The 144,179-nt window shown below is 47.3% G+C and overlaps 2 protein-coding genes and 2 pseudogenes across 2 annotated transcripts; 2 read left to right on the top strand and 2 right to left on the bottom strand.

Annotated features, from left to right (window-relative positions):
* Nucleotides 1-5,333: 5,333 nt before the first annotated feature.
* LOC119441401 (protein D2-like) lies at nucleotides 5,334-6,260 on the top strand (annotated as a pseudogene).
* Nucleotides 6,261-23,307: 17,047 nt separating this feature from the next.
* On the bottom strand, nucleotides 23,308-83,802 carry LOC119439956 (uncharacterized). The gene is made up of 5 exons (XM_049661233.1): nucleotides 83,628-83,802; nucleotides 48,729-48,914; nucleotides 41,364-41,631; nucleotides 39,256-39,379; nucleotides 23,308-23,560 (listed from the first exon to the last, which is right to left on the bottom strand). Exons 1-5 carry the CDS (start codon nucleotides 83,800-83,802, stop codon nucleotides 23,441-23,443), a joined length of 873 nt encoding a protein of 290 aa, XP_049517190.1. The 3' UTR covers nucleotides 23,308-23,440.
* A 12,946-nt stretch (nucleotides 83,803-96,748) lies between these two features.
* LOC125943390 (uncharacterized) lies at nucleotides 96,749-120,760 on the bottom strand. Its single transcript, XM_049662680.1, has 9 exons — nucleotides 120,376-120,760; nucleotides 114,753-114,812; nucleotides 113,246-113,320; nucleotides 112,204-112,261; nucleotides 110,416-110,621; nucleotides 107,908-108,195; nucleotides 105,190-105,406; nucleotides 103,283-103,441; nucleotides 96,749-96,942 (listed from the first exon to the last, which is right to left on the bottom strand). Exons 1-9 carry the CDS (start codon nucleotides 120,535-120,537, stop codon nucleotides 96,749-96,751), a joined length of 1,419 nt encoding a protein of 472 aa, XP_049518637.1. The 5' UTR covers nucleotides 120,538-120,760.
* Nucleotides 120,761-129,786: 9,026 nt separating this feature from the next.
* On the top strand, nucleotides 129,787-131,268 carry LOC125943618 (uncharacterized; annotated as a pseudogene).
* Nucleotides 131,269-144,179: the final 12,911 nt, after the last annotated feature.

Below are 144,179 nucleotides of genomic sequence, written 5' to 3'. Positions count from 1 at the left end.
GTCCACTTCTGATTGGATTACTCTACGTTCAGCATGTGATACACGATAGGGACGCCGACGAATAGGATTCATGTCTCCAGTGTTGATACGGTGGTGAACAACAGATGTTTGGCCGAAAGGGCGGTCGCCGAAATAGATGTCGCCGTACGATTCGAGCAGGAGACGGAGGTCCTTGGCCTGAGCAGAGGTGAGGTCAGATGCAATCATTTTGGCGAAGTGATCCATGAAAGAACCAGAGCTGTGAGCTGCAATTGGTGCCAATAATCCACTCTCGGCATCCATACTCTCAATGTCAAATTCGGACGTGCTAGAAACGCTGGCCAAGAACATGCCGGCCGGAAGCACTTGAGGGCACAGGCTGAAGTTCAGAAGCGGGAGAACGACGTCATTATTAGTAACTGTGATCAGCGTATGCGGAACAGCAACGTTTCGGTTCAAAAGCACGTCGACGATGGGGCGAAGCACATATTCACTGTCAGGAACCTGTGGCTGTGCGGTCAAAGCGACGTAAGTGACTGCCTCGGGTGACAGACGCACATCTTGAAGCGAGCGCAGGCGCGGTGGCGGCGCGGTGTAGGAGCATCGGCGAGTTGAGGCAGTTCCAACTGAAGGACGCCGGTTGCGCAGTCGATGAGAGCATAACGATTGGATAAAAAAATGTTGCAGTGGCTTAGCTCGGCTATGCCAGGATATACGTAGCGTTAGCAAAGGTTCAGCTGATTATTCTTAGCTTTCCTGGTTGTCTAGATTGTCAAGGATTAGCTTGATTGTCATGCTTACTGCTGCTCCAATGACACACACAGACGCCAGTCAGAAGCGCAGCGGCTCCAGCGCAGTGTCAGACGGCGACTGCACAGCGAGCGCGCGCCGGCGCCAGTGCGTCTACCACGGCTACGACGTCACTCCTCTGAAATGCGCAGACCGGCGGCGGTGAGTCGCGCGCGGCGGCGGCGGAGTGCGCGAGAGGTGCCGGCTGCGGTGGCTCCGGTGCGCAAGCCGTGTGACATCACTGATCCTTGCGCATGCGCAGCACGGCTCTTGATGTGCCGCGCGAAACGGGCTTGGCTAGGCCAGTGTAGCTAACGCTACAAAAGCCCAACCCAAGGATAACGTCGTGAGGGCAGTTGTCGATCACAGCTAAGAGAACAGAAGTAGGGCGGCCGGCTATACTTAAACGTACAGTACACATTCCGAGAACAACCAGCACGCCACCGGTCGGCCACACGAAACACTTGTGCAGCTGCTTGGGTGAGTACCTTCTTTAAACGTCTACGTAGGCTAGCACTCATCACAGATATGTGGGCTCCAGTGTCGACGAGTGCTTGGACAGGTACGCCGTCTACTTTGACGTCAGACTTCGCTTTGTGGGCACAGACAGAGGATTTGCTGCAGTAGTTGTCAATGCAGCACCACCTCCGAGGGCTGCAGTTCTTAGTTTTCCGAAGGAACGCGGTCGAAAGCCACAGGGGACGAAAGGCGACGTGGCTGCGGCGAACGGGAAGATGGGCGACGTGTTTGTGGTGAACGAGACTGGTGTCCGCGAGGCGATGGTGAGCGACCGTACCACGTGTTCCTGGCAGAGTTGTCGGCACTGTTAGACTCGGCGGAGGGCGAAACACGGCGGGAATTTCCATCAAAACAGTTCAGGTTGGTGGGCGTGCGAGGTGCTGAGGGCCACGAGTTGCGGCAGTATCGGGCGACATGACCAATACGGCGACAGGTGAAACATATCGGCTGGTCGTCCGCAGTTCTTCACTCAGTCGGGTTGCGATAACGCGGAGAGAAGCGTCGCGGTGGGTCAAACAGAGTAGAAGGGCGTTCGTTGGCTCTGGGGTTGGCGACAGCACAGACAGAACGTAAACCAATGCTTTCAAGTTCCTGGCGAACGATGGCTTGAACGAGAGGAACTGAAAGAGGGGTAGCGTCAGGGCGACGTGAACAGAAAGCTGCGGACGCCATCGCTTCCAGTTCACGTCGAACGATTCGCACCACGTCCTCTGATGGCGACGCATGCTGCTGTGTGGGCTGATCTTCACACGTCGACGTTACGGCAGTATTGGGGAGTCTGGCGAATGGTTGCAGGACGCGGCGGCTTTTGGCCTGCTCGAAGTGTTGACACTCTTTCAGGATAGCAGCAACTGAAGAACAGCCTTTGCACATGAGCAGATTAAGGCGTCGTCAGCGATTCCCTTCAGCACGTGCCCGACCTTCTCAGCTTCAGTCATGTCGGGATCGGCTTTACGACAAAGCGCCAGCACGTCCTGGATATACGAAACATAGGACTCTGTGGGGGATTGGGCACGGGAGGCGAGTTCCTGCTTTGCGGCAACCTTACGGCCGGCTGGTTGGCCAAACAACTCTTTTAGCTTCTCTTTGCATTGGTGCCAGCTGGTCAGCTCCTCTTCATGGTTTTCGTACCACACCTTTGCCGTGCCTCTTAGGTACAACCTCGCGTTGGCTAGCATAAGCGTAGGGTCCCATCTGTTGACTCCACTCAGGCGTTCGTACATGGCCAGCCACTCTTCAACGTCGGCGCCATCGGTCCCACAAAAAGTTCCGGGATCCTTGGCTTGTACAACCACAACCGATGGGGACGACGACGTAGTTGGCGACGGTGACGTTGGAGGCGGCAACGACGTTGAACCCGCGTGCTCACCGTCAGTCATGGTGGGGACGGTCACACGATGTCCACTGCGGAGCTCCGTTTCCAGCCTTGGTACCCCGCACCTCTCACCAATATGTTACGGGGATGTTGGGAGTAAGACTGGATGTATTTACAATATATACACGAGTAGGGTTAGCGTGGTCAAGATGGCTGACCAGCAACAACGCGCAGCAGCCAGTGTCTCTCGATCTTCTTCTCTTGCCTCCTGTCCTTCCGTAACAATATAATTACGAACTGTTTAGTTACACAGCATGAATGAGTAATCTTAAAGTATAAACCGCATGCAACTTGCGCGCGACAGCGACAAGCGACGCGATGGAGATGGCTGTCGTGTTCTCTCGTTGCCTACAAGTCATACCGCATGCGAGCGACCACTTTGAGCGACGTCTCCCCGGTGTTGCCGGTATGAGGGCAGCAAATGGGCGCTGAAACTGGCGTGACGCGTGCTTAATTTATTAATTTAAGTTGATGTGCTTTACTGTAAAGAGCAGCATAACTATTTCTAAAGGTCTTGCACGAGGTTCTTATCCTTGCACGTATGAAATTTTAGTCGTTCGCTCGTTCCGTGCGACAATCGGTAGTACTTGACTGGTGCACATTCTGTTCCGGCTTCGCGCTATTGGCTTGTCGCTCATATATTGCACTTCCGGGCGACGAGCGACGAATTCTAGATTTCCAGAACCGAGCAATCGAGCGACAAGAACGAGCGATCTGTTCGCGCGACGGCCCGTTTCGTCGCTCGGAAAGCCCAAACCGCATGAGAGCGATTTTGTGCTCGACGGCGACGAGCGACGGCCTGAACCACCTCGTTGGCTGACCAGCTGTGTAATGCCTATAATTGTGGGGCTTTATTTAGAAGGTTTTAGTAGGAAGACAGAAATATTGAAACAGCTTCTTTCGGCGAGACACGTTGCTACTATGAGCTGAAAAGCGGAACTATTGATTAGTAAAATCGCAGGAAGATTTCAGCGAGCACTGTAATTATTTCGCAAATAGTTCGGTTTCGCGAACCGTTTCCAAGTGTCCCCGATAAAATACGTTACAGATATCATTGCACCGGTTTTATCTTACCTTTGTCCTGAACCCGATACTTTTCCATTGCAAATGATACTAGCTAGAGTAATGTCTGTGTTCTAGAAAGGTAATCGTGAAGATATGTCAGATTACCAAAGAGTATCCTTACTACGTCTCTCTAAAGGCCTTGAGAAGGTTATTACATAACGCTATCTTATATTTTGTAACAAAATTATGTTATAGCTGCTTCCCTGCACGGCTATAAGAAAACCTATTACACAGAAACAGCACTTATAATTCAAAAAGGAAAGCAGCTATAGTGATATGGTTTTTTTTACAGACTTTAAGAAGGCTTTCGATAGCTTAAAACATGACACCATTTTTGTGAAAATTGAGAAATGTGGTATCAGAGGCCATGCGCTACAACTCGCACGTTCTTGCTTATATCAACGGTATCAATATGTCGACATGAATGGTTACATGTTGGGAACAATGTCAATCAAGGAAATGTTTTGGGGCCACTTCTCTTTAATCTCCACAATAATGTCATCATAAATACAAACGAAAATGTAATCTTTAGTATATATGCCGAGGGCATGAGTATATGCTTTGGTAGAAACGACCCAAATGACTTAATTGATGCGGCAACACCACGCTTTCTAGCCTTCACCACTGGGAAAATTGTAGTGTTTTACAAGTTAACGTGTCAAAAACGAAATGTTTTTGCACATCGTATTTCGCCTGTTCATTCATACCTCGAACCACAATTGACTGAAATAATCTACCATCGCCCATTGCAACTGAGCGTGACCTTTAATAATAATAATAATAATAATAATAATAATAATAATAATAATAATAATAATAATAATAATAATAATAATAATAATAATAATAATAATAATAATAATAATAATAATAATAATAATAATAATAAAGAACATTATAGAAATAACCATTCCTTCAGTGTATCTTGCGCTCTATGTAATACCCTCCCACGACGACTGCTTGGTGTATTAAATATGAAAAAAAAATTAACTGAAAGCGATTGTCAAACTTTTTAACTCCTCTTCAAACCGCCAATATGTCAATTAGGGATTTGTATAGATAATCGTGAGAGACCTCAAAGATCGCGTGTTTATTTTTATGACAAAGAGAGACAACTGCCGATAATATATATATATATATATATATATATATATATATATATATATATATATATATATATAAAGGAAAGGCGGCGAACCCAGCGCCCGCACGCACTATAGGGGCTTTAGCGCGCACAGGATAGCAGTGAGTGAGTGAGTGAGTGAGTGAAAGAACTTTATTGAGGTCCAGAGAAGACGCAGGGGAGACCCCGCGCCACCCGGCTAGTCCCACGTAGGGACAGGATAGCAGTGCCATCAAAGTCTCTGTGGGAAAGCAAGCTGTTTATGTGAGGCTCGCCACTCGGGGCAGCGCGTTTCTTTGATGACGCAATTTTCGCCGGCATATGTTGACACGTCGTGGAAAGGACCGGCGTGCTATTATTATCGACGCCGCTCGGCCCGTGTGACTGGTGAATAGCTGGCTCTCTCTCAATTTCCATGTTGTGGCCTCTGTGCGCTGGCCAGCGGCGGCGGTAAAAGCGGAGGCGGCAGTGTGGCCTCGCCGACACTGTGCACCTCGGGCGAACCGGTTTCGCACTTACCCGGAAAGAGACTTCTTCGCGCGCGGCCTTGTCCGATAACGCTGTTTGCGTTCGGCCGCAAGGCACCCATTCACTAGGCATCCGCTGCCGCAGTAAGGCGTCGTTTAACTGTCGTGAGTATCTGCGGGGGCGTCACCCTCGCACGACGCAGAACCGGAGCGATGCAGCTGGCGGTCGCTGTTGCAGCGATCCTGGTGCTTTTCACGTGCCGCGCGACGGAGATGGACAGCAGGCAGATGGAGCTCCTTGACAAGGCCAAGATGAGCAGAATTGCGCCCGACTTGATTGAGGCGATTCCCGAGGCCATTTTCGAGGCGAGCTTTGAGGCGGGCCAGATTTCCATGGGAAACCGCTTCACCCCGGAGCAGGCGTCGGCCGCGCCAGTCGGGCATCGACTTCCCGAGAACCGCCGGAGCCAAGTACACGATCGCCATGCTGGACCCGGACGCGCCTACCATGAGCGACCCCAAGTTCGGGCCCATCCTGCACTGGCTCGTGGTCAACGTAGAGGCGGGGGACGTCAAGGCGCCCGTCGACTACGAGAAGGGAAGCGAGCTGTTCAGCTACCGCGGCCCCAAGCCCCCGGCGGGATCGGGTCCGCATCGGTACGTCTTTCTGGCATACAAGCAACAAAAGACCATCGAGTCGCCCCAGACGCTGGTGGTTCCGTACGAGAATAGGAAGAACTTCAAGATTGCCGAGTTTACCAAACAACACGACTTGGGAAATCCCATAGCGATAAATTACTTTCTCGCCGAGAACCCAGTATAAATTTCTTTCTCATCAATGATGCAATATGCATGTAGCGATTATAACAGCTTGCATACATGTTCTGTTAAACTACGTTTTGTACTGAAACTTGCTTTTTAAATAAAGTTGTTTGTAACCGCATTTTTAATGGGTGTCAATGTCATACTAGTGTAGGCTGCGGTGGACTTGAAATTTTTCGTGCGAATCACCTTACGCGCCCGGACTGTCCGCGTCTCCTGTCGTAGTCACGGGTAAGCGAGCGGCTCGTGCTCGCGCTCGGCCAATGCCTCCTTGGCTCGGCACGCGCTCCTGCCACTGCTCCCGTGTTCGTTGTCGTCGTCGTCTTTCACAGCTCGCTGCGTTGCCGCTCATCATTCCAGCGTAGAATTTCACTCTTCTTCTGTCGTAATGGGGAGGCCGCGTTTACGGGGTTATGAGCAGTGAGCCCATTAGCGGTGCATGTTTGGGAGCGGTGCTCCCCAGGTTTCACGTTAGTGGACCTGCATTTCGCTCAATGGATTATTTGACACTTACTCATAAAATTTAATTCACCGCTGAAACCGTACATATGACTTAACTCGTGCGAACTATAATAACTAATAAAAATTAAAACAGTAAGAAAGGCGTCCATAACGGTCAAATTGCTGAGGGAGTTAAAGAAAACAATGATGGTTTCGCCAATACTTGATGCTAAAAGACATCATCAAGCTTGTCCTAAAATAATACTTGTGACGGCTTGGCCGCACGGTCGTTGCCAAGGCCACCTTGTCATCCTCAGCTTCACCATCGCAGCCAGGTGAAGAAGAAGAAGAAAAAAAAGCTTACCAATTGAAACTCGCCGCCAATGTGATTCGGACCAATGTGACTCGAACAATGGATGAGGGAGTCTTTTTTTTCTTTTTTTTGTCAAGCGAAGCTTGTTATAACTCAGATTTCGGTGGCGTCTATGTACGCAAAAAATTATCACCATCAGCATTGGCTCAAGCGTCGTCGTTTTCTTCCTCAGCTGGCTCGTGCTCGTGCTCGGCACGCGCTCGTGCCACTGCTCCCGCGTTCGTCGTCGTCGTCTGCTTCCACAGCAGGCTGCGTTGCAGTTAATCATCCAAGCGTAGAATTTCACTTCTCTTCTGTCGTTGTAATGGGGAGGCCGCATTTACGGGTATGAGCCATTCATTGTCTTACTAACGGACAGATTTAATTTTGAAGAAATTTAATGGAAATCCATCCAGAATGAACGCGCTCGGGAAAGGGCTCGTCGTCGACGTGCCGATTCTAGCGTGAGGGCTTCCGAAGCCAGGCGAAACGTCAGCGAAGAGCCACGGATTCCGAGTTGAGGGAGCGCGATGTTGAGATCAAACGTCAGCGAAGAGCCGCCGACCTCAAGTTGCGGGAGCGCGATGTTGAGGCCAAACGTCAGCGAAGAGCCACGGACCTCGAGTTGACGGAGCGCGATGTTGAGGCCAAACGTCAGCGAAGAGCCGCCGACACCGAGTTGCGGGGGCGCGATGTTGAGGCCAAACGTCAGCTTCGTCAAGCCCTCCAGGAACCCGACAACGGTGGTGCACGCTTCGCAACGCTAGCGCCAACTTCCCCGGTGCGACGGCCAGGTTTTAACGCGAGTTTCTCTACCGGAACTTCGGAGCCAGCTGCAGTGCGTGTGACCGGTTGTGGTTCGAGCACAACGTGGTACTCGTCAGTGCAATTCTTTCGGAGGAACACCGAATAAACCCACGACAAGCTTCGCTTACCCCCATTTCCTCAACACGGGAGGGGCTACGGTTTTTTTTTTACAGCGTAAGCTGTTATGGGCTTATTCCAATAGCCGTTTCGGTTCGCGATGGTGTGCGCCGCCGTCGCCTCTTCCAGTGACCGTGTCAGGTGACCGTAACCGCTATCGCCGGAAATGCGAAAAAAAGCACCCGGTTCCCGTCGGGACCGAGCCCAGGCCCGCTGCGCGGGAGTCGAATACTCCACTGAGCCAAGCAAGCACTTGCTATCAAGTAGCGGAAAATGCCCTATAAACGCGCCCTAGGCAGGCGCGCAGGCACAGACGACGAGATGCGATTCAAGTGAGGCGCGAAATCAACGCGATCTCGAGCCTCCGCCAGTATGGTGGCGCCATCTAGTTAAGGCCTCTGCAAACGTAGAGCTACGTGCGCGGCTACAACCAGGCATCATCTGGCTCGGCAGACTGCTGTGCAGAGATCATTACAAACCGCAGCTCGCCATCGACGCCGGGTGGACAGTTCAGATCGTTCACGTCAAAACGAGTCGAAGAGACTTTGCTGTGAAGACCGTGTTGTACGTGGTGCCGAAATTGGAGCTACTCTTGAGCCTCCCCACGAGCTTACGCTGTGACTGTGCTGCGTGTGGCACGAAGGCCTGTGACATTTTTTTATTCAATGTGTTTGCCGCAAGGTATATCTACAAAAAATTTAGGGAAAAGACATGAAATGAACACATCTAGCCCTATTTGGTGCAGGTACATCAGCAATCAACTGGCGCATTCGTTGTCCGTTATCCAACGGGTGAAGTCATCTGTCACATTATGGTTATCATTTGCAGATCCACAGGCGCATGTAGCGGTGTAACCCCAGCCAGAAGCCTTTCGGGAGCGCTCACTATCGGACGATCGCGTAATAATAGCGCTGGGCAAGTTTTTGCGTTCCACACAGACTGAGAGGTGTGGAAACAGTGCATGTATTTTGGAGGCGAGAACAAGCAATACTGTATTGTGGACGAGCATTTTATTATGTGCATCGCATAGGAATTGTTATTGACCGGGCTGTGGTGTTTTGGCGTGAAATTATTTTGTCACGGTTGTTGTTTCGGCCGTCGTGCCCTGCCCAACTATGCCGCGGGCACCGGAGAACCACGAAGTCAACCACACCAGCCCGTACCTCGAACAACACAGTCTTTTATTAGTCCGTGATGACCATATATATATATATATATATATATATATATATATACAGGCGCATGCGTCAGCTGACGTGATAAGGCACGTGCCTAGCGCCATTTAGGTTACGTCTTTCCCCGCTGATGCGTGGAAAGCAATGACCAGCTTTACCGAAATAACCAAACACTATAAATTGGGCAGGGCCCGTTTCCCCCGGCACACTCCTCGCTAAGTAGACGGCAAGCGACAGCATGGCGCTTGTTGCAAACAGAAACATATCCGAACACGGTGGCCTACCACCGTTACTATCCAGAAATTTACACCGATAGATGCAGATTCTGTCAAGAAAGGGCGGACTTACAACGTATGGTTTGGGCTAGTCCTGGGACACCCACACAGAATAAAACGCACAAGACCAGAGAGCAGTGGGAGACCGCGCTGCTCAGCTCTGCACCGGAAGACCAACGTAAGGCAATCCAGCAGGCCGAAGATGCCGCCAGAGCCGAAGGGCTCGATGCCGTCATCTAGGTAGAGAGGCCTAGGCCTCACAAATCTGCTGTACAAAAATAATTTTTAGTCCTCCTCCTCCTCCGAAAAGATCTGCGGCGTAAATGCGGACGATGATGTCGCAGCAATAACGTCACGCGGTTAACAGAATTAGTAGCCTACACAATTCAGAACAACCAAGTACCCGATGTACCAGCGCTGAAAATTTACTTGTAAAAGAATGGTTCAAAGCTCGTGGGTGGAATTGCGTAATTTTGCTTGTGACATCAATTGTAGCAGAAGTTTTGGCCTCAGAGTTGAAAAATTCTCCTGCGGAGCCTTGAGAACGATTCTTGGAGCCGGAAAATAAATGAGCCTTTAATACAACTTTCTCGTTCCTGGCAGCTTAAATATGGATTTGCAGAATCAGGAATTAATTGAATAAATGGTATAAAAACTTTTTATTTAAAGGTAATCTCAAATGCCAAGCTGCTGATACGTCGGCCAAGTAGTTGCTTGAACGTTGTTTCACTGCATCATTGAATCAGGTATGACTGTGTTCACAACTCTTTAAAACCTATTGCACGGACCACAGCGCAACATCACCATAATAATAAAGATGAAGAAAATATGATGCAAGAAGATTCCTCATAAATATCACAAATATTTTGACAAAACGTCAAAACTTATTCACCTGTAGTCCAAATTTTTTTGTTACAACACTGAATGTAAGATTATAATTTAAATAATAAACATAATTTAAACTTTTATTGCAATAGCAATTATACGGACACTCCAGGGGAATTTTCGCCAACGTCGTCGCGGTGATGTTCCGTTAAAGTTCAAGGGCGATAAAATCGTTGCCGCGCGCCGTATGCTGTGTGTGCAAGTGAAAGCGTGCGAAGGGAGCCGACGATCGCGGTTCAATCTCGCGCGCGCAAGGAAGGAAAGCGGGGAGGAAGTGCGCCGTCTTTCGTCGCGCGCAAGGCACTGGGGGGAGGGGAGGGAGGAGGACAGGCGGCGTTGTACTCCGGCATCAACAGCGTATTGCGCGGCCTCGCGTGGTCGCGCGGGCTTTATCCTGAAAATTATCTACGGGGGCAGAGTGTAGGTGCGCCGACGACTCATGCCTTTGTGCGCGCTGTGTTCTTGCCGCCAAGTTTGCGTTGAAGCGATTGACCGCACTTCGCTCTCTGCTGCCACGCGCTTTCTCACGCCAGCGTTTTGACAGCGAGGGTCTGCGGTCATCAAGTGTGACGTGTTCATGTTTGCCTGTGCGCGCTGATACTATGCTTTTTAATTTAGCTATTAAACGAATGTTTACAAATTTATATGGATGGTAAAACTATTATCCTTATTTTATATAGCTGTCTATTAATTTGCTATAGCAATCCATGCGTCGCCTTGCGGGCGAAACTACGAATTTTTTGAAGTTCTTTGATTATGATGGTGACTGGCCAGCAATGGCTGGTCGAGCGGGCCGAGGCGGTGACTGCTACCTATGGGGCCCCGGACTAAGGGCTCCACCTTCGAGGCACAACTGGTCTCCACGATATTGCAATAAAGTTTATTCTCTCTCCTACTTTAAATGATGATGATGATATAAACTTTAATTTTCGAGACGGTGTTCCCGAGCGTTTGAGCTGTGGATCACTCTAGGTGGGAGGGTCCCTCATTCCAGGAATCCTCTGGCCGCGATAGCATCCCGGGCTCTGGCGACAAGACGTCGTTGTTCGTCCAGGGCCGGGGTGGAGATCTTGGCCTCCCACGTCTCGGCGAGGAGGTTCACGTCTTCGGACGTTGTATGTTTGGTAACGGCGTCTTCGGGGCGCCACGGGCACTCTAGTAGCAAATGAGCCAGAGTGTCTGGCACGGCGCAGATCGGGCAGTTGTATGTGTGTAGTGTCGGGTGGATGCGATGCATGAGGATCCCATAGGTGTGCGCATTGCTCTGCAGTCTTCGGAATGCGGTGCTTTCCTCTTTCGTCAGTTTTGGATGAGGTGGCGGGTACACCCTGCGTCCCAGTCGGTAGTGTTGGAGGATGGCGTTATACGTGGGGGGTATTGTCTCCGTTTCCGCTGCGTCACCAGGCGGTCGGGGGTCTCGCGAGGCGGCGAGAGAGGCCCGGTTGACGTGGTCGCGGGCCGCGGCGTGTGCCGCTTCGTTTCCCTCGAGCCCCTCGTGCCCTGGTACCCACGTGACGCAGGTGTAAGGGAGCGGAGTGCTTCTTTTCGGCAGAATTTTGACTGCTTCCACCGATATTCGGCCTCTCGTGTAATTGCGTACTGCGGATTGGGAGTCCGTGAAGACTGCGACTGCGTTCGTGCTCGTGGTGGTGGCGAGGGCGATCGCCGCTTCTTCCGCTGTCTCCGAGTTCCGCACCCTGACTGTGGCGGATGTCAGTTCTGTGCCTCTCGAGTCGACCACACTCAGGGCGTAAGCGGTTTTTTCCGGGTATTTGGACGCATCTACGTAGCGAGCATCTGGATCATGCTTGTGGCGTTTTCGGATGGCGTCGACTCGAGCGAGCCGGCGTCCCCGATGATGCTCGGGATGCATGTTGCGCGGTAGTTTGTCGATGCTCAGGGATTCTCTTAAGCATGGCGGTATCTTGACCTTGCGGTCCGCGTCGGAGATGTAGCGTTCTCCGTAGCCGAGGTGCGCAAGGACCGATCTGCCCGTCGGCGTGAGCTTCAGCCTCTCGAGTTGGTTGGTTTTCTGGGCTTCCACCAGCTCTTACCAGGTGTTATGAGCACCCATTTTGAGAAGTCGGGTGGTAGATGCCACAGGTGGTAGACCCATGGCGAGCTTCGTAGCTTTGCGGATGATGACATTGAGCTTGTCGACTTCGAAATTCTTGAGAGCCAGGTACGGGGTTGCGTACGTTATTCTGCTGGTCAGTAGAGCTTGAACGACTCTCAGGGTGTCTTGCTCCTTGAGACCACTACATCGATTGGCCACTCTCCTTACGAGGTGTGTGAGTTGGTAGATTGTGCGTTGGAGCCGTGGGAGCGTGGCGACTCCTGATCCATCTCGGTGCAGGTGCAAGCCGAGTACTCGAAGCGAGGCGACCTTCGGTATTTGGATCCCGTTGAGCGTGACGCATGGGTCTGGAGCTTCGCAGGTGGGAGGTCTACCCCTCGTGCGTGCCTTGAGTACGAGTAGCTCCGATTTCTCAGGTGCGCAGTGGAGGCCGCAGCTATCAAGGTAGTGCTCGATAACATCAACCGCTTCTTGAAGGCAACGTTTTTGCTGTCCGGTGCTCGTTCCTCGTGTCCAGAGCGTGATGTCGTCCGCGTAGAAGGCGTGACGCAGGCCTGGGATGTTTTCGAGAAGCCGGGGGAGCTTGAGGAGTGCCACGTTGAATAGGAGGGGCGACACGACGGAGCCTTGCGGCGTTCCCCTGTTCGGCAGCTTGAATTCCTTACTGCGTAAGTTGGATATCCCCACCGTGGCCGTCCGGCCGGTGAGGAAGTTACGGACATAGCCGTAGGTCTTTGAACCGCAGGCGGTCTCCTCGAGGTTTTGTAGTATCGCTTTGTGGCTGACATTGTCAAATGCGCCCTTCACGTCGATGGCAAGGACGCACGACTTGTTATTCTTGCTGAGGTGGTCAATGAGGTCATCCTTTAGGAGAAGAAAGACGTCTTGCGTAGAAAGAAGCTGGCGGAAGCCGAACATGGTGTCTGGATAGTGCCCATTGTCTTCGAGGTGCGATGTGAGCCGGTCGTGGACCATATGCTCAAACAGCTTACCAACGCACGAAGTGAGAGAGATTGGTCTCAGGTTCTCGAGAGCTGTGGGCTTGTTGGGCTTTGGTATCATGAGCACTTCCGAATGCTTCCACGAGGCCGGCAGCTCTCCTTTGTCCCAGCACTCGTTGTAGTACCGGAGGAGAGCCGTCAAGGCCTGTTGGGGCAGCTGTCGTAGGTGCTTGTTCACTATCCTGTCCTTGCCTGGGCTCATCTTTCTCGTGAGCTTGGAGATGGCTGCTTGGAGCTCTGCTGGTGTGAAGGGCCGGTCCAAGTCAGCGTTGGGTCTGCCTTCATATTCTTTGAGTGGCGGGGTTGTCGCTGGTTGGGAGGGACCGCGGAGCTTGTTGCATAATTCGCGGAGTAGGTCTTCCTCCGAGCCGTCGTAGTTGTGTGCTAATCGACGGATGTGTTGCCGTTGCTGCGTCTTGGTGGGATCTTCGTCGAGGAGAGCGCGCAGCAGGTGCCGCGTTTTCTTGGTACTGAGCGTGCCCTGAAGCTTATCGCAGAAGGCGCGCCAGTTGTGTCTCGCTAGCTGTTCAGCATATTCCTGCGACTGTTCTGTCAATAGGGTGATTCTTTTCCTGAGTTGCGTGTTGAGTTTCTGCCTCTTCCATCTCTTGAGTAGGGCCCTTCTGGCCTCCCAGAGGTGGAGTAGGTGAGTGTCTATGGCGGGGTGATCGTCATCAAGTTGGATGGTTTTTGTGAAACGTTCGGCGGTATCCAGCATCTGTTTGAGCCAGGCGTGGATGTCCGATATGGTAGTTTGATCGTCGAGCTCGGTTCTGAAGGCATTCCATTCCGTTATTCTTGCCGTGCCAGTCCTGGCCGGTCGACGTGCGTGCTCGATGTCGAGTTGAACGATGTGATGGTCACTACCAGGAGTGTCTGGGAGACAGGTCCAGATCGCGTTCTTCACATCCCGCGTAAAGGTAAGGTCGGGGTTGGTGTCTCTTGAGACGCTGTTTCCGACTCTCGTAGGCTGGAGCGAATCGTTCCACAACGTGAGGCCGTGTTGCTGAGCGGCGTCGTGGACTTTCGCGCCTTTCTTCGTAGTGGTGGCATAGCCCCAGGCCGTGTGCGGGGCGTTAAAGTCCCCTACGACTACGAGCCGGTGTTCTCTTGTGCGTTTTCGGAGTTCGCGGATGAAGTGATCGTAGTCCGCGAGCTGGTCTCGCGGTGGGCTGTATACGTTAGCCACGTAGAGGCTTTGGTGCGACTTGCGGTCGGGCATGATTTCCACTATAGTGTTCTCAATCGTGGTGTCTTCTATCCTGTGTTCTTGGGCCGTAATTGTCTTCTTGAGAAGTATGGCGGTTCTTGTAGTTATGGTGAGGGTGTTGTATCCTGGAAGCCTAACTTTTTTGGTGTTGGTCTCTTGGAGGGCGATGATGTCTGGTTGATTTGTCTTTAGATATTCTTGTAGATTTGCTAAGCGGGGTCTGTAGGATCTACAGTTCCAGTGCCAGATGCGGAAAGTCGATTGCGAAATGGGAGTTTTGCAGTTAGAGTTTGCCATCCACAGGAGCCCCAGGTGCGTTAACGTGCTCCCGTTCAAGAGAGTTCGAACGGGAAGGCGTCTTGCTGTGTGGCCATCGTTTCTTTCTTCCGTGCCCTTCCTCAAGTTCCGCGTGGCTCATGTAGTTGTTCTTGACATGGGCTATGAAGTTAGTGAGCTGGGATTTCATCTCATTGATTTGGGCTGTATGTGTGTCCATGGTGTGGCTGAGTGTCGTGAACTTGTTGCCGATTTGAGTATGGATTGGCTGCAATTTCGCTTGTAAGATTGCTTCGAGCTTGGACTCAACTATCACTGTGAGCTTAGATTCAATTAGAGCCTCGAGTTTCGTTTCGATGACGTGTACAATCTTCTCCTCCACGACAGCTTCAACTTCTTGTTTCGTGAGGTTCTTGGCTTGTTGTTTAGTTAGTTGCTGTTCTTGGCATAATTGAGTGAGCTTCTCGATGTTGTCATTCTGCTTGTGTATAATTTCTTCTCGCTCTTGGCATAGTTGTGTGAGCTTGTCGATGACGGCGCCTTGGCTTTGGATCTGGTCGCGAAGGCTTTGCAGCGCCTTCTGCTGATTTCGAACAATGTTCTCCAGAGCCCTGAGCGCCGCGGTGTCTGCAGTCGAGAAATCCGAAGTGCTCATGTTGTGAGAGTAACCCCGTGCTGCAGCAGCATAGTTGACCCGTTGAACGGAGTGCGTTCGGGATCTCGTGCCAGACTTGGACCTCGATGGTACGACAGACCTAGACCTAGACCTAGACTTGCTTCGGCCGGCATGGCGTCGCGGTGCACTGCCCGAGCTTGTGGACGGGTTCTCTAGCTTGGGAAATTCGTGATCGCTGCTTAAATTTCAATGGCTGTCTCGGACTTTTGCCTTGTTAAGTTGTTGTTGTCTCACTTGGTAAGGTGGTGGGTTGGGTCTTAGCTTCTTCTTGCACTCCTTTCCAGCGGTCTCGTGTGCTTCTTCGCATATTTTGCACTTGGGTAGGCATTCGTGATCCTCGAGTACTGCGTCTTGTCTTCTTCTTCTTCTTTCTGCGGTTTTACGTGCCAAAACCAGTTCTGATTATGAGGCACGCCGTAGTGGAGGGCTCCGGATTAATTTTGACCACCTGGGGTTCTTTAACGTGCACTACAACGTACTGCGTCTTGTCCGCACTTGTAGCAGAAGTGTTTTATGGGACTGGGGCAGATGTCTTGTCTATGTCCAATGGCACCGCACGTCCGGCAGTACTGCACGGACTTTCGATAGGGCTTACAGCGATAGTCCCCACTTTGGTAGGTGATGTAGTACGGGACGTGTGGCCCATCGAAATTGATGACGACCGTGGAAGATCGACCGAGCATGCGTGCACCGAGAACTGTGTATCTCGAATCGACTCTGAGGCCAGCTACGATTTCGGCACTACTGGTACCTGGCAGGAGACCGTAGATGACGCCTCTGCTTACGTCGTCGGGATGTCTCACGTGGGGGTTCACTTTGAAGAAGGTGCCGCCTAACTGGATGGTCGTTATGCTTTTGAGCTTGGTTGCACGTTCAGTTCGGCGGTACTCGCAATGATGACGTTTTCTACCCTCTGCGTCTGAACTCGAACGTTATCGTGGAAATCCTGTTGCGTAAGGCCGCTGGATCTTCCGATGGTGTGGGTAACTGCGGTTAGGTTCCATTCCTACTTTAAATAATACTTTTTTATATGAACGCATCCCTCCACCCAATCAACCAGCTAATAACTGCTGGCTTCTTGATATTTTCCCGGTTCTGGATGAGTGCCATTAACTGAGGAAAAGCAGACAAATAAAAATTAAGTGGTGGCCTTGAAAGTGGGAGGATGCCGTTATCTCAGTAAATGAGTTCAGAGCCGAAAAAATTGCTGAAGTCTGCGTTATTTTGCTTTTTTGGAGGGGGGAACAGGGGCAGACGTATTTAATAAAAGTGATAATTTAGTTATTTTCAGTTCCTATATATTTCACTTCCTGTTATAATTGCCGGTAATCGGGCAATCGCTTCACTGATAGCATCGCGCGGCCTTTCCGATTATTTGCCCGCCGCTAGCCGATATCTGTCGTTCAACCACCTAGGATGTTTTTTTATAGTTTTTTTAAACGTCCCTTACGGAGAGGAAAGGCAAGTGTAAAAACCACAGTGCATTGGGCCTTGGCTTGCACGCGGTAGCTTTCTGAGTTGTTTTTAATGAAATAAAAGTTCATTCATTTATTCATTTCATTCAAAACAACTCAGGAGGCGATTAGAAGCATTCTCTTTCGAGTAAACATTGTCCAACACATAGGCATCGAGATCAAGGCGTTCCAGTGTTGCTACAGTGGAGTGTGTAATAATCATGAAGGCCATGTTTTGAAGCACAGCGAACTCTCTACCTGTGCGAGCAATCGTAATGGGCTGCCTCTAAGAGCCTAATTGAATGCAAATTACAAGATTGTTCTAGTAAGCTGTTTATCATGCAAGCCATCGTGTTACGGCGACATCTGCGCATACCAGTCAGCCACGGGACCTCTTTTGAGGAGCTCGCAATCGCTGCATAAACGTTCTTCGTTTGGATGCACCTGTGCCTGATACATGAGATCAGAAGTGGCTCGCCTTCCGTTTAGGCGATCAGCTGACGCAACGGAACCTGCTAGGGCAGCAGCGGGATAGAATTAGTGATGCCAATGCATCTTCTGCTTTTGTCTGGCAGCATCTCGAAAAACTGGGACTTCTTCAAACCACAATTTCACTTATTCCTCACGGCAACAGCGTCAACGACGGTACCAAGGTAGGAAGGCGCAAAGAAACCGCAGCTGGTTAATGTTGCCGGAGACAACGAATTTTTGGTAATTAGTAAGTTTACTTTTTCAGAAAGCTAAGAGAAACAAGATAAGGCATTCTAAGAACAACAATTCGAGGAATACTTTCAAGAACTACAGAATGAGGTGCACGAGCGATACCTGTTCCGGTCAGAGACACAAGAAGGAAAACAATTTGAACATTTTTGCCCCACTTAGGAAGGAAGCTCGCAGCTGTAACGTCGGGAAACAGGCCAACTCTGGGGCCCATGACCATATTGTGTCCTGCACCAATAATCCCAAATTGCGGGAAGAAAATGCGCAACAAAAAGACCTTGATAGTGTCGAAGACCGAAGCAGATGTGTAAAGTTGCGGAAGTAGCTGCATGCCATTCAAAACGAGGCACGGACACAAGCAGAAAGGGAAGTATCTAGAATGAAACGACTACCAACTTCTTCTTCTTCTTCATCTCATCATCATCATCATCATCATCATCATCATCATCATCATCATCATCATCATATATTTATGTAAACTGCAGGACGAAGGCCAATTTCAACCGTCTAAATGCGGCAGATGCAACTGGTTGCACGAGCGTGGAAGATACCCCGCTTTTGGCAAGGCCTGCTTTGATAGCAAAACTACGAGTAATTTCGCAGTGTGCTGTAACAAAGGCCCCAGTGTACACTAGGTAGTCAACGAAGACGCCAATGGCTTCACCATTTTGGACATGAAGGTCTGCACCGTTGGAAACAAAGCTAAATGGTTCATAGGCGCGACCGTAGACGGATATAGTCTTCTTCAATGTAGAGAGGCTCTCGGCCGACCTGATGCCTTATTCAGTCTACCAAAAGTACAAAATAAAAGCTAATCTGAAGCCAAGTAGAGCGGTACTTTGTATTTACAGTGGGCATATTACGAAGCACATTCTGTGTGACCAATCTGCAAGTTATCATAAACGACCGAGCTTGTAACGATGACTTTTTCATTGCCAAGAAAGCAAACACTGGTATATTGAGACTATTAGCAAGCGAAGCTTTGCGCTGCGGTCTCTGCTGAGCCCCGTTAACACCGAATGCACAGACAAAATCATGAAATAATTTTATTAGTTGTATCGCGGAACTGTGAGTCGAACTCAGCAGTTCAAAGGTGGGCAAAAAAGAACTATTTCGAGAAATACTTGCCAAACCTGGCTGAAAGAAAAAACGGTACTTCTGCGCAGTCTCATTAAAAGATACTGTCTTTGAATGGACCGCAAATCAGGTCAGTGGGTCGAAAACAATATGTGTAATGCGCAGCCAGGCCGCACTCTCGGTTATCTTTGATCCCTGTCAAGGAAACTAAAATGACATCAGGCGTGTCAAAAAGCTGGCTTGGACAGCTCTCCTGCAGAAGCATGCGTGGTGCCAGCAGGCGACGAGTAGCTTGTGCATCACGCGAGCTATGTCTCATGCCGAACACATATACTGAGAAATATTTAAAGAGGCCATGGGCATCCTCTTTGGGTGTGAAAAATTTCATCACTTTGCATAGTTATCGATACGAATGACCGGCCCCGTAGAGCTATTGCATCGAAATGTATTGATGACATGCCGTCGCGGCTTCACCGCTTTTCTCTTGGTTTAGTGACATATATGATTACCACATCCAGTTTGTTCCAGGAAAGGAATTGGTCCTCGCCTACACGCTGTCAAGGTTGTCGCCAGCCGAATACATTGAAGTCCACGCAGTCGCGGCAATGCCCGACTTCGTTACCCGAAAAGCCCTGAACAACATAGTGGGGAAGAGACCATGAAATATTCAGACTTGCAGACTGTTAAGCGCTACGTAGAAGGCAAAGGAAGCCTTCCAGTATAAAAAAAAATATCGGGGTTTTATACGCGCCAGAACTACGATGCCATTGTGAGGCACGCTGTAGTGGGGGAATGAGGATGATGTCCGCGTGCTTCCAATCCGCTGGAAGCACGCGGACATCATCCTCATTCCAAAGCCAGGCAAACCCTCCAGCTTAGAAAATCTCAGACCAATATCACTGACTTCATGCCTAGGTAAGCTTCTGGAGCACATCATTCTGAACCGACTTCAACCTTACCTAGAATCCTGTGACTTGCTGCCCGAAACGATGTTCGGATTCCGGCCCCACCTTTCTAGCCATGACGTTCTCCTTCAACTGAAGGAACAAGTCCTTGAACACATTTCACCACACAGCACCGGAGTGATCTTAGCACTAGACCTTAAAGGAGCTTTCGACAATGTGGCTCACAGTACCATCCTTACAAACCTAAGTCTTACCAACTGTGGTCGTAATACTTACAACTACGTACGCGCCTTTCTAATCAACCGCATGGCCACAGTAGGCATTGGCTCACTCAGAACCCCGACGTTACCTACTCACAACAAAGAAACCCCACAAGGTGCCGTTCTATCACCCACCCTTTTCAACATTGCTATGATGAAGCTACCTGATAAACTCAATACAATACCAGGAATCAGGCACGCAATATACGCAATATACTATCTGGACCACCACTGGTTCTGAAGGAGAAAAACAAGACACACCCCAACAAGCGACTGACGTCGTCCAGCATTATGCAAGAAGCAGCGGTCTCCGATGCTCCCCCGAGAAGTCGGAACTATTAGTCGTTCGACAGAAATCCCGTAGAAAACTCAATGAAATACCCCGCATTACACTCACCCTCGACGGCAAAGAAATACCCACAGTAAATCGCGTCCGCATCCTCGGCCTCCACATACAACAGGACGGCGGAGGCGCCTACACCATCCAACGTCTCAAGCATACCACTTTCCAAGTCATGCGAATGATCAGCCGCATCACCACCAAACAACACGGCCTGAGAGAAGACGACGTGACCCAGCTCGTCCAGGCCCTGATAATCAGCCGCATCGCCTACGCTGCCCCGTACCTTCCCCTCACTCCCAAGGAGAAAGATCAAATAGACATACTTCTGCTGAAAGCATACAAGCAAGCGCTCGGCCTACCACCGGGAACAGCCACACTCAAGCTCGAAGCCCTAGGAGTCCACAACACAGTAAGAGAAATCATAGACGCCCACCTCACAAGCCAACGAGAACGCCTAGCCCTCACACCAACAGGCAAGAAGCTCCTAGCGCGCCTAGGCTACCCAACACAGGGCCGAGGCCACGAAAAATCAATCTATCTGGCCCCCAACATCCGGGAGCATATCAAGGTAACCGCCATCCCCAGAAGCATGCACCCGGAGCATCATGCCGGTCGTCGCAAAGCTCGCGCAAAGACTCTTCAAACAAGATACGGTAACCTCCCCAACATACTATACACAGATGCCGCGCAGTACCCCCGAAAAGCAGCCATGGCAGTCAGTGTTGTCGACCATAACCTTCAAGAGGTGGTCTCGATGACGGTCCGCACTGCCAACACCCTCGAAGCGGAGGAGACAGCCATCGCCTTAGCCATCGCCTCTAGTCAAACCAAAGAACACGCTACAATTATTACCGACTCTCAAGCAGCTTGTCGTAGCTATGCCCGAGGCAGAATATGTTCCATCGCCGCCCGACTCCTCAAACAAGCCTCTCAATTACCCGACGTTGAAATAGTATGGACTCCAGGACACGAGTCCCTCCGTGGAAATCAGCGTGCGCATGCTGTAGCCCGAGCTCATGCCACCCGGGCGCCACAAGAGAGGGATACGGCCGCATCAATGGAGCCTGTACCTTTACAATACCACGCCATATTAGAACACCACAGATTGAACAGACGACAATACCCACCCCCGTACAAGACCCTCTCACGCGAAGATGCAGTAGCATGGCGACAATTACAAACCAACACATACCCCCATTTAAGCAGATTACACGCAATACACGCTGCACTGTACTCGAACAAATACCCCCTTTGTAACGACTACGCTTCCCTATATCACACCACATGGGCATGCCCCAATATACAGGTAGCCCCACATATACCCAACCCCACACCCGAGCAGTGGGATGCTGTGCTGACTAGCTCGGTCCCTCGTGACCAGCAACAACTGGTGCGGCGGGCCCGGGAGACAGGAAGAGCCGCAGGAGCCCTGGACTGAGGGCACCTCCCAACACAAGCAGGAAGACGCCTGCTTTTTTTTCTCTTAATAAATGTTTTTCCTCCTCCTACTCTAGTGGGGGACACCAGGTTAATTTTGACCACCTCGGGATCTTTAACGCGCCCTCAATGCACGGGACGCGAGTGTTTTTACATTTCGCGCCTCCATCGAAATGTGGCCACCGCCGCCGGGATTTTATCCCGTGACCTCCTGCTTAGCAACGCAACACCATAGCCGCTAAGCCACCACGGCAGATCATGCAGTCTCAAAGAAGCCATTTCCTTCATAATTGTCATCGGTACAAGGAGTACGCCTAAAGGATGAAAGAAAATCCGAAGAGACCTCCGCACTACTTATGAGTTGTGAATGCGAAAGTCTTAATGTCCCCTTGAACGCCGCTGAGCGGTCTTTTGAGTTTTGAAGCGCGTTGAGACGCTTGGCCAAGGCCGGTGCACTTCAATCCGTGACGTCATGCTATCTTGCCCGACTGCCATATGATCTAATGGGGACGCTCCCGAGTAAGCCAGGGTGATTTTGACGTCACCGCTTTCGTCACGCCGGGCTTGGCAATGGAAATTTCGGTCCAAGAAGCATGATGTTATAAAGCAGGAGGGCACAGGCCTGCTTTCCAGGCTTAGCTCTATTGAAGCTAAGCCTGGATAGCAGGCCTGTGCCCTCTGCTTAAAAAAAAATCCAGGCTTAGCTCAGTGGGTAAGACACTCGGCTTCTGAGCGTGGGACCGTAGGGTCGAAACTGAATGCCGCCAACGTTTTTCGTTTCGAATTCATTTTGTTCTTTATACATAATTTATCGCGATTACCGAGGCGAAGTTGAACGCAGATGAGCTTCAACAAGACGGCAAGCTACGCCAGTTGGTTGGGATTCATCGTAAGGATCGTAACAGCGCAAACAAGACACGGACAAAAGGAAAGAAAAACGACAACACGGCGCTGACTCTCAACTGATATTTTATTGAAGGATCGTCTAACATATATACGAAAATTCAGATGAACTTGCGCGTATAAGGAACGCGCGGATAACACAGGCTTCCACGAGTGAGGGTGACGTGGCGTCGCAACGATGCCCTCTCCCGTCACGCAACACCTGGCGTTCCCTTTCGCCCGCTCTGATACGTCGAGGGGCGAACGTGACCGGGCATCGCAGCCAGTGGGAGATTATGTGCCGATTCGCTGCTACAGACGCCGGACTTTTCGTTCAATTGGCGATTTCATGATTTCATATAAAAAAGTTATTCGAAAACATCGATACCGGAAATACCTAAGCGCATACGCGAGGGGCATTTAGGGTTGAACAAAGAGCAAAGCAAAAGCTTGCCATTTGGTGTTTTGACCCTGACTCAACGCTGACATTGAGCACATGCTACAAGACTACAGTGCTTGCCGGAAGTATGTCTACGCGCAACCATACGAAACGATCTAACTGAGATGAGACCTAGCGCATGCGTGGTACCGACTTGGCGTAGACATTTTCTAACACGGCGCTAGTATTTGTGTGTTTTCGATGCGCTAACGTATTTTCCATAAGTGGAAAAAGTAGAGGACGCAATAGCGACCACCGTAATCTCAAAATGGAGTGCTATCGTTGCAGGATAAGATATCTCGTTAGAAGTTTGCAGTGGCAACGGGCCTCAGCTTCCTCCCATGAATTTGCTTTTTTTGCATCGAGGTATGACTTCAATAATATAACATGAAGTCTCAGTTTATTTGCCCGCTCGTGTACTGATGTCACATTTACAGGTGGTGCAGTGTGAAACCCTGACGTTGCCCACTCTTTGTGCCCGGATGGTGTACTTCATGGTGATAGTGGCCTGGTTTCCTGCCCTAGCGAGAGCAGCGTCCAGGCAAGCAGGGGTGCGACGCTGCGTGCCAGGCACAAGTGGCGCCACGCAGGCTCCTGCGGCCACCGATGGTCCTGCGCATACACGAGAATCCTTTCATGTTGCACATGAAGAGCACGCTGAACCGACGCTTGGACGGCGCAGCGGGCGAGCGTTATTTGCGACCGCCATCTCCGGCCCACTTTTTTACGCTCGTGCATTATCAGCGCAATCTGAAACGCTAACAAGCAGAAATTTAAGCGTCTAATATCTTGCGTTGCTACATTTAGACGTGCCTGCACACAGTGGTGCTGGAGCGTGAGTACCGTATTTTCGTATTTACGCTTTAAACGTTGATTGGGGACTGCTTGAAAACTGGCTACGGCCTGATTGTCCATCGTAGACCCATTCTATTAGGCGTATAACAGGTACATCGATGCGTAATTTTAGAACACAGCTCTTAAGCGCGCGTTCCTGCGGCGAGCGGCGGTGGCGGCGTAACCGAGCGAACGAGCACAGCGAAAGACGAAAGCGAAGGCGGATCGCAGCGGTGGATGAAAGACGCGAGGAGGAAAGCGGAGAGGAGGGTGCAGCGGTACCATGAGGCGGAAAGCAGAGGAAGGTATGGCGAAAGCGTGAGAATAGAAATCATGATCCATTCCACTCTCGGAAGGTGGAGGACCAGCGAAGCTGTTTAGCACATGAAACAGAGGTGACACAGAATTTTGAAGAAAGGTACGAACACATTTATTGTCTTGATCGGTGGTCATCGAGATGAAAGGTAGGCGTACACATTCTCGTATCACCTCTATTGTTATTATATTAATTCCATCATATTCACGTGTAGTCCGGACTCCTGAGGAGCAACGCACCTACGAAGAGCGACGGCAGGAACAGAAACAAGAATGTAATCGTCGCCGGCGGGTGATAAACACTAGCGATGAAGAACGTGAGCAAAACGCCACGCGCAAACGGGACCTCGCTCTTCGTAGGCGCGTTCCTCCTCGGCAGTCCGGACTATACGCGGCCTCCCCATTACGACAGAAGTGAAATTAAAAATGGAGAACGGCAACTCGTCTTTCTGGTTTTTTTATATACATTCGCGAGGGACGACGGGACCGCCGCCCCGAGAAGCCGGAGGAAAGTAACACGCGGGAAGTTTCGACTGCACCGCCACCACGGGAGAGCGGAAGGAAAGGAAACTAGATACACAAGCGCTTGGAACGCCGACAGAGAGAGGGCGGTGCGAACGTAGACATGGCCGACACGGGTCGGCCTTTTGGGCTAAGATCCGATCGTAGTCAGCTAGCGTTCCTATCGTGTTCAGCTAGTGCTCGGATCCTGCAGGACCCCAGGAACGACCGCGTCATGCGCCGCTTCTGTAGGAAGATACAGGAAGTATCTGCGGCTCTTCAAGAAGCACGCAGTCAGTGAGACCATCGCAGCCTCTCGCGACGTCTACGCAGAGCACATCGCCGCCAAGTGAATAAACTTCACTAGGCAGTCACGCACTACACTGACACACACTTCCATGCCGGCTCAAAAACTTCCAACAATATTCAACAAACACTGAACGAACACGCACCTTCACGCCTGCTCAAAAACTAACACCAAAACTCTAGTGTCTTGCATCATTTATGAAGTTATTTTTCGAAAAAAAATTAACAAACATTTTTCTAAAATCCTCTGTTCTTACCCTTGTGCCTGGGACCTCTTTGGGTCCCAGGTGTGACAAGGGTAGTTCAAGGACGCGTTACAAGTGACGGAGCCCTCCACCCGGAGTCCACAGGGGTATGTGTCATTACGCTTGGACCCGTTCTGCACTATCACCAAGATCAGCCCACATTTTTGCACACGAAGAACAAAATTGCACGGAGTCCTAGCCATAAACAGCTTCACTATAAAAGCGTAGTGCGGCGACAATGGCTACGAGATGGCGCCAGAGTAGTGGACGTCGTCTGGTAGATTCGTCGGCGGCGGCTGCTGTGAATGGCGCCCACGCGTCACCCACGCGTTGGCTCTCGCGATCTCCAAATTAGCGAGGCAGTTGCTCCACACTTTACTCCGTTTGCAACATGCCTCACGAGACAGATTGTCCGCGCCAGCCAATATATCGCGATATGAAAACATGTATACAGCTGCGCTCAAACTTCGCATTAGGGAGTATCATAATTGTCGGTGAATTTTTTTTCTATTCGCATTTTAATTTGAACTAGTGACCTGAAGCGTTAGTAGTTTTCTCTTTTGCCTGTGGCAACATGTCAGCTCGTGCACGCGCACCGACACTGGAAATAGGCCACGGAGCATCGGCTTTAGTCGATATTTAATCGGAAATTGTATACTAACTAGCTTCGGTGTCGTTTTCGTTTTTAGGGTATTTGCAGTCGAATTCTTGGACCGAATGCTCGCGACGTTTAATTTTATGTGATTCAACAAAAATAATTGGGATTAGCTCAGAAAGGAGCGAGTTGATGAGACTCAACAACCTTGACCATGCTGCCCCGTAGAGTTTGCTACTAAATTTGCGTCAGAAAGCTCTGGCGCTGCTATTGTTCAGCTAGCCTGGGAATAATGGTTATTACATGAATTTTTCCGATCTTCGTGTTTGTGGCTTTATTTACTTGCTTTATATGCCCTTGTTGGCGTAAATTACGAAGCAATCCTGTATTTATAAACACAGTGGTTGTACGCACATGCAAAATTATTGCAAATTGTTGCATTTATAACTCAATATCTCGTTAAAAAGAGCTATTTGCAAATTCACCAAGCTGTTTGAAGCTGGAACAACGAAGTTATGGCAAATACTTAGGGGGAACGAGCGCTGGAGTTTAAGGATAATGATGATCATTTATTGGCATCCCCTTTGAAACGGGGCGGTGACAAATAGTCACCTACCTTGTTTGATTTAATCAGGTATGCTATACACGTTTTGCGTTCTAGCATTTTTTATACATCTCCTTAATCTTTTTTTTTATGCCACAAAAACCTCTCTGTCTAAAGAGTAGCTATTCACGATGTCTTAAGCTATTACCCTAACGCCGTGCGTGGGTAGCTTGAAGAAAATAATGTATTGTTTTGCAGAATCAAACGATTTCTTTAAAATCAAAAAACGACTAAGAAATACCTAGAAGAAAAATGGCATGTGTCGTCGTAAACAACTAAGCAATCAAACAAAAAAACATTGGTGGATCAGAAAATATACCATGAAGAATGCGCGGACGGGAAGCGTTAATGCTTTGCCACTTGAATAAAAACTAGAACCGGGAATATCACGAACGAAAAAGACGCCAGAACAGTAAAGAAGTTTTCCCCAAATAAAAAAAGAAACATCACCGTAGATTACGATGCTCGATTCCTAATGCGAAATTTGAGCACGTATTTTCATTTCACGATATACTGGCTGGCGCGGACAATCTGTCTCGTGCGACACGTTGCAAACGGAGCGAAGTGTGGCGCGGCTGCCTCGCTAATCTGGAGATCGCGAGAGCCAGCGCGTGCAACCAGCGCGTGGGTGACGCGTGGGTGCAATTCACAGCCGCCGCCGCAGACAGACCTCCCAGACGACGCGCGCTACTCTGCCGCTATCTCGTAGCCATCGTCGCCGCACTACGCTTTTGTTCTTACGCTCTCGTCGGAAGACGACGACGAAGTGTTTGTTGTATGGAACGCTGCTTTTCTGTCTCTGCGAATTCCAAGCTACTTTGTGGGAGACGCCGCTCCCATAACTACGGCGATGGATGTGCAGTCACCTGGAGGGGTGCCGGGTCCTTCCACGTCAACAGCGGCCGCGCCCAGGAAGCGGTCTAGTCACCCGAGTGACACTGACAGCGAGGACACTGTGATCTACTCAGCGACCAGTGATGATACCTCGGATGACAGTGACTTCGTGCCCGTAGCAAAGCGCAAAGCAAAGAGAAGACTCATCAGGACATCTCCTTCCGCAAGTAAGGATACTGTGATCCCGACGCGAAAGTCATCGGAGCACACAATTTTATTCGTGCCTGTGGATGCGAGCGACAATATAAACCGGCTCAACCGTCAGGCTACATCTGTGGCGCTAGAGGCCCTTGCTCCGGGCCAGATCAAAGATGTTAGAATCAACGGCCGTAAGAACATTCTCGCTATAGATGTCGCGGACCGCAGCGCGCTAGACGTTTTGAGTAACGTCAATGTGCTGGAGAACATCAACGTACGCTGCTTCAAACAAGATGAACCTACCTCTACGGCCGGTGTTGTATATGATGTAGACAATTCCATAAGCGATGCCGACCTGCCGATACTCATCAAGCCGGCGACAGAGGGAATTGCCATATTGCAAGCCCGTCGACTAGGGAAATCGAACTGCGTGAAGCTAACTTTCAAAGGAGACAGCCTACCATCACACGTCAAGGTCGGTCACTTTCGACAAGTAGTACGACCTTTTGTGCCAAAGCCGCTTCAGTTCCGGAAGTGTCAAAGGATAGGGCACGTTAGTGCAGTTTGCACAAAGACAGCCGTGTGCTCACGATGCTCTGGGTCACACAGCTCCGACGCCTGTCGTGCAGAAAACCAAAAGTGCGCCAATTGCCAAGGCTCTCACGACGCATCTTCCAAGAATTGCCCACGTGTGAAAAAGGAGATGAAAGTCTTGAAGCAAATGGTCAGGGATGGTTCGTCGCACAGGGAGGCTGCCGCTAAGGTGCGACGCCGGCGTTCACATCGCCGGAGATCTTCGAGGAAACCTACTGCTATTGCTAAGGATGCACCGCGTCCGCCGACAGTCCACATACTTCCACAGACAACTAGCAATACTAGCAGCGAGGATCCTACGCAGAAAACTTCGAATGCCATTGCCTCACGCGAGGAGTGGCCTCCGTTGCCGAGGCTAGACCAACCAGCGGAGAAGCTACATGACGCACGCTCGCCGAATCATGCTTCACCTTCGTACAGCCGCCAAGAAGACGACAAACAAGTTGTCACCATGATGAGGGCCCTTATGAACACGTTCCGTGTTCTCCTGACGTCCATACACACTCCGGCGGCTCGAGGTGCGCTTCAGATACTGGATGCGCTGAATCCGGTACTGACCAGTCTTGAGAAGCACCATGGCTGCTCCTCGGCACTCGTTCCTTAAACAAGTCAAGGAAGCGTCTATCTTCCAGTGGAACGCCCGTGGCCTTAAATCCCGCATTTCGGACTTTCGTCCCTTTGATTTTAAGAACAAATTTCCAATCATAGTTATTTGTGAGCCAAACATTGAGAGCGCGATCCGTTTATCAGGATATGAAGCTTTCATGTCTGACACCTGTAGCGACCGCAGCAAAGTCATCGTCTATGTCAGATGTGATTTCACTTATGTTTTACACCCAGTGGCACCTGATGACGACAATCAGTACGTATGCTTGACGGTAAAATGCAAGAACGTCACACTCACGCTCGTAGGTGCCTACATTTCACCTTCGAGCCGATTTAACAACGCAAGACTAAGTGCAATTTTAAAAGCGACACCTGGACCATGGATTGTTACCGGCGATTTCAATGCGCATCATCCGCTATGGGGAAGTTTAAAGATGAATTGCCGAGGACGACGTGTACTAACTTTCGCGTCGAACCATGAACTCTGCTGCCTAAATGATGGAAGTCCCACTTTTCTGCGGGGATTGACTTACAGCAGCTGCCTGGACTTAACTTTTGTTTCAAGATCCCTCAGTAGCAGTGTGCAATGGTTCCCAGACAACGAAACGCATGGTAGTGACCATGTTCCAACATATGTTAAGGTCGAAGGCATCGGCAAGTCACACTATACCAGAGTTCAACGCATCGACTGGCCGAAATACACACTCCTCATGGAGCAGATGTGTCAAAATTCTCATAACTGTATACCTGGAAACATCGAAGAGCTAATTAATGACGCTGCTCAAAAGGCCACAAGCGTTTTTAGGCCTATACCAAAATTTTCTGAATTCGAAGCGGAATTGGAACGCCTCCGAGCAATTCGCCGTCGCGCTGAACGACGCTACCGGCGCACGAAGTCCATATACGACTTAAGGGAGTCGAGACGCATACAGAAGAAGATCCAGCGTCGGATCAACTTACTGCAGTCTCTAAGGTGGAAGACTTTTTGTGATTCCCTTGACCCACATAAACCCCTGTCATATATATGGAGGACGGTGCGCGGTCTTCGAACATCGCCGCAACAACTGCCACCCCTTCAAATGCCTGGCTCTCTACCAAGGTCGGCGAGAGATCGACGTAGCGGAGGACTTCTGTTTGAGGGTTGCCGGCCAACCATCCTCATTCACCGCACCTGATCCCTATGACGTTCCCATCTCGAAGGATTCTCGTATGGACAATCTGTTCTCCATCGAGGAGTTGCAAGCAGCATTGGCAGCGTGCAGACGTTCCTCATCGCCCGGACCTGACGGGGTGACGTACGCAGCTCTTGCCAACCTCGGTCAAACAGCCCGGCATGCTCTTCTGGACGTCTACAATAATTCGTGGCGTGAAGGAGTGGTTCCTGCTGCATGGAAGTCCAGCCGCCTTGTGCCTCTGCTAAAACCAGGCAAATCACCTCTAGACGTGGCGTCTTATCGTCCCATTGCTCTGGCCAGTTGTCTAGGAAAGGTGATGGAGAGGATGGTGCTGACACGTCTGGAGTGGTACCTAGAGCGGTACGAGATATACCCCGACGCTATGGCAGGCTTCCGACGTGGACGTTCTTCTATAGACAACGTCATAGATCTTGTCTCGTCGGTTCAGCACGAAAAAACCCTAAAGAGACTGTCAGCGGCGATGTTCCTGGACGTCAAAGGCGCTTATGACAACATAACTCATCGAGCCATCCTGGACGCTTTGGGCGATGTCGGCCTAGGTGGCCTTGTTTTTCGATGGATACACAGCTATTTAAAGGACAGGTCGTTCTTTGTGCAAACAGAGGACGGTGTGACATCGCAGCACAACACCTACCGTGGCGTACCGCAAGGTGGAGTCTTGAGCCCCACTCTATTTAATCTAGTGCTCATCGACCTGGTTCATTCCCTTCCGCAATCCGTCCATGTGTCGATCTATGCGGACGATATATGCATTTGGTCATCAGGGGTTACGCGTCCCCAGGTGCGCGCCAGACTCCAAAAAGCGGCCACAATTACATCAGGTTATCTTCGAGTACGAGGTCTGGAGGTGTCATCAGAGAAGTGCTCTATGGTCGCTTTCACGCGCAAAGCAATGAGACCGTATGTTGTCAAAATTAATGGACAGCCAATCATCTACGAGAAGACGCACCGTTTTCTAGGAGTGACAATCGATCGAGACCTCTCCTGGAGTCCTCATATCTGCTACCTAAAAAAGAAGCTGGCCATGGTAACCCATATTCTCAGTTTTCTCGCGGGAAAGTCATGGGGTGCATCTGTGAGGGCGATGCTCCAGCTCTATAACGCACTTTTCTTGGGTCTCCTACGCTATAGCTTACCTGTACTAAGTGGGACCGGTAAGACCAACCTCCGTGCCCTCCAGTCTGTGCAAGCTCAAGCTCTGAGAATATGCCTTGGCCTTCCCAGGTGTGCATCAACGGCAGCAACAATAGCCATCGCGCATGATCACCCCATCAATACGTACATTCAAGTAGACGCTTTAAGGATGCACATCAGGCACTTCGCCCGACTTCCATCGCATCATCTCGCCTCCCTTCCTGCCACTCGACCTCGTTCAGCGTTTAGCAGGACTATTGCCGCCAGCCATGGAACTTTACCATCGAACTTCACGCCTGCAGCACGACCATCTCTACCTCTGTGGTGCCTGCATCCAATCCAAGCCCTTCTTGTAATTCCCGGTATCAAAAAGAAAACCGAGATGTCGTCATTCGCCCTCAAACAAACCGTGCTTTCATTCATGCATGAAAAGCACAGAGAACGCACCCACGTTTACACGGACGGTTCTGTCTCCTCCAAAAGTTCAGCCGGAGCAGTGGTAATTCCCGTGAAATCTGTCACCATCCAATTCAAGACGTCTCACATTACATCATCGACGGCTGCAGAACTCGCAGCTATCCGTGCTGCTCTGGAATTTATTGGTCCCAAATCACCACAGTCATGGTCCATCTTTTGTGACTCGAAGGCAGCTCTCCAGTGCCTGCTGTCCCCTTTCAACCACGGACCTAACGCACAATTAGTCGCAGACATCCGACTACTTCACCATCACGCTACCGACAAGGGGCACAACATCATCTACCAGTGGATACCGGGTCACTGCGGAATTTCGGGAAATCACAGTGCGGATGACGCTGCCCGATCGGCCCACGATGGTGCCCCTATTGTATCGATACCACTGTCGAGAACAGACGCAGCCACAAAACTTCGTTCCCTCGCACGCGAGCTTACGCAGACTCTGTGGAACACCAGTGACTTCAGCAACGCACGCCTCCACAGACTGGATCCACGTCTGCTACTCCGTCTTCCACCAGGGTTACCACAAGCGGAAGCAACACTTCTGTTTCGCCTGTGGCTCGGCGTGGCATTCACGAACGCCTATTCCTTCCGCATTGGAATGGCCGACAGCCCCGCTTGCAACAACTGTGACTGCGAGGAGACAATCAAGCACCTCCTCTGTGAATGTCCCCGCTACAATGTGGCAAGAAAAGCGCTCGCGACTGCGCTTGAAAAACTGGACAATCGCCCCTTCACAGAGGAAAAAGTTTTAGGACACTGGTCTAGACGGGCTTCGGCACTCAAGTCCTTAAGGGCTCTGCTGAAGTTCTTAAGGACTTGTGAATTGTGCGACCGGCTTTGAACGTTGTAGCGCGTAGGGTCGCGTTATTGCGCGAATTTTATTTTATTTTATTTATTTATTTTATTTTATTTCTTATTTTTTATTATTATTGTTGTTGTTTTTTTTTTGTTTCTTCTATCACCTTTCATTCCCTTTACCCCTTTCCCCAGTACAGGGTAGCAAGCCGGTATTTACACTGGCTAACCTCCTTGTCTTTCCTTCCCTTTCTTTCTCTCTCTCTCTCGCCATACCCTCCTCCTCCGCTTTCCTCCTCGCGCTCTCTTCGTTCTCGCCGCTTTTTTCCTCCCCCGCTGCGCTCCGCGTTCGCTCTTTCATCGGCCGCGATCGTTCGCTATGTTACACCGACGCTCTCCGCAGGAACGGGCGCCTGACAGTCCACATGACACGTGACAGTCCTTGCTGCGATTAGGGCAAGTGAAAGAATGTAAACTAACTATCGCGTCAGCATTGCGTTATTTTCTTTGCACTCGCGCACAGAGACCCAGAGACACAAACCAGTCACGGAAAAGGAAAATTCTACAGAGTCGGGGAAGGAAGGGAGGAAGGCAGGCAGGTTAACTAGAGTTTGTCCAATTTGCTACCCTATGCGTGGGGAGAGGGATGGGGGAGTGGAAGCGGGAGGGAGCTAGAAAACTTGAGTCTAGCTCATCCACACGCAATAAACAAGGTGTCGTGTTCACATAGCGTTCACATGAGCGTTCAGATTGAGGAATACTGGGGGTGCCCCGATTGGATAGCGGCTGCTAGCGGAATGTCATCGGATAGCGGATTGGAGAGCGGCTCTTTAAAACAATGTATTTGCGACTTTGCCGCTACTGCCTGCCGTTTGGCCGAGCTGACAAGAACTTCGGTGTTGTATCCTGAAAAACTGAAGACAATTAACAGTGGGATACTGGGTATATGGCCATTATTGGCGAAAGCGTGGACCTAAGCATGCCGACATTACTGACAATGCGTAACATAAATAAACGAAGTACCAAAAATAAACTAAGTAACATAAACACCATAACATAAATAAGATAAATACCTACTGTGAAAGTGATTTATAGTGCGAAAAAGCAAGGGACACGTGCGTCGCACCTAATAAATGTATTGCGCATTAGTTTCCTGTTGATGCGGACGCTGCCTCTACATCGAAAGATTTGCATTATTGCGTTGCCTTTGAGCAATGGCGTTACAGTTCTATGGTAATTTCATGGTATTCGTGTGAAGAGCATTACGTTTGCATAACATTTGCTTTAATATTTCCGTAAACATTCTAGATAAATTCGCTTATCAAAGATTCCCACATACGCGTGGGATCTGTCGATTTATAAAAAGAATTGTGGGGTTTTACGTGTCGGAACCACGATGTCATTAAAAATTCCCAGGGTCTCTTATGTTGTCCCTAAGAGGACTTGAAGGCGAAAGCCCAAGTGCCGATGCCTTAAACACGTACACTGACGTACATTTCCCCCTTAATTCGCTTAGTGTACTTCACTTAGTCATCCCTCTGAATTCGCTTAATCATCCCTCTTAACTCCAAAGGCTCAGGGTGCGACTCACACCCAAGGTCGTGGGCTAGAGTGCCTTAATTAACTATATTTTAATTACATTTGCCTTAATTAACTTCACCTTCATTAACACCAAAGGTCGTGGGTCCGACTCCCACCTATGGTCATGTGTTCGAGTGCCTTAATTTACTATCTTAATTAACTGTGCCTTAATTAATTTCTCTAATAACCCTAATTACCACCAAAGATGGTGTGTTCAAAGGTCGAGGGTTCGTAGCCCTAACACCAAAGGTCATGGGTTCCGCTCCCACCAAAGGTAGAGGGTTCGTACCCTTTTTGTATCTTTCGTGTCATCGACGCTTTTTAGCTCAAGGTCAACTGACTGATGAGATATGTAAGGTTTTCGCCTTAGTAAGGCACGCCGTGGCGGGAAGCTCGGGATTAATTTCGCCCACTATAGGGGTTCTTCAACGTGCACCCAACGCAGGGTACACGAGCGCTCTTGCCCGTATCGAAATGCGCCCGTCGCCTCCGGATTTGATGCCGCAACCTTGGACCTAGCAGCGCAACGCTAATGCTACTAGGTCATTACAGCGAGTCCGTCCAGGTTTCAAGATAACGCTCGAAAGGCGCCCACCATGTACTATCAGCGTCAAATGAAAGCCGAACAGTGGAGCGCGTGCCACAAGCACTGTTAACATTATAGTGCGCGCCGTCCTGTCATCACCACTGACAGGCGAGCACATCCGGTGTGGCAGCACTGCGCGATCCCCCTATAGTGCGTTATCTTCACTTCTGTTCCAGTTTTCGTATGGTGATAGCGGTGGCCGGCGTGAGCGTGCCAAGCGCTTTTCGTCTAAAGTCCCTATATAAGAAAAGTACCGCCATCTACTCTTCCTCCGCCACCTCCTCTCCTAAAGCGCTTGCTTTTTTATTTACTTTTTGCTTGCGAAAGCCAAGTCGACGGTGGCGCACCTAGAAAGTCCACGTTGAAGCTTTCAGGCCGGGCCACGGCCGGGCTCGACTGGCGCGCGCGCTCGCTTCTTACGGCCTTCGCATCGGGGCTAGTTCATGCCTATCGCCGCTGCTTGGAGGGGGGCGCTGCGACCCCACCCTCTTGCTCAGCTGCTCCCAGCCGATCTGTGCAGGCGCGCAGCGCTGGAAGATTGGGTCGGGCGCGCTTCTTACCTCACCGTGCATTCAAGAACCAGTCGCCTAATTGTAGAGGACTCGTAAATGGTTCATCTAGGCTTCTTATAAATGGATGCAGTGTAACTGTATTAATACATCAAGCTTCTTTAAATTCATTGGGGATGCATGCGCCGGGAGAACAGCTCTCCGCCATCAAATGCATTTTGAGGAAAGAAAATAAGTATGTATTGCTCGTATGGCACTTACAATGGTTGCCATACTTTCAGGCGAAAACTCTTGTGGGCACAGTAGCTCACAAATGTGTCTTATTCACAATTACAATATGAAGGGTTTCCTTGGCGGCTTGTGTACATATAGGCCGAAGGCTTGTTGTTTTCTTCAGTCAGTTGGTTTGGCTGATTTACAAGGAGTATTCTCAGAAACTTCTCGGTAATTAGATTTGCGGATCGTATCGCATGACTGTCGTCAACACCTTCAGGGCAGCTCAAGATGGGAGCGCGTTGTAAATAGGGCTGCACTGCTCTTTCGAGTACTTCTAGTTCATTCCTGCGTGGCAGGTGTTCGGAGGTTTTATCGAAAAAAAATAACGCTATTATTTATTTATTTTTATTTTATAAATACTGCAATCACCATGCGGTGATCTTAGCAGGGTGGTACAAACATAACGAATACATTGTTATGTATAGAAAATGCACACGGTAATAAAGAAAACTGTTATTTGAATAAATAGAAAGCGTACAGGTTGGGCACACGCAACGTTACTCTAAAGAAGTAAAACACTGTCACTGCAAACATGGCACAAACAAAATAATGTCACTGTAAACATGATAAAAAAGAAGTTAATGTTGGCGCAGAGACGACATCATTTTTTTAGCTGGTTCCAGTCCACTACTGTGCGCGTAAAAAAAAGAATACTTAAAAGAGTTGCTGCGTGAGGAAAAAGGAGTTATAGTGAAATTATGTATTTGCCGAGTAGCGCATCCGGAGGAGAAGGCTATGATCTTTGTTATGTCCATCTTATAATTCCCCTTTATTAGTTGATGCTATCTTGTCCAAATATCTTGTCCAAAAGCGCTAGAAACTCGGGCTTGAAACTCATTGATTGAGAACTGGTGAAAAGAAACACCGGGTGTTTTCCCGGAACGCGACTTGCAATACGGAAGACAGCAATACACCATCACACAGCAGTTATATACCAATCTGCAATGAACGGCGCCAAGTCTTGGCTGTGGCCGCGCGTACTAAAGGCATTGTACGACCGTCTTCAAGATGGATGGATGGATGGATGGATGAAGAACTTTATTAGTGTCTTTCTGGGCGCGGAGCCCACAAATTACTTCATACTGAACGACACTGACAGAGCATCGAATAAAATGCGCGGGAAAACGATCGTGCGAGCGCGAAGGCAAGCGCATGTACGCAGAGCAGGGTCAGGGTCGCAGCGCCCCTACCGCCGACGGGTGGCGAAACGTGCTGAGAAACTCTCCCATTGTTTCCCTGACGGGTGAGAAGGCCGTAAGAAGCGAGCGCGCGCGCCAGTCGAGCCCGGCCGTGGCCGGGCGCGCGCCGCCGCGGCCGCCGGCGACTGCGGCTGCGCAGAGGACTTTCAACATGGCTCTGAGGCGAAAAAAAATAACATATAAAGAAGTGAAAAGCGCGCGCTATCATCGTCCAATCGGAGATACAGGAGAGAGAGAAGCGGCGTTTATCAAAGGATGGCGGTACTTTTCTTATATAGGGACTTTATTTTCGTCGTATCGCTCGCAGTTCTTTGCTTTTACTCCAGCGCTGCATTGCAGTCAGCGTTGGGGCACGATAAAAAGAAAAGATACATCTAATCGCTTTGTGGTTGATTTCAAGCTATCATTTTTTCTTGTTCAGCACAACCTTGTTCAACCACAAGCCCATGCCGGATTCCGTAGCAGCTGCGAGCGATATGCCGCGATGCGCAGGTTTGCCGATCGAATGCATGAATGTTGCAGAATTTTCGCTTCTGTTTTCTTTTTTTTTTTTTTCCTTTCAAATTCAATAGTGGGAACCCAGGCAAAAAAAATCGCACTTCAGTGGGGTGGCGCTGTACTACCAAACCGGATGTGTGGGCCTGTCTGCGCTGATGACTGGACGGCGCGCACTATGCTGTTTCTCATGCTTGTGGCACGCGCTCCGCTGTTCGGCTTTCATTTGACGCTGATAGTACGTTAGAATGGAAGTGAAACACCATTCCATGTTGTATCTACGTACGGTAAACAACAACAGTGACCAGAATGAGGGAGCGTATCTGTCGCGAGAGCTAGGGGTAGATGGAAGCTAAGCACGTTTACTAAGGCGCCCACATGCAAAAAGGTAAAGCCAAGACTAAAAGCACAGAAAAGCGCGTAAAAGCACGCGCCAGGGAAAGCTTGTTGGGCGGCACCGATGGCCTCGCCTTCGTGTACTTCGTAGACCGGACGTAGGCGTCAATGAGTGACGCTATGATCATTGGTTAAAAATGTAATGTGCTTTTTATGTTCACACGATATGACTAGTACTGCGAAAAAAGCTACGGCATTGCATTTTACAACGCGCTGAAGTATCGCATAGCCACGGGCGAGATGTTGCAACCATGGGTACGACGCATTCACATTCCGAGCGCTTGGGCGTGCCACGGCCGCCGCGTCGCGGAAAGTGTTGTAACCATAAAAGCCAAGCCATCACCTTCGAGATGGAACCGCGGGCTGCTTGATCACGAAGGACACGGGAACGCCACGAACAGAGGCATGGCAGCCATGGCGCGACGGCTTCGCTAATTCCCTGCTGCTATTTGTGTCACTACATGACGTAATGGGAGAGTGGAATGTGGCATCTAGAGCCGCGAAAATTCGAGGGGAGGGTAACTCTCATCTTTCTTGTGTTTTGAGTGTTCTCTGAGTGATGAGTATGGTTCGTGTGCGTCAATTTTCATAATTAATATTGCTCAGTGTTCTATGACATGTTGAGAATAAATCTGAGCAAATTTGGTAATGCAAAAAAGTGCTCCACGGTCTCTTTAAAGTAAGTGCGTGACGTTGGTGTCTTACTTAGGAGAACAAGAACAAAATAAAAATAAAATTAAAGACAGGCATTGGCCATCTGGCCGAGTCGACGGTCGTGCCTGCTGCAGGCAGTTCATGCCTCGGATGCGAAAATTTCTCGGGGGAAGGACACAACTAAAACAACTGCTTAGCAATGATTGTACGTACACATGGTTGCTTGTCCATAACATGTTTTCTTTCTTTATTGAAGCTACGCATTGCTCTGCAGGCTATTTGCCTGTTTTCGTCCTCAACAAGTGCGCCCCAAATGATGTTGCATATTGCCTGTGGGGGAGGGTTGACAGTTTCCAAATACTATATAAACAGCACTAATTCCATATTTAAAACAGCGCCAAAATCACGGACAAGAGAGTACACGGGACGAGTGCTGTCCCGTGTACGGTCAACTGGCGCTCGTCCTGTGTACTCTCTTGTGCGTGTTTTCTGGCGCTGTTTTATATAAGAATGATCCGTAACAACTAGCTCGCACCCAAGCCCTTCGCAGCACTAATTGCAATTTCTTCTTGGGAAATTGTCAAAAATGCGCTTTTTGCGTAAGTTTGCGAGTGTGCAGGACGATTGCGCGTCTTGCATCTTAGTTGCAGTACTCAAAGGCGCAAGGAAAGAACAGGGGTTAAACAAAAAAGGGGGGGGGGGGGTTAACTCGGCCTCAGGGGGGTGGTTGGAACCCCCTCCCCCGTCGGTGCGCCACTGTGTGTGAGTACAGCTAGCATACTTTTTAAACTAACATGCTCAGAAAAACTTGCACCGGTGGGGCGAATCAAAACGGAAACGGAGGCAAGAGACGTACGCAGGGTGAATCGTTTGCCCCCTTTCGCGCTCGTGCCTATTCGCGCAGTCTTCTTTGACTCAGTCGTTACCTCATATGACCGTTTCGACTCAATTTGATTCCTATTCAACCAGAGTTTTTTCTTATTGCGGGAACTTCAGCCTCTCCATCATTTCTTAAATAACAGCTTCTCTGTCTGTTTTATGCTATAGGTATAGATAGCGCTCGTCCGGTGTTCTTCCTCGTCCTTGTGTCGTTTTAGCGCTATGAATCCCAGTTAAAATTACAATGACCTACCAACACGCCCAAACTTCTTCCCTGCTAAAGTAGATACAGAGTTTTATAAAAGTTGTAGACTTCAATCCTAGTACGCGCAAGACTTCCTATCTGAGACGGAGATGAGTGAGACGCGGTGGAAAAAAAAAAGAAAGAAAAATGACGTAAACAGAGCAGAACAGTACTCATGATTCAATTGCCTCCCCATATTTTGTGAGTTGAAACAAGCGCCGCAGCAGCGTCAAATGCCGCGTCAAGTCGCTCACCTGCGGGTTTCCTGGCGGTGCAGTGGAGTCCAGCCGATGCATGGCCAGATGGAGGAGCAGCGACGTGGCGTAAAGCACTGCCGCCACCAAGGCGGCCGGACGACGACCATCGCGCTGTTCGAGCCTGCGTGCGTCACACGAACGTCGTTATCTCGTGGGCAGAGCACTGCCACGGCCGTGTGTTGTCAGTAAAGCGCTGCATCGAGGGAAACTGCCAAAGAAGCGTCGCACTCCAACGATTCTTCAGAATAATGAATGTTGAAAACGATTTAATCTTCTAGCCGTGTACGTAAAGCGTACAGAGAAAACTAGCCAAAAATAATTATTGCTATGTGTGCACACATACGTGTGCGGAAGTGTTTGCACATATATTGGCTTCTTAACTCTATGTTCTTGTTCATGGACGTGTAAAGAAAATGCAAGTAAATATTATCACGAAGAGCTACCTACATGTGGGATTCCACAGTTAGTGTGCCGCCCTGACTGGCAGTTACGTCGGAGTGCTCAGCCACACTGGATATATTCGTAGAAAACCTAAGAGCCCACGGAAGACGCCACGTTTCCACTCTTCCCATGAATTCAACGATTTTATTAAAAAATGTGGTTGATCCCTCTTATATAGGAATCGGTATAGAACACGAAAGTGAAACGTGTCTTCACAGAAGTAGTGTAATGTTTATTGCACATTGATATATAATGTCTATTGGTGTTTTGTGGCTAAAGCGCCCTTAGGCGTTGATGCACCCACGCTGACGCCTGGTGGCACGTCTCCTCCATCACGACTACCAACGTCGATGACCATGAGCAACCGTCGTGCATATGGAAGCTGCACTACGCTGCACACGCTAGCACAACGCGAAAGACGAAGCACGTAACTGACACACTAATACAACGCGCAAGACAAAGCACGTAACTGAATCGTCACCGAGTCAAATCAGCGCGTACAGCGCGTCGTAATTGCAGCCTCCGCGATCAACTTCAGAAACATTTTCAGAGCTAATTGCGGAGGCCACGCTCCGGTGTGCTGAGTACGGGGAACGCCACCTGGCGTTGGTAGTGCTTCTTGATGCCAGCGTCCCTTCGAATACTGGCATCGAGGCGTCGTAGTGCTGAGACCACCGAAGCGTTCACTGTCGGTGCGCGTTAGTGTCATAATGCAGTACTTCTCTTTTCTGCTCGTAGGCGGCGGCACCGCCCCGAGCAAGAGCGCGGGTACACGGAGGAGTGTTAGATATATAAGGCGCGTCTGTGTAGCTCTCTGCAAATGCGTTTGTGGCGCAAGTGGGTTAAACGCTCGGCGATCTATCGTCGCGGACCGAGAGGTCGTGGGTTCGATTTCCAGATTTTGCATGTTTGTGGAACTTTTTCTTCTGGTTTCTTTCTTTGTATTATGTTCGTACATGTAAGCTGACGTATTTCCGTACGGAAATACGTCAGTGAAGTCTTGGTGGACCCCGGCATAAAACACTTTCGTGTTAAAAATGGGCACCTTCAAATGCATTGAAATGATACTTCCAGCAGTCTTGCCCCTTGCTCGCGTTTGTGCCACTCCTTTTGTAAACCGTACCTTTTGAACTGTATTTTATTTCTATATTTTATGTTCTAATAAAGAAACATAGAACGGAAAGAAAGAAAGAACGAAAGGAAGCCTCACATGAGAGAACTTAGACAATAGTTGCATAGACCACACACTATCCGCTCTTCCAGCCGTATACGTACGCACTGCGGATGAGCATTTTACGACTGCCGCGTCGAAAAAAAAAAATCACAGCGAACATCGAGCTGACAATGAACTGCAGTGAGATTTTTATGGCTCTTATGTAATGAACCATCTGACGTCTCTGGTAACAGACGTGGCAGAATTGGAGCGTATACCGGTGTGCTTGAATCTTCCGGCGTCACTGCTATACGGAGCAAACAATTACCGCCTGTGTACCGGACACTCAAAACCTTTTCACCAATCGCCTATAGCAGACTGTATGGTGCCAGTGAAGAAGAAAGGAAAAGCGGGCCGTTGGACTGTGAAATAATCCGCGGCCCTTCTAGGAAGCGCAGCCCAGGACAAGTGCTCGCCGCTTATCCGCCACCAGTGCCTGCAAAGGCCGCACCTGTCGAGCGTTGACACGAGGCCCACGGCGCCCAGCAGGTAGGCGAGAATGCTGAGTACCGGCGGCTCCAGCTCGGCGCCCTCCTGCAAGGTGACCACGGCCTGCCACAGCTCCAGCCCTGCCAAGAGTCCCTGAGCCCAGTAGCCTAGGCACGCGCAGCCACGCTGCAACGTCTTCGTGCTGCCGCGGTGTTGAAGAAGCCTTCGTTCACTGCTCGACTGACCTGCGGCTGCCTCCAAGTCGGCTCGATCCACAACCCTAAAGTGGCCTGTACGAAGGAAGAGACGTGTGTCAAGAAAATGCCTGCTTTATACACATAGCACGCGTTTAATTTCGGTTTATTGATCAATGTGACATTACACAAGACCGCATTATCAAAGATAGCAAGGAGGTCGCGAAGCAAAAACTGTACAGGGGACCTCCAATAATATTAGTATGTAATATTAGTGACAAAAATACAGGATACTTGACAAATGTGAAGGAAATCAGCTAGAGTGGTTTTTGACATCTGATATATTAGAAAGGAAGAATAAATTCAATACTACCATTAAAAAGAATGATATACAATCTAAGACACAATGCAAGTTGTTTAAAGACATTAAGTAAATATAATTTGAGGGACTTATGAAGGGAAGTTAGATGGTCACGTGATTTCATGCTAGTTAGAAGCGAGTTTCAAAAGTATATGGCGGTGAAATTTTCGTAATTGGCGTTTATTCTGGCTAAAATTAGGTAATATTTTGTGAAAATGTCATGGTTGTGTTTGTAAGGAGCACTGTGTACAAGCTGTTTATGAGCAGGTTCACGTTACCAGCGTTGAACATCAACGAGACCATTTTTAGTAAAAGGAGTCTGCAATCGGCAAGATACTTAGGAGGGGGTGAGACATTGAAAGGCGTTATGAAAGAACCGGTATCAGCAGTGAACATGGTTGTGCTTTTAAATTTTTTTCATATGGTGTCAGGTATAGTTGGGCTGCATCTAAAACTCAAAATATTCAGAAAAGCACATTTCATTATTTTGTTATGTTGGTATATACCTTTTTCTCAAAACCACTAGTCGTAGAGCTTTGGAGTTTTGCAAAGTGAAGGACAACGGTACGCTGCACACATGAACCTATAGCTGTGTAAACGCGTGAAAAAATTCTGGCAGTTAGTTTTTATTTTTTTAGATAGTCCAACTGGTTCCATGACATTATTTTATTTGTTTACTAAACTGCGAATAACTTCCTCATATTATTTCTATTTTCAAAGTTGTAAACCGCACGAACTCAAACGCTCAAAAAAGTTAGCTCGCATACGCCCGCAATTTCCAAGTAGAAAAAAAGTAGAAAATGTTACCTAAAATCGCGTTCGGAGAGAGATTCAAACGAAGTGCTTGTAAAAAACAGAATGAAGAGAAAGCTGGGAGTCGACAAAAGAAGAAGAGGTTGCCGGGGGGCGAGCTCTGTTTTTTATTCTTGTTTTTGCTCCAAATAAACCAAAGGCGTATCAGTTCACCTGCCCTTCTGGTCCTTCTTAAACTGCTGTCAGATGCTTGATTTATCAAAATATCCCCGGATTCCGCGTTTTTTTTTCCGTGGTCAGCAAAGCTGTAGCCTTTGTATTTGTTTCTGCAATCCTTCCTATGCTGTTTTGCGCCGGCTTTCAGTTTGAAGTCTCTTTTTATACTCGCCACGAGTCCATTGACAGAGCGCACAGAGAAACAGACGGTTCCAGCAGTGACCCGTAGGTGCTTCAGCACTCTTGTACTGTAGAAGTTGCAATAACACTTACGTTTTCGTGACAGTCTTGGCGTTTTCCGATTAGCAACACCGACAAAGGCACAAAATAGGTCACTGACGAGGGCGAGGTACTCCCACAAGACTAGCGCACGAGATCTACACAGACCTCCCTAATAATGGTATATCGATGCACTACATAAAATAGAAAAATCTCAAAATCAAAACCAAATATGGTGTTGAACACAAGTTGTTTTCATGCCGTGAAAGCTTCATACGAAATCAAGTCACGACGACGGGCATGCCCACTTTCCGGTTAATCCGACAACTAAAATGGTTTCTACATGTATTGTAGAAGTCGCCCATACCCAAGTGCAGGCGCGGATCCAGGGGGGATGTCCGGATGTCCTGACCCCCCCCCCCCCCCCCCCCCCCTCAGATATCTGCATCGCCCCCTCGCTGACAGGGGGATGGCCCTGTCGCAAAAAAATATGGCCACCAGCATTCTTCAAAAGTACTTTTCACGAGTTGAAAGTTGAAAGTTGAAAGTTTATTTAACATAAGTACCAGTGGTATCAGCCATGTAGAAGTAAAGCTAGCTCGCTCACAAGCTTAGTTGTATTCCGTAGGAGTGTGGTGTCGCGAAGTTGCCGTAGTTATTTTTTCTCAGGAACACCTTGGGCCTCCTGGTGCCTGCCGTGCCTTACTCGTTCTGTCGGTGGCGTCGAATGAACGAGGGGACGTCCCTTTTGCCAAACACGCCGCGGTCCGCTCGAGCGCCTTCGCGCCTGATTAACTTAGTTTCCCCTTGGGGTGTCAACGGTTGCCTCATTGGCTGTCATCGGTTCCGCGACCAACCTGCTTAATGAAAGAGATCTCTTGCTGAAGTGTTCATATATAAATAATAACAACTAACAGCTAAACTAAGAACTACGCATAGGCAACTTTTTTTTTAACTGTAGCACTCATTGTGACCACAGTTACACGTTCACAATATCCAGTACGAGTACAGTGCCGTTCGTACGCTACAAGTTTTTCATTGTAACTTCGCAGTTTTATTGTCGTACATTAAGCATAGGAGGCTGAAGCCCGCCGGATCCGTTTATCTGAGTGGGCGTTCTCGCGAAGCGGGGCGAAGCCTCGAGCCGCGGCTGCGAAGTGGGGGAGCGTGACGTCAGCGGCCAACGCCAGCGCGCGGGCCTAGGATGACGTCGCATGGTTAGAGAAACGGGAGCAGATGCTCGCCTTGTGTAAAAGGATGACGTCGTGTGGGAAACAAAACATGAAGACGCTGGCTCGCACTCTCGCCTACTACGCCACATCGTTATTCTTGTAGGTGGCGTCGTGAGTCTTCATACGCGGTGATTCGCATATCCTAAACAACCAGCGTAGTGGTTGCTGCGTTGGAGCGGAGCGTTACGCCCGTATTCAAGAACGTTCCTCTAGTCAACACACCACCACGACTCAAGAGAGAAGATGGCACCGCAATCCCTCCACAGAAGTGGTCACTGAGCTTTATGATCATTCACGGGAATTCATGAGAATTGTCGCGTCTTTATTCTCGATTATTCTGCGCAGTACGACAATTGAAAATTGGAGTGTGATATCTCAGAGCACGGACACGCTAGAATAATTCTTCCGACCGATACTGTGTAGAAACTCGACTGCCTCTAAGTTTTCAATACAAACATACCCACTTACTGCAGTCAACAAAAAATAATTGTTGAATTTTAGTTAATTGGGCTGCTCACAGCGATAATTATCATCTCACTTTGTGCCCCCCTAGCCACATAACTTATTTGCACAGGTGGTCTTCGCGTGCCGCCCAGTGCCTAACTTTAAGAAAACCATAAAGCTTAGTTTTGAACACCCTGCATTATCAGGCGCAGCCGCCAAGCACATGGCTGTATCGGGTAACGTCATTTTTCTATAAGCTCGGAGAAGCCGATACCTGGCTTCGCTACAGGTCTTCTTCCTCTTTCTGGGTTTTACGTGCCAAAACCAGCTCCGATTATGAGGCATGCCGTAGTGGAAGGCTCCGGATTAATTTTGACCACCTGGGATTCTTTAACCTGCATTACAACGCAACAACACGGGCGTTTTTGCATTTCGCCTCCATCGAAATGCGGCCGCCGTGGCCGGGATTTGATCCCGCGATCTCGGGCTCAACGCCTGAGCTGACTGAGCCACCACGGAGGGCTACAGGTGTTGCTTTAGCCGTATAAAACGCGGGTTTATCGTTAGGAAAAACGGTAAATTTCGGTAAATAAGTAAGGCTACTATCATCATCATCATTGACAGAAGCTCACCCCCCCCCTCAGAAAAAAACCTAGATCCGCCCCTGCCCAAGTGTTATATATTTTTCGAAAGCTAAAGACATGCGCGCTGTCGAAAGAACAAAAAACAATGAAATTGATCCATAGTAAAATATTTAGCGCGCACAATAGACAACGACATAGTCTATGAATTCACTATGAATTCGTACCAACTCGCCCAACTATCAGTTCTTCTGCAATAAAATTAATATTTTGGGCCACACAAAGCATCTCCCCAGAGGTTTTGTGTGGCCACAAAGTCTCTCTCCAGAGCAGAGGTTGTATATGAAATGAAAGTTATTAGGCAGGGATGTTAAGTACGTTAAGTGCAGGGATGTTAAGTGCGTTAAGTGTTTCCCCATGATAATAAGGAGTAATTAAGGAGGCGGTGAATAAAGGCGTTGTAGAGGGAGAGGGGGATGTGCTGTTAAGCATAACAGTGAGCCTTGCTTAGTACGCATAACTCAAGTGCAATTTTACGAGTCAGTGTTTTAGTGTGCATAATAAATTGCAAATGTGGGTCCAATACAACATCAAGAAATGTTAGAGAAAATGACATGGCGATAAGATGATGCCTTAAAAGCAGCTCAGGTACTTGTGCTATTTGCATTAGGTATGAGTGGAAAAGCATAAATTTAGTTTTCACCACATTTATTTCGAGACATTACGGTACCATGTTACATTGTTTCGAATGTCCACGTTTAGTATTGCAGTAAGGTTAATTAAAATATTATGACATGAATAAAGTGTAGTGTAATCGGCGTAAAGAATGCAATTTATGTGCTTGAGACAAGCAGGTAAATCATTTATATGCACTTGAAAAAAAGAAGAAAGAAAACGGACCCACTATAGACCCCTGAATAATTGCTACCGGAAACGATAAGTTATCTGCAAATTTGACTACTTGTGCAGGTTCGGTTAAGCAGCTGCGTAGAAGAATTAGTTAGAAGAGCCTTCCAATTGTGCATGAGTCTAGCTTTGAAAAAGGTATGTCTTTTATCCGGTCAAATATGCTTTTGTTAAATCAACGAAGAAGCCCGCTGCCCAAAGAGCCCCTTGTTATTATACATGTTTATTGCATTCGTAGACTCTAGTAATGCAAGTTCTCTTAAATAATTGGGTCAAAAATCAAATTGTTCATGGGATGGAGCATAACTTTTCGAAGACAGTTTCTTATTCAACTTCCTAAGACTCTGTAAAATAATTTATTCAAGAAAGGTTGTATAGTTAGGTCTATAAAAATTTACTTACTTTGCTGACCCTTTTTAAAGATGGGAAATACCTCGGTCTTTCTAAGTTGTAGTGGAAATACCCGTGCTTTACATATTTTATTCTTGATTGTCAACTTGAAAACGTGTAATATGTCACGAGCGATAAGCTTAACATTAACTGGTTGAATACGATTTACAGCTAGCGGCGTGTTTAACTTTAATACCTGGTGATAAACATTATCTGGTGTTCTAGGAAAAAGGCAAAAAATATTGAAGGCGACCGTTGGAGAATAGTTAATGCTTGTAGAAGAGTTAAGAAGGAAAGCTTTGACCTTCGTGTTTTTGCAGAAGTTCGTTGGAATCAATTCTCCCTGTTACATGGCGGTCCAGACTGCGAAAGTCTACGCCGCAGAGAAATTAAGGGAGTAGATTGGGTATTCGCACCAAGTTAGACATTTTCCGCCATCAAATTAACTATAATTTCTCACAATGAGTGACAATAAACAGGAAGGAATACTGTCACATCAATCAGTTACTGTAACTAGCTGTAATGAATGAACCAAGGGGAAATAGCGTGCTCAAAGGCATCGGTTGGTCTGACGACGATGACGAGCTCACTAATGATCTGGCCTGAATCAACGCTGCACCATCTTTCCTACGATATTTTATATTTATTGTCCTTCATCTTGCGGCGGTGACTTGGCGATGATAGATCTTTTATTTCGATAGCACTTACACGTACGTTCTATGCAAGTTAGCGAGGTCACCATTAGCCCCGTCGTCGTCGTGTTGTCCCGTTATCAACGGCACTTGAGCCGTTCGCCTGCGGAGGCTCAGAAGGTGTCCAAAGACGCGGAGTGCAGTTTGGCAGAAAAAACAACCAAGCGTAGTGGGCGTACCGCCTACTCTCCGGTCAGTCGGCTCGGTGTAGTTCGGGCTTCCGCTGCTGGCATGGTCGTTGTGCGCACGCATGCTATAGGAGCATTAGCATCCCTTCTGAGTTGCTGTGTGTACTCACTGGCCTGAGCGGGAATAGAAGTAAACGTCAAGCTAAAGTTATTTACTGAGTGCTGACTAATCCCGTAGACCGTTGAGGTGGGCTTAATTCCGGGCTTAAATCATCACAACAGACAATCGACCAGCGGCCTTGCTATTGGACTTAACCAAAGAAGGTCACACACACATACGCATCGCCCAAATAACTCTGGAGGAGCGCCGCCATCCCTACTTGTCAACGCTCTCCTCGTTTCGCGAGCTATGTACGGCCTCAAGTTCGAACACGACCTCTCAGGGCACAAAGAAAGATTTTGATGTTTGTTTGCAGATAGCACAACCTTTCGCTTTTTTTCAACAGCTAAAATTAACTTTCACCAGTTTCTTGCTCACTGTGTCTTGGTCGCTGACGATATTTCTCGCTCAAGACCATGACGCGGTATACGTGGACGTGGCGTGCCTGATTTGAAGTTATGTTTGCGTGTTTGTGCCATTTTTTGTACATAAAATGTTCACAATGTTTGCAACCTATAGTCCTAATTATAGTCCTAATGTTACTGATCATTGCACTTATAGCAAGTTTTAGAACTTTTCTGGCGCCACAGCGGCTGAAATACAAGAAACATCTTTCCAATTTGTAACGTCACACTGCCTGTTAGGCGCTCTGGTTTCATCGCGAATATCAGAGGAACAAAATCTGAACAACAAGCATGCATGAATTCACTTTCTCGAATGAAAACTGTCCCATTTTCCACTGAATAAGTAAGATTTATGTTTTAAAGAATAATTTACCCGCTGCAACTTTTTTATTTATGTTGAAATAATTTACGCTCTCAACAAAAACCTTAGGCAGGAATGTGAAATAACTTTAGCCCTCGAAAGGCGCACGTGTACAAAGACAATTCGCATTGTATTGCAAAGACGCATGTATAAAATTACTGCATGGCAGATGCGCGCCAGAGCCATAGCAATGGCCACCGTTAACGAAATACGATAAATGCGGTCACGTGTACAGAACTCGATGGATACTATAGACGCCTGGGTTTTAATGTTTTTCTCCATAGGGTACGTTTAACAGCTTGCCATGGTGGTGCGTAATGACATTTTAGCAAAGCAGATTTCTTACCTGGGGCTGCCTCTACATAGAGCTTCGCTGAACCCTGGCTCTTGCAGGCCAGCTCGCCAGGTCTGATGAGCACTTCGTCGGTGGCGTTCGAGACGCGACGCGCCGCTCTTGGTGACTGCCTCCGAGATTCATTCCGCGGCCGCTCTTGGCCGCCTCCTCCGTTTGCCGCGTCACCACGGCTTGCATCTGCACGAATACGTTTGAGGCCATCTCGATGGTCAGGATGCACAGGCGTTGCCAAGTTTCAGGATTAAACGAGGAAGCAGTCATTAGGAACATTACGAAGCATCGACGTGACATTTTCGACGCGTATATTCGGCTGAAGTTTATTGGGTGCATTATGTACAAGGCGACAACTTTGCATTGGCCAAATGCGATGTTTGTGGGAAATAATGTATTTGCAAAATATAAGAATCTTGCGGGTTCATTCAAGCTGCCAGGTATGAAAATAATGGAGCCATGAGGACCAAGCATTGCGCTCAACCATTTATGATTTTATTTAAAATATATACACAGAACAGTTGGTATCACTTTTGGTGACAAAGACTGTTGCTATCTAATGTATAAAAGGTGAATCAATCTGAGGTGCATTTCAATGTTCCCGACCAGAGCCAAACCAGGTGGGAGAAACGAAATCCGAAAAGAAGGTACTGTTTTACATTTACAATACTTACATTATTAGAATTTTCTGACATGGTTTGTATTGAAAAACAATATAGGTACAATTTCTGCGTTTTTTTCTGTACATTTCTGATGAAAATAATAAAGACATGGCGTTTTGTAGAAGCTATGAACAAAATATTGTTGGTTACGTACGAAAGTGAAAAAGTACTTTCATGCCACTTATCTTCCCCCCCCCCCCCCACCAAAAAAAAAAAAAAACCGCATTGTCTGCTAAAATTTTAATTGACCTCATGTTACGCAGCAACAACCCTGGAATAACAAAGTGAACGTTAAAGATACAGCATTTTCACCTAGTTTTACGCGTTAATAGAATACTGTAGAGATCTTTGTCAATTTCCGCAAGTAAGACAGTCATTTACAACATCAACCATTTGTTTGAAAATTTTAAAAAGGCTGTGTTTTTTTGGGGGGGGTGGGGGGCGTTAAGGAAAAATAAGGTTGCTATGAAAAGTCGCAAAATTTGCCAGTAAGTTGCGCTTTACGCAGGCGGGCTGTTGTGCAAAAACAAGCTGTTGTGCTCGGGGTCCTCTGTTTGAATCTTGCCATCGAACAATTTCATTTATGCTTATTAATGAAAGCCAACGTCTTTCTTCAACACTTTACCACCCCTTTTCCGCATCGGCTATCTTTCAAACCTCTCTCCTGGGCTGATCACGGAGGTAGTGCACAGCCGCGCCAATAAAATTACGTCATTTCCGGGTTTGAGCTCTGTTATTGTTCCGCACTTTTAATATTTAGGTTTGAGAAGATTTAAGATAAAATGTATGTGCTGTCGGTGGTTTGTTTCATGACATCTGCTTGTGGGTTCCCATTCTGAAAATTCGGAGGAATAATTTTGTCACGTGTGTAAGACCTGGTATGAGCAACTTTAGTGATAGAACGGTGTGGCAATATGACCATTTCCATCCATTTAATGGACACTTGGATTGTTCACGTAGGACCGCCTGCAAAATCCACGTCACCGCGTCGATTGCCATTTAGGCCGTAGCCAGCGGTACCCCTAGAGAGGAGAATGGAGACTGCGCCGAAGTAGGTGTGGTTACCCGCGCTCTTCGGATGTCGGTGCGACCAGCGACTGCAAGTTCAGAACTTCATTGACGGTGCCCGGTTGCGTAGCCACCATGCCGCTGACAAGAACTGCGATAACATGGACAGAACCAGCCACGTGTACACCCACACCAGCGACATTTCGGGAGCATCAGTGAGCCCCGAGGTGAGAGCCATGCCTTTATGTCTGTACCGCGCGAGACGCTGAACATAAGTTTCGGGTGCCACTATGTGTAGCCACTCTGAACGTTCTGAGCTATCAGCAAGAAAACGGCAGTATCAAGTTAGCTGCCTGCTTCTGGAACATCATTTGGACATAGCTGCGCTGCAAGAAACTAAAATTGAAAGCGAGGAACAGACGGATCGCATGGTTCAGGTTTTTCGGACGCGTTACAACGTCTGCGTATGGCAGTTGGCTATTCTCGCGGTTGTGCTCAACTTTTACGCAACAATTTAGGCATTGTGGAAGTGAATGTTATCGTATCTGAAGAGTGAAGGCTGCTTGTAGTTGATTTATTTCTTTTTGGATTTTGGGGCATGTTGGTTGTATCTATACCCCCAATAATAAAAATGAGGGTGTTGCGTTCTTTGAAAAGGTCCATGGCTACTTGAAATGGGACAGGCGTCATCTTTTATTAGGCGACTTCTACTGTGAATGCATGGTGGGAGGTAGATCGAGCAACGTTTATGTTGGGGATAAGAGTGCGAGGTATTTAGTTGTTTTAATTGAGGATTACCGTTTAGAGGATCTCGGCTGGCTGTTGTTGTGAGGTTATAGTCCTATCTTCACACATTTCCAGCGCCGTAGTAGCGCGAGGCTGGACAGAATATATGCTAGTTTAGAGTTTGTGGCACTATGCCGTTCTTATGAAGGTAAACATGTCTTATTTAGGGCCCGTAACCTAGTGATGATCACACTTGGAAGTAAGCAAAATAAAACACGATTTACCTGGAATCTTTGACAATTTAATGCAAAGCTGTTAGAAGACAACATATTTGTTGATGAAGCTAGAAAAGAAATCGCCAACACGACCGCCAATAATTCATCAAGTAGCATAAATAAGTGGGAAAATTTTAAGATGATCAAAATGATCGCGATAGAAAATGGAGCGGTTCTAAGTTACACAGAAAAGAAGGCTACATGTAGAACTGCAGTGCCAGCTTGATTTGCGCAAACGAACGCGAAGTGAAAAATCGCCTGGAAGCGTTCGAAACACAAAATTACAGAGCCGCAGTGGAAAGAGTGCCAACGGAAAAATTGTGGATGTACGAATCACCAAAGAAACGCGCTTTCAATGACGAAAGGTGATACGCAGCTCAGAATGAAATACGACTGTGGTATCAAAGCGAAGTAACGTCGGATAGCAAGAAAACTAAGCAGGCTTTCCTTGACCATTACACCAGTACCGAGACCTAATCAGGAATGAAAGAAAACCGAAGAGTGAGCTCGGTGACGAATTTCTACACCTAATGCCAAAGTTAGATGACAGCGCTCGGGAATTCTTTCAAGAGCCTGGATGAAGTGAGTAGCGTAATTAATGATTTCACATTAGATAATGCACCTGGGCCTGATGTCCTGGGAGCTGCTTTTTATAAAGCTTTTAAACGTCAACTTCCACCTTCTTTATTTGCCATGATCACAGAGGCGTATGCAGGAACAGCTATGCCGGTTTCTTTTCGCACTGCTCATATGGTACTCATTTCTAAAACTGACGACCGAGAAAAATTGCTTTCTGTAGAGGCAAATCACCCGATGACGCTTATGAACACTGACTACAAGATATACATGAAGGTTTTTAGGTGAGCGAATACAGTGTTATTACGGCATTGTTTGGATCGCATAGAACGTGTGGTGTGAAAGGTTGTTCAATTGCTACATTTGTGTATGATTGTTTAAGACTCGCAATGGTACGAAATTGTACGACTCAAATGTGTATGAACGGTGTATGACTCGCAATGATGCAGCTAACCTTGCAAAGGCATTTGAGCGCGTGTCCCATGATCTCTTTTAACAGCGGAGTTGTGGTAGGTAAAGACCCTATATATAAAAAGTAGCGCCAACCACTTCCCTCCTCCGTTCCGCTGTCGCGCTCGGCACGGCCCGCGCGATCGAGGCGCGATATCGACAGTGGCGCCGCCTACGTCGGGCCTGCCGTGGCAGACGACAGATAACGCGCTAACAGAGGAAATCCGCGGAAAACTTCGATTGCGCCCTGCGGAGCAGTTTCTGAGGCGCGATTTTGCTTCGTCAGTCAGTAACTGGCCTTAATAATGCCGTTTTGGAAGTAGCAACGCGACGATGCGAGACGGCGCAAATACCAAGTTTACAGCAAGCGTTTGCGCTCGCCGGATGGTAAAAAAAAAAAAGCCTTTTGCCCTCGCCTTGTCGGCTGCGGCAACTTAATGCGCAGCAGCATGCCATCACAACGAAGTTCTTGTCCCTAACACGTTTGATCAGTTTGTGCGTACAGCCCTTTCATCGCACAGGCCCGAGAATGGCGGTCGGAGCGCGCAGGAAAGAAAAAAATTACAGTGAACTAGAAGTATTGGGTAGTGGAAAGAGCGGAGGGCTGGGCGCACAGGCAGTGTGAAGCCAAGAGCGAAGACTCCGCTAGGGGCGCTAGTGTGCTCTTCCCGAGGAGAACGTGCCGGTTGGAGCCCGCGCTGCTCGCGTAGCTTGCAACACCTCGTCGTTCTTGGTGTTACGAGCCCGCGTGCTTTTCGTGTTTTTGCAAGTGAAGCTACTGAAAGTGCCGAGCGTGACCGTTTCTCTGTTCGATGCTGCCCTGTTGTCGCTTTTTTGGATAATGTAAGAGAAGAAGAAAAAAAGCGATACGCATTGCTATGCGCCCGGATGCAAGTGAGGGACTGAGGGTATCCTGGTTTTCGAGAAGTAAATGAGCGCACGTTGCCTCTTTTTGGAGTGCCTAAAGACAATGACCGGCGGAAACAATGGGAGAGAAATCTTCGCTGCAAAGATAAGCCACTCTACGAGACTTCAACTGCGTGGGAGAGGCACTTTGATGCGCATTTTATTTTGCGCGACTATGTTCACTTCATCAACGGTGAGGAAGTAAGGATTCGTCGAGGGACACCGGCGCTGACCGACGCCGCGGTGCCCACGCTCCTGCCCGATTTGCCATCCTACCTCTCAAAGGAAATGCGTCAGAGAAGACCAGAGAGAAAACGCGTTGCAGTGTGCCCAGCTGTACGCACGAAGAAGGTGCGTTTGTCTCGTCGCGACGTTCATGAGTCATCATCCCCAGATGGTGGTGCGGATGGCAAGGACTGCCTGTATGTGACAGTGCCCCAGCATAATCTTCAAACGATCGTAAACAGTGTGGATACCAGAAAATAAATTTTGGGGCATTTTTTGTTGCAGGATGATCCGAGACGTCATTGAAATAATGAGATCCAGACTTCCAAGCCAAGCTCTGCGGCCAGAATCTGCTTCTGTGGAAAAGCTTCTTTCGTTTTTGACGTGCCTGACCGAATGGGAGCTGCATGTAGGTGGTCGAGGTGGCTTCCTGTCCGCATCTACTGCTGTTGGCCTGACAGTCGCAGTTGCAAGCGTTCTGTCGTTGCTGACCTACATGACAAATAATGTTAGCTACGAGTACTTAATGACCTCAAAGCTGAGTCAGAACCCAGTTCAAAATCTCTTCGGTATAGCACGGCAGTCAAGCGATTCCAATACCTCAACAGTTTCTCATTACTGCAGTGTGTCTTGCCTAAGTATTTATGAGCTTGCCAGATCTGTTGCTAATGGCAATGCTGGCCTGGTGTTCTTACAGCAATCCTTGAGCCAGACATAATAGAAGGCCCAAAGCCTGGTAAAACTGACATAATCCAATGCCTTCTTGATGATAACATTCCCACTGCAGGGTATCAAAAGCAGCTAGGGTCCTGCACCAGACCATGTCTCCATGTTTTCAAGCAAAAAGTGACGACCGGCTCATTTTTTTACATTTATGGTAATGTTGCCAGGAAGTTTTTGTTGAAATTGGAGTGCGATGAATGCCACAAATTGCTTATCCCAAAGAAGGAGGATGTTGATAGTCTTGCTGCAGCTCAGTACACCAGGCTGCGAGACAATGGTGGCCTACTGTATCCAACCGGATAACTTTTCAGGTTTATTCAAAGATAAGAAAACCTTTTCACAGCCACATTCAGTGCACAGGAGCTGCATCATGAGAGTGTTAAGATGTTATTACTCTTAAGAGAAACCAACAAGACCGGATAGGGTGCGCCAGCCATACAGAATCTTTGATGGTGAAGGTTGTAGCTTTTCATGTTACCAAACGGCTGCACTTTTTTGTGAGGTCCTTAAACCATTCCAAAGAGTCGGGTGACCTCAAGATATATGAAGTTGAGCCGCTGTACATAAGTATGTGAAATGGTATTGTGTACTCTCTACCGTGCAACTCATCTTTTGCAGTATGTTTCTTGAAAATGCCTCCCCCCTACCGACTGATACTGAAAAAAAAAAAAAAAAAAAAAAAAGCTGTCTGCAGGCGGCTCATATGCTCCTGAAATGCACATGTTCATCGCTTGCCTAAATCATAATGATAGAAGAATGCAGCAGTATGCATGCATTCATTAGAAATTTTAAGCTAAATATTTCGACAGAATTACCTGCTGGTTGGAAAAATTTATTAGGGCTTAGACAGTGACTCCAACCAAGTAAGGGTATTTATTAGCCCGACGTAATATAAACCGCGTGAAGGGCATCCTACCCTCTGTGTATGTCCATGGCCCTGGAGACACGGCGAAAAGAAGAAAAGACCCCCCGCTCTAGGTCACCAACACCAAAACATATCGCTGCACACCGCAACCTCCGAAGAATACCCCCTGAAGAAGGAGCCGAAGTGGCTCCGAAACGTCGGGTTAATACATACCCTTACTTGGTTAGAGTCACTGTCTAGTAAATCCTATTCAATACAAATGTATTTTCTATGTTTCGAACGGGACTTGTGACTGGTGCAACTGGGTAAAAAAAAGTGAAATTTTGATGCTAAATGTCTGTCGATGCAGCACGAAGTGCATGCATCGCGATAACATACATTGCAGGTACGAACCGTGCCCTGCCATCCCATACTACAGATCTTAGGGTTCTTTGCATAAATCATACTGACATATTTGGCATGAGGAAAATGAGCACAGCATTCTGAAACTCTATGCCGCCGCACTCGCCTGCTGCGCTCTGCCGCGGACTCCCTCAGCCGGTGCTCGGGAAGTGAGCGCGCGCGCCATCTGGTGAGCTTCTACACAATATGCCTCGCGCCGAGGCCGCCGCTTCTTCCACTACCCAATATTTTCTAGTGCACTGTAAAAAAAATATACAAAAGCGCGAGCGTGCTTCCACGTGACACGGATTGGCCAATGGGGGAGCGGAGGAGGCTGGGACGACTGGAGGCGGCGAGGAGGAAACGCCGGGGTGAGCGCGGTGACGGCAAGATCTAAGAATGGCGCTACCTTTTATATATAGTGGTAGGCCGAGGCTGCGCCGTCCATCGGTCTGCCGGTGTCACGCAGGTCACGTGACCAGAAGAGTATGACAGCCGCGCCGAGGGAAGACAGGTAACGTGACCAGCAGAGGAGGAGAGGCACGCTGGGGGGAGCAGGCGACCAATGAGAGTCAGCGCTTGGCGCGATGAGGAGAGGCGATAAGAGAAGGTGTTTCTGTGGGGCGCGCCCTTTTGGATATCCAGCGGCCGTGGAACTGGACACTCGCCGAGTAGCGTCGGAAGTCGCTGCCTGTTCTCGCCTCGCAACGTTTCAGTGTAAGTTCGTGTTGTAGATATGTGTTTACTTGTGTTCACGCAATTGACTCACGTGCAACACGTGCATATGTAACACTCGGTGTAACTAACACAGCTTAGCTGTGCGACCATCTTCGCGGAGTGGAAGGGAGGTATAATTTTTGTCTCCTCTAACAAACCAAAATAGGTAACGTCATACTAAATGGTTTGAACATGCTTTAAAACAATTCCTCGGTACGCATCGTAGTGGATAAGAAACTAAGGGAAGCTGTCAGAGCACTCTGATCCATAAGGCAAGGGTACCCACTTTCACTTTTACTTTTTGAAATTTGTCTTGATCCGTTTTGCTTAATCTCATAAAAATGAACGAATCAATGGCTATAAGCTTCAGTCATCTCACATGAAAGTCCTGGCCTACGCAGACGACAATGCGGTATTCTGCAGCAATCGGAAAAGTGTTCAAGAAATCACAAGTACTGCAAAACAATTTCGGCAGCAAACAGCGAGTCAAATCAACTGGGAAAATAGCCGGATTTTGGTATGGGTGCTGGGATATTACGTTGCCCCATTTTACTAATCTGCAGTGAACAACAGCTTCTTCTAAGTGCATAGGTGTACCTCTTGAACATTATGATAGGAGTACAGAGTATTGGAACGAAGGTTACGCCAAAAGGAAGGAAGAAAGCGACTGGCTAGCAGGGACTAAACCTATCAATGTTTGCTTAAGCTACTGCCTGCAACATATTTTTAGTCGCCAAAGTATGGTGCGTTCTGCATTTTGTGTATGTCCCGTGTAAACGTTCAGAAAATGCATAGGGTGTTCGTGGTGGACATTTCATGTTCCAGTTGGGAGAAGGTCAGTCGGACCAAATTTTTCGGTATGTTTTTTTCGGTATGGACTCTCACACTTCTTTCCCCGTTTCATGCTCTTGGGGGATCAGCAGAACCTTTATTACGTTCAATGATGCAAGTTTGACTAAGAAGTTTGCTTTCCATATTTTATTGCATCTAGTGAGAGCGGATAGAACGGCAGAGTCAAGGCATAAGCAAAGGAGGTACGTGGTAGCCCCATTTCAAATCTTAACCGCTCGATTCTTGTTGGAGTATCTAAGTGTTGTAACAAAAAGACTCCTAGCTTACAATGACTTGATTGGTATCATGTCGCCAGTTCCCATGTATAGGTCTTTATACTGTAGTGAACGCCATCCGCGCGCCGCTATAAATGGCCCGCGTTTAAATGGTTAGTTTATAGCGCCACTCTTGAACACCACGTCAAGCACCTGAAAGGCAAGTCTGTTGGCGTGGTGTTCAAGAGTGGCGCTATAAACTAACCATTTAAACGCGGGCCATTTATAGCGGCGCGCGGATGGCGTTCACTACATCGTCTCCTTCAAAGTTTGGTAGGTGTTTTCCGCAGGTGGGGCGAGAAGGAAATCGTGGACCTCGCTGGCTGTAGCTGGCGGCAAGCTACTCACGATGTGATGGTAGCGCGTGAGGTCGGCTGTGATGCGCCGGGCGGGGAATTGTGCCTCGACTTGAATGAACCAGAGCTTGGGGTCGGCGGGCCAAAAGAGGGGCAGCTTCAATTCGACTGCAGACACGGTAGGCGCGTCGATGTCGCTGTGCGTGTTCACGTCCGGGTCACCACTGTTGATTGCTAGCGCGGGCGAAGAGCAATGAGACCGTGAGCGATGAGTTCCAAACAAAGACTGAACTTTTTATTCTCTCACGAGACACGGGGAGGCGCGTGCGCCAACAGACTTGCCTTTCAGGTGCTTGACGTGGTGTGCAAGAGTGGTGCTATAAACTAACCATTTAAACGCGGGTCATTTATAGCGGCATGTGGATGGCGTTCACTACAATACTATGAATGTCCAGGAAATGATGTTTTAAAAAACGTGGGCAGCTTGCACTAGTGGTGCAAGGCAGGAGTAAACGGCGGAGCTGGTGATCGACTTATATTCTTCCAGGTTTTACTGGGCTTAGCTAACTTTTGCTAGGAAATGCTAAGTGCTGCTAGGCACGGTATTCCGAATCGTCTCGCCGCCGACGCGCAGATTCTCGCTTGGCCGCGCGATGCGTTTCAAGATCAGTGGCTTCTTCTTCGGGTGTCCGGATCTTCTTTGGTCGTCCCATGTCAAGGCTACATGTACGTGCCACAGAGTCAACGAAAGTTCTGCCGCCGTCGCGACGGCTCTGAGCTTTGCCTCCTCGGTGACGTCACGGCCAAGCTGCGCCTCCACACTTGCCGGGGCGTGGCTGGTCGAAACCTGCCGAGCCACTGCAAGAGGCGGCTGCTGCAGTCACGGACACCGCGCGCGTTCGGCGCGAACGCGAGGAAACGGGGAAACGTGGCCCGCGTCGGCAGGAGCTCTGCGCGTTGCCTCGTTGGTGCTGCTGCAATTTCTCTCTCTCGCTCTCATTTTCTCTCCCGAGCATAGCGCGCGCCGCGCGCATGCTCTCCTTCCCTCCTTCCATCTCCTTAAGGTCCCATGTCAAGGCAACATGTGCATGGCACGGAGAGGAGGCGAAGCAGACGCCGCTCCGCGAGGTGGTTGTTAGGCAAGGAGGTGACGTCATCGCTCAGCGATGTTTTTTGTTAACGCGTTACAGACTTACGGTCGGCTTAAACAGCTCCGCAGTTCAAAGAGTTAAGTGGATGCCTGTGAAACCAGGTACAAAGTCATTCTTCTTTAAATTACACCAGCACTATTCCAGTTGAAACATGATTTGCCGAAAAGGGCATATTTGTGTCATGGACAACAAACTGTGCACTGTGCAAAAAGCAAGGAACACTCGAGCATGCATTCATAGAGTGTTAGGACGCGATATTATTTTTTTGGATGTGGTGGAAAGAACCCTTGAAAAAGAACTGCTCACAATTAATATTGGCATAGACTCGATCGGCAAGGAAGAATTTTGTCAAAAGTGTGCTACATACGTGATGTCTACCGATCACAAGCTGAACCTCCTCATTGGATCAGTACATTTGATGAACTGTCACAACTGACTAAGAAGAAGAAGAACGCAAACTTTATTTTCAAATAATGACTTTCGAAAATAAAGTTTACGTTCTTCACAACTGACAAAAATTTAACGCATTATATCAACCAAAGTAGGGTGACATGTGTGGCCGCAATAACCCAGGTCGAATCCTGGTCACAGCAACATTTTTTTTCCTTTATTCAAGTTTTTATATAACGACCACACATATCAGCGCTCATCGGAAAGTAGATTTCAATGCAACCGGTATTCATAGCCAGAAATTTGGGACATTTTGTTCGGTTTCCTTTTTCTGCCACCACGTGGCGTATCGACCTTAAGAATTCGAAATTCCCGCTGTGACGTATGCCATGACGCAGAGATAAATAAACACAATAAAAAGATGTACACCCTAAGACTGTCGCTTCACCTCGGCACCATAGAGTAACATACAAGGATAAGAGAGGACACTTCCATAGGCCCCTGCGGCCGATTTTGGTTCGCAGCGCACCTAGCGGGTGTGTGGAATCTACGCAGACTCAGAGATTGGGACCGCAGGAAAACTAATCTCAAGGGCTATTTTCTGGTGATTAGAAAAAATGTCACAGTTTCGCCCTAAGGGCGAAGCAATGAATGCGATAGCAACACAGCAATGTCATACGAAGTAAGGTGAGCGGCTTTGGTAGCAATATGAATTGTAGTAAACATGAGCTGATTAAGTAAGCAGGTGTGCTGCGGCGTAAGTAGACCGACATGAAGAGAGACTCTATGACCACGAGAAGGCGCGTGTGAAACGGTGGTGTTGATGAGAAGCGCTTCCCGTGGGCAGCGCGTGCGAAGGGACACACCTGTAGCGCTGCACTGCCGATCCGGGCAGCATTGCATGTGTAGCGTGCGTTGGAAAATGTGGTCCGACTATTACTAACTGAATGAACAAGCGGGGTGTGAGCGTGCACAAACAAACATGACTGCAGACGACTGTCAAAACGCTGGCAGCAAGAGCATACGCCGCAGCGGGCGAAGGTACGTGCGGTCTATCGCTTCAACGGAAACTGAGCGGCGAATGCACAGCGCATAAAGGTCAGAGCCGTGTGGAGATAAGAGACGGTGCGGGCGAGCGACGAGCGCCGTTGTTGGCAGAGCAGAAGTGCACCCCCCCCCCCCCCCCCCCCCCGCTCCCTCCGGCGCTGGCTTCCCGCTTCCTTGCTTGCGCGTGGGAGATTGAGTGCGTTCGCTCTCCGTGATAGCGCGCGTCCCCGCACGCTTCCGCTGGGGCATACGGCGCGCGCCGAAGATTTTATCTATACGGAACCTCACGGCGACGGCAGAAATCCGGTTGAAGTGTCCATATAATTGCTATCGCAATAAAATTACACAGCCTCCAAGATTGCTTGCTTGCGAGTGCTCGTCCCGAAGGCTATACTTCGATTTTTTAACGCGTTGCTTGCATGCATCGAGTAGCTTCGTGTAAGCTGTACCGCCAGAGCAGCAAGCACACGATGCCACTGTGTGTTTATGCAGACATTTTAAATAAACATGACAAGTGTTGGAAGAGACGAAACCTTTTATTTTCAAGTCATATTCTCAGTAAGCACATGCACATTTTTTTTCGCAACGTTCGATGAACGCAAGCACAGAAAGATGGTAGCACTGCAAAGTGCAAGACATGCCAATACAGGTGCCATATGTTGAGAATAAATTTCACAAAAGTAATAAACAGGCGATATTATGAAAAACCCCACAGAACAGTAAAACTGCAGAAGACAGCATTAGCATTAAACAGGAAAACAACAGTCTTCCTTTGAAGCCTAAAATTTTAAGTGGTAGTTTCGGGCTGCATAGCAAACAAGGAATGAAGGCTGCTCACTACAGTTGTCAGCCAACCACGCTCTCTCCCTATCCTGCCGTTGTTACTGCACCTCGCAACACAGCAGTAATTCCCGTAGTACTTGACTATGGCATGACCGGAAAAGAAGTATTGGTTTTGTCTTCTCTCCCGCCTTCGCACAAATTTTCACCTACGCACTTCAGATCGCCCTTTCGCGAAAAGCGTCACGTGCAATTGTCGCAGCTAAATAAAAGCAACATTCGGTGCCATGCATGCGCTACTGAGGCAGGAGTGTTTATTCAGAATACGTCGTAGCCACAGCTTACAAACATTCTTCTCAATTCGCAAGTTCTTTATAATTGCGCTCGTAACAAATGCTTCAAGCAATCTACGCACGCCACGAATAACGATCCTAAGCATAAGTGCATTATTTCACACAATCGCAACACACGTGCATTAAATTCAGACTACATATACCGGCGTGTGCCGACTCACTTTCTCGCGCCAAGAAACGATTTTCTCGCAAACGTGCTGCTAAGCATTCCAAATTGCTGTTTCTTACATAATGTGAAGCAATCCTCGAACATCATGCGCGAAGTGAAGAACACAAAAAAGCTCTCTGCGCCGAACAGCACAATGCGACAAATGTTAACTTACGGCTGAAGTGACCAATACATAAGCAATTTGCAAAGTAATGAAGGGAAAAAAAGAACGTAATGAATGCCTTCTTACCAAGCAGCAGCCAAGCAGACAGAAGTTCTGGCAGGCGAACCCAGCAAAGACAACGCAGACGTTATCGCACATCTTTTGTAGCGTCACCATGCCTGATCACACCATGGACGATATTTTGTAGCGATGCGTTATTCTTTATACTAGTCTTATCATCCACCGCTCACGCCGGCTGATCCCGTTGATAACGTCTACGTCTACAGCCACATCGACAAGTAGACGTATAGTGCACCATAGAAAAGTTACTACAGTAGATAAGTAGTACGCGCGTTCTCTTGGAGACAAGGTGCGTTGTATTGCCCTCTAGCGGGTGGCATGAAGCTGCGTAGCTCGGCCGCTTTTAGGCTGGAGTGGCCACGCTTGCAATCCGTATGTTACTCTATGTCGGCACTTGGAAACGAGTGCGCTTATATATATCAGCGTTATCTCGAAGACGGCCAGCTATTTGCTGTACTGACAATGAATCAATGGTTTTGCTAGAAACCTGGCCAGAAAGCTCGTCCGCATTCCGGAGAGATGTCTGGCTCAGATAACGGCTACCGCGAAGCTTCTGTTGAATAATTTTTTTCTTGATCGCACTTTTTATGTGTGCACCACTGTGGCCACGGTCTTGCGTATAGACCCTTTTGCTGTTTACAAACATGCACCCTGGACGGCTTCCGGTTTGGCTCACTGACTTAGTCCGCTAAACATAGCGAGCAAGAAAGGCAATAGTGGTGATACAGATTAGCAGGAGTGCGCTTTGTGATCCGGCACAGTAGACAGATAAGGCTCGTGACCGGAAGTTTCTTGGGAGCGCACTATCGCTGCTATCGCGCGAGCGGAATCGTCTATTCGCCTTTTCGCTCGCGCGAGAACAGCAGCGATAGTGCGCTTCCAAGAAACTTCCGGTCACGAGCCTTATCTGTCTACGGTGCCGGATCACAAAGCGCACTCCTGCTCATATGTATCACCACCATTGTTTTCTTTCTCGCCATGTTTAGCGGACTACGTCAGTGCGCCAAACCGGAAGCTATCAAGGGTGTATGTTTGTAAACAGCGAAATCGTCTATACGTCAGGGTTCTGTTTAATGGGTTTCCTATAGAACTGGCTTGATCCATTTTTAAGAGGAAGTTTTAGCTCAGGCCTATCTTCGATGACGGATACTCAAATACATGTAAAACACAGGAATGCTTTTATGTGAAAACCGCTGAACCAATTTGAATGAAATGTGTTGAGAAAGTTAAATTGCAGAGACTGCCGCAAGTAGAATTTTCGTTTAGATAGTGTAATCTTTTACAAGAATTGCAGGATGTTGGTAAACTTGGAAACAAAAAATAGGAGCATGAAGTTTACAAATCAGCAACGCAGCAATGAAAAACAAATATGGCATTTCTATAAACTGCACCCGTTATACCATCAAAAGCGAACAATTGTTTTTGATATGCCTTAAAACTTACGTGAATTTGTTATAATGTTTGGAAGGGTTTTGCAAATGCAAGGTTCACAACTTAGTGGTGTATTTCAGGGTGGTGTATGATATATGATTGCTGTCCGCTTTGGATGTATTATTAGGTGCAGTTTACAGAATTTCGATATCGTTTATAGTTACTGTGGTACAGAGTTCTATACCTCATGTTTCTTTTTCGAAATTTTGCAATTCTATAAAATTTCACGTAAAAATGTAGACAGCCTAAATAAAACATCTCTTTCTGAAATCACTACACCTTAACTTTTTAGCTACTGCTTTTTTAACTTTTAGCTACTGCCGGAAGTGGTCGCACTAGGCGCTTATCAAATGAATGTCTGGGCGGTGACGTTCTGTGACAACGAAGCGAAGAAAAAGATGCTGGGAGCTGGAAACTTCACTGTGAAAGACCGACGCTGCGTTGCAGTCGATCCGTGCAACCAGGCGCTAAGGATAAAGCTGTACTGGCTTTTGCATGGTGTTCCCGATGAAGACGTGCGCACTGAATTGGCTCCGTTCGGCAAAGTCCTGGAAGTCACCAGAGATAAGTGGCGTGTTCAAGGCTGTAACGAGAAGAATTCTACAACGAGGTCAGTGACCTTACAACTCAAGGTGGGCGTGACTACGGATGATTTGCCACATCAACTGCGAGTTGCGGAAGACCTGGCTCTTGTCTCTGTTCCGGGCAGAGCACCGCTCTGCCTCCAGTGTCACGGCATCGGACACATGCGACGAGACTGTCGTGTCTCACGCTGTGGCCATTGTCGCCGCTATGGCCACAATGAGACCATGTGCGTGCGATCTTATGCGTCAGTAGCTGGATCACCGCGAAGTTATGATACGTCGGAACATATTCTAGCGGCAATGCGCGGAGGTTGGAAGAAGACAAAGAGGTGGCGTGGAGCGCGCGCTTGAACTTGGCGGTTGATCGTACCGGACTGGTTTTTGCCTTCGGCTGCTCCCTTCATGTGCTCTCATCTATCATCACCTGTAAATAAACCCACACCTTCGTAACAATATTGTGGACCTGAATGACGCCAAGGAAGCTACACAGGAATATGAGCACGAAGACTCTGCTGTGGCAACTGTTGAGACAAAGCCACCAGGAAAGAAAGATACGAACACGAAGGACACCAACGAAGACGAAGGTCCCGTACCCGCGGCAACTAACACAGACAAAGAGCCCGCCAGTCAAAATGGAGTTGCTAGTACAATTATGCATTCGAAAGATATAATTGAAATGAAGGAAGGTCGCGAGGTCGCAATGGAAACAGTTACGAGCGCTGCGGTGAAGCCTGCCCGTGATGAAACTCGAGACAACAGACAGAGCAGCGGCCAGACGAGCACAGGGGAACCGCCTACAAAGACGGGCACTACTCGTCGCAGCATCACACATTTCAAGCCTAATGTACCACCTGACCGGAGACCGACGCTCACAGAGCCCCCGCCTTAGCGAGGGAACTGTTTGTCTAGTGAGAAATCTAATAGTCCGATCACTTATCGGATCTGTTTTGTGACAAGATGGCTCTTAACCCACCGGCAACAAAAACGCGGTCGGAGTCTATCATCCTGCAGAACAGCGATGTGAGTACTACAAGTATGGTAAAACCTGTTTAATATGGCTAGCAAACTAAAATTTCCTTTACGCATAGCGACCTTAAATGTTCGTGGCTTGTGAGCCCGCAGGAAACAATACCAGCTAAGTCGGCATCTCTTAGAAAATGATCTGGATCGGATCACCGCACAAGAAAAAAAATCGAGACCCAAGAGCAAACAGATCGAATGGTGGAAACTTTCAGAGCTAGATTTATTATTTGCGCGTCGCATGCTGTGGGTGCGTCTGGAGGCTGCTTGATATTATATCGAAATTCTATAGATATTGCTGAAGAAGCAGTTACGGCATGCCAGAGTGGCCGGTTTGTTGCGTTAGATATTGGCTTTTGCGGTATGCCGCAAAGCCAAATAGAGCCAAAGCCACGCGCCTAATAGAGCCCAAGAAGGACGTGATTTTTCTTTTGAAACTATACAATCGTACCTAAAGTGTGACCGAAATGTCATCCTGTTTGGCGACTTTATTTGTGTGCAAAGACCTGAGGATAGAAGTAAAATGTTACTGGTGAGAGACAAAGTGCGATGTATTTGACAGAATTTGTAAATGAATATGACCTAGAAGAGGTAGGAAGCGTACGTACGTACTCTGGAAACAACACGGCGTACACGTACTTTCAAGGTGATTGCCATGCCAGGTTAGACCGTATATACTTGCCTGCTCTTTTTCTGCCTGAATGTGTTGACTATCACGTCAAATGTGTTAGTAACAACGGTCACTGTTTAGTAACAGTTACTATGGGCACAAAGGAAAAAGCTTCCAAATTTAATTGGTTTACTTGGAAGTTCAACGATAAATTATTACAAGATGAACCTTTTCTTGAAAAACTAAAAGAAAAGATACATAACTTGTTGTGTGATGAGTCTGGTAGCAGTTCAGCTTCATGGGAAATGTTTAAATCAGAGATAAAACTTGATGCGATTGACCGAGCATGTGTGCTGCGCAGAAAAGAAAAAGAGAAAGAAAAGGAACTTTATACCACGCTAGAACTTATGATTGCAACGGAAAACTCCAAGCGGGGTTTGTTTGCAAAGCAAATAAAATGAATAAAAAGTAAGCTAGAAGCAGTTGACATTGAAAGATATCGAGGCGCAGTAGTCAGGGAACGCGCAGAGTGGTTTTGGTGCGGGGAAACGCCCACCAAACGAGCGCTAGGCGATGAAAAGCGGCATGCAGTAAAAAAAGAATTAAACGAAATTTGTTATCACAACAACGTTACCAGAGATAGTAACATCATTGTAATGGCCTTCGTTAAGCGCTTCTGTAACTTACTAAATCATAAGAAAGAAGACACCCAGCTGTTTAAACATAACTTCCTGCCACTAATGCCTAAATTATAAAAAGAGCTATGTGAGGAGCTAGGAATTAGCGTGAAAGCGTAGGAGGAATTAGCGTGGGACCAATTAGCGTGAAAGAAGTAGAAAAAGCAATTGACGAGTTAAGCCTTGGCAAATCACCTGGACCAGATGGTCTAGGTGCAGCTTTCTAAAAATGTTTTAAAGCAGAAATGGCAGAAGTATTGCACCGCGTAATAAATGAGTATTACGAAATGAAAAGGATGCCCCCATCATTTAGGATGACACATGTGGTACTAATTCCACAGACCAATGATCCTTTGAAGTTACGCTCTGTAGAGGCTTACAGACCAATAAGCCTCACAAATGTTGATTTCAAAGTTCACATGAAAGTGCTTGCTAAGCGACAAAAAGTAATTAAAATACTAATTGGACCTTACCAGACCTATGGAATGCAAGGAACAACGATATACACTAATATCCACGTTGCCAGAAGGATACTTGAATCATGTGATGCTGAAGACGGTCGGGTTGCCATGCTACAGTTAGACCTTGAAAAGGCATTTGATAAGATTACACACGAAATTTTGCAATTAATACTGGAACATACCAATGTAGGTTGTGTCATTCTAGACGGTGTCCGAATGGCTTAGGAAGGCTGTAATACTAAACTAGTAATAAATAAGTAACTTAGTGAAAGTATAACAGTTACCTCTAGTCTACGTCAAGGATGTCCAGTCTCGTCTTTGTTATTTGCTCTATATGTAGAACCTTTCTGTTTAAAGATTCTTCAAAACCCCACCATTCAAGGCTTACGTTATTGTGATAACGAAGTCAAAGTGGTAGCATATGTCGATGACATTGCTGTGTTTTGTTCAGACATAAAAAGTGTTCAAACAGTAGTGAAAGAGACTACACTTTTGTGAGGCCACAGGAAGTGTTGTGAACTGGACAAAGAGTCTCGGCATTTGGTATGGAAACTGGCCAGTCACACCAGTCACCAGAGGTGTAATGCAACATGCAATGGTCGAATTCACCAAACGTACACCTCGGAGTGTCACTGCAACACCATAATTCAACGACTGGTTATTGGCTTGAGGAGGCTGATAGAGTAAGAGAGCATACTCAGAAACAGGGCGGTCACAAATTCTCAGTATTTACGAGAGCAAATGTGTGTAATATATTTCTAGTGGCCAAAATATTCTATTATATTGAAGGTATTGAGTATGACAAGAATGTCAATGCAGAAACTCCACCGAGTGTTTCCAGTTTTTATTTGGGGCTCCAGTTGGGAGCGCACAAGCCGGTACAATCTGTTTCATGCAGTGCGAAATGGCGGACTAGGGCTGTCACATTTGTTCTTGAAACAAGTAGTTTCAAGATTTATCTTTTTGCGCTGATCAGAGTGACAAATGTTTGAGAACTGTAATACACGTGCGCCTACGCGACCATCTTGCGGATTATGTTGTGTCAACCAGCGCTGCAACACATGCTGCACTATATACCATGTTTTCTGCGTGAGGTAGTGGCTGCTTATCGCATTCTTCGCGCACATTTTATTGCGATAGCAATTATAAGGACACTTCAACCGGATTTCTGCCGTCGCCGTCGCCGTCGCCGTGAGGTTCCCTATAGATAAAATCTTCGCCGCGCGCCGTATGCCCGAGCGGAAGCGTGCGGGGACGCGCGCTATCACGGAGAGCGAACGCACTCAATCTCCCACGCGCAAGCAAGGAAGCAGGAAGCCAGCGCCGGAGGGAGCGGGGGGGGGGGGCGCACTTCTACTCTGCCAACAACCGCTCTCGTCGCTCGCCAGCACCGTCTCTTGTCTCCACACGGCTCTGACCTTTATGCGCCGTGCATTCGCCGCTCAGTTTCCGTTGAAGCGATAGACCGCACGTACCTTCGCCCGCTGCTTGCTGCCAGCGTTTTGACAGTCGTTGTCTGCAGTCATTCAGTGTGATCTATTCGTGTTTGTTTGTGCGTGCTCACACCACGCTTGTTCATTCAGTTAGTAATAGTCGGGCCACATTTTCCAACGCACGCTACACATGCAATGCTGCCCGGATCGGCAGTGCAGCCCTACAGGTGTGTCCCTTCGCACGCGCTGCCCACGGGAAGCGCTTCTCATCAACACCACCGTTTCACACGCGCCTTCTCGTGGTCATCGAGTCTCTCTTCATGTTGGTCTACTTACGCCGCAGCACACCTGCTTACTTAATCAGCTCATGTTTACTAAAATTCATATTGCTACCAAAGCCGCTCATCTTATACTTCGTATGACATTGCTGTGTTGCTATCGCATTCATTGCTTCGCCCTTAGGGCGAAACTGTGACATTTTATTTCTCTTGAATACCTTTGCATTGTAGGAAGGAAAAAGTTGTATAAAGATTTAGTAGATGTTTTTCTTCCGACACCTTTATAAAGGGCAAAGTATTATTTGGGTGTTGAAAGTAACGTGTTGAAAAGAGTTAAGGGAATGCCTGTACGAAGCTCTTGCGAAAACATTTTATAGGCAATAGCAATTATATGGACACTTCAACCGGATTTCTGCCGTCGCCGTCGCCGTCGCCGTTGTCGTCGCCGTGAGGTTCCCTATAGATAAAATCTTCGGTGCGCGCCGTATGCCCGAGCGGAAGCGTGCGGGGACGCGCGCTATCACGGAGAGCGAACGCACTCAATCTCCCACGCGCAAGCAAGGAAGCGGGAAGCCAGTGCCGGAGGGAGCAGGGGGGGTGGGGCACTTCTACTCTGCTAACAGCCGCGCTCGTCGCTCGCCCGCACCGTCTCTTATCTCCCCACGGCTCTGACCTTTATGCGCCGTGCATTCACCGCTCAGTTTCCGTTGAAGCGATAGACCGCACGTACCTTTGCCGCTGCAGCGTATGCGCTTGCTGCCAGCGTTTTGACAGTCGTTGTCTGCAGTCATTCAGTGTGATCTATTCATGTTTGTTTGTGCGCGCTCACACCACGCTTGTTCATTCAGTTAGTAATAGTCGGGCCACATTTTCCAACACACGCTACACATGCAATGCTGCCCGGATCGGCAGTGCAGCGCTACAGGTGTGTCCCTTCGCACGCGCTGCCCACGGGAAGCGCTTCTCATCAACACCAGCGTTTCACACGCGCCTTCTCGTGGTCATCGAGTCTCTCTTCATGTCGGTCTACTTACGCCGCAGCACACCTGCTTACTAAATCAGCTCATGTTTACTACAATTCATATTGCTACCAAAGCCGCTCACCTTACTTCGTATGACATTGTTGTGTTGCTATCGCATTCATTGCTTCGCCCTTAGGGCGAAACTGTGACATTTTTTCTTTCAATTGCACACAGAAACCCTCCCTGTGAAGCCATGGCTTCAAAGCAAGATTATTTTTGTTCCCTGGCGAATAAACTGCAGAATATGCCAGAAGCTGGAAACAATTGAGTATATATTTCTGGATTGCCACGATGCACGACTTTTGTGGGACATTCTGCAGCACACAATTAAAAAAGATTTACTGCTCTCACCATTTGGTATTCGGTTCTTACCTTATGACGAAACAGGGGGCGTTCGTAAAAATATGGTTATGTTGCTAAGTATGCATGCACTTTGGAAAACACGGATGGCAGACAGATATGCTGACATTGATGTGCGTTCAGCGCGACAATACTTCATCGAAAGCGTTATTTATACCAGAGATGTACTGAAAGTTGCGGTCAACACTCCTCAATGGATGACGCAATTGGATGAACCAAAGCCTTTTTAATAATTGCATCATGCTTGAGACTAGCTGATATATTTTACCTTCTGAAACATTTGTCACTTGCATTAGTGTATGTTGTTTAAAACGGAAATAAATAATAAAAAAGTGATCGTATAGTGGTTAGTACCTTAATTGCGTTGTGGCCGCAATAACCCAGGTTCGAATCCTGGTCACGGCAACATTTTTTATCTTTTATTCAAGTTTTTATTTAACAACCACACATATCAGCGCTCATCGGAAAGTAGATTTCAATGCAACCGGTATTACAATGAGAGTATGCTCTAGGATTAGATGCCCCTTCCCGGCCTTCGGTTTGCCGTGATCATTCTAATCCCGTCCACATCCGTTCTTCAGTGAAACAAGGATGCCCTATGTCCCCGCTCCTCTTTGCCGTTTACTTAGAACCACACTGTTTGAGCATTTTGAACTGCAGCAGTGTTCGTGGTTTTAATGTTTTTGGTAATGAGATAAAAGTTTTAGCATACGCTGATGATATTGCATTTTTCTGCAAAGACAAGCCCAGCATCGATAAAACTCTTTCTATCATAGAAGAGTTTGGTTCTGTTTCCGGTGCGCGGATGAATAACACTAAGAGCTCAGGGCTATGGTTGGGATATTGGGCCATTACACCATCACATTATGCTGGCATTGAGTGGTCCTGTGTGCCACCTAAATATCTAGGAGTTACACTGCATGCCTACAAGTTCAGTGCACACTACTGGAGAGAGCGCGTTCCAGCCCTCCAGCGCTACACAAATACCTTTGTCCCGCACCGTCTATCAATATTTGGAAGAGCAGAAGCCTGCAACATATTTTTCGCAACTAAAGTTTTCTATGTCTTTCAGGTTCTTCATTGCGCAAGGCTTTACATTCAACGTTTTCATAGGATTTTTTCAACGTTTATATGGTCTTCGAGTTTTGAACCTATGAGACGCGACAACATTTTTTCGACCAGTGAGTGCTGGAGGGTTAGGGTTGGTGCATTTATATGTGCGACAGTTAGTCTCGCGCTTTTTCTTTTTTCGGGATAGCTCTCATCCGGTATTACGAGCTTTCATGCAGGTTAACCTGGTTCATGTCCTGCCAGAATTGGTGGTGTCCTCAGATTTAATTTCTAGACCTTGTTTATGGGGGTTTATGCGTGAAGTTTATTTTTCTATTTCTTTTCTGACTGTTCGATTTTCTAAATATTATTTGTTTACTGTGCCACGAAAAAATCTTTACAAAGGTTTAATATCGATGTTGTTCCCTCCGCCGTTTTATCGATCCGTATACATCACATTACCTGGACATGATGTGCTTGCGAGAGTGCGCAAAATGCCAGTTCCCCCTTCTACAAAACTTTTTTTTTTACAAATTACACACTGAAACATTGCCCGTTAAAACATGGCTGCATAAAAAGAATATTTTCGTTTCGTCTGTTAACTGTCGCCTGTGATGTGCCTGAAACCATTGAACACTGTTTTATTGTTTGTAAAGATGCCATTTTATTTTGCGATGTTATCCATAGAAATTGGCAAAATATTTTATCTAAATTCTCACAGTATCCGATATCTTGTTGCACCGTATGAAGATGTTCCATTCGATATGTTTTTACTTGTAGGCCTTCATAGCCTATGGAAATCTCGTAAGCAAGACCGAAATGCAAAAAAAAAAATTTCCTCGAGATCACATTTCGTTCAGAGGATCATACACTTAAAGGACATTTACGACCAAGAAGAATGTCAGCCGGCTTGGTATCCACTTTTGATTAGGTGTTTAACTTCCCTTTACAAGTTTTTGCTGTGAAGGACGGTGTTGCTGTGTGTGACGTCATCTTCATATGCACTGCTCATTGACGTTTGATTAGTTATGTCCACCTGGTACTCATATTATTGTAAATAGTTCCTGTAAATACATTTCATTCATTGTAATAAATACCATGTAAAAAACGCCTTTGGTGTGCCGTGACCATATAGTGGTTAGTACCTTGCGTTGTGGCCGCAATAACCCAGGTTCGAATCCTGGTCACGGCAACGCTTTTTTATCTTATATTCAAGTTTTTATATAATGGCCACACATATCAGCGCTCATCAGAAAGCAGATTTCAATGCAACCGGTATTGCAGTGAAAGTACGCTCTGGCATTACGTCCCCCTGCCGCCCTGCGTGCAGTGATACACGTTGTTCAACGCAATTCGGTAATTATATCTTTATGAAATGCGTTGTGAAAAGGCACACCCAGCGACAGTCTTGCGGGACGACGCGCTGAGTACTCATTCTCACGGAGCGCTGCGCCATGTCAATCGCTCTAATTTAGAAAACTGCGTGAAAACTAAAGAAAAAAAAAACAATCTCTCGGTAAACATTGGTCAATCCTGAAGTGTTATTTGCCTTCCGTAATAATTTTTTTTCGAATTCTACGTCTTTCAGCTGCAGTGTTTGTTACGAAATCGCTGAGCTCAATCTGTCTTACTAAGTCCGCGTTTCATCATAAAATAATTAGACCAGAAAACCTGTGCAAGACGCTTCATATCAATGAAACAATATGAAAGAGAAGAACATACCAAAATAGCTCTGCCTTCGAGTTTTAGTTGGCGTAATGAGAAAAGGTTTCAATTTTTTATGTTATGCGCATGTTCATACAGTGGTTCAAAAATTTGTTTCCAACAAACGACAAATATGTCTTGAGCAGTCAAACTGAAAAATAATTTGTCTGAATAAATTACAAAAGGAATAAAATATGGGATGTGAAAGTCAATAGACGACACTACTTTCAAGGCAAAAAAAAAAAAAAAATTGAAAAAATGGAAAACACTCTAATAACCCCCGCCCCCCTTCGTTGGTTTCCGCTCTAGAAGAGGTGATCAGTCTTAAGTTGTACGTAATTCAAAATAGGTCTTCTTATGCACTTCTTATGAGCTGTGAATGCGACAGCATTCATGTCCAATTGAACACCGCTGAGTGGTCCTTCGAGTTATGAACTCCTCGCGGGCAAGCGAGCGCGTTGAGGTACTCGGCGCTTTTTGATTTGGCCTTACTGACACGCAGTTAGAACGCAAGCGAAAGCTTGCGTGGACACGGAACTTGCGGATAACACAGGCTTCCAAAAGCGAGAGCGAGGGTGAAGTGGCATCGTGACGACGCCCTTTCCCCTCACGCAATATCGCGGCAGCAGGTGTATCTTTTCGCTCTCTCGGCTCCATCGAGGCCCGAGCCAGCAAGTGCGAGCCAACGTCACGAGCCTGCTGGTGACGTGGCGTCTCAGATAATGGCAAGTTAGGTGCCATTTCGCTGCTGCTACAGACGGCCGCTGGCTTTTTCGCTGAATAAGCCATTTGACGCTTTCTCATCAAAAATCCTGTGTTGCACATATCATTATTCTTGTCCTTGAGCCGGAATATTCGACGAGGCGGATTTTACTAGCACGAGAAAACGAAACAGATATATATCTAGTTAAGATAAATTCACCAATTATCGTTTTAATCATTTAGGGCACATTATGTAATTTCCGAATTGTAGCAGGTAAGCTTGCAAGACGTATCCACTTCAAATGAATTTCCAGGGCTACACCAGTTTGAAGATCTTATTTCCGAATGTGTGCGACGAAATACATGGGCGTTCGTGTTACTTTTGTGCTGCAATGCTTAAAAGAGCGTTTTGTTCTACGAAGGAAGTGGAACAACAGAGCATTTTCACGGCATGTTTGATGGCGCATATCTCAAAAGTGGTGTCATTTTGTAAATTAATTTAAGGTGGATACGCCTTGCAAGCTCCCCGGCTACAATCTATAATTTGCAATATGTGCCGTAAAGTAAATAATTAGTGAGTTAATTAGGAATTTCCTTGTTAATTAGGTGGATATGTGTTCCGACTTCTCGTGGAAGTAATGTCCTCCTCTCTGAATAATTGCGCTCAAGGACTAGAATTACTTTATCTGCGACAGGCAATTCTTCAAAAATTTGGTAAAACTTAAAAAGGATCATCCCATATGATAACCCATAAATCCGCCCCTGCCAAGACATACGTGCGTTATAGAGAAACCGTTCTCATTTATAAAGACGTCATGGAGTTGGTGCTTTTTGGGAATAGTGGCCGAGATGTTTTCTGTAAGGTAATCGAGACTGTTCGTCTAGGCCGGGGTCATTTACACATTCTCTTTGTTTTTTTGAAATGCGCTCTCACTCCTCTTTTCGGTGCTTCTTTCGGCGTGTGTGTTGCCTTTTGGTGACGTGCTGTTGGCTCCCACCCGAAAAAATTACTTTTCGGCAGCGCCTGTGAAGTGTGTTTTGGGGGAACGGTGGCGAGACGCGTTTCGGTGAAAAGACAGTAGCGGAAGAAAAGCTCAATCTCGCATTGTTATTTCGGAGCACCGTAAGTGTCTCGCAACGCTGTACGACCGGCGTGTGTAGAAGGGGGGTGCGTACATGTTAAAAAAATTAATTAAATTATGCAGTTTTACGTGCCAAAACCGCGATCTGATTATGAGGCACGCTGTAGTAGGGGGCTCCGACATAATTTGGACCACTTGAGCTTCATTAACGTGCACCTAAATCGTTTTCGCATTTCACCCCCCTCGAGATGCTGCCGCCATGGCCAGGGATCTGATCCCGCGGCATCCTGCTTAGGAGCCCAACACCATAGCTACTAAGCAACCACGGCGGATGGGATTCATGTTTGAGTCAAGCGTGAGACGAGGCGGGCGGCTCGTGCAACGCCGACCGCTGGTGCAAGCTATTTGATGACGACACATGGGTCCAAGTGCGCGACTAACACCTGCTAGACAACTTGTCTAGAAGGTGTTGACAGAGCTGTCTGAGTCTCGAGAGACAACAGAGTGTTTCCCAAGAGCCTGATCGGGGTGATGCATTGGCTCGAAGCCTTTGCTCAGCCGCTTTTATTGGTGCATTCATTTTCCTTGTTCATTACGCCCAGTGTAACGCCTCGTGCCTCTGTTTATTATTCAATACTAGGGCGCTGTAACGTAATATGATTCCAAACCGTTTTGATTCCAATTTCTGCAATCAGCTTCCACGATTGGTCAAAACATTTTCGGGCCACTCCCAACTTCGCCTGTCTGTCACGCAACGTCACGAAAACCGCGATGGCTCCCCATCTGATATAACGTGTACACACTGATTATGCATGATTAAACCACACAAAAGAAAAATAATCATTCCTGATTCGACGCCTTTTCACCATTAGCCCTCTGCTATTGCTCCAATGCTTTCTGGCTACGCCCACTTCGCCTGTCTGTCACGTGACCTCACAAAACCGCGAAAACTCACCACGTGAAAGTGACGTGTACGCTAAAAAATGCATTATTATGCCAAACAAAACTGAAAATTTTTCGGAATAGCCACAGACTGCCCCGTTCCGAAAGGAATAGAAGATGGCTGCCCGCCGATCGCTCAGGCCCTCGCTACTCGCACCTGCTGGTGAGCATGTATTTATTTGCGCATGATAAACCTTTTGGCGTGGCAGTAAAACGTTATCGAGCCCTTTCGGCATGCATATGACATCGCTCTGCCAACTCTTCCTTGCTGAGGGTCCGTTTTAGCGACATTCTTATCCTTCCGTTGCACGCCGCCGCGATTTTCGACCAGCCACCGCAAGCTAAGTAAGGCGAAGCGGGCCAATCGGAGAAGCCGGCACCACCCTCTTCATGCGGTTATCTATTTTCACTGTGCTGGCTCGTCCCCATCGAAAAATTCTCCACTAGAGCGTGCTCCTCAACTCTTGTCGGCCAATTAGATAAGGAAAACCGCGGAGTGTATACAATGGTTTTGGTTTTGAAAGCGAACAAAGGTGACCTCCTATAAACGAGGTGAGTGTTTCATTGGGTTGCTCAGACAACTCTGCGCGTCACCTCCCGATGCTTGCGTCTGTGGTTACGTAAATTTGACGTCAGGGGTTTGGAATCAAAACAGTTTGGAATCATTTTACGTTATAGCGCCCCTGCTTGATTATTCTAATCGACGATCGTTGAATCTCTGGATTCCGATTTTTGAAAACAGTACAGCGCCTCAACGAGAGCCCCAAACGACCGAGTAAACGTTCGTTGTCAATTGTGCGCGCTACCCGCCGAGGTGGCTCAGTCAGCTAAGGCGTTGCGCTGCTGAGCACGAGATCGCGAGTTCGAATCCCGGCCTCGGCGGCCGCATTTCGATGGAGGCGAAATGCAAAAACACCCGTGTGCTTGCGTTGTAGTGCACGTTAAAGAACCCCAGGTGGTCAAAATTATTCCGGAGCCCTCCACTACGGCGTGCCTCATAATCAGAACTGGTTTTGGCACGTAAAACCCCAGAAAGAAGAAGAATTGTGAGCGCTAAATATTTCACTATGAGTTCGAGAAAAAACAGCAGCAGGTAGGTAGTAAAATTTATTGAGGTCCGGAAGAATCTTCACCCCGTTTATTTAGGGGCAAGACTGTGGGCCGCTATCACGTTGGCACGGGAAGGCCAAGCCTCACTACCACATCGTGGGCCTTCTGGACAGCCAGAGTTGATCAATCCATTCGTGGCTCTTGACCAATGAATAAAATGCCTCCGGCATCAATACGTGGTACGTGTGGTGCTGTAAAGAGGGGCACTCCCAGAGCATGTGTTTAAAATCGCTAACTCCACCGCAGTCGGGACACAGAGGGGAGACCTCCGTGTACCTACTGATGACGGAGAGTGTGGGATACCAGTTCGTTTTTATTAGCCTGAGTGTCACAGCTTGAGGCCTCGTGAGATTTCGATGTGACAAGGGGAAAGCCCTGCGACTCATCTGACTAGTGGCTAGTGATCTCGTTGAAGGTGGGGAGAATGTCCCTGAAACGGGGGGGTTCTGCCTCCGAGAAGGTCGGACCCTGCACACCGGCCTCCCAGTGCCCGACGCGGCCGGCAAGACCTCGCGCCTGGGCATGGGCCAACTCATTAACGTTGGCTAGGCCTCCTAGTTCGGCACCCTCGTACGCCGGCAACCATGTAATGACGTGATGAGTAAACACCTTACCCTCAAGTGCCCTACCAACCTCCTCACAAACTGCCCCAGTCGAGAAAGCTCGAAGGGCTGATCTCGAGTCCGTATAAATAACTTCCCTGTCCGACCGAAGGAGCGCCAGCGCAATGGCCATCTGCTCCACCTTGCAAACTGACGACGTCCTGATTCACGCGGCCGATAATACTTGGTCCTTCATGTCCACGACGTTAGCAACAGAACGGCTGGAGTCGCCTTCGTATTGGGCAGCATCTACAAAACATAACTCTGCCTCGTGCGCATGCGCGTACCGCAGAAGCGCAGAGACGCGAGCCGTCCTCCTGCCAGTGTTGAAAGTCGGATGTACGTTCCTCGGAATGGGGGAGACCTGAATAGCCTGCCTCAGACTATCCGAAAGCTGAACGTTCCTATCCCTTAACGTCTTCGGATTGATCCCGACCTTAGCCTGGATTCCCCTTCCCTCCTCCGTAGACTGGCAATTTGTGTGGATTGCTACGCTTCGATGACTACCTCTAATCTGTTGTGGACGCCTAGGCTTGCTAGGCGTTCTGTGCTTGTAAGCATTGGGAATCCTAGGACTCTCATAATACTTATCCTGATGAGCGTGTTTAGCTTGTTCATTTCGTGTTTCTGCCATCTGTGCATCTGAGTGACATAATTCACATGGCTCATGAGAAAGGCGTCTAAAAGCCTGATGAGATTATCTTCCTTGAGGCCTCCTTTTCTGTTCGAAACCCTTGCAATGAGTCTGATTATTCCTTCAGCATGCGCTGTAAACTTATCTACAGTACGCCCGTGCTGACCGTTAGCTTCAATGATCATGCCTAGCACCCGGAGAGAATGAACCCTTGGGATATCGCTCCCGGAACGACGTTCGAACCCCAATATCAATCTCCCTCCTCTTGAGACCTCCACACACTATAGGCTTGGGTCCTCTTCTAGTGGGACGATATAGAAGTAACTCCAATTTGGAAGGCGAGAGCCGGAGACCCATCCGATTGTCGTGTTTTTCTACGCAATGCACCACCTCTTGCAGTGCGTCTTCAACGTGGCCTTCTGACGCGCCAGAGCACCAGAGGGCGATGTCGTTCGCATAGAGTGCGGAGCCAATACCCTCCATCCGCTCAAGCTCGTGGGCCAAGCCCTGCATCGCCATGTTAAACAAGAGCGGCGAGACAACCGACCCCATGTGGAGTACCCCTTTTCCCGAGATATAAGCCTCCGATCTGAGGTCACCCAATTTGATTGTGGCCCTCCTACCTCCGAGAAAAGATTGCACGAATCTGTAAAATTTCTCCCCCAAGTCAAGGCGGGAGATCGAGTCTAGAATATGCCTATGCGACACGTTGTCTAAGACCATTTTCAGATCGAGACCTTGAATGACCCTCGTGTCCCTGGTGCTCGTGTCCATCGTGTCCATGGTGCTATCTAATATATCGTGCTATATCGTGCGTGGAGAGGTGAGGCCTGAAGCCTATCATATTATTGGGAAAGAGACCCTCGTCCTTAACGTGTTTAGAGATCCGATCATTTATCACATGCTCCACCACCTTGCCCAAACAAGACAACGGCTTAACCTCAGAATGGGTATCCATTGGAACCTCAGCTGTTGCAGACTCACCCTACATTTTCGACGGGCCTATTCGGCTGCGATGGAGGAGTAGCCTTCGCCACATTAGCTGCCTTCATTTCTGCTATCTCAGCCCTGAGCTGTTCAACGATGCCTCTAAGAGTAGCATTCTCCTTTTGGATTCGACTAACTAGCTCAAAGCTAACAAGCTCTGAAGCAGCACCCCCCTTTACCTGCGGCTGTGTCATTTTCTTGACCTTGGTGGCCCACGTTCCTTGGTCAACCCTTGCATTGCGATGCGAACCGCAGGAGTCCTGGAGCGAGATCTTGCTATGGAGGTTGATCTCCCCCTGGATCGGCATCGGCAGCCGCTGGATCACTCTGGTACCTCCTGGCGTGACCGTGTGCAGCAGCGGGAAGTATTTTTCCCCGTCGTGGCTACGTTGAAAACCCGGATTAAGTCTTGTTTCTGCCTTTCCTTTCTCCTGTGACGCACCACATACGGGATCTGGAAGCGCTGCTTGCACTTCCTGTCTGCTGTGACGTGTTCGCCTCCGCACAACTTGCACGTCGGCTTGCAATCGTACTGCTCCCATGGCGGCTGTTTGCCGCATCCCCGGCATATGACGTCATCTGTCGTAGGGCATACGTCAGCGCGATGTCCTACCTTGCCGCAAGCGTAGCAAACATCTGTCTGCCTTCTGAACAGTGTGAAGCGCAACATGCTCGCGCCGCAAATAACGTGATTTGGAACTTTACGTCCATCGAAAATAATCATCACCGTTTTCGAGTTCTTGATTCAGTTTGCTTGAAGAGCCGTTGGGTTCCTGTCATGAACAATAAGCGCCTGAAGTCTCGCCGGGTCAATGTCGAGGTCATACGAGGTTTGACCTCGTATGACCCCCTTGCACGTGTCGTCCGGGGCAGCCATATACGCGTTGACTTCGTACTCCACTTTGCCCATGGCAATACTAGATATCCTGGCGTACGCTCTGGCGTTCTTCTCCGCCGGGGTGCTCACCACCGCAATGTTCTGCATGACGTTGGGACAAATCGTCGGCGATTTCTTCCTCGCCCAGACCCGCCGCCCTTGCGCCAGGGCGGAGGCGAACTTGATTTGACTAACATTCGTCATGTCGAGGCAATTGCGTGGACGGACAATCACCCGCAAATGATCTTTCGGAAGTTGTGGCAGTCTTGACGCCGCTATGACTTGCTTTTTCACCTTCGTGAGCGACTGACGAGGCTGCGACAGCAGTCGCCACGCCGGGCTTCCCGCTGGGCGCCTCGCCCGTGCCGTCGGGTACGGTTTTGACTTTCCCTCGATTAACAGCCGTGGTCCAACCATGAGATTGAAATTCCTCAGGAGAGACATCCTCCCCGTCTACCGAAACTTCCATATACATGGCGCACACTCCCTCACTGGTCCGATCCGGCGGTGAAAGATGCCAGCGGCCGCCGTCACCCTACTGCTGATTAGGCTTAGCTTGCGCAGAGTAGTCCGCACATAAGTAGTTCGCACAGAAAAAGTCTCATAAATGTCCAAAAGGTCCACCCGCCATGAAAAAATTGGGTGTCAACAGAGTCCTCACAACTTCACTGCTTCGAATGGCGCAGAGATTCGCCTACAAAAAGCCAAAAACACGGCCGAAAACATTTCAAAAAGTGAGAGCCAGAGCTGCTCAGAGCTAGCTGCTCGAGCGTCGTCGTCTTCCTCCAAAACACCGGTGGAGGAAGGAATCATTTGGGTGCTTCCGAAATGATCCATGCCTGGGTGGTAACTTTCAAGAATGCGAAGGCACCAAAATGTTAAAATGGCCGATTATCGCTGAAAATGCTTAAAATCCAGAATATACGGAACCTCGTCGGCATGTACGCTCAATAGAACTCACTGCAATGCCAACCGCGAACGATATTGGAGTAAATGTTTTTGTTGCCATCCACGAGCATTGAACAATGCTCGGAGCTGAAACGTAAAACGTACCATCGCTTGTGTGGTCAGTTTTCCCTTCTTCGCGCACCAAATATACAAATAATGCAATAAAAAATAAACTCGGAAATGCGAAAGCTTCACATTTTCGACCTTCTGCAATCTCACTATATCGGAATGAACGTATGACGAGCAAATAGGTCTAATTTGCATAACGTACATTACAGCGTAGTACAACGCACATTTAAATTATTATAAACGTTACTGAAGGCGGAATAAAAGCCTGAACTCTGACGCAAGCGAACTTTTGAAGCAATGCCCTTATTAGTGTGGACAGGTGTAACCATTGTCGTGCTTGCCCCCTTTCCGCATAATAACAGAGCCTGTTAAATACCTGTGTGTGAACAAGCAGCTTGAACATTCGGCAAGCTTTCCCTGAGCCTTCCGCCATTCGCTCAACAATAGGGCAAAGAATTGCTTTCTTTTAGAAGAGTCAGTCTATAGTTACTATCAAGCCAGACAACCCTAATAAACAAGAGAAAATTCAACTTAGAATAAACCTCCGTGAATCAAACTTACGTTTTCCATCGAGCCTAATTAGTGTGACATAGCTTTCATTGCCTTTGGTCTTTTAAGCATATATTATTTCTGAATTTTTGCACGTACCATTCTCACCATTAAAACTGCGCCTCACTGTCTGCATTCGTGGCTTTAGCGGATAATGCGGGCTTCTCTAGAAATTACACACAAAACACAATATATGTCATATATGCAAAACACTTCAAAAATGCCAACGAAAAAAAATACGCTGTATCATGGTTATTCAATGCTCGTATTGACACGTATGTTTTTTTTCACTTTTACCTAAAGCACGGATGAAATAAAGTAATATAAAAACAAAAATACCAGCCCTTGTCGATGGAATATATACAGGCAGAAAAAAAAAGAAACGAAGGAAAATACTTAAAAAAACACAGCCTGTTGATTGCAACCTTCTTCAATGTGTGCAATTATTTAGAGCGATGCAATTTTTCGACCAGCCGTTCATCGATACACTTTATACGTCCGCCGCTTAGCTTTATAATAAACTAGCGTTCGTTATTGGGTTATTCTTCTGCATTCACATCCGTGAAAGGTGCTTGTTAGCGTTGAGGTCAATAACTTAAAGAGAAGTTTTATTGATTCTACAAATGTCTGGAAACTTGTGGTTTATGGCATCACTTTCTTAATCGTGATGTTAAGTGATTTTCTCTATTCTAACTAGAGTTGAAGCACGGCACAAAGGAAAATACGTGCGCGGTTGCAAAACACGACCTATGTTTGCATTTTTTTTTCAGACGAAAGTGTTTTCTGCCGGGCTCCACCAAAAATCTGTCCCCTGTACGTACGCGAAGCAATCACCAGCACACGGATCCGCGAGATGGCGATGTACATTGCCGCTTTGCTCCTACGTAATGGTTGGAAAGCATCGCTTAGAAAGGTGTGATTGGTTTCATCAATGAGTTATCCTGTAGAAACGATGGCCGGGATCCCTCGACACCAATAGGGGTAGTAAAAATCGTAGTGCTTAGTTAAGTGTCTTGCGGTCTACTTCAGTAGGAATCCACGGGTGACGGCGTTTTTTGCGCGTGAACCCTGACCACCGTCGCTGCTCGGTGGCGCAGCTCTAACGACGCAGTTTCGCCATGTATGCGATCACCATCATGACGGACATAACTAAGAGGCCTCCGGGGTGTTGTTTACTCTGCGCAGCAGCACAGGCCTCGCGTGCTTCCTATCGCTCTCGCTACTTCGCATTTCGAGTGAAAGTGCAATTAATAAGAGTCTGCACATTATTGGACTTGTATTTCTGCATGTGCAATGAAGCTACCCCTACTTGTTAGAATTGGCGCTTCTTTTACGTTACACCCAACTCCTCTGACAGAGGGACGAACCATTTTATTGCGATAGCAATTATATGGACACTCCAAAGCAGATTTCTGCCGTCGTCGTCGCCGTCGTCGTCGCCGCCGTCGTCGTCGCCGTCGCCGTTGCCGTGAGGTTCCGTATGACGTCAGTGGAGATGAAATCGTCGCCGCGCGCCGAACGCTGTATGTGCGAGTGAAAGGGCGCGAGGGACGCGCGCTTTCACGGGGAGTGAACGCATGGCGAAGAAAAAAAAAAACGCGCGTTCTGCGCCGTGCTCCCTTAAGGGTTGCAGAAGTAGGCGTCTCTTTCCTCCTTTACAATCACCATATATGTAGAACAAACGCGCCTTCTTCCGACGCGCGAAAGGCCGTGGCGGGGAGGGGGAGGGAAGGGAGGCGACGTTTAGCTGCGGCATCAATATATATATATCAAAACGTTTATTAAAAATAACAGGTGCAGGGAGCGGGTGGGTGGAGCCCCTAGTCCAGGGCTCCACTGGCTTGAGCGGTCCGCCGTGTCTGGTCGAGGAGCGCTAGTTGCATCTCCCCATCCTCGCTTCAAGTGCCTATTTATATCAGAGGCTCCGGCAACAGTCACCAACGCCGTACGCATTTTGTGCGAACGCGGGCAAAGCGCCGACGGCGTCGACAACAGTTCTGCGTGTTGCCGGTGCTGCTGCATGTCCAAGGTTTAATGATAAAGCTACTATCATTACTCCGTATGGCTCTCTACAAATTTGCTATCGCAATTGATGCTTCGCCTTTCAGGTGAAACTGTGACAACTTTTTTTTAAATTTCTGCTTCTGTAGTGCACATAATAATAATAATAATAATAATAATAATAATAATAATAATAATAATAATAATAATAATAATAATAATAATAATAATAATAATAATAAATACACACGGCGTACAGAAGTATCATGCTCAAGCATCGAGGACCATGTCTCCGGCCTTCGCTATTGGGGCAAAAGAAAGATTACGTACCCGTTTGTGGGTTGTGCGAATGCATATGATTGCGTGTGTGCGTATGTGCGCATGTTCCAATATACGAAAGATGGACGCCTGCCGCGCTATCGTGCTTTGTTCCGCGGTAAGAGAAAGGCTGTAAAACTATAAAAATATAATTTTCAAAAACTGGAATGCGGTACCAGACTATCCCGCCTACTCGCTAAATTTAGTGGGCAAGGCCGGATTGGTAGCGCAACTTAGTGAATAAGAATATGTGTTGTGTAATATATCCAGTCTCAGTGAAACACCGAGCTCCAACCCGGGTGCTGAAGACGCTCAACTTAATGTCGATTGCTGTCACTTTACATTTGTCAAAAAACGCGACAGTGCAACTCGAATGTCGTATCTTTTCTGTGCGGTAGAGAGGATCCGTGGCAACTCACCGACAGAGGGCTGCTGCTCGTCCGCTTCGCTCGCTTGTTCGCTCGTCTCCGTCGCGTCGTCGTGGCCAGTGCCTGCTTGCCGAGTTCTCGAGCGGCTGTCATCGTTGTCGGAATCGTCTCCTACGGCTGCACTCTGAAAACGAGGCGCCGGCAGCGGCGGTGGGCGGCCGGCCATCACGCATGCCGCCGGAACCACAACACGCGTGCTCGTTGCCGTGGTAACCGCAACGACGGGCCGGCGGTCGATCGTCGTTTAGGGACTCCGAAATGGTCGGCGCGGTGAAAAGCTCGGAGGCCACTCCTCTCCGCAAAGAACTTTCACGTTAGCGACCAAGTATACTAACGATACCCAGTATCTCTCGTGTGCTCACGCATGCACTTTCCACCGGGAACAATTAAACTGCGTAAACCGTAGCGGCTCGAGAAAAAACAAAATAAATAATAATAATACAAATTAAGTAAACAAAGAAAACCTGCGTCACCAAGAGTTGCACTTTTTATATCCTTTTCCATTGATTTTGTACAGCATCTACAGTCCGTACTTGTGTTATGTTTATTAATTCATTTTTCTAAACTAATCTTGCGTGGGTTTACGCAACATCCATTGTCTGCCAACTGGTAGCTTCTCGTAGATGCCAGAGTTTAATTGTTCTCTGCCTTTGTTCCTCTCGTTCTTCTTTTTCTTATTTTGGTGATTCAGCAAGTGATACGGCAATTTTTGCGTTTGTACGCCTACTCTGTAGTCCAATAATGTTCGTATATTATTTGCTAGTTATCTTCCCGTGCGTAATTCTTTGTGTTATTAGTTTGACGTTGCGCACTATAGCATTATGCAAATAATGTTTTGGTTGCGTGAGTTTTTTTTTTGCCTTGTTGAATAACGCTTGTTTTATGTTGATGTGACCCTATTCGTCCCTTACCCAATGTCTTCCTGAAGGCATGTAAACTATACAGAAATAAATCCCTGGGAGTAACTTAACGAATTTATGCTTTGGGACTACCACACTAACTACCTACGCACTAAACTTTCGAAGGCTTTAGGCATGCTAAGGAAGTGCATGCATTTTCTCCCAGTCCACCAGAGCCATTTAGTATGCGCTGCCTTGTTTGAATTGCATTACGCGTTACTGTCATCTCGCATAGGAAAATAGCACTAAGAAAACTCTGTATAAGCTAATTATAATGCAAAAAAAAGATGCTGTACGAGCGTTTGCAAAGCAGCCATATGATGCGCACACATCTCCGTTGTGTACTAAACTGAGAATTTTGAAATGACACAATATGTACGAGTTTAAACTACTACCGAGCCTTAAATGTGAAATACCTAAGGACACACACAATCTGAGAACATTGTCAAACTTACAAAAGAATGCTTCTTTACGCTCATTGAGGCGCACAGAACTTTGGCATGTTCCAAGATCTCGCGCCAACTCTGGATTTCAGATGATGCAGTCTAGCGTCCCACAGGTTTTAAATAAATTCCACCTCATGACAGAGGATTTGCGTGTTCTTTCGAGAAATACTTGTATGCGCTTTTTGCATAATGCTTGTTATCATTCGCTTTTTTAGTTCATTTGATTACATAATGCAATAGTTTGTGTTTGTCTTTGTGCACATGTATTATTTGTTTCTGCGAAAGTGTCCGCTATTGTTTAGCAAACTAGTATCGCAGCTTTAACAGTTATTGTGTATGTCTTATGCCAAAGTTCCCGCTGCCGGGTACTGGGAGGTGGGGCCAGTCAAGCTACATGTATGTAGCGTTTTTCCCTCCTTCCCAACCACATATCATGTGCAATTTTCTTTTGTACTTTGTGTGGTAGAATAAAATCAACTTCAACTTCAAATCAATTTCAAATTATGTTACACAAGTTGAGTAATCGTTGACATTTGTTTCGAAAAACCGTGCTGATATGGTGATAGGATGTTCCGTTCAGCCAGATAACCATGAATGTGAGTCACGATCACGTGTTCTGAAAACCCACAAGATCTGCTGTTAATGGTGAAGAGAGATCGGAATTGGGGGGAAAAATTACAATACTTGAAGTAATGATTAAAACGATCAGCAATGCCCGTAGCTTCCGTAGTCATAAGAGTATACCAACGACTACTTAATTAATATTCTCTTGCTTTGCTTTTAAATGATGCCACAATTTTTACTATTACTGATAATGAAATCCAGAAGTCTATCTAAAACATAACGTTCCCGCGATCACCTGATTTTATCCAGTAAGTCCTCTTTTAGCGCTAAGAAATAAGGAGGATACGTTTTATTCTCTTTGCGGAGCCTCTTAATTTTGCATTTTGTCTCAATGATTTCTCGATTAATCCAAGGGCTCGACATGCGTTAACATGGTCGTTTAACAAATGGCAACTACAATGCGAAACCGGTTCCACGAGGCTTTAATTGTCGGCAAAGGCAAAGGCGAGGTTAGTGTTGAGATAGACGGAAGCATCGTCTGCCGGAGAGCGCTTTAGGGCGATCGTGTGCAGCATTAGGCGAGTTCAAAGAAAAATATATTAAACCGTAGTCGAAAACTTCTAGCTGCACCGAAACATCCACGCCATGAAATAACGCGCTCAATACAATAGATCCAAATTTGTGTTATATCGTGTGTTTCTGCGAACAGACTGCTCCATATTAAGACAGAACATGAAGTCGAATAAAGTATTGCTTGCACTAGAGCAACCATAGTTCAAACGTTTCCAATTAATGGAAGGAATCTATTAAAATCGCCCATGAAAATAAAGATCTTACCACGCAATGGCTGCATACGATCGTATAGATTATCCAATAATGATTCATCCGCGCCAAGCGAGTGATATACAGCACGCAAATATAATGTAATCTTAGAGGCAGACAAATTCAGTGGCAAGCTTTCGTGTTCAGTGACTTGATCTAAGACGGTGACATCAACAGATTGTTTCGTGACAGCAGCCATGCCACTTCCGCGGGAACCCCTGTAACACCGATGCAAGCTGCATATGGATGGTAAATTTCGCAATCGCCAATAGCGTCATGCAGCCAGATTTCACAGTTTACACAAACATGTGGTTTCTTAAGTGAGCAAGAGGGATTCCCAGGAGTCAGTTTTGTTAACGATGCTATTGACGTTTATCGAAACTACATGCAAATGCTGTGCGTTAGTCTTTAGTTGTGTAACTAGGGCACGTCATTTTTAGGAACTGCTTTGACAGTTATCCGACTGCCATCCCAGACGAACAAGTGGTCATTAATACGAAGTTTGTCGTGAAATAGACTGATCTTCTTACCTTCATCTTTGTCCGGCTTTGCGTTTTTCCAACGCAGTTTCGGCTTTAGAAGTGTTCCAGCACAATTATCGTTTTGTTTATTCGTGTTCCTTTCAACTTACGAGCGTTACGCTGTACTTCATCGTTTTGTCTGTAATCTTGGAAATCTAATATAACAGGCCTTTTTGGTGCAGGTTTACCTAACAGATGAATGTGGCTAACAGATATGCAGTTTACGCTTGACGTGTCTTGAAACATCTCTTTGATAACTCTGTTGCGCAAAGCTGATTGGAATTTATTAAGGATACTCGGAGTGCCAGTACAACGAGGTTCGAACGTCTACTTACATTTTCCAAACCAACCAGCCTGGCATGGGCTGACCTGCGAGTCCCCTGTACTACAGCAATACTTGTTTGCAGATCTATTGTACCAGTGACCAAATGCTCAGCCGACGGCGTCTTTTCTTAAAATATTGAAAGGCGGTTTTCATAGTTTGATAAAAAAAGTTCAGTATTTTCCAGGCGACTCATAAGTCAGCAATTTTAGCCCTTATGGCCCGTTGGCCATCCATAAGCTTCTTAAACATGTCGCCCAGAGCCGGTCCAGGTTTTCTTCATTGTTACCACAAAGAACTAACTTTCAAGAGCAAAATCACTGATAAACAATGAACAAGAAGGTGTCAGGTCACGGGAGAATTACTATAAATATATCGTCAGTACGCACTGAGTAGATGTAACTAACTAGTACAACGAAGATAAATGGCATGTTTAGCGACCTTTGCCGATCAGCATCGGGGTGCCCTCTGACAAGTCCTGCGGAAAGCTGAGGCTTTATAGCGTTGGTCTCCGGTGACGTCACGAAGCCCAGATGCCGAAGCCCAATAGACTGCGGCACTCGTGACAGTGATGCAAGGTCCAGCAAGGTTGTCGTCGATAGCAGGTGCCGTGGTCGGCGTATTTTGCGACGTTAACTGTGCCCCGCTGAACACCTCGAGCCGGGCCCGTACAAATAAGATAAATCACTTCGTTAGCGAACGCTGCCGTATTCATCATCAGCATATGTGTTTATGTCCACTGCAGGACGAAGGCCTGTCCCTGCGATTTCAAATTACCTCTGTCTTGCGCAAGGTGATTCCAACTTGTGCCTGCAAATTTTCTAACTTCATCACCCTACCTAGTTTTCTGCCGTCCTCGACTGCGCTTCCCTTCTCTTGGTATCCATTCTGTAACTCTAATGGTCCACCGGTTATCCATCCCATGCATGACATGACCTGTCCAGCTCAGTTTTTTCCTCTTCATGTCAATTAGAATATTGGCTATCCCCGTTTGCTCTCTGATCCACACCTCATCTCCTCCTGGCTCTTAACATAAGGCCTAAAATTTTTCATTCCATCGCTCTTTATGCGATCCTTAACTTGTTCTCGAGGTTCTTTGTTAACCTCCAAGTTTGTGCCCCATATGTTAGTACCAGTAGGATGCAATGATTGTACACTTTTCTTTTCAACAACAGTGGTAAGCGCCCAGTCAGGATTTGGCAATGCCTGCCGTATGCACTCCAACCGAATTTTACTCTTCTGTAAATTTTTTTCTCGTGATCAGGAGATCCTGTGAGTAATTGAGCTATATAAACGCACTTCTTTACAGACTCTAGAGGCTGACTGGCGATCCTGAATCCTTGTTTTCTTGCCAGGCTATTGAACATTGTCTTTGTCTTCTGCATGTTAATCTTCAACCCCACTCTTACAGTTTCTCGGTTAAGGTCCTCAACAATTAGCTGTAATTTGTCCCCATTGTCGCTGTTTCGGACAATGTCATTTGCAAGCCGAAGGTTGTTGAGGTATTCGCCGTTGATCCTCACTCCTAAGCCTTCCCAGTCCAAGAGCTTGAATACTTCTTCTAAGCATGCAGTGAATAGCATTGGAGAGATTGTGTCTCCTTGCCTGACCCCTTTCTTGATAGGTATCTTTCTACCAAGGTAGCTGTGGAATATTTGTAGATATTTGCCAAGATGTTCATGTATGCCTCCTGTACTCCTTGATTACGCAATGCCTCTATGACTGCTGGTATGTCTACTGAATCAAATGCGTTTTCATAATCTATGAAAGCCATATAAAGAGGCCGATTGTACTCCCAATATTTATCGATTACCTGATTGATGACATGGATGTGATGCATCGCAGGGCAACACTTGACTGAAGTCAAGTGTTTCCCTGATTCTATTGGAAATTATCTTGGTTAACATTTTATACAGTACTGAAATCAAGCTAACGGGTCTATAGTTCTTCAGTTGTTTAACATCTTCCTTATTATGGATTAGTATAATGTTGGCGTTCTTCCAGCTCTATGGACTATGGTACACTTGAAGTCGTGAGGCATTGCGGATGAAGGGCCGCAAGCTTTTCAAGCATGATATCTCTTAAATATGTGCTTAAATCGACTAATATTCCATCTTCTCCAGCAGCTTTTCCCCTTGTCATGTCTTGCAAGGCCCTTCTAAATTCATCGCTAGATATAGAAAGAGCCTCGGTATTCTATACTGACCTGTACAGTTCGCAGAGCAGCCAAGCTACTTCGAATGAAAGTAGCTTGGCTGCTCTGGGAACTGTACAGGTCAGTATAGAATTATTCCGCTGCTTTTACTATGTCAACGAAATTGCTGATGAGATTACCCTGCTTGTCTTTCAGTGCCGTAATTCACTGCCGTATTAGTTGTCTCTAATAACGTCTCCGATGTGCCGCAGCACGTCGTCTCCTCCGAAGGTATTACTGTCTTCAACCCTTATAGCTGTTTGCGAAATTTTAGTTGGAGCTCCGAGTGCTTTTACATGATTCGAGAATCTTTTTGGAGTGCCTTTGTCTCGTTTATCAATGTTCTGCACCCAAAGTTCACTTGTGCATTTATTTGTTTATTGCACGCGCTCCCTCACCAGCGTTTTCTTTTATCGGTACTTGTTCAACATAAATTGCACATCTACTTTGTGTATAATCCCAACTTTTCGTCTTCTTTATGATTCCTAGATGCTAGCTTACGCACTTCTATAGCTTGCTTTATTTCCTTGTTCCATCACTTACGTGGTTTCCTCTTTCTCCTCCAACAGTTATTTTGATGCATTTGTCTTCTCCCCTGCTGCATGACGTCTACCGGCTTATTGTATTGTTACGCGAACGAAGAATTAAGCACAGGAGACTATTTACAAGTATATTTACAAAAGATAGCTGCAGCGCTGGCCAGATCAGCCGATAGCTCGAGAGCCCAGAGCAGTTCGTCCTCTTCGTCTAGGCGCCTGCGCGCCTCGTTCAAACAACTAAATACCACACGCGTGTAGCATAATTCCCCGGCGGCAGAAGCGACGTCCCGGAGCGTCTAAATGTCATCACTGGGAGGGTGATACTGCTTCAGTCGTGTAACGTGCACGATATCACTGGACTGGGAAGCAGATGGGGCGTCAGGGGCGATCTCGTAGGTGACGGGAGTCACGGCACGAATCACTCGGTAGGGGCCTGTGTAACGAGACAGCAGTTTTTCTGACAGGCCGACCTGACGCGACGGAGACCATAGAAGCACCAAAGAACCAGGCGGGAAGTGCACGTCACGGTGTCGCTGGTCGTACAAACGCCGTTCACTCTCTTGGGAGTGCAGAAGGCGGCCACGGGCAATTTCCCTTGCGGGGGCAGCGCGGGTGACGGCGTCAAGTGCATATTCACTGGTGGGGGCTTGTGTCGAGGGGCAGTGCTGGTTCTCGGCCGAACAGAAGGAAAAATGGCGAATAACCAGCTGTGTCGTGGCGCGAGGAATTATACGCAAAGGTGACAAACGGCAGAGCGAGGTCCCAGTCAGTGTGGTTGGAAGACACATACTTCGCGAGCATGTCTGTGAGAGTGCGATTAAGACGCTCCGTGAGGCCATTCGTGTGCGGATGGTATGACGTGGATAGCTTGTGCCTCGTGGCACAGGACTGCAGGATGTCCGTGATAACTTTTGACAGGAATGTCCGGCCACGGTCTGTGAGAAGTTGTCGCGGAGCTCCATGTAACAAAATCACGTCGCGTAGAAGAAAATCGACAACATCTGTGGCGCAGCTTGTAGGGAGCGCTCGGGTGATGGCGTAGCGCGTGGCGTAATCTGTGGCCACAGCGGTCCACCTGTTCTCAGAGGTAGAAAGAGGAAAAAGACCAAGTAAATCTAAACCAACCCGAAAGAATGGTTCCGCGGGAATGTCAATTGGTTGAAGGTACTCAGCAGGGAGCGTCGACGGTGTCTTGCGCCGCTGGCATTTCTCACACGCAGCTACGTATCTTCGAACGGAGCGAGCAAGCCCTGGCCAAAAGAAGCGTCGGCGGATCCGGTCGTAGGTACGTGACACACCGAGGTGACCGGCAGTGGGGAGGTCGTGAAGTTCGTGGAGAACAGCCGAGCGAAGGCGTTTAGGGATCACAAGGAGTAATGCTGGGCCGTCGGGGTGAACGTTGTGGCGGTAGAGTACGCCATCTTGAAGTGTGAATAAGCGAAGGGAGCTGTCAAGTGACGATTACAGGCGGTCAATGATGACACGCAAGGACAGGTCACGGCGCTGCTCGTCGGCGACATGGACCAGTGGAAAAACAGAGAGAATGCAGGCGTCGGTGTCAGGTTCAGACGTAGAGGTCGGGTCTTGAACTGGGTAGCGAGAGAAGCAATCTGCGTCCTGGTGTTGGCGTCCCGACTTGTACGCCACTGTGTAGGGATATTCTTGTAGTCGGAGATCCCAACGACCGAGCCTACCAGTAGGATCCTTGAGCGACGAAAGCCAACACAGCGCATGATGGTCTGTGATTACTGAGAAGGGCTTGCCATATAAATATGGGCGGAACTTTGAAACAGCCCAGACGAGAGCAAGACATTCGCGCTCGTTAATCGAATAGTTGCGCTCTGCAGTTGTCAGGAGCCGGCTAGCGTAGGCTATAACGCGGTCGTGTCTGTGTTGTCGTTGCGCTAAGACTGCGCCGATCCCATAACCACTGGCATCGGTTCGGACCTCTGTAGGTGCGGACGGGTCAAAGTGGGCCAATATCGGTGGATTGGTCAGAATCGTGATAAGGCGTGAAAATGCGGCAGCCTGAGGGGAACCCCACGTAAAAGGCACGTCTTTCTTCAGAAGTTCAGTGAGTGGTCGAGCGATTGTTGTGAAATCTTTCACAAACCGTGTGAAATAAGAGCAGAGCCCCACAAAACTCAGGACGTCTTTGACAGACTGAGGTACAGGAAAAGCTGTTACTGCTCGAACCTTCTCCGGGTCGGGTTGTACTCCGGAAGCATCGACGAGATGGCCGAGCACTGGAATCTGTCGGCGCCCGAAGTGGCACTTCTATGAGTTTAATTGGAGCCCAGCCTTGCGGAAGACGTCAAGGATAGCTGCGACGCGCTCAAGGTGCGTCTCAAACGTAGGAGAAAACACAAGGACGTCATCGAGGTAACAAAGGCAAGTTGACCATTTGAAACCTTGAAGCAGAGAGTCCATCATCCGTTCGAACGTGGCGGGGGCATTGCATAAACCAAACGGCATAACCTTAAATTGGTAGAGGCCATCTGGAGTGGCGAAAGCGGTTTTTTCTTGGTCTTGCTCATCGACGGCAATCTGCCAATAACCAGATCGAAGGTCAATGGACGAAAAGTATTTGGCACCGTGAAGACAATCAAGAGCATCGTCAATTCGTGGTAACGGGTAAACGTCCTTTTTAGTGATTCGGTTTGGGTGGCGGTAATCAACACAGAAAAGCCACGTGCCATCTTTCTTTTTGACGAGCACCACCGGCGACGCCAAAGGGCTCGACGAGGGCTCAACAATGCCTTTGGCGAGCATCTTGTTGACTTCCTGCTGAATAACTTGCCGCTCTGCCGTGGACACGCGATACGGTCGGCGATGAATGGGAACAGCATCACCAGTGTTTATCCGATGCTTAACAAGGGACGTCTGACCAAGTGGGCGATTGTCAGTGTCAAATATGTCGCGATAGGAAAGCAAAAGGCGATATAGGGCGGCTGCTTGGCCAGGGGCGAGGTCCGGAGCGACCATGGGACGTAATGGGCCGTCGAGGTGCAAGGCATCCTGCGGGTAATCAGGAGGATCTGGAAACGCGTCGGCTGCAAAAGCAGTGACGTGGTTGTCTGTCACTGACCGGAGCGTGGCCACCGCTATGCCTTCAGGTAACACTTGCTTCGTCAAGCCAAAATTGACAACGGGGAGACACATCCGATTAGCGGCAAGGGTAACGACGGATTGTGGCACAGAGATGTCGCGCGCCAGGAGGACATCGCGAATAGGGGCGACGACATAGTCGCCATCAGGCACGGCTGCCGTTGAGGCCAATTCGAAGAAGGTTAGGGCTTTTGGAGGTAACCGAACAAACGCTGTAGTGCATAGGGTGTGCGGTTGTTCGGGGCGAACGTCGGAAACAAGAGGAAGCTCGAGGCACAGCGTACCGGTGGAACAGTCGATGAGGGCAGAATGCGTCGTCAGAAAGTCGAGCCCCAAGATTAGGTCATGAGGGCAACTAGTCAGCACGGAGAACAGGACGGGAACTTGGCGGCCAGCAATTCCTACGCGAGCAGTGCACATACCACAGACAGCAACAGTGGCGCCATTGGCGACGCGTACGGCTCGAGTGACGGCAGGCGTAAGAACTTTTTTGAGGCGACGACATAGGTTAGCGCTCATTATGGACACTTGGGCTCCAGTATCAATCAATGCCGTCAGCGGGACACCATCTACATCTACTTCAATTAGGTTCGTGTTCGTGAGGAGCGTCAACGGAGGATTTGGACAGGACGAACGTGATGCAGCAGTACTACCACACTGTAGGAAGCGCGTCAATTTTCTTCTCTACATTTTTTTGCGATCTCTGTTATTTGCTTTTCATTCATATTTAGAAATACTGATGCTATTGGTTCATGTTTTGCGTTAGCATTTCTCCCAAATTTTAATGTTAAACGTTTATGTTTGCCACCCAGGCTATTTTTTTTCACGTTCGTCTAGCATCATTTGGTCTAGTCCAGCCGATCCACATCCCCTTCAGACCTCGCAGATTTCCTCTTGTCGTACCGTAACACTCCACAAGCAACTACTCCAGAGGAAACTACTCTTTTGCTGTTAGGGAGGCGCCTTCGGACTATAGGCCGGACCTGGTTCGCCCCTTAGTTGAGGAAAGGGCTGCGCGAAACCAGTCACAGGAAACCAGTAGCCATAAGAGTCGAGTGACTGCGTTTAGTGAAGGACACCGCGTGCGAGTACGCCACTTTCGCCGTGGACCAAGGTGGTTCAGCAGCATTCTCTTCCGCACAGGTCCAGTGTCGTACTTTGTTAATGTCATGACCCCTCGGGGTGTGTGTGAAAGGGTGCGCCACCGTAACCACATCGTGTGTGCTCCGGACTCTGACGACACCTTGACCACGATGACTGACTTTCCCAAGGAAGAAAACGCCACAACATGGTACAAGTGCTAGCACTACCGCCGAGCCCATGGAGAAGCAGTCGACTACTAGCCAGGCCGCAGAACAAGGTCTCCGCTACTCACTGCGACGGCGTCGACCTCCCGATTGCTACGTGGCACAATTCTGTTAAGGAGAAAATAATCGAGTGTGGGAGAGATGATATGCCGCGCCCATGCGATCGGAAAGATACCGATATCACGCGCCCGTGTGTTATGGCGCTCCAGCTAGGCATGTGACATTGTAGCGGCGCACGCCTTATCACTGTTTTGTTGCGCTTAAATGTGTCGGAGACTAAGCAGGCGCGGGTATTCTTGCTTGTAATGTAGAACCGGGCAGTCCGCCCGTCCTTGTTAAGTTGGTGGCTAAATAATTGAAGCCTTCATCTACGTTCGACCGCTACGCTGTCTTTCCGTCAGCCGCAAAAGCTTGTGTCTGAAAGACATTCGCCAACTTATATAAAATTTATGAAAGCTGAACTCACCCTAAGCTTCCTACACCAAAACAACTAGCTAAAGTACAAAGAGACGTGTTTTGGAACACGTGTTTACAAAAAGGGCGACGGCGTTGTCATTTTCGCTGCAGATAATGATGTAGTTTAGAACTAGAGTCAGTGTCCACGCTAGTTGGTAAGGCGACATGCACACAGCTGATTGCAATCTTTCAGTGCTACGCATTCAGCACGTTCCTGTAGCTACTTTTCGTAACCAACTTCTTAGTTCAAGGGCGCGAATCGGCATTCTAATGGAGGTGGAGTACAAGAAAGAATGTACAATTGGATTTAGGTGCTGGTACATGAACCAAAGATGGTCAAAATGATACCGGATCTTGTCACTGCGGTATTCCTTATAACCCGTTTTGTATTTTTGGGCCGTTAATGCAGTTTGATTGCTCTATAAGCAACCAAATGGAAAGAATATTCTGCTAATTTGTCCAGCGGGATGGTGGCGCCTGCTTGAGTTGGCGGCGGTATGGTGCGCACTGTGATGTTCTGCCGCCGATTAAGCGTACATATGCATCGTTAAGTATCCGAGTGCAGCGCAAGGCAAGAGAAGTTGTGGATCTTTCTCTGAATACTGCGGAATGTCATCTTAGGCAAACAGAGCTGAATCCGTACAGTACTGAAAGCTCACATTACCACAGCAAAGTCAAGCGATTTCGCAGTGTTAATTGTGGGACGAGCCGAACGTTTCAACTGGGAACACGCTTTTCAACTTTACTGAAACTTGACTCGCTAAGCTCGCTGTGCATTTTACCTCAAGAGTTCGTATATTAAAGGCACCACAATGTGTTCAGCTTTGTCTATACACCCGGCAACATTAGCCACTAAATAAATGCCGAAGAAAGAAAACATTGACGAAGTCTAATGGCATAACTTTTTAATGGCTGATAGACAATATGACAAATAAATATGATACGTAAAATGAGAATCGCTAAAAAAAGATGGGGACAGCATATTTGAACATGTGAAACGCTACTTCGAGTGCGGAAGCAGTGCACAACACGCGACAAATGAGCGAGGCATAAGACAGTTTTAGGCTTCCTGACCCTTACTGCACCATTTCTCCCACATACAATAACATTGAAAGGCAATGGTGCTTCCACAGATGAGGTTCGTATGGCGCAGTGTGGGTGAGTGCGTGTGTGTAAATGCTAGGATTGTTACCAGTTGGCCCTATTTGCCAGTTCCATTTTCTGAATGTACATATACTGGCATGACTTCGCCTTCGGGTGATATATGCATGTGCATACATACACACCAGAGTTCTGATTGACTATGTTAAGTACCCTGATTCCACCTTAGGGTTCATTCTGAAGTTTCTATAGACCCAGTAATGTAGGCCGCGCGACAGCCTTTGCAATGTAATCTGTATATCATACGCGCGTGGTTGAAAAACTTACTCCGTTTGAACTCTTGAACCTCAAAATGAAGCACTCCTCCCCCCTCCCCTGCTAAGCTAAAGTATAGAGTCATCTAATACGGCAAAAAAGCAAGAGAATATCATTTGCCTTGTCAGAATTATCCAATCATCAGAATAGAATCATTAATGTTGCACACAGAATAGTCTCTGGAGAGCATAACGTACAGCAGAGTGTCTATATGCTAAATGTGCACGCCACACTCAATCTGTGCAGCTGTTCACCCACAACCTTGCAAACGGAGCTGCTCAGCAAGACGAATGTAGATTGATGCTGTCTTCAGTGGTGCAGAAGAGAACCGCCTTGTAACGAAAAACGCCACTTCGCCGTGTAGGGCGGTCTTGAAAATGACCTCATTCTCTGAAAAGCATCTGAAGAGCACCAACGTACTTTAGGCAGCGATTCGCCGTTCTAGGACAACAGCGTGCGTCTGCACTCTGCTCATGAACTGCACACGACACGGATGCGCGGGCCCTTGGTTATGACATTTAGGCCGTGTGGTTGTCGTAGACGAAGCACTGGTTGGTGCCGCCGCCACCCTCGCATTGTGCTTCGGCCAGCAAATCCTCACGCGATTCGCCCACGGGGCTCGAAGGACCGCTTCCGGAATGAATGCCGAGCAGAGTCTTGGCGCTGCTGGACAGCAGGGAGCCTTGTCTGCTCCTGCGCCGTTCGGAACAACCTGCAAGACGCACCAAAACACCTTCCATCAGAGCTTACTCTTGCTTTATGTATAGCTTCGAATAGACACGTAGGCAGGCACATTATAGTAGTCGATGCAATGCAAGAGAGCTAATGGCACAGGGTGGAGGGAAAAGTAGCCTTCCCGAATCCGGCAAATCGTGGTGAACATCTCTTTATGAACTACGTTAACATCGCACAACTTTCGCATGCGGGCTTAAACACTCCAGAAGAAATTAAAAATAAAGAAGACGCTGTCACTTCAATCTTTATAAAATCAAGCACTTGCATTGTAGAGGATTACTTGGAACAGTAAAACATAAAACACACTTCCATTTCCGCGATACGCAGACCTGCATGAGAACTGCGTGCGGGTGCCCAAGGATAGTCATCCGAGCCAATCTCCCTTTTCGTTAAAACAGAAGCCTGTATTTACGTCTCACCTCCTGCTCGAAATACCTATGCGTGCCGTTTGCCCTGTACTGCACTGAGCGAAGCGCTGGTGTCATGTTCCCCGTTTTATCCACTGATGGTCCCAAAATGCGCCGTGAGTTGACAAAGCTTTTCATTATTTCTTTTTATGTATCTTATACAAAACCATTGAATGCACGAGGCATGGCGCTGAGTGCTGCCTATAGTGTACCACATTAAAATACTCAGTTTTTTTACTTTAAGGCTAAAAATATGAATTAATCAGCAATGGCCTCTAAGCACCCACCAGCCAAACATCTGATCATCGTTTACTTATTATGGCCAAAGTTTGAATCAATGTCTGACACCAGTTGCTTTCGGATAACATAGCTAGCAAAAAAATCAAATTTTTTGTTGCACGAAGCTTTCTTTAGCCTTTCCCTGCATTTTTCTTCCAGTAAGAAATATTCTTGAATGTATTTAGTGGGGTGAAACTGAATTGTTCTCCGGCCATTTGTATCGTTTCGTTCATATTTATCCACTACCAAAGTTCATATGTGGCCAACTTTCGTCTCTCACAACTAAACTTGATGAATTTTGTTTCTTGGGGTTTAAGGCTCGGCTAATGCATAGACCTTTTACAGCGAGGAGTCTGCGCACCCCGTATACCATGGGCCGTCCCAGCCGCATCGCCATGGAGTCGGCAGCAAGCAAGTACCGCCGACAACTGCAGCAACGTTTTGCCGAGAGGCCGGGGATGGCTTAATACTATTTATTTAGAGTGTTGATCGAATAGCAGAAGAAAACGTGTTTTGACGTTAACTGCGAGAACTGCGACAGGGGCATAAATGTATGGGATAAGACTGTGTGGGGGTTTCATCAGCCTCATTCGCACTAGGAGTGCCCGTGTTTAAGATCGTTAGTCGTGCACACCTTTCGGCAAGGCGAGCTCAACAAGCTCTACTACCAGCGCTGGATAGTCAACTGCCGGCAGTGACTGCCATGCTAACACCACTGCTGAAACAACACAGCGTTACCGCTACGCTGGCCCACGCTGTGACGGAATGCTGACTTTCGATGAGCATGCAAGTCAGTGCTACTTCCATCTCACGTCAGCGCAACTGACACATTCGAGCAAGCTAACATTTAAAAATTAAATAATTAAATTATGGGGTTTTACGTGCCAAAACCACGATCTGATTATGAGGCACGCCGTAGTGGGGGACTCCGGAAATTTGGACCACCTGGGGTTCTTTAACGTGCACCTAAATCTACGCACATAGCTGTTTTCGCATTTCACCCCCATTGTATAATGCGCCTGTCGTGGCCGGGATTCGATCTCGCAACCTCGTGCTCAGCAGCCCAACAGCATAGCCACTGATCAACCACGGCGGGTAAGCTAACTTCCCGTAGCAGCCCACTCAAACGTGGAATAATAGACGGGTGCCGCGAGTTGTATGTCTACGCCGTGAATCAAACAGCAGGCGAGCGATGGCTCGGCCACTTCAATTGTTTTGTTCACGTGTACGCGAATACATTTTAATCTGCGCTGTAAGTAATAAAAAACCACTCCCAAGTTATCTAATCAGCGCTGGTGACAAGACTCACGCAGGCAGAACTAACCACCACGGTCGGAGGAAGTCGCAATCAGGAATTTTCTGCGCCAGCACGTGCACTTTCTCTCTCTCCCCCCCCCCCCCCAAAAAAAAAAAAATGTTGTACATTCAGTTGACAACAGGTGCACGGCCGTAACAACCATACAAATTTACAGGTGGCCTGACAAAAATATGTAGGATAAAAGCAAACATCAGGCTGCTACATTCGTCACTACGAATACAGTGCAGACAGAATGCATAAATGAAAAGTATACACTGCTTTTGCAGCGTTGGTCAAAGTCTTGCATCATCTGCCTACACAATGCTCGCCGTGGTGGCCGAAATAGTGGCTGTCTGAGTCGTGCCTGCCTCTGGGGCCATTGTAAACAAGGAAGCAAACGCCATTACTCAAGAGGAGCTCTATGGCAGCTGCTGTCACGTGACGAAATATGGCGGCGCCCATAGGCATGGCGCTTTAAACGGTGTGCACGCTAAGAACAGCGCAGTGGTGCCACATCGGACCAGGACGAATTTTTCTTCAACTGCGAGGCTTTCCTTTCGAGGAAGCCGCATGGGTTTCCTCTGTAGCAATTACTATGCTTAGGTGGATGTCTCAGTTCCCTTTAATTACTTCTTTCCACCTAGCCGGTTTCCGCTGAACTATTACGTCAAACACTCGCCTTTGCTTCGAGTCGTTGATAAATTCGACTTCGCCCTGCCATCTGCTAGCCGCCTGGTTAGCTTAGATGGTAGGGCGGCTGCCCAGGAAAGGCGGTGGTCCCGGGTTCGAGTCCCGGACCAGGACAAATTTTTCTTCAACTGCGAGGCTTTCCTTTCGAGGAACCCCCATGGGTTTCCATTGTAGCAATTACTACTTTTGGGTGGATGTCTCATTTCCCTTTAACATAATCATTTAAGACATGTCTCAAAGACACGGCACATGTGGTATAGATATAATGTTGGTGTGTTACAATAGTCGCCGTTAACGGCAGAGGAAATCGGACAACGGCTATCTTAAGTATCACGCTAAATCAGACACTGTGGGCACAGATGACCACTTCGCGAAGACACCATTGAAGTTGAACAAGATGTAGATTATATTAGTGTCGAAATGATATGGAGGCTGTACGAATTGGGCAATACGATTGGTTCCCTGAGGTCTTCGTGTACGAAAATGCAGTCCTGTTTCGCTGTGCACCTGAAGTTAGCCAGCTTGCGCTATTACTAGACGCCAAACTATAAGTCATATCTTAAGTTCTTATCGTGCTTACTTAGCATATAAGTACAAAATAATCTGCTTAGAAATATTTTAGTGGCCCTTTTACTGTGCCTATAAATGCCTAGTTTGATGGTTGTGCCTCTATGGCATTTTCAAAGCCTAAAAGTGCTTTGGCGTGTTTTGTCCTAGCCTTTTGTCATGTTACCATGTAATCACCCGCTGAGGCAGTTGGCTGAAGGCAGTCGATTATTGCCACAAACACTTTGCCGGTGTAAAGGCAAACTGTTTAACAGCTCGGACAGTGACGGACATGCAGATACATTGCACACGTAGATAGCCGCAGAACCATTGCAGAAGTTGATGACAGCCCACGGGAGGAGGAAGTTTCGCCGACGAGCAGGAGCAGCAGATGGCGAAAACAAAACAGGTGAGTTGGTGGCGGCGGGCGAAAATACAGGCACCAGAACGACGGACAAAGGGGCGATGTGGACATCAGCCGCGGCAAACACTTTAGGGGGAGTGTGGTCGTCGAGGTCAGGGCACGGCGTCGTCAATGTGAGTTCGGCACGAGCGCAGTCCAAGAGGGCTTGATGAATAGATAGAAAATCTCATCCTAGGATTACGTCATAGGATGATCGGGGCAGGACGACAAACTTAACGGCATACATAACATTTTGAATAATGACACAGGCTGTGCACTGAGCGGTAGGCTTGACGTGATGCGAGGTCGCCGTACGCAGGGTAACATCGGTAAGCGGGGTGGTCACTTTTCTCAGATTGCGGCACAATTTTTCGCTAATTATAGAAACAACAGCTCATGTGTCGACAAGTGCACGTACGGCGATGCCTTCTACCAATAAATCAATTTCGTTAGGCGGGTAAAAATGAGGTCTTGGAGAGTTCGATGACGGCGCAGTTCTTGCCTCGGGAACTGCGGCTGTTAGTTTCTTCTCGTGCGGGGCTAGGTCGGCGAAGCATCGGGGAGATGGATCGGCGACGGGGAGAAGACGACCGGCGTGAGTCACACGGGCGGCGTGTAGAAAACGGGTCGGCGACAGGAGAAGAAACTCGTGGTGAATTCTGAGCACCTTGATAGGTTGGTGAAGCCATACCGTTTTGAGAGCGGAAGCTGCGACGGTGACAGTGGCGGGCTATATGGCCCGCAAGACCACATGCGAAGCATATGGGCCGGTTATCAATGGTGCGCCACGGATTCACAATAGATGGTCCGGTGGGCGAAGAAGGATGGGGCACAGAGCGTGAGGGTGGCGGCGATGTGTAGAAGGAGCCGGTGGCCCGGTAGGCGCCAGAAAGAGATGGGGCCTGTGGTCTGGCAAGAACGGCAGCGTAAGTTAGTGGCGTATTGACAGGCAACGCCGGAGGGGCAGCTGGTAGTGCCTGGGCGACTTGCGCCTCAATGACGTGACGAAGAGGTGGGTCTAAAGATGACGGCGCAGGCTCAGGTGTGTGGGCGACAAGGGAAAGTTGACGTGCAACTTCCTCGCGGATGAACTGCGTGGTAGCAAAACGGTGTGGTAGCAAGAATGTGTGGTAGCAAAACGGTGTGATAAGAAGTGGCGTCGTTGGCAAGGCTGGAAATGTCTGCTGTATCTTGATCAGCACGGAGCGTCGACGCACGCTGCTTTCGCAGCTCGTCGTAAGTCTCGCAGAGTTGTATCACGTTGGCTACCGTCTTGGGGTTTCTAGCGACAAGCATCTGAAATGCATCGTCGTCGACTCCTTTCATTATGTGCTTTATTTTTTTCCCTTCGGCGAGAGATGGGTCGACGCGCTTGCTCAGGGAGAGAACATCTTCGATGTAGCTTGTAAACGTCTCCTCCCTGCGTTGGACTCGACTGCGCAAGCGCTGTTCCGCGCGAAGCCGGCGCACGGCGGGACGACCGAAGACCTCCGCGACGGCTGCCGTGAAGGTCGACCAGTTCGTGATTTCGGTTTCATGGTTTTTGAACCAGAGGCCGGCTACATTAGTGACGTGAAAGTGAACGTTCGTGATCTTGGCGCGGTCCTCCCATTTGTTACAAGAGCTCACTCGTTCGTACTCGACAATCCAATCCTCGACGTCCTCGTCATCGGTGCCGCTAAATATAGGCGGATCGCGTTGTCGGGGCACGCCAACACAGTGGATTGTCGTTGGCACGGGAGCAGCTTGCGATGGGCCAGGATAAGTCATGGTGAAAGCTGATGGTAGCGCCCAGCTGCGAAGTTCCAGGATGAACAGTACCCCGCTACCTCCACCACTTAAAATGGGGGTGTTGGTCTTCAAGCAGGCCTGGCCGTGGCGTTGTAGAAGGCTATTCGAAAGGCAGGTCTGGTTACTGGCGAGCGCGAGCTAGAGCGTCAACAACAACCACCACGCATCGTCGTCGTCATTTCCCAGACATCGAAGCGCGGTGATTCTCCTTCAGTACAATATATATGTACGTGTCTGCGTGCGCTAGATTGGTCGCCGGCTATTAGGGCTCCCTATCCCTGTACTGAAGGGACACTAAGTGATGCATCGAACGTATGACGAATGACGCAACACGAATGACGGAAATTTGCGATGGTGCCTGTCTGTCACTGTTTTCACAACTGTCCTCATGGTGTCTAGCCACACTAAATTTCGCATAAATGTTCTAACCTACACAATTGGCCTTAATCTGGTTTCACGAAAAAAGAGTGACTTTAACAAAACGGGTGTAGTGAGGTGTGTTCCGTATAAAAATATGCATCCACAGATGCACAGCAAAAGTTATTATTGAGCCAATACATGCCTAAGGAACAGTGTTTGGCGCACATATTTGCCATAAATGTAAACTTTACGGGCGCTTAAAACAGCATGTCTTAGTGCCTAAACATTGCGGTCTCTGCTTAAAATGTCCACATATACAAAGTGTCAATGTCGCAATTATAGTAGTATAATTCCTTTTTCCGAAACGAGGTGGCCGTCTGGCTTTTGCGACAAGTTCTAGCACTTGGGCTTAAAGCTGTCGTCATGGCCGTCACATAGAACAGGTTCTAATTTGGACCGGCACTATTTGGAAATAAAATAAATGAAAAGTAAAACTTGCGGAAATAGGACGGTTCTAACTCCTCTACCAGAGGCCGTCACTCGCCTTTTTGAGCGGAAGCGCACTTGGTAGCTGCAGGGTGTTCTCCCCTGGGCCTCGTTAACCTTCGCATTGTCACCAGGGCCAGCGCTACGACGCAGACGAAAATGATGCCCGTGGCGAAGACGGCGCCGGCCACCACCACCTCGAAGCGCACGCAGCTGGCTGTTGGGCATAAAAGGTCGTTGAAGTAGAAAACGTCAAAATTTGACTCTAGTATCACGACACGTGAATTCAGAAGCTGATGATGGTTGATGATGATGTTCCTTACGAGGCGAAATGCCTAATTAAGTTGTGTACGCACATTGGTTGCCTTGCTGATATCTTTGTAGACATTCAGACAATTTCCCTTTTGGTTTCTTCAATCATTTTTAATGGTCTTTAAAATACCGCAGAATTACAATGTAAGCTATTGCAATTCTTCCAGTGGGAACTAAAGTTCCTATAGAGATTGCTACCAAGACATTGGTAACAATGGTCACAAGACGCCTGGAAATAATGAGCTCCATGTACAAGACAAAACCCGGCACGATGAAAGAAATGAACGAACCAAAAAGCATCCACGAAGTAAGCAATGACTAGAAATACCTAAAAGAGTGCGCCGCAGGCGTACGCTTGAGAAGAAAAGAAGGACAAGGTGGTGCATGATTTGCTACAGCTGAACGAGCTGCATCGCGCCAATGGCACACAAGTTGCTATAAGGAATTTCTGACACTACTGCTATTCCAATCCCCAATCCACTGAAGTGCAGGCCAGCATTGACATAAGTTACACTCCCGAATTCTCCGTGTTTTCCCTGGATTTCGATGACGAGAAATGCAAAGCTCGTGAAAACAAATAACACAGTTTAGCATATAAAAAGAAGTCCGAAGAAAGGGAAGCACTATTTTAGTTATAGCATTTAGGGTCAACCTTCTTGGGCACACATGTTATAAGTATTAGGGAGCGCAACGAATGCGGCCATTTCAACAGGAGCATCTCTTGTAGAGCCGCTTTCTATAACAAGCATAATTCGGTGATTTTACCACAGGTACGACCTCTCCTTATTCACGCTATCCATGGGGACCAAACCATACAATCAGTGCTGAAATATTTAAAACGGGGTCCTTCGGTGATAGCTTTTTTTATTATTACAGAATGCCGTATACCGGTGAGATGTCTGTAAATCATATCTGCGCAATATGTTATGCAACACAGAATATGAATCGAATGCAGACAATGTAGCATTGCCAATTAACCCCCTACTCCCCTCCCCAAGCTGCTTGCCTGGGCAACGATGTATATTTAAATAAAACGTTGGAATCCTTCAAGTGAATCAGTGCTTGCATTGTTTTTAATTGTATCTATTATATCGCTCGATGGCAGTTCTAAGAGTGGCCGCCACATAAAGCTGCTTTGTTTAGCAGCTTTTATGCAACTGCTTGTTCTTTTGCAATAAACAGAATCAAATTGATTTAATTTAACGTTGAAATAGAAGTATCGTGTCGTGACAAACTTATCGTTCATGATCCGGCGCCTATATAGTAGTTCATTTGATCGGTTCGTAGCCTGACAGCTCGCTGAATTCTCTCAACTTTTTGAGCCACGAGATGTGGTGAGCATCTGCTGTAGACGTTGGGGCAGCACAGTTCAGTGCTCCTTTTCGTCTGCACTGCCTGTTTGCCAACAAAACTACTAACACTTTTCAAAACATTACCAAAACAAATACAAAATGTCTTTCTTTTTTTCTCTCTTTCTGTCTTTCTCTCTTTCTCTCTCTTTTGCGTTCTTTTTTGCCCCTGCTATGTGCCATTGAGCTTGGACCCGTTCTCACCAGGATCGGCCCACTTTTCAGCGTGACACCACCACCACCGCCGCCGACACTTGTGAGCCTAGAAAGCTTCGCTTAAAAATAAATAGGAAAGGCCGCTCACTTGAGGCAGCGTCTTGTGCGGTCGGTTCGGGCTCCGCGACGGGCGTGTCGAGGAATCGAGAGAGCGTCTCAGCGTCGGGCTCTCCCGTCGCCGGCGACAGGCGTCGGACGAAGATCAGGTACGAGGTCCCCACCCACAGGGGCAGCGTGGCCGACTGCTGCGACGTGTGCAGGCGGCCCGTCACGTCCACCGCCTTGTCGAGGACCCTCCACATGACCTGCGGGTGCCGCGCAAGAGTTACAATGCAATGGAACGCAGATTTATTTCTCTTCGTGGTATAGACTTCCGAATCACAAAGTATGGAGGCTGGGCAAGAAAATCTGCTGCGTGAGAAACGCCCTGCGTCCGTCGGTCACACGTTATTGGGACAGATGCATTGTGTTGAAAATGTAGAATAGGAATACCGATGATTGTGTGAAGGCTGTGATTGAAGTGCGTGGAATCCGATTTGCTTTCGTCGGTCAGAACAGAAGTAGAATATAAACAAATAAAATAATTATGTAACATAGACACTTTAACGGAAACGTACTGGCTTGAATAGGCTATTTATACAAGCAGACATTTCTAACATTGATTAGTGTAACAGGTCACAATATAATTAGTAAATATTTTCAAATAAGTAAAGCTGTTTAATCAGTATCGCTTGCGAAATCTGTTCCACAGAAATATTATATTTATTAAGAATATTGAGGTACCTCGGTGAAACGTACGATGGCGACTGTATGCGATCTGTGGTGCGACCAAAAGGTTGACACTATTGGAAAGAATGTCGCGTATTGTAAGCAGGTATGCAACGGTTTAGTTTGAACAATGAAAAGAGCATGTCGTTATTATCTTGAACGGTGCGTTTGTGCACGCTCAATAACTTTTTGGAATATAGCTCGGTGACTTTGAGAGCAGAAAAATCAGTGGAGTGTGGGTGAATGTGTGTGTTCACAATTACATATATCGCTTGTTTTTGAGCAACAAGAATTTTCATTTTATTTTGCTTTGTAGTTCTGCCCCATATTGTAATGCAGTACGAAATAAGTGGTTGTACATAAATAAGCACCGTATATCGGAATCCTTGCTTGTTGAGGAAGTAAGTGTCTACGGTGTTTACTATACCGCGTAATCTGTTTACTCTTAATCTTTCGCCATCGACATGCGCATCCTAAATTAACGATTCAGTAAAACCCACGCATAGGCTTTTTACGGCAGGCACGTTCTCAATCTGACTTTACCTAAAACAACACCAAAGTTAGAGATGTATCTTCTGTTGCTCGGTCTAAATAAAATTTATTTTATTTTTATTTGTGTTAAAATGTACGCAATTTAGAGTCCATTGCCGTGAATATTAAAAAAATTATTGCCGCTAATAAATAATTCATGTTCTGTGTTCCCTCAAAGTTTTTAGCATGGTTAGCGTAAGCTATAATAATAATGCCATGAGGCTAAAATATAATAATGAACGGAAGGAACGATAGAGGCCCTAAAATGTTTCCCGATGGTAGACTAGACCGGAGGGGTGCTATTTTAAAAAAGGCGCGGTTAAGAACTACTCTGTTTTCGGTGTGTCTAGTAGGATTCTAGTAAGGCTAGACTATGTCCTCTAATTCCATAGTGTTCAAGTTTTTGTATTTACTCCATCGTAATTAATTAGATCAAATGTTTTTGAAAAGTACGCGTATATCCTGAACCTAATCGTTTTGTTTCAAGTCCATTATATATTATGCTCTCTAGTTTCATCTGGGGAAATCTGTTTCCGAGGACATTTTCTGACGGAATCCAAACGGACAATCAAACAGAATATCTGACCAAGAACTTCCTAAGTCTGATATATATCACTTTTCCTAAACCTTTTGATAACACTGGAAAAATCGAGATTGGTCGAAAGTTAGAATAATTTGATGCGTCCCCACCTTTATGAATGACAGTAGCTTAAAACGTGCATTAGCCCTGGGACAACGTACGTAAAAGCTTTGATTTGAAAACCATCCTTGCATTTGGCTCTTCTTGTGCAGAGATCCGAAAACGTTGTAATTATATCATTTTCCTCTGTGGGAAGCATCTGAAAACCAGGGGCTTGGCGGGTGTAATTTATGGCAGTGTTAGAGAAACAACACAGAGTTTCCGTAATATTGGCTAAAATGACGAAATCACTAACGTGGTCTTCTCTCAAGAGTTAATTCAGTATATAAAACTTTTTATGTCTATTACGTGAAAAGCAATGTTAAGCAGCAATTCACGACACTTAACTGGTACATTGGTGCTATAACTAAAGCACTTCCTGCGCGATATTTTCAGCAGTCGTTAAGCCAACGTTTTTTTTTAAACGCTGCTTTTTACACTGTAGACGAGTTTACGCCCCCTGTATTTGCCAATATGACCTAGCCAAAGCTGACGTTTAAAAGCAGCGCTGTCTTCACGGCAGCGAGGGACCGGCATTACATGGTATTGCATAGGTGTGCTTCATACGCGCGCTATTTCTCAAGCCCGCCAGTGTTCTCTGGTCTTCCGTTATTCAGTAAGTTGTGCGAGTGGCACCAAAAGATCAAGTAGAACAACGTGCCTTTTATCCGCAATCATGTCAGCCGCCTTTCTCCCCTCATGCCCGTTACACACGTGCGGTGTGGTAGGCCCGTCTGTCTCTCTGCCTCACCGTAGACCACACTCATAGGAAGGGCGGTGAGCAGTTCCAACCTCACGGAACCGAACCAATTGGAAACTAGATCGAACCTCATACTTCACTTCCTTGTCCTCCGGCGACAGGTCGAAGTCCCAGACGACGTCGACCTCGACCCGGTGTCTGCTGGTGTGCCTCAGCTGCACGACTTTCGGAGCGGAAAACACGGGGAGCACACTGGCCACGGAAGAGTCCGCCTGCACGGCCTCGAAGACTTCTGAGTCCAAGTCCAAGTCCACCCGAGTGTGAGCAAAGACGCCGTAAGCCGAGAGTGCGACGATCTCAAGCTCCGAGGCCTGCTTCATTTGGCTGCGGCTCAGCGTGGCGTTGTGGTGCTGCGTCTGCGTTTGCGGACGCGAAATATATTTAATGCTTAGGCTATTGCATAAACCATGCGAACACTCACAATTTACAGAGCACCATATTGGGCCCTATATGGACAAAAACGGCACCAAGACCGAAAGACGCCTAGATGGCCAGATGGGCTCACACAAGCGGTTATAAAAGTTATGGTGCCTTATAATTGAGCTTACGTATAGTTCTTGTAAACTTTTTGGTGAGATGTAATTGAATGTTTTCTATAATTTCTCTTAAGGTGATTTGGTTGAGATACAGGGTGTTTCATTTTAGCTGCACGAAATTTTTAAATATTGCCTGTCGCAGATAGCACAATTATAATCCTTGATCTAAACTACTCGATGAGGCGGTCATTACTTCCACGAGAAATGAAAACGCCTAATTGAATAGTTAACATAATTACGTTAATTAAGTTTTTCGTAAATTATTTTAAGGCACATCTTTCAATCTACGAAATATAGCCGTGTAGTTCGCAAGGCGTATCCACTTGGAACGAATGCTCAGGACTGAACCAGTTTCGAGATATTACTTTTCAATGTGTCCGACGAAATGCATGGGCGTTCCAGTTAACTTTGTGCTTCAATGCATGAAACAGCATTTTCCTCAAAAAGTATGTATATATGCATACACCCCGTATTCAGAGATGGCACGCCAACAAGACCGCGTTGCAACGCTATACACAAGCAAGAGCGACAGTTGCCGTTACCTGCAGAGTTGACAAGAAAATTGAGGATCACGTCACCACCTGTGTTCCGCATTAACTTCGTATGAAAGGCACAAAGTTTCCGCGTTTCCTATAGGTTCACTGACCTTGTGTCCCAGAATTGTAATCTGCAGTCTTTATCGAGATAACATTTTTTTTCGTCTACCTTTAACAAACAAGCATTGTCAACCCATTCCTTAGCCGCATTATTGAAATAGCCGCCTTCTTTTCTTTCAGACAGCCAAGCTGAGTGCAGAATTCCAGAGTGTGAAAAAGCGTTACGCCAGCCATTTTGCCATGCAGCGTCGATTCCTTAAAGGGGCCGTGACATGGTCTGCCGAAATATTACAGATTTACCACGCAGTGGGTAGTACAAGAGCACGCAAGCTCATCTAATAGAGAGGTTTTTAACCTCCGCGGTCTAATTCCTCTAAAATTCGCCACTCTAATGATGAGCTCGAAGCTCCTCCCACCTTCCGCGAAGTTGAAATTCAGCGTGTGATGTACGCACCGCATACACTGGCGGACAGGGATAATGACCGAGCATGGAAACGGTTAACCTCGTACAGTATTGTTCCCGACTCTTGTGATATGCTGTTAAGCGGTACTGCGCTCGTCTTCTGACACAGCATTCACTCCGAATAGCACACTGATTCTGACAAGATGCTGTCGCCAAGTCATCAGTAGACTGAGTCCCCAGTAGGTGCTGTCGCTATATAACAATCTGCTGACATGATAAAATGAAGTGTCGCTCATATGAGACGCTGCAAGTAATAGTTTGAGTGGTTGTGAAAACAACTTCGATAAACAGTCGGCCGATGGTCGCCGAAACAGCACTTGTGTCCCTATATACCTTTCGTTCAAATTAGATAAAGAAAAGCTTCGGACGTACAAACACGCAATTGTCACAATACGTGCAAATATTCACCGACGTCGTCTCTGATGCGGAAAAGTTTGCCCTCGTGCATCTATGTAGAGTCTGTAAACGCACGTGAGTCGCCTTTTGGGTATCTAATAATTCTACACAAGACAAGCGCTTTTTTTTGCTTAGAGTTGGCCACAGTGCCTTGGAAAAAAATTCTTTTTATGTCGCATACAGCAACGCAAAAGGTAGCAGGTGCCAGTCAGTTTCAACTGAACAGCCAGTCCCACGCACTGCTTGTGACTGCGAAATTTGTAGTTATTGCTAAGTGGGCTTGTTATCGATTATCCGCTAAATGCTGTTTCCGTGTCATTTCATGCTAATAACACGCGGTGGCCCCATCATATTAAACCGTGGGGTATAAAGCCCCAAATACGCGGCATATGAGGGTTCATGATGTATAGTGGGGTGCTCTGGATTAAGACAACTTAGTAGTAAAGTGCGCCGAAATCAAAATACACAAGCTTTTTTTTTGCATTTCGCGACCATCGAAAGGCGGCCGCTGCAGTCGAAATCGAACCGGCGTTTTTGTGCTCAACAACAAAACGTCATAAAATCCGTAGCGGGCTGGTGCAGTACCTGCCCGGCATCCTCCCAGCGTTGATCGTTGACAAGCCCTCTCAGAAAGAGCGCGTAGACCAGCCCGCGCTCGATAGGGTCGTCCTGGGCACTCAGAGGCTGGGACCACGTGACACGCACGTCATGGGCGCCAACCGCCTCCAGCCGCGGAGGCTCAGAGAACACGCCCGGGTACTCTTCCTCGGCATGATTCGTCACTGCGCTGCCTGCAAAGGCGGTCATAGATGGATTGAAACAAACCTTTACCGAAGTGAAGCTTGAGAACCCTACCTATACTCGCGAAAAGAAAGTTTCGCTTTGTTTAATTAATCCACAAACTATCATTACATATTTTTGGGAGTTCACAGATCATTACTAATGTGGCACTGTTCGCGAAAAGGTAATGAATCTTTATCTGACTCCCAGGGTTTAAAATCCCGGTCTTCAAGTGGCAGCGGATAGGCGTCAGAATAGCTTAAGCTGCGTGGGGACGTGCGTTCACAGCAGCTAACGCTACGCGGAATCTGTGCGACATAGTGTACCGCCTTCGTGATCGGCGAAGTCGAGCAGGTCTTCACGTTGCTTCGCCGTGAGTAGAAACACGTTCGTCGTTTTAACATATATGCCACATGACATATCTGCAAGTATACGCACTATTCTATCAACTTAGTGGCAAATGATGTTACAATTCATGTTTCTCTCGCTTACGCTTGACCAGTACCTGTTAGAATCCAAAATTGATACGTCCAAAACTCGTCCCGAACGCCCGCAAAATTATGCGTCGCCCACACAAAATTGTCAGCACCATCGTCGTCGTCTTGCTGCGGTCCGCACAGACGCGTTCTGATCACGCACACAACTGCTCGCCTTACAAAAATACGTCAGTCTACTCCGTAATGCTTTTCGGAGCACAAACAATACTTGATAGCCAGCTACCTGAAATATGCTTTGCTTAACATTCATTCCGACACTACTTGGGATCTCTTCTGAAGTTTTGTGCCAACGTAAGCACAAGCATATTCCTGCGGCCTATTATACTGTGATTCTTTTTTCTTCATATCTTGAAACACCAGACTGCCAGAAATTGAGCCCAGGTGACACGCTGTTGCTACTTTTGTATCCCGATAGCTTTATGTGCTGCGAAAGGTAGCGGGGATGACTTCCTCAAATATTCGGAACGCGACAAAATTCTGAGAAACCGTACTGCGTGTTCAAGGAGTTCCTTTCCTGGAGTACTTCAGTAACGTCTGTGTTTTTACTAGAAGATAAAACTATATTTATATAGAGCATTGTTCCCATCCTAAAGGTTTGTAAGAGGGGTCATAGTCTCTCGACCCCATTTCGCTTCGACTTGGTCAGGGAGTGCAATACAAGACTTTAAATCGTTCGCATATGTAAAGTCTTTTCCCTTCCTATTGTTATCGCGCCGCTTAGTAAGTTCGCTGAAATGCTAGTAGTGGTTGCGCATCAGTTGCTATTTTCTTGCTCTCTGAATATATCACGCCATGAGCCCTTCTTGCGTATCTCCCGCTATCCTACTTAAAGATCAAATTTTAAAATTGATAATGAAACAAGCTGACTTCTGACAAGGACGAAAATCTAAGAGCAGACAAAGTTAAGTACTTCTGTTGGGCTGCACTTCGGTTTTTGTGTTTATCTGAAGATTTGCAGTTACATTTTGGATCATGTAGAATGAGCTACAACAATTTTTGACGTAACTAAGCGTGGATTTGTGTGGATTTGAGAAAGCCAATAACGGCAGTACCTGCTGTGTGTAGTACTTCGTAAAACAATTTATCTGCCACATACCAGGTAGCTTCGATGACGTCTTGTGCCAGAATGAGCAAGCCACTTGACAGCCTGGAAACTGCGCAACAGGGGTTGGAACATCACTGTACTGCGCTTTGTAGATGTCGTGAGAGAGTGATAGCATACACTGAGAAAAAAAAATTGAAAGTGAAGACAACTTTAAATGAGCTCCAAAGCATCTCCGCTAGCCGCTTGCGAGCATTTCAGTGCTCTAACGTTTCACCACAGCCGAGATGTTTTCTCTTGCGTCAGTAGATCTAAAAGCCACAACACGTTGGCTTGCCCAAGAATGCATTCAGGGATTCGCTTCCCAATTCTTTACAAGGAACCCAAATCAATCTGCATCAAATAACATTTGTTTCATGCGGTGAACTGCTACCTTTCCTGAATGTGCATTGACACGCCGATTAACGGGCGCCAAAAACGTCGTGGTCTCACGGTGCGGCATAGTTTCGAGACAGCGACACGCCGATTAAAGGGCGCCGTATGGCCGGCGGCCGCTGTTGCTTCTGTGCTTGTCAATGGACCCAAGTGTGTGAGTGTGTGTGTGTCAGTGTGGTGCAGTGCGGGGGCACGGTCTCTGACTGCGGGGGAGGGGAACCAGCCGTTCTCTCGCCCCTGATTAAAAGGGGCGCGGCCAAGACTTTTGGACGAATCATGAGATAATTAGATGAACTGCCACCAGTGCCCGATTAAGGTGGGGGCTATGGGGGCTGCAGCTCCGGGCCCCCAACTTTCAGGGGGCCCGCTCGACCATTTGAAAAAAAAAAGAAACAATCGAAGACCTTGCCCTGTCGAGAAAATGGGGGTAAGCGAAGCTTGTGGCAAGACGACACTGTCGCAGGCGTTCCGCTTCGTTTGCCCTTAACTCATGGTCGGCGGCTCTTTGTTGGCATTTGGCCTCAACATCGCGCTCCCGCAACTCGGGGTCCGCGGCGCAACAATATAACACGGCGCAACAAACAAAAAATCGCGCACCAACGTGCCTATTTTTCTTGATAGTCGAATGAAACTTACAAGGAGTTAGCGATTCAGTACTTACACATAATTCTGCTACGGTGCACATGTGTTTCCAAACTTCGAAGTCTTTGTTGAAGAAATCGCACACGTCCCAACACTGCAAAAGAGATTGCGAACAAGGAAGAGCGTCGCTTTAAATTTTCTAGGCAGTCACTCGTCGTGACGTCACGTACAGGCATCATTGGCGCGAGCGTGAATAGACCGCAGAAAAGCGAAAAACACATAAACGCATTTCTGGGGCATTTTGGGTCTGGAGTCACCAGGAATGAGCACATCGCGAATCCGGTTTGATGTGATAACGCCGCCTTATAGCGTTCGAAATAGTGTGCAATCGCTTTAAACAATGCTCACGGAGAACTTAATGAGACCGCGACTTGAAATTCTTTAGTTGGAAGTCAATTGCTATTTATCTGTTCAAGATAGATGTTATGCCTTATGTGTTTGTTAAATGATTGTACGCGCAACTACACCCTTTTGTAATTACTCCCAATTCTTATTTGTGACATGTTAAACCTTTTTACACCTGTGTGATATACTTATTATACGTATGTATTCCCTTCCTGCTAAAATCCCCGTTGGGACTGGCAGTATGTCTGAAATAAAAAATTTAAAGATAATGTCAAAATCAGGAATACTCTGGATATAAAACCTACAAACCAATCTAAATGAAAATTGTTGCATTTAAGAACGTTACGTGCTCGCAAATATGGAATACATCACTTTAATGTATGGCCTCTTTAGCATAAGTTATTGAAATTGAGAAACTACAACAAAAATACGCAACACGCCAAGTACAGCACCTTCGCAACTCTTCAAAAAAATGTCGTAATCGCACTTCGTAAGCAGAATTTTTACCCTTCGCAGCTAACAAATACAAACTGCTACATTGCACTTGAACTGAAATTGTTTGTGGGCTTTCGCAAAAATTATATTCACTAACTGCGGTAGGCCCCATCCGAGATATATTCTCCATTCTTCATATCAAATGCACAGACCATCATATCAAGGCCTGCGGTCATCTTTAGCAGTATCCGCGCAGATTCATTGCTAGATATTGTTGTCTATTTTGCAATCATGGGGCTTCTGCCACTCAATATTCTTTCCTCCGTTTTTTGTAAATTCGTAGAAGGACAGTGGCCTCTTTGTTACGAAAATATTATTTCTGCATAGTAACAGAGAAAACTCTCGTTATTATCTTGTCTCCTTAGCTTCTCTCCTGATGAAAGGAAGGAAGAAAGAAAGAAAAATAAGAGGTGAAAGGCAGAGAGGTTAACCAGGTTAAGTGTCCGGTTTGCTACTCTGCACAGGGGGATGGGGTAAGGGCAGAAAAGATTAGAAAACAATGTGAGGACTGATGCGTTTCTTTTTCTTTTAATCTTCTCTCTCCTCATGAATGCCCAATATATTGGAGCGCGTAGCTAGATCGATTACTCTAAACCCTCTTGGAGCAATAAATAACATTCCCAGACTTTCACAATGACCAGAGAATAAGGGCGTCATGAAGTCTCCTGCCAGGAAAGCAGACTTACCATGTTGCACTCCTTGTCTCCTGTACATTCGACGTCATCCTTGCCCGTCTTCAGGCCAAGCTGAAATTTGAAATCATTGTTATATTGGCAAAACAGCTAGAATCACACTATAATGTCGAGGGGAAGCGAAACACTTGAGCGCAATAATTTGTTATAAATAAATCCTAATGAATATAGAGCCCGAGTTGGCCGCTGATGGATGCAGTGCAATTACATTTGTGTGGCAGTAAGGCGGTTCTTACACGTTCAGGAGAAAAATTATTGCCGGAAGAACGGCGATAAAAGTTGTACACTAATTCAATGCTTAAAAATGCTACCAATTATTTATTAAATCATTGAAATCAGTCAAAGAATCTCAATTTCTCCATGAACCTCCATTGGCCAACGCATGCTTCCTGTGCTAGATCTGGCCGGGAAAAACGCCAATAGCTGTCTTCAGCCAAGCCGATGTAAACTGTACAGTGCCCTCAAAACACCACCGGTGAATCAGTCAAATTGTTGCGACCTTTTTTCTAATCGATTGATTGTTGATACCTATCTCTGATATGCTGCAGATGGTAGGAGACAATATTCTTCTATATAACGCGCTCCTAAATGCGTGAATACGATGAGGTTGCTTCGAGAGGCCATGCAGCTACCCTATGTAGAAGGTCATGCGCCAAACTGCGCTGCCCATGCCCCAATTGACGTCACGGATATTAAACAGCATCTTTTGGGTAGTATTGCCCAGGAAAAGTTCTAAAGACTCACTCAGTTGACTTCTTTGTTTCTTTAACCCTTTATTACGAGCGTTGCCTAAAGTTGACATTCGTCAGTATACGTAAATATGTTGCCTACAAGCAACGTACCAGAAATGTTTTTTGTTGCTCAGTTTCTGTATTGAGTAGGAAGTTTGTGGCTAAATATCTACCAAATACTGAAGGAGAAGCATAATTTGTTGGTTTACAGCAAGAATACAGGGCGAGCAAAAAGTTTGGCACGTGACGCATTTTTTTGAAAACACGGTCAGAGGAGACATTCTCGCTGTGTTTTCCACACTTACTTAACAAATAAACATTTCTTACGGGTACTGAGGGTGTTTCACCGTAACTGGAACCAAGAATTTCAAAAAAGTGGTTAACCGCAGCTGAACGAAACGAATGACATATGGTTTGCCGTCATGTGGCGCTCCTTAGATAATTGTTTTGATTCCGCTTAGTTAATTAACTAAGATCAATTATGCAAAATCTTTCTTGTTCACATTAGCGCCAAGTGCGTTTAGTTACGTTGTAGAGGGGATTCAGAAATGACTGATCCAATTTTTTGTGGCCCCGTACATGCTGCGTGGTGATTTCTTTTCGGCATTTACCGAAATCCCGCGAAATTTGACACAAACCCACGTGACTGCGCTCATACGCTATCGTATTGCAGCGCTCTGAACCGTGCTTCGAGCGAAGGAACCGTGCGCGCGGACCGTGGCGAAGCGAGCGGCCGCGTCTCTAGACTATAAGCTTCACAGTGCGGCAGCATCTTTGACGGTGGCACTAGTGGCACATGGAATGGAAGCACCGTGATCCCTGATAAGGGATAGGCTGAGAGCGCGTTTACAGTTCTTTCACTCGAAGCACGGTAGAGAACGCTGCCGTATACGATAGCGTATGAGAGCAGGCACGTGGAAATATTTCATATTTCGCGGGCGTTCCTTAAACCCCGATAAAAATCACCACGCAGCATTTGCAGCTGCAGCGGAAAAAGATTAGCACAAGTGGCCGATAACATGAGCAGAAAAATTGCGGCCCGCGGCGCTCTTGTTCGCGTGCACACTGGTATCTAAACTGCCATATGATTCATGTTTCAAAGAGGGGGTGCCTGGCACTCTCGGCCGCGTGCGAGGGCACAACAGCATCGCGTGCCGCAATTTATCTGATCGGGTGATCGGTCACTTGTGCTAATCTTTTTCCTCTGCAGCTGTGCGTTGCCACAAAAAATTGTATCGAAATTGGAAACGAAACGCACTTGGCCCTAATGTGAATAATAATAATTTTGAATAATAAATCTCAGTTAATGAACTAATTAAACGGAATATAAAAAAATACATTGAGGCACATGACGGCAAACCATATGGCTTTGGTTCCATTCAGCTGCCCCCGTTAACCACTTCTTTTTTTCATTTTTTTTAATTATTGGTCCAAGTTACGTGAAACACCTTGTATATGTCGTCATTAAAGGATTAAAAATGTAATGTAGGCCGTTTTTTTGATAAACTTACTTGCCCCAAGTAGACAGTTGACACTGTCCAAAACTCACAAAGGCATCCTTAATTAACATGGAAAACAGGAGCCCACCTTCTGCTCCTACTTCTGCTATGACTCGTTTGTGTTGTACCAAAAGTGCAGGTTTAAAAAATACAACAACAAAAAACCTTCAAATCAGTTTCCTCCGAGTAACCATTCCTTCAAAAGTCTTGTTAGTTTATTGGTAGGACGTTGAGACGTTAAGAAAGGGAAGGTCAAAGCTCCGTTTTTAAATTAGGCGCCGGAAACCCAGCGCCTTTATGCCAATGTGACGTCACGAATTTTAAAGTAACTTTCCCCCACATATGCGGCGTTGCGGCTCCGCAAAAGTTGCTGAAACTTGCGAAGGTCAGTCTTTGGCTTGCTCATAATAGAATACAGCCGATCTTTATAGATGTGAAAATTAACTAAGCACGGGCAGACACCGCCAACACCCACGACGTCAAGGCACGCTGGTGCGGGAACTTCAAGGCCGCATCACCACTCACCCTCTCTGGCCTACGAGCCTCGGTCCTCTGAAAGAGTGGCTTTTTGTATATTAAAATGTTTTTTTTTACTAATACAGTTCGAACTGGTTTTGTTTTCAATGTCATTTTAAAAGGCTTCTTGAACACCCCTCAGGCTTGGTGAAAAAGCACAGTCCGCGGATATCATACGCTGCTGTGAACATCTCAGCCAAATTTTGCAGTCGTGTGTGGCGCGTGGAGCTCGCATGCGGAGCTCGAAGTCACCTTTTTATCAAACACACTCTTTTCAACAGAAGCCTTCTCATGTTTTCGGGCTGCTATATTTTGTCACATCGCAGATTCTAATACGCGGCTGCTAATGGCCAAGAGGTGACATCAATCAAAAATGGTGTTTGGATCAGCGCGCTTCTTCGTATACTGCTACTGTGTATATTTATTAAGGCAGTTTATGAAACAGGCTCAAGTAATAGAAAATCTGCGTTTCGAATTTCTATGGGAATTATGTACTTCCGGAATTTTATATGGACACTTCAACCGGATTTCTGCCGTCGGCGTCGCCGTCGTCGTCGCCGTCGCCGTGAGGTTCCGTATAGATAAAAGCTTCGCCGCGCGCCCTATGCCCCAGCGGAAGCGTGCGGGGACGTGCGCTATCACGGAGAGCGAACGCACTCAATCTCCCACGCGCAAGCGAGGAAGCGCAATGCCAGCGCCGGAGGGAGCAGGGGGGGGGGGGCACTTCTCTGCCAACAACCGCGCTCGTCGCTCGTCCGCACAGTCTCTTATCTCTCCCACGCGCAAGCAAGAAAGCGGGAAGCCAGCGCCGGAGGGAGCGGGGGGGGGCGCACTTCTACGCTGCCAACAACCGCGCTCGTCGTTCGTTCGACCGCACCGTCTCTTATCTCCACACGGCTCTGACCTTTATGCGCCGTGCATTCGCCGCTCAGTTTCCGTTGAAGCGATAGACCGAACGTACCTTCGCCCGCTGCCAGCGTTTTGACAGTCATTGGCTGCAGTCATTCAGTGTGATCTATTCATGTTTGTTTGTGCGCGCTCACACCACGCTTGTTCATTCAGTTAGTAATAGTCGGGCCACATTTTACAACGCACGCTACACATGCAATGCTGCCCAGATCGGCAGTGCAGCACTACAGGTGTGTCCCTTCGCACGCGCTGCCCACGGTAAGCGCTTCTCATCAACACCACCGTTTCACACGCGCCTTCTCGTGGTCATCGAGTGTCTCTTCATGTCGGTCTACTTACGCCGCAGCACACCTGCTTACTTAATCAGCTCATGTTTACTACAATTCATATTGCTACCAAGGCCGCTCACCTTACTTCGTATGACATTGCTGTGTTGCTATCGCATTCATTGCTTCGCCTTTAGGGCGAAACTGTGACATTTTTTTTTAGTTTTGAGCGCCCAACTAGCCTCGAAACACGCAGAAACTTATGGTGAAACTAGACGTATACGTTTGAGCTGTTGCGTAAAATGCGCCATCTGGATGTGGCTGCTATCTTTTGGTCAATCTGGTGCTGGACGAAGCTGGTGCGCACCACATAGCACGGCCGCACATGCTCGAGCACGTGAGCTCGAGCATGCGTACCCCAGCCCAGTCGAGCACATATATGTGTAATTAGCCACTGCAGTCACATGTAGCTGCGTGGGCAGCGTAGCGCATATACCGCGGCAGACGCAGGGTTCCGCGACAAGCTCGCCGAGCTCTGTGCTGCGATTGGTATCTGTGGCTGACATCACTCAAAACCCGAGCGCCGGCATCTGACGAACAGGTCGTCTGCTTCCTGAGTTGCACATTCTCGAGATGTGTCGCCATCATGGTGGAAGCTCGTTAGATAGGCGGAATGCTTTCAACGCGAGTCCGGAGTGCGGCATCCATTGCTTAGGCGATGTTAGCGAACATGAAGTTTGTTCAACTTTCGAAAGTTATGCGATTGCCGTAGAGATAAGTGTGAAAGCAAATGTGCTACTCGTGTTACTCGGTGCGCGTAGTAGCGCCGCGCGTAGCTCTCCAGTACATTGTAGCAGAGCAAAGGGATCAGACACCGTGAACTCAACCGTAAGCTGAGGGATAGCCTCCGACTTTGGCTCTTCGCAGGCGCCAAAAGCGCTACTAGTGGCATCTATGTGAACATCCAACATGAAATTTGAACTGCGCGCCACGGTGACGTTCCGCAGGCGGTGCGTTTTAGGCACCATCCCGCTGCGCCGTAGCGTTCGGAGCATCGCGAAGGGGATCACAGGTTATCTTTTGAGTGCTAATAACTGCGCTTCTGCTGAACGCATTGAAGTACTTTTTGTAGACAAAATATTTGTGAAATAGTCAGGTTTAACGTCAAATTCATTTTTGTACTTCCATAAAAAGTGTTTCAGGACCACTTTGACGTCGCATTTTTCCATGACAGGGCCCTTAAAAAATCGTGTAGAACTAATATAAAATGAGTATCGATGTACGTACGTGATTAGCCGGAACGCGTCATGTATTAGTCGTGCACTACAGCAAGGCTCCTCTCTCGCTCTTTCCTCTGGACAACCTGGGCCTTTCGGGGGCGTCGCCGTCAAGTCAGCGCATACCTAATGACACATACATGGCGTCCAGCAGCTTCATTGAAAAGCAGCACATACTGAGTGGCGCCTACCCAGTGCCACACACCCACGCGAACGGCCCACATTTTTATACTACACTATATACCTTCGGGACCGGCTCATATTCTTAGACCACACTATCCCCGCAATTGGCCCATAATCTTGTTGGTACAGCTAGACAGCAGGAAAGAAAACTGGACCGAGTATGCCAACATTGCTATTCGAATTAAAACGTTGGGTGAAAAGACAGGGAAGCCACAGGCTGACCAGGGTGAACTCACCTTGTCGATGCAGGTGGCGCGGCATCGTGCAAACCTGAACGCTTCCTGGAGATCCTCCATGTTGCTCACTTGGTGCGCCCACACGGGCCGGTACAGCGACGCCAAGCCGATCGCGCAGAGCGCGTGGATCGCACCGACGGGGAAGACGTGGCGGACGAACATGACGAGTGAGAAGGCAAGCACGTAAAGTATACGACTGCGAATGAAGGGTGATCCGAAGTGGCCGCTCTCTTATACACTATGTCGTTTCCCGTCCGAGAGGATGACTGCGTTCGTCATTTCAGCCGTTCCTGCTCCTCGCCGTTGATTTCCTTGGTGCCCTAACTATCGTGTTCATTTCCGCAACGACAGCGAAGTTCGAACGAGAAACGTCGGGAAATCGGGCGCTCTGAAGTAGGGGAAGGGGGGAAAGCAATCAAGACCAGTCATTTCCTATTGACGTCACCTATCCTAAATGTCGTATCTTTCTTAACGCCGCTGATTCGAGTGATATTGTACTTACGGCAACCCATATACAGTGCATACCAGATATCGTGTATGCAAGTTCAGTGCATCGTAAGAATAGGCTCGGACCTGTTGCGGTAGCGAACCTTGTGCAGCTGTCCGAAACACTTCTTACGAGCGAAAAAAAATATCAAAATGTGGCATCAGGTTCTAAATACTGCAGATAAAGACTACGGTAAAAATGGCCGCTGCAGTTACGTCGAAACATCAGTCGATCATAAAAAAAATTCTGAGTTGTTTGCGACTTGTAGCCAGCGAAACCGTACATAACTATGTCACATACTATAAATTGTAGTACAAGCTAGAAATACAAATACTAGGCCACGTGCCGAGACTTCGGGAAAAATACAGCCGTTTCAGTGTTTTGTAAACTTCTGATGCAGATGGTATATTTGGTTCACAGAGGTAAGTCGCAAATGTTATAGCCCCAGAAGTTGTTCACGAATCAGTTCATTTTAAAGGGTTTTCCGCAACGATCGTAGTCTGACGGCAGTCACGGTTAGGTTTACTAGGTTACCGCTAGCGCTAGCTTTGTTCAGTTAGTCACTCAATACTCTGATTCGAGCGCAAGTATAGAACGCACGTGCGACACACATTGTGAAGAAGGTAACACAAGCACTCATTACCAATCGTTTTATTCTGGAAAAATGTACGCGAGATACATGAGCATGGATCATGATCACGTCGGCGCGCTAGAACCGACCGTAAGCCACCATCGCCTGAACGCTCGCGTAATGATCACAACCATTCATCAAAAAGAAAAAAAAACAAGATACCGCAGCACTTATCTTATGATTACTGTCGACGGTAATGCGAATAGCATTCGCGCAATAGTCCGTTTGAAAGCTTGTTAACATACGGTATCACAGCTACCTTCTGCCTGCGCGGTGATACTGTATGTTCACAAGCTTCCACACAACCTGAAAAAGGTGGCCCAGTGGTACGATGTAAAAATCGTATTCACCGCACCTAACAGGCTGTCCAAGCTCTGCACAATGACCGACTCAGAGGTAAAAAAGGAGCAAGCCTACGGCACAACGCATAGGCACCCTCCACCCTTTGTTGATTGTGCAGAAGGTGTAGTCTACGAAATCTCTCTAAGATGCGGAAAGGTGTATGTTGGCCACCCTGGGAGATGCGTCAACGTTAGGTTAAGTGTTAGGAGCATGCAAACTATGTGAAAAACGCGCATGAAGGGAGACACTTACAAGGTTTCCTGGCTTGTCATTGTTTAACATGTAAGGATTGTTCACCTGACCTGCATAACACGTCTGTCATTATGAAAAGCAAATCGCGCTTCACTCGAGAAATTGCTGAAGCAGAACGTATTTCCCGGCTAAAGGAAAGGTGTGTTAATGTGCCATCAATACAACTCTCAGATAAAGAGATGGTGTTTCTACGCTTGTGCAGCTGATGACGTTTGTGCAGTCAAATATATGTGAAATTGGCTACAATAAAACCTGTTGTAAGTTCAGCGCTCGTCCTGGGGCCGTATTCTGTAACGCTTCGGTTTTCGAAGGCTTCGGTTTGGCGGTGGCGTCACATTGGGGCGGTCCGTTGACGTACTGAAAACGTGTGGAAGGACAGACGCCAATCGGCGCGCAGGTTTTTTTGTGGGAGTGAACGTCACAAACCGAGGGAAAATATAGCAAATTACGTACGCTTCGTGGTAAATAAAAAATGTTTTGTTGATGGTATTGATGAGGTTTACATTTTTCATTATGAAACGTGTGTGAGTTGTACTGGCGGCGAGCGACTTAGCAAATTTTGTTTACTTCGGTTGACCCATTTCTGCCGCTAGGTGGGACGTCGTACGCTAACTTGGCGTTCAGCTGCTCCCAGAAGTTTCGAGCCATCGGAGAAGCCAACGAAGAGCTTTGTGCCCCCGTTTCTTTGTTTGCTGCGTGCTACCTCGAAACGAACGGCGTGTTTGTCATCCTACGTACTGTTGACGGAGTGAGGCTTTTTCTTCCGCCGTTCGTGTGGCCTTTGATGCGGGTTGAGTTAAGCGCGATGTCCTCGCACAAAGGGAGATATTGGTGGAGTTCATGGAACGCCACCCCTACCTCGTCAAATCGTCGTGTGCTCCGAGCCCGGAGCTCATCGCGGCGCGCAAGGATGATATGTGGAAAGACGTCGTCTCACTCCTGAACAATGAAGGCCCTGCAGTGAAAACGATGAACCGGTGGCGCGCCTTCTGGAACAAGGAGACGCACGATGCCGCTGTTCACGCCGCAGAGCACAGGTGAGGTCGGGTAATGTGGTCAGCAGTGAATGCGCTAACGACTTTACTTGCAGGGACACTGGGGGTGGCAAGTTGCCTGGACTGCGCGGGCGTATCCTTTCGCTGGTAGGGGTAGCCAGTGCAATTGGAGTATGCCCCAATTTTTTTGAAGACGCCGAAGAGGTAGGTAATGTGTTGCATTTGTTTCGGACCTTTTACCGAGTAAATTCCGTACAGTTCGCGAGATGCCGCATAGAATTGCACCGGAGGCGTTGTAATAACTTAATTCAGGGGTGCAATGCACGTTTTCGCCATCAAGCAGTGTGTTCATTGCGAGTGATATTTGTTTTAGTTATGATTTTTAAAGATTTTGATATTGTTGTATAAGCGAGAACGCGCTTTCACTATTGTAGCAATGACATTGAACGCGCTTTCCCTAGGCGACATCAGACAGCTCATGAAAACAGTGAGAAGTTATAATTATCGGTGCGGCGAAAAGCTGTGTACCAGGCAGCCAAAGGAGCTTTAGTAAAGCCAACATTTTCAGCCATATGAAATGCGTTTTAATGCTTTTTTCCACCAATGAGAAGTAAACAATGCTATCTGCACAGGTCAGCGAAGAGCCAAGAGCTGCCGAGAGCCGGCCCAGCGGTAGTGTGTCCGTTGGTGAACAACCGGGTACGAGTGGGATTCAAGGTAAAATAATTTGTTAAGAGAATTTAGTATAATTAACTAGCGTGACAATGGTTGTACAAGTTTGTACTTGATGCTGAGCGCTAATTTTGATGTCCTTATGTCGCAATGTCTTTTGGTTCTTCCTAGCACGCCTGCAGCAGCAGCCTCAGCAGCCCGTGAAGCGACCCGCGCCTTCGGAAGGCGAAGATGGCGGTAGTAGGAAACGTGAGTGAAACCTCTATGTGTGCATAATTTATGGCACACTTAATTGGTGCGTGCAGCCTGCATTACAATAACATCACAATTTAAAAGTCACCATGCTGATGACACTTGTGTACAATATGTGCAGCTCAGTACTGATGAGACAGGAATGCAAATGTTGCGAATTTATACCACAGGAAATTGTATTTGTGATTAGTAGAAATAGTAGAAATTTACTGAAATAACTTTAAAATTATGCGTTTAACCATGCCACCCGAGATGTGATCCGTCCCATGCGGCAGGCAGCGATAGCAGCAGGATTCGAAAGTGAAGGGGTGGGGAGGCGCAGTATGGAAGTGCAGTGTGAGGGTTTCATACACCGTCTTCGTTCTTTTATTTTCGCACAGCTTGGAACATGTCGGATTCTGTCTTAGTTATGGGGCTCCTTTAATGCTTTGTTTAAACATGTACAGTCTGTTTCACACTAAGGGGAAAACTCGGAGTGCCTTGCAAGGTGCTCCGAGTTTTCCTTTACGTGTGAAAGAGACTATGTTCCTTCTTATTTGGACATTGAATGCACATTCCTTCTTAAGAGGTGCTGACACTGCTAGCAGGATTTCTTTAAAATGAGGATGGGCCTCATGGAAAGTAGATACACGAGCGAAAAAGTAAATGGTTTTGGCTACGCGACACCATTTTTTACTGTGCAGTTTGGTGACGTCACCGCAAACATTTTTTACAGGCCCATGGCAGGGTGTCCCAAGCAGAAGCAGGTCCCCCAGAATGGATGAGGTGGTGGCAGATCTATCTGCGAGTTACGGTCATTCAGTTGACCTGTATGACCAGAACCTAACTGTAAGAACAATTTCTGATATGTGTTGCCACACTGATCACCTTATGTAGAGAGATAAAAGTGCGAACATTCTTTGCATTTGAACTGCTGATACACATTCCAAAATGCACAGCATTGTGTTATTGCAGTGATTGCTCCACTTAACAGTGGTGTCGAAATTCAGTAACACCTTTGGCAACAATGTAACAATAATGCTTTATTCATTTCATATAACTTTCTTATAACGGTTCCACTGTGGATATGACTTTAATGCTCACAGCTACACTGAAAAAAAAACCTTATTTTAACTTTTTATTGCAGAGAGGGCGACTAGGTTGTATAGCAATGATCACGCGCGAATGTATGCACTGGACCATTGCACTGCAGCCTTGTATATTACATCCAGGGGAAACAAATTATGCACGTAGACCCGTTAGCATCAGTATACATACCACACGGTCGATGAAAGCAACTACAATTTCTCCCTAATTAACCTGCATAACCTAACAAGGTTGAAATGGGCTGTGTCGCGGAATCCCTGGTCTGTACACTTTTGCTCGTGGGTGTACGTCGTGGAAAACCTTGATCTTCGAGGAAGGAAGAAGACGACGAACGCGCGGAGCGGTGGTACCTCATAAGGGCTCCGTAATTTTCTTCTATCTCTGGCGGAATTCCAAGGATATCGCAACGATGTTTAGCTATGAGTGTGTCTAACGGTGCAAGGAACCTGCGGATACAACTTTTCTGGAAATCGGGTCATCAGGAAGAATTCTACAGCCGATTTTCTGGATCGAGCGGAACAGCAGGAGTGCCATCGGCGAGCGGCGGCGGCCACGTTAGCAGGTGAGGCCGCGCGCCACGAGGAGCTTGAAAGCCCGCACCAGCTGCGCTCGAAGAGCCAGCTCCCACGACAGAGCAGCAAAACAACGCAAGGCACATCATGAGCAATGAGGTGGTGGTAGAAGGCGAAATCATTTCGCCTGAAGATTTTAAGGCTGATGCTGGATGGATGGAAAGCCACCGTCAAAGAAGAGCCAAGATTCTGGAGGACCTCAACGTCGAGGCTAGAAAAGACAAGAATAGGAACCAGGACGCAGAACAGAGGGAAGCCGCACGCGGTCGGCCACGCCATCGCAAGCAACCACAAGCACCGCGGCTGCCAGAATTACCAAAAGACGACATCAAAATTATTTTACGACCCAAGGAAGGACTGAACGTCTCCAAAACAAGTCACGTATCTCTAAGGGACAGCATCCTGAACGCAGCCGGGATCCACATCAACGACGCCATCATAGACACGCTACGCACCAACAACTTCAAGAACATAATAATTATCAGCACGCCAGACATGGCACGCGCTAAAAGATACAACGGCATAAAAGCAATCGTCATCCAAGGAAAGAGGTACGAAATAATGGCATACGCAACGTCACCTGAAGACACTGCGAAAGGAGTGATACATAACATCCCAGAAGCAGAAAGCGAAGAAGACATCACCAAGAGCCTGGTAAATATACGGAACCCGACAATATTGCAAGCACGAAGAATGGGCAAGACCACATCCGTAGTAATAGTCTTCAAAGATGAAGAAGTCCCGTACTTCGTCTATTACAGGGGTACCGAATACAGGTGCTACCTGCACAAAAAGAAAAACGAGATCTGCGGAGCATGTGGCAGACTAGGTCACAGATCTGACGTCTGCCCGGCGCCGGAAAACAAAATATGCACGGACTGCGGATACAAGAATCCGCCGGAGAGCCATAGCTGTGACCCCAAGTGCGCCCTATGTAGTAAGGACCACCGTACAGGAGACAAGGGATGCAGCCAGCACTACCAGGTCCATTTCTCTTGAAGAAACGGCAACTCGAGAAGAAGAAAGCACAAGAACGCCTCGCCGAGGGAAAATTCAACAATCCAGGCATATTAAAGACAGTAAGGGAACGATCGGAATCCTTCCCCCGCCTACCCATTTCGGACAGCGTGCAAAAAGCACAAAACGACAGCAACAAGAAAACGACCTCCGACCTAAAAGGGCCGAGCTGCGACAGAACCCCTGCCAGCACACGGGCGTCGAGATCACCGTGGAGACAGCAGTCCAGGTCCAGATCCGGGTCAAGATCCAGGTCAAGATCCAGGTCCAAGTCCCAATCAAGGAACGGGACAACCGAGGCGCCTCATGGAGAAGACCAACCAAATAAGGTGAGCTGGGCAAACACGGTCTCCCAGAGCTCCACACAGCATACGCAAAACGATGCACTAGCCGAGGTACAAGCAGAATTGGGCAAACTTAAAAAGCTTTTACATCTTTCGTTAGAAGAAAACAAATTACTTAAGGAAGAGATCACCAAGCTTAGAAACAAGAAGCAGATACATGACAACAATAAGATGGATACCACACAGATTCAAGAAAGTCAAGAGAAGAGGCCTGTAGCTAACGCTAACCAAGATTCCGCATCCCCTCCCATGAAAAGGAGGGCTACTGCCGAAATAACACAGAAAGAACAAGTAGTAGCCAAGCCGCCACAACCACAGTACATAGACGAAAAGTTTCTTAATGAAAAGTTACAATTGCTTAGTGAGGAGACGGATCGCAAACTAGAAATTCTTAGTAGCTCCATTAGTGAAGGGATAAATGCAAGCATAGAAAGAATGATGGCCAAATACATGGGAAATATTAATGCCAGACTTGCTGTATTAGAAAATGCTACGCATACGGTAGGCATGGGGGGACAAGTCGGTCCCATTAAGACCCAAAAACCGTACTCTAGGCCAACCGCAGCTGACGTAAACAGGGCTACAAAGGATAGCCAATAACGTCACCATGGCTACTAATAACACTTATACAATATGGCAATGGAACTGTCGCGGGTTTCGTAGGAAACGAGGAAACCTGCAACAGTTTGTAGATAATAAAGTTATGGGGCCAGTGCCTGACGCAATCTGCCTGCAAGAAACCGGATGCACTGCCAAATTATCGGGATATAAAACATTCTGTCAAGGAGACCTGGCCAATATGGATGGAAGTAACAACAAGCCTGTGGTTGCGACACTGGTCCGACGCAATCTGCCGGTCATCCGACATGATATAGGCACAGAATACATCGACCACGTTTTCGTTGAAATTATATCGGCAAAAAACAGAAACAAGAACAGTCTCTTCGTACTAAACGTATACAGCAATCCTAAGAAAAAACATAGCTTCGCGAATGTTTTCCGGAAGGCGCTAGATATAGCAAAAAAGCACACTTTAATAATAACAGGAGATTTCAATGCGCGCCACCCCGCCTGGGGCTACAAGTTGGAAACGGTGAAGGGAAGACGTCTATGGCAGGACGTTCAGCGAGAGGGTCTTACTCTGATTACCGACACAGCACATCCCACCAGGCTGGGGAACAGCGTGTGTACGGACACAACGCCAGATTTGACATTTGTAAAAAATGCTAAAGCTGATGCGGGATGGCTAAATCTACTGGAAAACCTAGGAAGTGACCACTACATAGTGGCCACCACACTAGTTGCAGGAACAACCAAGCCCAGAGAAGGCAACCAAATTAGAATCACCGAATGGGATGAATTCAGGAAAATAAGAACGGCTGAACGCGAATCCGAAGAAAACAGCAGCAACCCAAAGGACATTGAAGACATTGAATCCTGGGTTGAACAGCTGCACAAATGTGTCGACCAGGCAACTAAGACCATACCAGAGGAAGCAGAGATAAAGCAAGCCGACGCGAAGCTCCTACACATGTGGGAAGCGAAACAAGGCCTGCAAAGACGATTGAGCAAACAAAAGCTAAATCGTAACCTACGAAGACGCATTGCAAGGCTAAATCAGGACATAGAAAATTACGCGCAGCAACTAACCAGACAAAACTGGTACAGCACGTGCGAAGAAATGGATCTACAGATTGGTCTCGCCAAAACATGGAATGTTCTTAGACATCTAATTGATCCAGATAAGAGCAAGACGACGCAAAAGCACAATCTAAGCAAGATAATCCATAATTACCCTGGTACGGACAAGGAGTTAATTAAACAAATCCAAGACAAATACATAGGATCCAATCCCAAAGAAAATCTAAAGGCATACGCAGGGGCATATAACGAAGCACTCGATCGTCCTTTTACCGTGGCAGAGGTACGAGGGGCTATTCAAAATCTCCGCACAAAATCTGCTCCGGGCCCAGACGGAGTTACCAACAAGATGCTTCGTAACCTGGACGATCAGTCTATTGAAGCTCTCACAAAATACATGACCATCTGCTGGGAACGAGGCAAAATTCCGAAACAGTTGAAAACAGCAAAAATCGTAATGATCCCGAAGCCAGGCAAAAAACTACAACTTGACAACCTCAGACCAATCTCGCTGACCTCGTGCATTGGGAAATTGATGGAACACGTGGTCCTCGACAGATTAAACAGATACATGGAAAACAGAGAAGCCTTTCCACACACAATGGTGGGCTTCCGCCCGAAATTATCGACGCAAGACATAATGCTGAGAATGAAGCACCAAATAATAGACGGAAACGGCTGCTCCCGGATGGATACCAGGGCCATACTGGGACTAGACCTAACCAAGGCCTTTGACAATGTGAAACATGAAGCAATATTGGAAAACCTAGAAAAATTAGGAGTTGGGCGTAAGACGTACGAATACATCAAAGACTTTCTATCTGACAGAAGAGCAATTTTAACAATAGGAGGAGTGGCGTCGGACGAACTAGAGATGGGAAGCAGAGGTACGCCGCAAGGCTCTGTCCTCTCGCCTTTTCTCTTCAATGTCGCCATGATAGGCCTCCCAGAAATACTTAATAACATTGAAGATCTAAATCATAGCCTATACGCCGATGATATTACGCTATGGATAGCGGGAGGCAGTGATGGTCATATTCAGGACACACTGCAAAAGGCGATTGATGCGGTAGAAGCATACGTTGGGTCGAGAGCTCTGGGATGCTCCCCGCAGAAATCCGAGCTCCTGCTATACCAGCCAACGTCAAGAGGGAAAAAGAAAACCGAAGTCCCCAATATACAGCTCTTCGCAAACCAAGGACAACCCATACCGCTGGTTACAAGTATAAAGATCCTCGGTATGCGGATTCAGAACAACGGCTACAATATTGAAACCATCAGACAGTTAGAAAGCAATACATATCAGACAACGCGTCTTATTTCGCGCATAGCAAACAAACATCACGGTGTGAAAGAAAATAGCTTGATCAGACTAATTCAACCCTTTGTTCTCAGCCGGATCGTCTACGTAGCGCCATTCTTAGACCTTAAAACTGAAGAAAAGAAAAGAATCAACGTCATGATCAGGAAAACCTACAAGCAAGCTCTGGGGATCCCGGTCTCCACTTCGAATGAACGTTTTGAAGCGCTGGGGCTCCATAACACCATAGAAGAATTGATAGAAGCTCACAGAACTGCCCAGATGGAGAGGCTCTCCAAAAGTCGAACTGGAAGACATATTCTGGAATCACTGAACATCAACTATGAACCCAGAACTGACATCAAAACAGATATACCTGCGGACATTAGGAGACACCTATATATACCCCCGTTACCCAAACACATGCATTCTTCGCACAACGAAGAACGAAGAAAAGAAAGAGCCAAAGCATTAGGAAGCAGGTTTGGTAATTCTAAAGATGTGCTCTATGTAGACGCAGCCGACTACGAACATCAAGATGCCATGGCAGTGGCAGTAGTCAATAATCGAGGACATGCAATTGCGTCAGCCACAATCCTAACAACAACGCCAGAGGTAGGCGAAGAGGTCGCCATTGCACTAGCAATGACATCTTCTCCCAAATATAAAATTGTAATAAGTGATTCCAAGACCGCCATATTAAATTACGCTAAAGGACGCATCTCGCCAAAGGCGCAAAAAATCCTCCAGGCTGGTTTCCACGGAGACCGAGCTAGGGGAATACAAATCATCTGGGCACCAGCCCACTCTGGCCTGCCAGGCAACGTGAATGCGCATGACGCGGCTCGAGGTTTCGCAGACCGAGACGACGTCACCAACACCAACACGGACGCATTCGCAATCCGCCGGTCGGGCAGAGATAGGCTGGTTTCCTTTAGGGAAATCATTGATCATTACAGACTAGCCAGGGCTAGATATCCGGCAGCACATTGTTCATTAAACAAGTGGCAATCAGTGGCTTGGCGGCTAATACAAACAAACACTTTTCCCAACCCCATTGCCTTCAGTCACTATCACCCAGATGTATACACAGACATATGTAAGCATTGTAACAACCGAGCAGATCTTCAACACATAATCTGGGCATGCCCAAAGAAACAATATAACAATAACTGTTCAAAACCACAACAACCCAGTTTAATAATAAGAAATAAGGAGCAATGGGAGGCCGTGTTGCTCAGCTCGGACCCAGATGTTTAAGCGAGAGTAGTCCAAATGGCTGAAGACGCCGCCGCGGCTCAGGGGCTGCCGGCCGCCGTATAAAGGGGGGACGGGGGAGGCTTCTAGTCATTACCCCCTCCTCTAACCACATTTTGGACAAAATAAAGTTATTTCTCTCTCTCTCTCGAGCATTGAAAGTAAATGTAATGGCCCTGTTTAAAACAAAAATTGCATTGCGCAAATGTGTGTCCACATTACATGAACGCTTAAACGTTGAGGCAAGCCTTAGTTTAACTACGCATATCTTTGAGCACTTTTTTGTTAAGCTTTGCATGGTATTGCTATTGTGTAGCTGCACATGGGTGCATGTGATGTGTACTTTAGTGAAGAAAACGTTAAAATTTATTCGTGAGGCTTTTGTTTCACAAATATTGTAACTCTTTGCACCTTTTACACTAAAGGTTCTGCAGGACCTCGCGACTGGTGTCCGGGCGCTCACCGATGCTATAGCTCAGCAGGCTGCTGACATCGCTCAGGTGGGAGACACCTTGCTCCGCCAAACTCTGGCCCAGGAACGCCTGGCTACTGCTGCAGAGCGACAAGTGCAGCAGAATGACATGATGCTGCAGGAACTCCGCACCTTGACTAGGATGGCCCCAGCATTGTTAGTACTGTTGCATCAGTCGCTTGGAAATGCTGTCAGCAGTCAGAGAAATGCGCCATAAATATGTAAAGCCAAATGGCTTTCTTCGCTTGTACCATTGGCATGTAGTGTGCCAAGCAGTTTTTTGTTCCTAAAGGAAACTTGTTTTCATCTAGTCTTGACAGTGTGTGCAAGCGAAGCTGCATTGTTTTGTTGGCCGAGAACATGTGCCGCACACAGTAATGGGGTCACAAAGGTTTAAACTCGCAATGACGACGTGTAGGGCTTACTGCTGCTGCAGTATCCCACTGCATGCTTCATACTCAACTGTGATGCGACGTGGACATGTATTGCTGCGGTATCCTACCTCATGTTTTACATCTGACTGTGATAAGACTTCAGTATCTATTGCTACAGTATCCCACTGCAGGCGTAATGCTCAACTGTGAAACGACTTCAATATCTCTTGCCGAGGTATCCTACGACATGATGCATACTCGACTGTGATGTGGATTTATAGCTTTACCAACTCTTAATACTAGGGTGGTTCATGTGGGAGTATAATGTATTCAGTCCATGGCCTGTGCTGTGGTTGCCACAGAGCAAATTTATTTGTAATACATCAGTCTTATGCCATTATATGTACAATAAAGAAGCAATAAAGTTTACAGAACAACATTCCATGCTCTTCAATATATTTTCACAATGCTCAATCTTTTTCAGTGTACTTCAGACACATCGAAAGTACAGCAGCGGCCACCACCTACGGTAGCACGATGGTCAGTGACCACATAACCCAACAAGCCAGTTGGGGATAGTTATGCAAATGAGTTAGGTTCGCAATTCACTGGGAGCACTTGTTGCATATTGCGAGTGGGCAGAGCCTGCCAAACGGGAACCAGTTATTAAAGCGAGGGTTCCTTCAACTTTCCTGCCAGTGCTGCTGGCTGTGTTGCCTTGATTCTGTGGGTAGTGGTGCAGGGACCATTCTTAGTTGGTGGAGCGATTTGTCTGGTTAATTCCGATTACGAGACTCTTGCTGCCTATTAAATAGGTGTGGGGTTACCGGCACCTTGCAACCTTCTTAGACAAGCCGCCCCAAGCTGCATGAAACAGTACTAATAGGTATGTGATGCCCTTAGATGTCCGGGGACACATACGCGTCTTCATCCAACTGAAAAGATGGGGTGACCCGTGGAACTCCTTTCGTGATTGGCAAACGGTCTTCCAATTAATTGATCCCCTTGAACGAGGTATTCCCAGTAAGCGAGAGTCATAAGCTCGCGTTGATTACGTTCCTGCCCTTCGTAGACACCGCACGTCACTACTGCCAACTGAATGATTTAGTCAGGTCTTCGGAGCGATGTCTGTTGTCAAGATGAGCAAACACTTCATTGGACTTGGAATAGACTGGAAAAACTTTATTTAGGTCCTGCAGGACGCGCTTAGGTCATTTCTGCATTGTCTTGTCGTGACGGTCTCTCGTAGTGATTCCACTGTCGTCATGCCCACGACTTTGAGAAAGTCAGCTATGCACAAACATTCACTGAGTCATCTTGCTACCACTGCCACGTTTGCATCGTCAATGAATCACCGTCGTGCCTTCTCCGCGGTACTGTTGATTTCGTCGTAGTGATTTTACTGTTTGTCACGCCTTCGTCTTTATTCAATCATCGTCACGCAGTCACCTTCATGCCATAAGGGTTGTTCCGTCGTTGTAACACATGGCATGTGCACGATCGAGTGCGTCAAGTTTATGTTGAGCGAGGCAGTTCCAAGGAAAAATGTCTCCAACTGTGCCATGTAACCTCTATTTGCAAAATGTTGCCTGCATGGATAGTGTTCTTCGCTAACATCAATGCAAGCGGCGCCATCTACAAGAGCTAAAGAGATTGTCGAAGCACATTGAATTTCGCAGACTTTCCATTATTCTCCAGTGGCACATGTTGTCAATGAATGTTTGCCAAAAGGTTAACACAAAGCCTAGAAAACTCGGGGGAATATTATTGCTAATTGGTACACACCCCGTTGGAGACGTGAACAATATGTGCATTCATGTTTGCCGCCGCCTCATTTGCCGGCGCATCCGTCTTCGCACCCTCTGCAAATATGCAATGTGAAGATTGCGAGGCAACCTGAACATGTTAATTATTGCAGAGCGAGCCTGCTTGGCGCTCTCGAACAAAGCGCGTGTAGGCGGCACCACTTGTGCCAAGGGCAGCGATGGGGCCTGTGGTGGCTGCACTTGTCTTGTTGCTGCACCACTCGTACAGCTTGTGTCGTCATCTTCAGGATCATCTGTCAGCGGATCCCCTGCCTGGAGACAGAGGTTGTGAAGCGCAGCACACGCCGCCACAATGGTGGCTGCTTTGCGGGGTGAGTAGTGCAGCGTACGGTACCTCTGCAGGCACCTAAAACGGCTTTTTAGGATGCCTATGCATCTTTCAGCCGCATTCCTGACGACGGCGTGTGCTTCATTGTAGCGCCCCTCTGCTGTCAGCCGTGTCGGGTGTCCGGGCACAGGAGTGAGAAGCCAGGGCTCCAGAGGGTACCCCGAATCTCCTGCATTTACAAAAAATGTTTTGAGATGTCAATGATTCATTGTGCGAAATTTTGATAGGAACCGCTGCAAACAGAAAAAAAAATGTATTGCAGCACAGAAATGCCTGGCTGATGCAGGGTATAAATGAAAGGTAAACAAACGCATTGCTAACCGTGTGTCTCCCGCACGGCATAAAGTTCCTATTTGTAGATTAATATGAGAAATCCTGTTCGTATTGAACCTACACAACACATAAGGGAAATGTGAACTATCATTGCTACACTTACCAAGCAAAAACTCCTCGTCATTCAGGAGGCCACACGTCAGGCGGCGGCGCAATGCTGAGTGCCTCCAGACGAAGGAATCGTGGCGTGATCCTGGCATGCGACGGTCTATGGCCACGATCCTTAGGTCCGCATCACACACCTGCGAGAGGGAGTCAAACGGTCTCTTCAGCGTTCAGCTTCTGTTGCCCATTGCTTAAGGATGATAACACGTATAAACAGAGTGCTTTACCGAACGCTGCTTGCACGGATATGTGCATTTCAAAGTAAATGCCGAAATACACTAGTGATCAGATATGCTAGCCTGTGTGGAATTCCTACGCATTCGTAAAGATACGCTAAAGCATGTATCCATCATTTTCACATTAACGTGCACAAGCCGCATCACATGCCACTTCACTATGTAGTTACTGATACCACACAGGCTACACACTGCTAGCTACCACGGAAGCTACACAGCTACTCGTCAGGAATTGACGTCCGTACACGACCATAAACGCATTATTTAGATAGCATTGACCGTAATATCAGCAACATTTGAACCGCAAACAAGTTCGGGTATGCTACATTTCTAGCTATGCGACAGGGGGTTATTTTCCCCGCGCCTTTTATAAGCCTAAGAAACATCGTTCGTCTCGCACCATCCATGGGGACTCGACACCACGCAATTAATTTCGCGTCACAGGTGCTCTTTGTATACTTTAAATGGACCCGCTAACGATTCAGACCAAGGACTGTGTTTGAAATTGTTTACTTACCACCATGCAATTCAAGGCGTAAAATCCCTTGCGGCTCCAGTACGCCTCGGTTTCCGCGGGGCTCATTTTTCGCGGCCGGACGATGGCAATTAGGGTTCCGTCAACACAGCCGACGATCCCAGGGAGCTTGCCACGTTCAAGGAAGCGTTGCTTGACCGCCACCTTTTCTGTGTCCGTCGGAAACTTCACCCATCCCTTTGCTTTGCCGACCGTTGCAATGGCTTCAGCAACGGAAAAAATTATGCGGCTAACTGAGGGCTGGGACAGGGCGACAGTTTCCTCGTTGGCCACGGACTGCTGGAAACTTCCAGTCGCAAAAAAAACGCAACGCACAGAGCACTTTTGTCACAGTGTCAATGCCACTAGCGCGTTGCGGCCCCAACACACACTCAAGTTCCTCGCACAGGCGGAGCACTGTCTCTTTCGAGAGTCGGAATTGTCGCCTGAATTCCTCGTCCGTCATCTCAAAGGCCTCTTGTCGGTGTCGACGTCGTCGCTGTCTCTCACACAGGCTCGCTAAAAGCGCGAGAACAGGCGCCACAGACACCGGACACGCTGCCATTTTGCTCTGAATGCCGCGATCTCGCCCGTGCACACGGCACGCACAGGCTCTGCACACGGCACAGCGCGCTTCGGATCAGACTGAAGCAGCGCGCGCGGCTTCGCTTCGTAGCAGACGACAAATTCAGTTTCCGCGTGATTGACATGTGCGTGACGTCATCAAAAAATGCGTTCACGCCCTGAGGCGATGGCGTCACCCAGGCGGCGACCAATCGCTGCACGCAAACCGAAGCCTTCGAAAACCGAAGCGTTACAGAATACGGCCCCAGGTCGCTTCTTTGTGTCATCCTTGTGTGTTATTGCGCTGCAGTTCTTGTAATAATGTGCTGCAGCTTTTAGGGGCGAAGCTCCTTATAGCGGCACCCGTTCGTCCCCGTCGTAGTAGGTAGCCACGTCTAGTTTTATGAATTGCTCAATAGATGGCGTCGTGTGTCCGTATATGTATGTATACCGATATATACATATATATGCATACGTATAGTATAACCGGAAGCCGACTTCCGCTTCCGGTTCCGCTTCCGGTTCCGGAAGCCAGCTTCCGGCTTCCGGAGAACGCTTCCGGCGTTTTATGAAAAAAAAATCCCGAAAGTTGTGTCCGTAGCGCGGAATCGAACCAGGGACCCCTCGCTTCCGAACGCGCGGCGCTAACGACTACGCCACGAAGCTTTTTTTTATTTATTGCCATTTCACAAACACAAACAAAAATCATCAGATACACATGTACATATTCTAAATACACCAGCTACAACTCGGCCGGTGTATGTGGCTTAAAAATGTTTCACAGAAGCCAATTGATCCAATACAGGTAGCCATTCGGGGGGTTCACATTGGGCTCTGAACAAGTCTCGGGTGTAGATAACACTCTCAACAAAATAGTGTCTTGCTGAGTGAATCTGTATATGGGCATGCCTAACATCCATCCTGGTCTTCCATACGCTATGCATACAAAGCAACATTAGCATATCACTCGGCACTTCCCCTGTATCCGCACGTGGAAGAAACCGGAGTCCAAAAGGGTTTAATGGCAATTCTTTTTTAAGAGTTCTTTGCAAGACATCCCACAGGAATACGGCATCGTGGCAGTCTAGAAAAATATGTTCTATTGTTTCCGGTTTCCTGCAGATTAAACAATTTACTACGCCACTACACTACGCCACGAAGCGCACATAGACACACGCACCACGATGGCAATAAATACACAACATTAACGAAAGGCCGCGTTTCTAGCGCGTTTCTAACGCGTTTGTGCTAGCGCGTTACGGCCCGTGTAAGAAGCTGGTGTAAGACGCTGTGGCCTCTCCGCCTTACCTTCAACGCGTTTCGAACGCGCTGCCCAAGGCGGTGGCAAGTCAAGTTCAAGTCGAGGAGCGTTTATGAATACGGGGGGTATACTCTCTCAGCAGTCATGTGATGGCGTCGGCAAACGCGGTGCACGTTCCGGCATGTGTAAATGGCTGCGTAAGACGCTGTGGACGCTCCCCCTTACTAGAGAGTACTGCACGTTTCTAACGCGTTTGTGCTAGCGTCCCCTTAAGCGGGAGATCCGATGATTCCCTCCGGAGCTTCGCCCACTCATCATCATTCACCCCGTGGATATGCTGTGATTTTTTTCTTCTTGAGTCTGTTGTTTAAAAGGTCCTTTTCCTTTTCAGTGTGTTAGATAAAGTCAGTCACAGGAAAGTCGTGACTATATTTTGATTTCAGCAACCCTTTATGTGACATGACACAATTCCTTCACACGTTGCAACCAAGCTTATTTTTTAAATGTATGCCTTTCTTTCAGCAAGAAAAAAAACTTACATGGAACAAGGTGATAAGTACCGCTTATGCATTTGTACGGTATTCCGACAGAAAGGTGAAAAGTAATAAATGTATGCTTTCATAAATTTTCTTCCTAATCTGCAAAATTTCTTAATGGAAATGAGACAAATTCATTTTTTGCACTAGCCTATAACAGAAACAAGAAATGACAAACTTAGCTTTTAAGGGGGCCCTGAAAGGGGCCCAATGGGGGGCAGTTGGTGTGCGCGTCCTCTTTTCTAGCGCAGCCATCGCTGCACATGGTTGTCGGCACAGCATCTGTTCTGTTTATATGAAGTAGGATGTATTGCATGTGTGGTACGTTATATTGCATTGTATACGTTCATACAACAGTTGTACGCGTGCCTACGGGTACATAAATTTCCTTGTCAGCTATTTTGCATGTACACTGTCGTAGTGTTTGTGATGTGTGGCAAAGTTAATGTCAAGCAGACGCAATTTACTGTTTTGTTTGCTCATCTGTTCTGTTTATATGAAGTACGATGTATTGCATGTGTGGTACGTTATATTGCATTGTATACGTTCATACAACAGTTGTACGCGTGCCTACGGGTAAATAAATTTCCTTGTCAGCTGAGCACATATGCAGCCTGCACACCTTGTTCTAGAGGTAATCTGCTGCGTGTGCAAAGAGTGGGCATGCTGACATGGCGTGGCATTATGTACATTGTCTTCCCGCTTTGCGAGCACCACTATAACGTGACAAAAGCAGTGTGTGGCCATTTGGCTATCCCAATTCTGGTGTAATTCCACCAGAAAAAGTGAACGAGCGAAGATATGTGCACATGACACGAGCCTCAGCTCTCACCTCATGCTTTATAATCAAGAAACAGACAATATATAATAACAAGTGGTGACATGATGCGATGTTATCTATTAAAATTTTGTGTGCACTGTAACTGATAGATGACTGATGCATTTGTGATTCTTGTTAAATTTCAGAAGCCACAATTGCCTCTCATGTTGTGTGGTTATGATGCGTGGCTACAGTGTGAGTTTTGTTGAACACAGTACTGCCGCCACATTTGTTAGTGTTTAACAATGTGTGAGGGCAGGTTGTTTCACACATAGGAGTCATGCTCCCCCAATCGCGAATAAATACAGCATCCCATCTGTCCAATGTAGGCACAACCTTTTTAGGAATCCAGACTGTACACAACACTTGTGGCCTAGTTTGCTGGATGCATATTATGCCGCAAGCCACAACCAACCTTCTTCATTTTTTGACTTCGGCATTTTTTGTCACAGCACAAAACTGCCCTAACAAGGGCCTGTGAAAAAATTATTTGCACAACTGAATTAGGCATGACGATGGAATATAATGAATGTGATGAGCCAAGTAAAAAATGGTTGCAGTTGTTTCGTATGCTTTTGTGCTTTTTCATTGGCAAAAGCGCAGTTGGTCCCTATAGGCTAAAAGTTTTTTTTTTCTGTAGGAAGCTTATTAACAGAGATTTGCTCTGATGTGAGAAAAAAAAGCGGCAAAATCGGTTGTTACGTGTGGCACGATTTGAAGGAGGTGGTGCACTGTGCATCGGAGGTTGTGTACAGTTGGCCATGGCCATGTTGTTATGCCTACATTGTGTAGACAGACATTGTATTAATTTGAGATTGGGGTGAATCGAGTTGTTTGTGCGTAACAAATCTCATCTGCACATTGCAACATACCGCTAAAAATGTGGGTTCATTCGTGTGTTCCACAAAACACGTTATAGCCCAAAATTATGGAATTTGGACATCATAACAAGCACAAATGAACACAGACCCAAAGAGACACATATACTGGACGGGCGCTAGTCTATGTGTCTCTTCTTCGCGTTCGCGTTCCTTCGCGCTTGTTATGATGTCCAAGTTCTGTTATCACAAGCTAGCCCAAACTTCTGCGTTGAACAGAAATTATGACCAGAGAGTAAATAATATAATTAAGCTTTGGCAGATTCACAATGCCACGGAAAAATGCATCGCTCATTCTCAGTTACATTGGATGAAGAATTTGTTTTTGAATGAATGATGTCACTTCATATCACCACATGTTGTGTGTGATTTCTGTTTTCTTATTAAAGCTAGAGTTAAGAGTAGGCGCTTGTGCCCTGCTTGTAGTTGTTTTCGTTTACTTTCTGTGATGCCATTAAGCCAGATTAAATCCATGACATGAACTGCCAGTCCATATAGCTATACATTGTGTGCGCAGTATGGCTGCCGGCCTGACTTTGACAAGTGCGAAGTAGCAGTAAGAAATTCAGAATAGTAGAACTTTGGGCCAGTTGGTGATGCATATAGAGTACGGTGAAGTGCAATAGATGGCACAATGTGAGGTGAGACAGACGGGCCAAGCGCTACTGACAACTGTGAAGGTTTATTGGAAAATTTTGCTGCACCAGGACAATGCACGCATGCGCCCAAGACACCTGAAACCAGAAACAAACAGAGCAGGCACAAAAAAACAAGGAAATACGGCAAAAATTGCTAACAACATGTGCACGATCTTTTCTTCAAACGTGATAAGTGGGAAGCATGTGTACGCTGTCAACTGCGCACAACTGGCACACGAGACATCGAAAATGAAACAGAAGTAGAACTAGCTTAGCTGTGGCTACCTGTGAATAGCGCTTCTTTGTTTAAAGTGCCACCAAAGCCACGCTAACTCACGTATCAGATCCAGAATTGAAAATAATTTTCAATTAACACTGCTTCGAAAAGCTCGCGTTCTAATTTTTGTTTTTCCACGACCTACAACTTCCGCATTCTTCAACTACATATAGCAACTGCAACTTTTACAGTCCAAGGCAAGATCCAAACCCTTCTTCTTATTTCAAACACCTGAAGTGCTGTCGCAGCCTGTCGTTCAGGTACTGGCCAGTCTGTCCCAAGTAAACACAACCGCTGTACATGAATTCTGTACATGACAGAAGTAGCGCATGGGACATACTGATACTCGTGTTTCGTCGTACAGTATTTCCTTACTAGACTACCCGTGACGCGTTTGCACAGTTGTCCCAGCTTGCATAGCGCAGGAAACACAGGAACCACCACATACTTCCCCTGTGACTTTCATTAAGCTGTGTGAAACCTTATGCACATAAGCATTGCCACCTTGAGGGGGTGGATGTGTTGCTGAGGTTTCGCACAACTTAAGGAAAGTAGCAGGGAAGTGTGGGTGGATCTTGTGTTTTCTGCACCATGCAAGTTGGCACAACTGTGCGAATGCGTCGCGGGTAGTAAAATTAGGAAATACTGTACGACGAAACGTGAGTATCAGTATGTCTCATGCGCTAATTCTGTCGTGTACAGGATTCGTTAAACTGTGGTCGTGTTTACTTGGGACAGACTGACCAGTGCCTGAGCGACAGGCTGCGACAGTGCTTTAGGTGTTTGAAATATGTAGAAATGTGGGATCTTGCCTTGCAGTGAAAAAGTGTGTTATTGTGGCTTTGGGGGCACTATAACCAAAGAAGTGCGATTCATAGGTAGCCACAGCTCAGCTAATTCTTCTATTTCTGTTTTCTTGATTATTCCTCTTGGGCCAGTTGTGCGCATTTCACAGCGTACATATGCTTTCCAATTACCATCACATTCATAAGAGATTTTGCATGCGTTGTTAGCGATCTTTGCTGCATTTCTTTGTTTTTTTGCGCCTGCTTCGTTTGTTGCTGGTTTCGGGGTGTCTTGGGCGTATGTCCTGCTGCAGCGAAATTTTCCAATAAACGTTAAGCTGTCAGTTGCGCTTGACCCGTCTGTCTCGCCTCACCTTGTCCCGTCTGTTGCACTTCACCATACTCTAATAGAAGTAAGAAGAGCAACGAACTCACCCGAGCAATAAACAAGGCCCGCAGAATTGCTAAATTGAAGGAGAAATGTTTCAGTGTAGGACCTGTTTTGTGAACTGAAAATGAAATGGCATACTTGTTTGCAAACTAATGACCAGGTGCATTTTCCATGCACATACTTTATTGTGTGTAACTGCTCCCTGCTTCTTAGGTTTTTTATGGCTTTTATCAAACGTTCCACAGTACTTGACTGTTTGTCTGTTGTAAAATTAAATAAGTTGTCACTCAGCACGGCGTGTCATTTTCTATAAGCCCTTACTTTGTCTTTGTCCTTCGCGCTGGTCCCACCTAAATATGAATTTCCAAATAGTCTTTCTTTCAGATAAAGAACAGAAAACTTTTAATACGTATTTCATAACAAAAATTTTCTCAATTTGAGGAAGAAGTCCTGCTGACCCCAAGCAATTATGTGAAATGAAGAAATGGCACTCCACATCCATAGAGTGCTTGATTTCCCCTGTTTCATGCTTACTTGTTGGCATAGCCAGTCTGTTAGCTTAATTTTTGGTTCTTCCCTATTGAATGCTCAAGAAAGGCACCAAAACTATCATTAATTGAAAAAAAAATTTGTACTTGCAGACATTGCCACGCACAAAGCCCTTGACTTCATTATAGTTTTTAAAAGAAAATGCAGCTTCTGTGTGCAGCAATAGGCTGAGCAAGACGATGACAAACAGGAAGGTTGCGATATTAGTGATTAAGAGTTGTCCGACAAAGAATATCTCAAGCTGAAGCCAACATCTTTACAAAGGAACAAACGGATTTAGCCTGAGACATTCTTTGTTCGACCATACGAATCTCCATGTCGAAACATGTGCTCTAGCCTGAGGCGTACATATCCCGTTCTACCACTCTCGATCAACAATACACCAATACAATTAGCAACTTTTGGCAAGGTTGTAAATCCACGTTCGAAGGGAATGTAGTGTCCACCCTGCAAGGTAGCATGAACAGTATGTTATTTACTTGAATGAAATGCAGATTTGCTTGCCAGTTGCTTTATCCCCATGTTATAATTGGAAAGCATGGTTCCTAAGAGAGAATTATGATTTGAAGTTCACACCGTCTTGCTCCTTTATGTCAGTTCACACTGTTACGGTTGCTACACTACCAGTCCTGTCTGCAACTGCCTAGTAGTGTTCCGAGTACGCAGCCCAATTCAATAGAAGAATTTGGCTTTTTCCTCAGAAAATGTGCTGGTGCTTCACAGCTTGATGCAGACAAGTATTTTATATCTGGATGGTGATTGCAATAGTATGTGCATTTTAAATGAGAGCGATATGCTCTTTCAAGTGCACTTCGATGCAATTTCAAATGACCTCAGCTTGGGGGATCACACGATGGGAGGCCAATGTGAAAAGGAGGATTTGATTTCTGAGAACAAAGCACTTGAACATGACAAAACATGACTTATTTCATCTAAAGTTGCTACTGTTGGATATGATCAGGGAAGGTCCATTTGCAACATGTTACAATGCTGGCTTAATATTTTCATAAGTTTTATGGAATTTTTAAAAATCACCTGTGGCAGACAGCATAATTCTTGTTGGCCTAGTGGTAGAGCGCCCGCCTCGGCTGCGGGAGGCTATGGGTTCGATTCCCACCGCCGCCGGGCACCCACTGGTTCAAATGGGTACAAGCGTGCCCCGGCCTGGCGTTCGGCTTTCTTCAGGGGTGATGCGCTTGGGAAAGGAGCCTGCGCCCTGAATTCCCGTCGAAACCAACGTGAGCACTCGAAAATTTCAGTACTTAACTTCTTAACTGGTTAGTTTACAGCACATATTGCAAGTAACAATGGTAGCCAGAGAGCTTGCAAGGCGTATCCACTTGAAATGGATTTCCAGGATGGCACCAGTTTCTAGATATTATTGCCCAAAGTGTGGGACGCAATACATGGACGTTCCAGTTACTTTTGTGCTTCAGTGCAGAAGATAGCATTTTGATTAAAATGCAAGTGGAACAACAGTGCATCTTTAGGGCAAGTTTGATGGTGTATATCTCCAAATTGGCGTCATTCTGGAATTTTTTTCCAAACGGATATGCCTTGCAAACTCACCGGCTACAATTCGTAAATTGCACTATGGGCCGTAAAGTAATTAATTCAAGAGATAATTAGTGGATTTTTAGGGGCGAAGCTCCTTAGGGTGTGGGTCTGTCCCTCCTCTGTAGAAGTGGTAGTAGTAGTAGTCGTCGTCGTAGTAGTAGGTAGCCACGTCTACTTTTACGAAAAAAAATTCCGAAAGTTGTGTCCGTAGCGCGGAATCGAACCAGGGACCCCTCGCTTCCGAACGCGCGGCGCTAACCACTACGCAACGAAGCTTTTTTTTTCTTTAGTACCTTCTTTGCAACAATACATACACCCGTACAAATACAAAGCAGGTCACTTGGCGCTACACAATATTAACGCATAATTTGGCTAGACTTCTACTTTGAAAGGCCTTCAAAGAGGCCACCACAGACACCAAAACGTCAAGCTCCTGAATCCACCCTGGTGGTTCGATCATGTGCCTTAGGGCATCCTGGGTGTACGTAAGACTTTCAATTAGGTGTTGCCTT

This window comes from Dermacentor silvarum, chromosome 2 (assembly GCF_013339745.2).
Source record: "Dermacentor silvarum isolate Dsil-2018 chromosome 2, BIME_Dsil_1.4, whole genome shotgun sequence".
NCBI classification, from domain to species: domain Eukaryota; kingdom Metazoa; phylum Arthropoda; class Arachnida; order Ixodida; family Ixodidae; genus Dermacentor; species Dermacentor silvarum.
This window is presented reverse-complemented; position numbering and strand designations above follow the sequence as displayed.

What these genes read in the sequence shown, in the direction of transcription:
- LOC125943390 (XM_049662680.1), bottom strand. Translation starts at nt 120,537, where the DNA reads ATGTTCGTCCGCCACGTCTTCCCCGTCGGTGCGATCCACGCGCTCTGC. An exon ending in GCTGGGAGGATGCCGGGCAG is followed by an intron (nt 108,196 to 110,415) that starts GTACTGCACCAG and finishes CCGCAAACGCAG; the next exon opens with ACGCAGCACCACAACGCCAC. An exon ending in CGCACAAGACGCTGCCTCAA is followed by an intron (nt 103,442 to 105,189) that starts GTGAGCGGCCTT and finishes TATGCCCAACAG; the next exon opens with CCAGCTGCGTGCGCTTCGAG.
- LOC119439956 (XM_049661233.1), bottom strand. Translation starts at nt 83,802, where the DNA reads ATGGCCGGCCGCCCACCGCCGCTGCCGGCGCCTCGTTTTCAGAGTGCA. An exon ending in CGAGCAGCAGCCCTCTGTCG is followed by an intron (nt 48,915 to 83,627) that starts GTGAGTTGCCAC and finishes GTATTCGTGCAG; the next exon opens with ATGCAAGCCGTGGTGACGCG. An exon ending in CTCGTGTCAACGCTCGACAG is followed by an intron (nt 39,380 to 41,363) that starts GTGCGGCCTTTG and finishes TGACGCACGCAG; the next exon opens with GCTCGAACAGCGCGATGGTC.